The following is a 127,496-nucleotide window of genomic DNA, read 5'->3' on the forward strand; positions in this document are numbered from 1 at the left end:
TGAGTTTGCATGTTTTGAAAACAATTACCTGGTCACGCGTCAAACGCTTTCATGTACCGCGTGAAAGGTCGCTTTGTGTACACTGGTTAGAAAAAAAATCATGTCGCTGTTATATTAATTGATAATTTTATTTAAAAAAAAAATAATTGAGAGTAGATAATTATACAATGACTTTGTAATTTTTTTCCCCCAATCTCCAATGTTGTATTGTACTTGTTAGCGATATGTCGTCCAAGATAACTGTAAACTTTTGGAAGAAAAATTAGCGGATATTCAAGCCCTCTTTAATAAATGAGATCCGGAGAGAGGAGAAATTTCTGTAACAGCACAGACCAATAATTCTTCCGGACCCCTTATTCAACATGTGCCTTGATTTTAAGAATGTACGTTATGCCCTTGTCGACCTTGCACTTGGATACACAGAAACTCAGTTCGCCGTAATTGGAAACAATCGACCCCTCCCCCACCATTTGAAAATTATAACAAAATGCAATGGATTAAATAAGAAAAGATATTTATACTAATATAAATGAAGTATCTTGTATCTAACGCCATGAATTACTAAAGATTCTTTTTATATCCAAGTCTGTAATTGGGCATAAGAACACGGACCCTCGGAAATGGCGAATATTTAGACACCATTGTTCGCCAGAAAAGTAAATAATATTCCGATCGTGGTAAATGTCCACACAATATAAGTGGAATCTTTTTATTTCAATATTCACACTTAATATTTTATAATAATTTCTTTTATTGAAGATTAAAATATTGATATGATTGCTTTGTAGTTTTCACCCGTGTTTTTTTTTTTTTTTTTTTTTTTTTTTGGTTTTGTTTTGTTTTACGATTTTTAAAAAAGATATGTCTTTTTTATTTATTTTTTTCTTCAAAAGATATCGACGAAAACGGTAAGTCTACAAATTTTATATTTCAGTACATAATTTAATTTTAAATATTTTCACTCAAAATTATGCACAAAACGCGTAATGTTCTGATTACCAAAAGCCGGACTTCCTGTGTAATGCAGCGTGTATAGGGATTTTTGACATCTTGAGTATTGGGGCTCTCCAGGTAAATAACACCAGTATTACCAAGACCACTCCCTCTCCTCAGGTAACCGTACGGTAAAAAAATTGGGTCTTTAAGTCGAATGCTGACTGACGTTTTTCATACCAATTATTAGACCATTATTTACACACTGAATTGTCTACGGATTTTTTCGTTTGTCCGATCATGACAAGGAGCACACGGCAGGTGTGACCGGTCGACAGGGGATGCTTACTCCTCCATGGCACCTGATCCCATCTCTGATGTACTAAAGGTCCGCGTTTGCTTTGCTCCCAATTTGTATATTTTGGATGGATTTTTGAGATAAATACAGCTCATTATCTCCATATTTCATACACAGGCCTTTAAATTCAATTTGGAATTTGGAACTTTTGGAATATGAAGGTATGTCAGGAAATAATTATATAGAGTTGAAACGTTTTATAGTCGGACTGTGCACTTCTTCTCTTTAGTGATTGCTAAAAAATGAGGGTTGTGAAAATTTTCAATTATTTCATTGGTTGAAATGCCGTGCAAGGCCAGGGAGGTAATTTTTCAAGAAGTTTAATCTTTAAAGAAAGTCGACAAAACGGGAAAAATTTACAATAAATGAAATATTCTGTTTGAACATAATGTGAATTTTATTTTAATTTCAATAAGCAATTGAAATAAATAAAATTGATTTATTTACAATTCTCTACAAATTACAATGTAAATGATAACTGCAGATCATAGAATGGGGCAAGATACACATTGAAAGTAGTTACACGATAACGTTTTTCTTTGAATTGTGTTAAAAAGCGGATCCAGCACCGGTGTCCCCCCATTTTTTGTTTTTGTTTTTGTAAACCATTCTCGAACAACACCCTATACACCCCATTTCTATAATTCCTGGATCCGCCACTGATACTCACGATTTGTTAAGAATTGCCGGACTGGATGGGCACTGACACGATCCTTTAACAGTTATCAATAATTAACAAAGTAACCATGCCATTAGTTCGTGCGACGTATCAACGTTTATAATACTTAAAATTGAATCTGGAATAAAGCTTCGATGATATTGCGTTCAAATATACTTAGATTAAAATTGTTGATTAAACTGTTCCATCTTCACCCCTATCCGTTACTTATACTGATTGATGATTCATTGATTATATGATGGTATTTGGTACAAAATATTAATTTGCTATTTTTTTTATTGTCCTCTAGTACAAGTATTGAATTGAATATATTTTATTGAGAAAGCCAAAAGGATAAGACACAAGTTCTACAATTTAAATAGTCTTCTCCTTATACAAAATTTTATAACATTGCCATAATAAAGTACAATTATTTTCAGTAACAAATCAATTAGTAGTGTCAAAGACTGTAAGCTCTTGATACCAGAATACAATTCTATATACAAAAAATTAGATTTTTTAGAGAATCTACCACATTCTTTTAAAAAAGTATGAATAGCTTTAAAAATTTCTACATTTTGTTGATCAGAGAATGAATCAACACCGCATAGCATCAAATGCACATCTATAATGTACAAATTGTTGAATGATAATAAATTACTCATTAAAGAATGTCTTGCTGTTGCATATTTTCTACAAACAAAAAGCAAATGGTAGGGATCCTCTACTTGTCCACATGAGCAATTTGGATTGTCTATTAAATTACAGCGAAATAGGTCAGAATTTAATATACAATTATGTCTTAACCTCGTGTGAATAATATTCCAAAATCTCTTTTTAAAAGAGAAATACTTTGGAGGTTTTACAATATTGCTTGACAAAAAATTTTTAAAACATTTATTGGAAGTTGCCTCCCTTATGTTGAGTTTAATTGCATTCCACTTTCTAACTGTGTCCGGAATAAAAGATTTATTGAATAATTCTAATCTGCATTTTGGCAAGGAATAGTTGGAAGAATTTCGAGTAGAGTATTGTGAAATATTGCCTCTAATATCAGGTACTATATTTTGAATGTAAGTGGGTACTAAATTGTCGTGTATTTTGTACATAGTTACTAGATTAGTTCGATTTCTTCTATTTTCCAAAGGTTCCCATCCAGTTTCCAGATAAAGCGAATTTTTGGAAGCTTAATAAATGTAAGACCAGTTACTATTCTAGCAGCAAATAATTGAACTTTCTCAAACTTTTCAATATCTGCCTTAGTACATCCAGACCAAACTTCAACAGCATATTCCAGTTGTGGTCTGATAAAAGAAATATACATCTGGGACAAAATATCCCTTGACACAGTGAATTTTAGTTTTTTCAGTAAACCAAGTTTTTTGTAAGCCTTCTTTACAATTTTATCAATATGATCAGACCACCCCAAATTTGAAGACAATAGTATCCCAAGATGCGTGTGTTGTGTGACATAATCTAATTGACAGTTCTCAAAAATTAAATTTGGAAATTGTTGCACAGCTTTTAAATGAAAAAATACAGCTTTGGTTTTCTGTGGGTTGAATTTCAACAACCATTTCTTCGACCATTCATGTAATATTTTAAGATCATGATTAAGATTTGGCTCAATTGGAGTGATATTTTCTGAACATTGTTGTAAAGAATTGTCATCAGCAGATAATCTACAAACAGATATCATATTTTGAGCAACATCATTTACATACAGCAAAATAAGAGTGGTCCAAGTACCGATCCCTGAGGGACTCCAGCTTTTACATAACCTATGGAAGAGAGCAGATTTCTGTACTTGACTTGTTGTGTTCTGTTGCTTAAATAACTTTCAAACCAATTTAGCATATTACCATTGATTCCATACATTTGAAGTTTATAAATTAAGCCTTTATGCCATACTCTATCAAATGCCTTGGATAAATCGCAAAACACCATACAACAGAATTTACCTTCGTCAATGCTTTTCACAATAGAATGGTATATTTCTAGAAGTTGATATACAGTAGAGTGCCCAGGTAAAAAGCCTGACTGATATTTATAAAAAAGATTTTTTGAATGTAGGTAATTGTACATATGTTTGAATATAATTCTTTCAAATATTTTACTTACATAACTCAACAAAGAGACAGGTCTATAATTTGAAGTTATATAGGGGTCATCCTTCTTAAATAGTGGAAGAACATATGCTAATTTCCAACATTCAGGAAATGTTTTTAATGATAATGATTTATCAAATAACATACACAGTGGTTTTGATATAGTGTTTTTGCAGGACTTTAACATTTTGTGACCGATGTAATCTGGACCAACTGCTTTAATGGCAGGAATTACTGAGATTATATCTGTAATCTCGTGTTCTTGTATTTGTATTTCTGGAAATTTATCACTTCATTTAATTTCTATATTTGGAAGTTCATGGTAACTATCATCTAAAAATGTGATAGATGTAAAATACTTGTTTAAGAGTTCAATCTTGTCGGTGTCTAGTATTGCAAATCTATCTTTGTTATTGTCATTGATATACTGAATGGGTGGTATTTCACTCGTCGATTTAGTGTGAATCTAGAACAAGTCACAAACCACAATATGAATAGCACAATGCAATTGCCAACTATGTTCGGCAATCACATTTGGTGGCATATTTATTTTTGATGTGCCATCTTTTTGCTATATACTTACTGTTTTTTTTTTTAAATATTTTTTGCAAACATTGTTTATCTGTAAATTTAGGGATCAGCATATTGATATGTATTGTGTGAATACCATTTGGTCTGATCCCCTATCATGTTTATGCATATATTTTTTTTTATTTTCGTCATTTTTAATAAATGACATATTTCATCTCCACATTGGTGTTGATTTCGTTGATCATAACTCAGCAAAAACAGAGCCGTGGTGAGATTGGGCAGCATGAGGAAACATGAAATAACAATTATGTAAATAATTTCATTTATGTATTGAATGTTTTTTAATTTTCTTTTGTTTAAATGTACGTAAGTAAACATTTTATTCTGTATTGTTTTAAAACTCAATATTTTGATTTTTCTTCATCTGCTGGAATTCTCCCATGCCTTGCAGGTGTCAGGTGCATGTTATGTAATTTTCCCCATTTCTTCAGTTTCGGCTACTTGTTACACAACTCCAAAATTGCCCATGGTCAAAACTTACCCCTATGTATGCTAATAGCCAATCAGAAATAACCATCATAGTCACGTGTTTTGATGCTGTTGGTAGCTGACCAGTCAGCGTTGAGTCAATCTCACCTCATCTATGCTATCGATAACAACAAAAATTTGGCACACCCACCACCACCCCAGTCTTTCCTACCTTATTTTGCATTTGTATATTTTTAATTTTACTGACATATTTATTTTTGATGTGCCATCTTTTTGCTATATACTTACTGTTTTTTATATTTTTTCAAATATTGTTTATCTGTAAATTTAGGGGATCAGCATATTGATATGTATTGTGTGAATACCTTTTGGTCTGATCCCCTATTATGTTTATGTATATATTTTTCTTATTTTCGTCATTTTTAATAAATGAGATATTTCATCTCAACATTGGTGTTGATTTCATTGATCATAACTCAGCAAAAACAGAGCTGCCGTGAGATTGTGCATGCAGCATGAGGAAACACAAATATATATTAATTGGTTATCCTTTAATACGCTCACAGTTCTTAGTTCACTCGGGGCTCTTGTGAATCACAAACTATGAGTGTATTTACCGATAACCAATTAATTATTATAGTGAGGCTATAACTTAGACATAATCAATTTTAAAATTTACCTTTTGATTGTTTGTCATTTCTAGTAGACAAAGTGGTTGTGTCTGTTTTATTGAAAGGTTGTAAAATATAGAGTTTTGAAAATCTTCATGATATCGAACATTTTTTTAATAATACATGTATTTCAAATCTAAAATTGTATCCCGTTTTATGCTGATTTAGAAATTTGACGATATCCAGGTTTCTGATTATTTTACAAGAACTACATTAATTTTGAGAAAATTGCTACTTGGACATGTAAAAAAGTTATGCAGACCGATTAACTTAAATCATATACCCCCACCCCACCCCCCTAAAATAAATGAGACCAGTTGCACATAGATATCTTGAATACATATTTTAACATAACAGGAATGTATAATGGTTAAAGTTTTCATAGAGTTTAGGGTATTGCTGGCTACATGAAAATAAAAGCTGAAAGATTGACTTATACAAAAATACAGTATAATGCCAGTGACAATAATAATTCAAGTAAACAAAAGTTTACAAAACAAAATTGAAAATGAAAATACTAGCATGTAACTGTTTTACCAAGAAAATTTAGGAATTTTTTTTTAAATCGAGAACAATTAACCAACCCCCTGTTTTTTTTTCAGAAGAGGTTGGTAGGAGGAATAATGTTCCTAGATATGAGCGACTTTGTTATTTATGTACATGTAATAATATATTATAACTATTATCTTACTGAGGATGAAATACACAGCTGATTGGAATGTGATATACTAGTACTGTCACATAATCAGAGACTTTTGGTAAAGACATATTATTTGCAAACAAATGCTATAAAAAGGTGTTTTTTTTTGGTTTTTGAACATATTTTTTATTGACAATATGTCAAAGGGATTTGATTAAAAAAAGTTTGTAATTAGATGACAAATACTAATTATACATTCTCCAGAAAACTATGTATATTTGTATCCAAAAGTGACGACATTGTCAGTTCTTCTAAAGCCTCATAATCTCTGTTCTTCCAGAGTGTTGTAAGTAAGTATATATGTACCTAGCTCGTGTACCATTAATGTGGTCTTTGAGGGAATTAATAAATGACGACTAAATTAGAAATTAGAAATTAATTGTATTATTATAAGTGTAATAATTGACATTATTAAAGTGTGACATTTTACTTTACTTTGCATTGTACCAAAACGTAACACTTAAAATGCCTATGTAAACGAACAGCAAATAAATCAAAACCTGTTAATAAGACTGACAATTTAGATTGAATGAATTACAAAGGATTTGTTTTTGAGTATGTTTTAATGATGTTTTAATAGTGCAATTTATATATATAATTATAAGTATAAACCATGGTTTTAGGTTTTTCAATTATGACTTTGAAGACTTTGAATCAGTATTGGCCATTTTCATTTTCCGCACTACTGATTGCCTTCAAAAGTTTTGGTTTAGTTGGAATGTTTCATGATACATATAATTGGTATCAATTTTTATTGATACCTTCGTGCTATAGTGCAATCAAAGATGTTTCATGTGCGAGCAAATTGTCGAATCAGCAGAAAAAAAATTAACAGTTACTTACTGCATTCAAAATCTCCAAATATTTATAGAAATTTTAGAAAAAAATTGAAGCTAGGTATTATATTATAAGTAGTAGTTATATACTTAAAAATGATATTCTAATAAACATGGAAGTGGTAGAGTTAGAATATGGAGCCAAAAACTGGGTTATAAATTGTGTACATATTGGTTTTTGCTGATTTGATATTTATGCTCCCCTTCGAAGAAGGGAGGGCATATTGCTTTGCTGCTGTCTGTCGGTCGGTCGGTCTGTCTGTCTATCCACCGACAGTTCTTTTTCTTCTCAGAAGTTGCACATACTGAATTGAAATTTGGTATACAGATTTATCATAAGAATATCTAGGTCAAGTTCTGTTTTGGGTACGATCAAGCAATATTTGACAAAGGTATGCCCCTAGGACTTAGGAAAATTTCAATTATTTTGCAGTTTCCGTTCATTTTCTTTGCAGAGGTTGCGTATATGAAATGAAATTTGGTATACAGATTTATCATAAAAATTGTCTAGGTCAAGTTCTGTTTTGGGTACGATCGAGCATTTTTTGACAGAGTTATGCCCCTTGGACTATGAAAAATTCCAATTATTGGGGGGGGGGGGGGAGGAGGATAAGTTTTTCACTAACATCTCTTGTTTTAACAGTGCTGGTGTTTAAAGCAATAGCCGTATTTAAATTAACATTATCCTGCTCAAAATCTTAAATTCACCTCCCCTTTGGTAAGCAGAGGACAAAAGACTTAGTCAGGCTAAAGGAAAATGTATAAATACATTTTATTTAAAATTCGCTAAAATGTCTAAGCTGAAATATCCTATAAATCTTCTGCTAAAGTGTCATTTTTTCTCACTAAAACTTCCTTTCATTCCGCTAAAATATCCAACGCCTCTTTGTTTGTATGGATTTTATGAACTTCAGGAATCCAGTATAGGTAGAATAAATCGAGCTCACCTACGTTGACTGGAATGTTTAAAGAATTAAAGACTGAAAAAGTGATTTTGTAGAATTTCATCCTTAGAAAGTGAACTGTGAGTAAAAGATGGATTTCCAGATATAGAATTAAAACTTAGTTCTCCCAATACAAGGAGGTAACAAGAGGTTAAAAGTTAGAAAACGTATTCTACATAAGTACATTTAATTTGTAAAATTTTAGTCACTAGCTTGTATTCTAAGCTTTCGGTATGCTCTTAAAAAGGCTCGATAAAACTTTTCTTGTCATCCGTACAGTGCTATCACGTTAAAACAAAACTCATTCTTACACATACACAGATGAATTGTATGTATTAATTTAAGTACCTTTGATACATTTTTGTCAAGGTCTAATAAGATCCCAAAGTTTCACGACAATCAGCTATGTCACTTTTATGCCCTTATCACCTGCATAGGGGTTTATGTCTCTCAGTTGATTCGATAATTGTCCATAATTTGAGCAGATTCTACGTACAATGTACGAACAAATTCTATGGTCGATACAATGACCTTGTCAGCAAATACAATCTATCATTTAGTCAAATGCTGACTGACGTTTTTCATACTAATTGTTAGGCCATTGTTATTTACACAATGAATTGCTGAATTGTCTACGGGTTTTTCTATTTTTTTTTTTCCGATGATGACAAGGAGCACAAGTTCTGGTCGGCAGAGGATACTCACTCCTCCATGGCACCTCGGATGTTTTAGAGGTCCGTGTTTGCTCTGCTCCTGATTTGTATTGTTTGAATGGACTTTTGAGCTTGAATACTGTTTATTATCTCCATATTTCATTTTAAGATCTCTATGTCTAAAAGATGAATTGGAAAATACTTTTGGTACTTTCGGTCTGCTTATGATAGGATACAATCGGCTTCCATGGGAATTCCAACCGATTGTTGTAAAACCTGGTCTCCAACGACTATATATATATTGTCAATTGTCAACTAAAGCATCTTTTATATATATCAGAAAACTTGAGTGTAGAATCAGAATGATTTTTTTACAAAGTAAGTCTGCGGATGATCAATGACAAGGTACCGGATTTACAAGTTCCATTCTTATCTTTTATTTTTTTTTTAAAAAAAGCCCAGTTGTCTTTGATGTAAAAAATCCTGGTCTTTAATTTATTATGGGGAATAGTTGTATACAAAGTCAATGAAAAGTCATACGTTTAGATGCTTTTGGTTATGGTAAAATCTTATTTCAAATTTTCTAAGAGTTCTTTTAAGTATCCACAAATTTGTCGTTTTACAGTACTGCTGAAGTTTCTGCTTCACTGCAGTTAGTATTTTCGTGAGGAGTAAAGTGACTTGGTAGAACTATGCTTGATCCCGCTATGTATCTCTTTAATGATTTTTATGAAGTTTTGGGGACCAATATAGGTAAGGAATTTTGAAAATATTGACACTTTATTTTGAAGAATTTCTTCCTTGGAAAGGAAACTATAAGTCGGATTACTACTTGTAGAATTAAATCCAAATTCATCTCAAATGCAATTGTACTAATGAGCCTTACAAACAAAGATTATATTGCTACCTGCTTTGTCAGCTAGGACTGCATATTGTTCATATAATCTAGATATTCTTTAGTCGCTTCTGAATTATTGAATACAGAAGGATATACCGTTCTCTTACTAGTAAATTGCACCACAATTCTTTTACACGAGATTTTAACATCCACCTTATTCTTTTTATCCTATCTGACAAAGTACCAAGGTCTTCTCCCTCATATTTATCCCATAGTCAGGCATAAACTTCGACAGAATCCATAACATTTATAAAATTCTGTCACCAGTTGAAAGATCAGAGTTCTCTAAATTTTGGCTCTTTTAAAACAAGTGATTTAAGGTCCTCATTTGAACTATAGTTACATCATCAGTAATGACGTTACCAACAGGACTATAATTGTAAGGAGAAGAAGAAGATGAACACGAAAGGGGTATTTGTTTCAAATGGTCGATATTTAAGCACTGTACAGGTTCGGAAAATCAGCAGTTGAGGAATTAAATATGTTCACAAAAATATCTCTGAATTTGCAAAATAATGGGTATTTACCCATGGTATCTCTTCAAAGTTCATCATTGAATTTAATCATATTATAAAGGGAAAAATTACAAAATCTCAGATGAAATATATGGAGATAACGAACAATATTCAAGCTCAAAAGTCCATTAAACATTACAAAATAAGTTCAGAGCAAACACGGACCTCCAAAACATCAGAGGTGGGATCAGGTGCCATGGAGGAGTGAGCATCCCCTGCCGACCGGTCACACCCGCCGTGTGCTCCTTGTCATGATCGGGAAATAACGGAAAAATCTGTCGACAATTCAGTGTGTAAAAAATGGCCTAACAATTAATATGAAAAACGTCAGTCAGCATTTGACTTAATGATAAATTGTATTTGCTGTCAAAGTCATTGTATCGACCATTGAACTTATGAACGAAATTATGACTTTAAACGAGACTGCTGATATTCTTGTTTCATCAACTTATTTGTCAATAATTTACCTCGTTTTAGAAATTGTACATACGTAGAGCATGCTCTTGCGTATCGAATCAACTGAGAGATATAAACCCCGTATGCATGTGATGAAGGTATATTGCTACATAAGTAAGGGAAGTTGACGATTGAAAATTTAAAGTCATCACGTTTATCATAAAGCTTGGTTGTTAGATTACCATTAACGTCTTTTTCAAGTAAAATATCCAAATATGAAACAGATGTGTCAGACTCTGTATTATCTTTTATCTCAAGCTCACCGGGATATATCGTATCGACATAAGAATGGAAATAACCATTGTTAAATGACAATACGTCGTCGATATATCTAAATGTTGAGTTGAAGGCCACAACAAGTGTTTTTTTCTTTTCACATATAAGATTTTGGACAAATTCTGCTTCATATGAATACAAAAATAGTCTGCTAATAATGGGGCGCAATTGGTACCCATTGGAATTCCAATAGATTGTTGGAAGACCTGGTCTATGCATATAAAAGCACCAGCTATGCATTTTTAATTCAAAATTAAGCATCAAATATATTTTAGGATAAAACAGAATAGGCATCCCGGCATTAGGAGAAAATTGCATGTTTTTTAAATACTTATACGGTATTTTAGTTCTATTTACTTTGATTGTGAAATAATACATGCTGTAAAAAGCTTGTTCTTTCGTTGCAAAACATCACAGATCACATGTAATATAATCTTATGGTAATAAGTGATGGTATCTAAGCTAGATTACAGGAAACTTGATCTCTCTAAAAATGTATTTATGTTTTAGGTGCAATCTTAGGACCTGCCTAAGTACTACTTAAGTATGTATTAAACCGTAACATAAAACGAACTAAGCCAGGTCTTAGCTAAGTCAAACTTATGTTCCAAGTATTTCTTTTGAATCACCCTAGTTTTTCACTTTATTTACATATATTGCTAAAATAAAGATTCATTTAGGTTTTGAAATAAATATATTAAATTTGACGTCCTTACTTATCGATAATACTAAGATGGATTATATTTCGTATCTAATATATAATTCTGTTAAAAATTATTCTTAATATTTGAAAACCAATATTACACGATCACAAGTGGCAATAGTGGTTCAATGTAAATGCATGAGTTTTGTTCATCACTCGAGACGGCAATGTTTTCAGTTTATTGAAGTCAAAATTTTGATTTTGAATACCTTGAGTTTTTTTAACATATGTACTTAGGTTTGTATTACGAGAGATGATCAAAAAGTTCGCGAACTATCTCTTTATTTAGAAAACCACAATTCAGATCAGAATAAAATTTGTCACACATATAGTCATACACATGTTCTATTAATAGCAGATGTTATATGTTTTGCTCCGTGTTTGTGACGTCACATTGTGCAAATGACGTCAATATGTAAGTGACGTGACAAAAAATGGTTGACTCAGTCGTACTCGAGCAACGAATGGCTGTAAAGGTTAACGTATATCTTGGAAATTTCTTTGTAGTAGAATATGATAATTTGTAAAAGGTTTATGAAGACAAAAGACTTACCAGAAGTTCAATCATTAATCGGATTGATTGTTTTAGTGAAGGCATGGAGATGGCTAAAAATGATGTTTGTTCTGTTGCCCTGCGAAAGCAACCCGGGGAAAAGATGTGTCCTTAGTTGAGCAATTTGTTATGAAAGATCGCAAAGTTACGATTAGAAAAATAGTTGAATATCTTAACAATAATATAATTATTGAATTCCTAAAATATTGTTCACTTTAGACTTTAAACATACGAGATATGATAAAAAGAAGGCGCCCATACTTTATCCACATTGGATAAACGACGCTCCCGAGACAGAGGACTCGGGTTGTGATGGTCACCATGCTAATTCTGGGAAGGGATGTCCCTATCCACCCATCCTATTGCCGAGATTTGGCCATTTCTGACAGATGGACTGTTCTGGTTTTAAAAAATAACTTGCATAGTAAGAAATATAAGACTTGGAAAAATCTTTTAGCTCCTCTGAACAAACCGCTACGGAGCATGTCACGTGACCGCCTGGATCATGTGATTCGCGCGCGCATGAGCAGAACAATGGCAGATGTTCATTAAAATCGGAGGACTACTTTTAAAAAAAATGAACATTAAAACCTAAATTTATTTCTTTTAAGGAAGTAATTCAATTAGTTCGCGAACTTTTTGATCACCCCTCGTATATTCAAGTTCATACATATGATGAAAATTTAATTTCATTATCAAAATTATTTCAAAAGTAATATAAATTTAAATTTTGGCTTACGTCTATAATCAGTTTATGGTATTCAGGACTCAGGGCTTTTGGGAAGTGAGGGATCTTTTTTCGTGCGAGCATCTACTGCGACACGGGACCTCGGTTTATATAGTCTCATCTGAAATACCGGTCTTCACGTCCCGCAGTGAGATTCGAATCCCAGACGCAAGGATCAACTAATTACTCTGCGACTCTAGAGCAGACGCTCTAACCACTGCAACACGCGGGCGAAGTGAAACAATGTAACTCTGGTTATATATATATAAGTTCCTTGACAAAGTGGTTTGTTAAATGGATAAAAGTTATGTACGTAATTGATCCCAAAAAAAATCCTTTTATTATATTGTGCTAGTTGTGGAGGGGTATATAATAAGTTTATCATTATAACAGTAACTTGATCCGAAGAGTCGTATCACGGAGTGTTTGAAACTCATGGTAGAATTAGCTAGACATGCAGGGCTGACTGCTAGTGAAAGTTGTCAGACCTGCCAAAACTCTACTAGCCCGAGAAAATAAAAGTCTTTCATAAATGTTTTTAGCAATAATGTGAATGGGGCACGATCACATAACTTCCATCCCGAATCTATAGCCTGTCAAACTCTACCCCCTTCCTTGTTACAGTTAGCTGCCGATTCAAGTACTAGTAGTTGATTTGAGAGATATTTATCAAATATACGAATTATAATTTATGGAAAATTTAAGCACGTCCAGCCGGGCTTTGATACGTGCAAATCTGTTCGTCCGTGGCAAAATTTGTGCGTCTCGGGCGGTCGGGCGCACGGTTATTTCAAGCACTGATATATATATATATATATATATATATATATATATATATATATATATATATATATATATATATATATATATATATATATATATATATATATATATATATATGTAATATAATAATTGTATATATAATGTTTGTTCATGTTTGTTCATATTACTACACTGAATATATTATGGAGATTATAAAATTAGCAATCGGAGATTTCAGCTAAAAATTGTTTCTAAATCTTGCAATACAGATGTAACAAGCATTCTGAAAGTAATTGCATTAGCAATACTAGTTCCCTACCGGCAAGTGTAATCTGGTTCCCGTTAAGAATTGAAAATGCCATAATTCCGTCAAAAATCAATGAAGCGGGGCGAAATGCAAACTTGATCTATAACTAATCAAGGTAAAGTCACATACCAAAAATCAGCTCAATATCTGAAAGCGTTTAGAAGAAAATTGCGGAAAACCCCTACAAATTGAAAAGGCCGTAATTCCGTCAAAAATCAATGAAGCGGAACGAAATGCAAACTTAATCTGTAACTCATCAAGATACACTCACATACCAAAAATCAGACTGACAGACAGAGAGAGGGACAGACAGAGAGAGGGACAGACAGACGGACAGACTCAGAGGAAACCTATAGTCCCTTCCAGTTTCACCGGTAGGGGACTAATAAATACAATAGAAAAACTAATACTGATTTAAAACTCTTTTTGTTAGCAAATCCAAAATTTAGATCATGTTTTGTTAGTGGACAGACTCAATTTTAAGGGATTTGAAGAATGATTCATATGCACACTTAACTACTTGATTATAAAGCACAGATCCAGAAATAAATTTCAGCTTACAGAGAGTACGAACAAGCTAAGAGAGGTTTAATTTAATTACAGTCAAAGCAAGAAAAATCGTTCAGATCTAGATGCAATCTAACTGTTAAGAAAATGTTAAAAGACATAAGTTTATACCTATGTCTACTATTTAAAATTTAAATTAAAATTAAAAATTCAACAGTAGATTATACCTCTTACGTGTAAAGCATAATACATGTAGTTATGTTTTCGACCTTACCTCCAATAATTTCATGGTCTGTTTTGTCACAGAGATCATCACTAAGACTAGTGGCAGTGGTACTCTTTGTGGCACTAAGATGTTTTAAAGATCAAACGAGAGTTCCAGATTACTTCTTTAAGGCATGACTGTACCCTCGTAGAGTAGTAGATAAAGCAAAAACGTAAGTACACATATATTTAACTAGCAAAAAAGATTAACAGAGATATACTATTGAGTAAACAATAAAAGGCGTGTGTATCTTTCAGTTTATACGAAATATGCACTCTCTATGAATTTGAGTTTTTTTTAACTAAATTAAATGATAATGTTTCATAATCAAATGACCCACAGTTTAAGTACCTAGCACGTTTTTTTTATCTTAATTTTTTTATCTGAAAGGTATTCATTAAAGAGAATCTTTCTGACTTGATTTATAAATTGGAAGATCGGTGATCTTGTCAACACTTTACATATTTTTGGTATGCGTGAACATACAATCTTTTATATGGAAAGCCATAAATTTTTATTTCGTTAAAATCTTTTTGATGGGGTCTGGCTGAACTAGAGCTCACAGTTATTAAAAAAAATTAATTTTGGTTGTACCGTGTCATTTGATTGGATGAGAGGTTTACATTTTATAATCTGTGTTGCCTACGTCAAAATGACTAACGTCAAAAACGTATCCATCCGCTTGACGTTACGTTTAAAATGTGTACAATTTGAAGGAGAAATTGTCTTATTTTTTTTTTTTACACTTAATGTTATGATGAAAATTTAAATTATAAGAAATGAATTCAATAGCTATCCAAGTTATACTGTATAACCTGGGTTGGAACAGTTTACGCTTTTTTATAAACCGTAAACTGCCTCAACCCAGGTTTAAACAATATAACTTGGACAACTATTAAATTCATTCCTTAAATAATCCATGAATAATCCATTTTTTTTTCTTATGCAAAGCGATAATTGCTAATCACTAGATTATCACAATCAACTTAACTAGTTATAATTAGATCCGGGTTTTAAAAAGCCTTACTTGAGTATGAAACAATCACAATTCCAGCCAAATGAAAGAAATGACGACATCTTGAAAAATTCTCCCAAGTGAAATGCATCTTTTATGAAGCATCAAATGTCAGTTTTCATGGCTCCTCCCTCTATTGTACCTATGTTCTTTCATATACTTTATATGAAAAATGTATAAGGATATATATGTAATAATAATAAAAAAAAAGAATGAATAAACGGTTGCAATCATTGCAGAAAAAATGAACTTGCTTGGTTTAATTGATTTGAACATATTTTATTATGTACTGAAACATTAATGTATTTAGCAGCAGGCATAGCCTATATAAACCCTCAGCACAGGTACAAGGTTTATTTAAATTATACATAATACAACATCATATAGTTAACTGCAAATCTGTAAATGTTGTCTACGGAATAGAATGTAACCTTTGTGGGCTTATTTATGTTGGTGAAACCAAGGGTTCACTTCATAAAAGAATATCGGGTCACAGATTTCAAATAAACAACGGGGGCCAGCAGCTTCTCTACAAACACTTTAATTTACCTGATCATTCTATTTTATCAATGAAAGTTAGAATTCTAGAAAAGATCTACCATCATACTAATAGTCCATCACTGGGTACACCTTTCCGTAGACAACGAGAAGAATACTGGATTAGGAAACTAGGCACAGCCTTTCCATATGGAAGCAATGACAAAGTCGATAGTATTTCGAATCTGTCAAGTCCACAGTGTAGCAATGTGAATGGGATGGGACTTTTTAACAATACTCAGAGACGTAAGCGTAGTCATGGACATCGGTCATACAATAAACCTATTATACACGGCGTTTCTTTTAATTCAATACTACCTTATGTAAATAATCAGATCTCCATCAAATTCGCACCAAACTTTACTCTGTCCCTTCGAAAGTTCTATATGGTTTATTTGAAAAAGTCATGATAAGTCCATATTTGGATTCTTCGACATCAGAATACAGGCTTGGATCTGTGATTATGGATATTGCAAACCATAGGCGTTTTAAACCGCCACGTTTTACGGAAGATAACACTGGTCAAACAACCCGTTTGTTCCTTGAACTTCAATTTGCAAACAAAGGAATCGACGCATTTGATATCAGTTATATTCTTAGTCACAAAAGAGTCCAGTCTTGTATTTCAAGTTGAATTCCACACCTTGTGTTTCTTATAAATATACATCGACTATTGCTTCCAAACTTTTTAATTACAAAAAATGCCTAGATATCGGACATCTGATACATAATCCTCCTATGTTCATTTTTCTTCACCCTACAACTATAGTCCTGCTGGACACGTCATTACTGGTGATGTAAATATAGTTAATAATGAGGACCTTCAATCCCTTATTTTAAAAGGGCTAAAATTTAGGGAACCCCGTTCTTTCAGCTGGCGTCAGAATTTTATAAATGTTATGAATTCTGTGGAAGATTACGCCAGGCGATGGGCCAAACACGAAAAAGAAGACATTGACACTTTGTCAGAATGGATTAAGAGCATCAGATGGATGTTGAAATCTCGCATTAAGCAATTGAGGGGCTGTATGAAAACTGTTTATCCTTCTGTTTTTAATAATTCAGAAGTGAAAAAGGAATTAGATAGATTGCACGATCATTATGTACTGGTCCCAGCTGACAAAGCTGGTAACAACATAGTCTTTGTTTGTAAGGCTCATTATTTGAATTGTATCTTAGAAGATCTAGGATTTAATTCTACGGATGAAAATCCAACTAACATCCATACCTTTCTTTCTAAGGAGGAAATTCTTCAAAATCATTTGTCCATTTTAGATAATTTTAATATTCCCAACAATCAAAATGAATTTGAATTACCATACCTTTACTGGATTCCTAAACTTCATAAAAATCCTTACAAACAAAGATACATGCGGGTTCCAGTAAATGTTCTACCAAGCCTCTTTCTTTACTCCTCACTAAAATATAAACTGTATTGAAGGAGAAACTGCAGGAATACTGTTCAACAGTATATTCTAGAAGTGTTGTAAATCAGGTGTGGATACTTAAAAACTCCAAAGAACTTTTGGAAAATTTGAAATCACAAAATTTTACTAAAATCAATAGCATCAAAACTTACGATTTTTCAACACTTTATACAACCATTTCCCACGATAAATTGAAGTCCAGGCTTTTTGACATCATAGACAGCTGCTTTTTCAATAAAAAAGGAACTCGTAAATATACTTACCTTGTCATTTACAAAATTATTTTGTTAAAAAGCACTGTGATTATACACACAAGTACTCTGAAATTGATATTAAAAAGATGCTTGAGTTTCTGATTGACAATTTCTATGTAGTTTTTGGAGATCAGGTCTTCCAACAATCTGTTGGAATTCCCATGGGTACCAATTGCGTCCCGTTATTAGCAGACCTATTTTGTATTCATATGAAGCGGAATTTATTTAAAAACTTCTTCATGAGAAGAAAAAACAATTGCTGTAACCTTCAACTGGACATTTTAATATATCGACGACGTATTATCAATTAACAATAGTTACTTTCATTCTATGTCGACTCGATATATCCCAGTTAGTTGAAATAAAAGACACCACAGATTCTTACACATCTGTTTCATTCTACTAGACGTTAATAGTAACCTAACAACAAAGCTTTATGATAAACGTGATGACAAACTTTTCAATCGTCAACTTACTTATGTAGCAATATACCCTTATCACCTGCATATGGGGTTTATGCCTCTCAGTTGATTCGATACGCAAGAGGATGCTCTACGTATGAACAATTCCTAAATCGAGGAAAGCTATTGACAAACAAGTTGACAAAACAAGGATATCAACAGTCTCGTTTGAAGTCATCTTTTCGCAAGTTTTTCTGTCGAAACAATGACCTTGTCAGCACATACAACTTATCATTGAGTCAAATGCTGACTGACGTTTTCCATACTAAATGTTAGGCCATTATTTATACACTGAACTGTCTACGAATTTTTCCGGTTTTTGTTTCCTGATCATGTCAAGGAGCACACGGTGGGTGTGACCGGGCGGCAGGGGATGCTCACTCCTCCATGGCACCTGATCCCACCTCTTAATTTTGAGGTCCGTGTTTGCTCTGCTCCAAATTTGTATCGTTTCATTAGACTTTCGAGATTGAATACTGTTCGTTATCTTCATATTTCATTACAGGTTCATATAACAAAATTGGTTGGGAATTAAGCAGAAAAAAGGGGGAGTTGTAAATGATTACCGGTTTTATGAGAAAAATGAGGGAAAAAATAATAAGTGGGAAATACAGCAAATTAAGATAAATTATACAAAACACAATGAATGTGTATTTGAACAATAAAAATACATACAAGTAATTTTATATCATATATGAAACCTCTAAGTTTGTAAAATATATTAATGAACACAATCAAAGAATTTAACAATTTTTGCATAAGAATATTCATATCACCAAATAACAATAGATTTAGCGATACAGGATGCTGTAGGTCTATACTAGATATACATTTAAAAAGAATATTTATTTGCTCGACATAACATGGACACTCAAAGAATAAAAGGGTACACATTTTTAGTATGAAAACAACAGTTTTCACATTTGGAACTTTCACTTATAAAATCTTTTTGTAAATCAGCATTTAAACTGCTAGCATTATTTCTTAATTGAAAGTGAATAATATTTTGACTACGATTTCCATGATTAAAAAGCTTATTAGGAGTTCTGTAATTAGCCTTTTTAATGGCATTAGTGAAAGAAGCTATAGTTGGTAGATTTCTAATATGATATGGTAAATTATTCCATAATTTAATTGTAGATGGGAAATAACTATTCATATATGATGTGGTTCTAGCTTGAGTGAGAAGAAAAGTAAGATCATCATTATTTCTTAATGAATATGGGGTATGGGATGGAATACAAGGTCTTAGGAGATCTTGGAGGTATTGTGGTGCTATCCCATACACTATCTTGCATAATATTAATTTATGCACTTTCCTTCCGACAGATAATGTATCCCACCCAAGTTCATCATATAAAGTGTTCTTAATGAATTCATTCTTATTCCTGTAATAATTCTTGCAGTAGTGATTTGAACTTCTAATAAAGACGATTCCCTTTCGTTACAATTATCCCACACAATATCACCATATTCTAAGACTGGTCTAATAAATGACATATATATTTTTATTAATGCATCTCGACAAAGAGAATGTTTTAACATTCGTAAAAAATTTAAACGTTTACATGCTTTTTGATATATGATTTGTATGTGAGATTTCCAATTTGCATCACACTGAAAGTTTAATCCTAAATGTGTGTGATTGCTTGAAGGTTCAAACATTGGCCCATTTACACCAAATTTAACATTGGGATGGGAAATATTTTTTCTGGAAAAATTTACGTTCACTGTTTTCTTTGGGTTAAAGTCAACTATCCATTGTTCTGACCGCTGATCCAATTTCTCTAAGTCATTTGTCAACAAGTTTGCAGCACTGACTATATCATTGTCAATAATGTAGAGTGATGTATCATCAGCAAATAATCGAACATTGTTTGTTAAGTTTGAAGAAATATCATTAATATATAATAGGAACAAGAAAGGTCCGAGAAGAGATCCTTGAGGGACACCTGAACTAGTTGATCAAATAGTTGATGCATAACCATCAAGGACCACCCTTTGTTTTCTATTCACTAAGTAATTTTTAACTCAGTTTATAATTTGATCCGATATACCAATTTCCCTTAATTAAAGTAAGATTGAATTTGCTTTCGCCTCCCCCCCCCCCAAAAAAAAAATAAAAAAGTTGTAACCGTTAATCCCCCGTATTATTAACAATGAAATCCTAATTTTTCATTTTAATTTAAAACATGACAAAGATTTGTAAGAATATATAGAAAACAACAATTTTTTTTTTGCTTAGTGCACTGGAAGATTCTCAAATGGAGGCTTATGTAGTTCTTCGAGAGGAGGAATACCCCACTCTACTAGATGAACTCCAGAAACAGCTGCCAGCGTCACTTATGGTACGCAACGGAAAATACAAAATGTTAAAAATAAAAATGTTGTCTATCAATAGTTATAAAAACGATGTCGAAAGACGATACATTGGTTTCACAAGTACATGTTTGTATACTAGTAGTTTATTCTAAACGTTTCAATCACAGTAAATATACCCTATCAATTTGAATATCCCATTAAAAAAATAGCAATCGATGTATGCAACTATGATTTCATTTTTCTCTTTTTCATTCCCTGCAATTATGATTACATTTTTTCATATTCAGGCTTATTATCCGTTGATGCTATCCCTAAAGAGTCTACTCCCGAAATTTAAGTTCATCTTTGTCGATGAATGGCCAGAGTTTAACTGTGTTTTAGAAGTGGAAAACTTGGTATGTTGCATACATGGTTAAAGGATAAAAACAAAACAAAATAAAAAAGCAAATAAGCATGAATTAAACAAAAGCAAATATCCAATACAAATATTTTTTTCAGTGGCATATATGACACTGTCTCTTTAAATTGGTTGGAATAGAAATTCCCTGTGATTGATGAAAAGATAAAATGAAGAATCAAAGGGAAAAATTCTAATACTTCGTGTTGATTTAAAATTTCAGCCAACAATTTGATAATTGAATATTTATCCTATATATATATATATATATATATATATATATATATATATATATATATATATATATATATATATATATATATATATATATATATATATATATATATATATATATATATATATATATATATATATATTTATTTATTTATTTATTTATTTATAAGCCTGAAGACTTATCCCGACATCGAATGTATGGTTACTGTAGACGAGAAGAGTTCTGTGTTCATCTTAATCGCATGATTAGTCAACGCCTTCAAAAATCATCATCCAGCATAATTCTTTTTGGTACCACCATTCTTATAAATGTTTGCTCGACTTTAAGTTTTTGATTTAACAACAACAACATTAATATTATTGATAATGATGATGATAATTATGATGATGCTGAAGATTGTAGTGAAAATAATTTAAGACACGTAACTTACCTGTATTTGCAACATATGGCAGGGGGACCAAGGCGTATGAGGGAGATATTATCCGATGATACAGATACCCACAGTACCTCAAAGACTTCTGCCATGGGTAGCTGTAAGTTGTTTTAAAACATTTATATGATTTTTCTTCATCCTGTTTTGTTTAAGATTAACATAATGTTTTTTTTTTCTATGAAACGTTTCTTGTGTATTGTTCTCTTTTTTTTAATTTGAGCCTTTCCCGGAAAGTTGCAAATCTGAATAAAAATAAACGCAAGCTTATCACCCTATTACACACAAAGAAATGGTTTAATTATTTTAAACAAGAGGCCCAGGGGCCATATCGCTCACCTGACATTATGGCTAGGAAAAAGGCAAGAATCAGTTTAGTATTGAAAAGCTTAAATGCAAAAGTGGTCCCGACCTACCACTTAAAGGTAGAGGGGGTATGATTTGAACAAAATTGAATGTACACTAAGGATGCTTACATATATTTTTTTTACCCTAAGTTGTTCCCTACAAGTTTGACCTTTTATTGTAGCCCCACCCTACCCCCAGGGGTCATGATTTGAACAAACTTAAATCTACACCACCTGAGAAGCTTTCACATAAATATGACCAATCATGGCTTTGCCGTTCTTGAGAAGAAGATTTTCAAAGATTTTTTCTTTATATTCCTATGTTAAACTTTGATCGTACATTGTGGCCCCACCCTACCGCTGGCGGTCATTATTTGAACAAACTTGAATCTAAACCACCTGAGGATGCTTCCATATAAATATGACCAACCATAGTTTTGCTTTTCTTGAGGAGGAGATTTTTGAAGATTTTTCCTATATACTCCTTTGTTAAACTTTGATCGTCCATTGTGGCCCCACCCTACTCCTGGGGGTCATTATTTGAACAAACTTGAATCTACACCACCTGAGGATGCTTTTACATAAATATTCATTGCTTTGCTTTTCTTAAGAAGAAAATTTAAAATATTTTCCTATGTACTCCTATGTTAAACTTTGATCGTCCATTGTGGCCCCACTCTATCCCCCGGGGGTCATGATTTGAACAAATTGGAATCTACACCACCTGAATATGCTTCCATATAAATATGACCAATCATAGCTTTGCTGTTCTTGAGAAGAAGATTTTTGAAGATTTTTCATATATACTCCTATGTTTCAAAACTTTGATCGTCCATTGTGGCTCTACCCTACGCCTGGGGGTCATGATTTTAACAAACTTGAATATACACTACCTGACAATGTTGCCACATGAGTTTTATCTTTTCTGACCCATTGGTTCTTGAGAAGAAGATTTTTCAATGATGCCATTATTTTTTTGGTATTTCATAATTATCTCCCCTTGAAGGAGGGCGTAGCCCTTCATTTGAACAAACTTGAATTCCTTCACCCAAGAAAACTATCTGCAAAGTTTGGTTGAAATTGGCCCAGTATTTCTTGAAAAGAACATAAAATTGTTAAAAGTTTACAACGACAACGCTAACGACGATAACGACAGACAGCGGACAAATTTCGATCGGAAAAGCTCACTTGAGCCCTCGGCTCAGGTGAGCTAAAAATCAATGAAGTATTATGATTACGGTTATTATTTTTTTAATATGTTTTTTTAGGATTTACACACATTTCAGTCATATTCAATTTACCTGTGCATGTTTGAATAATAAATAGGTGAATCTAAGAGGATACAAGATACCAAACCTTCATGGGTTGGAGGTTTTGAAGCATTCAGAGTATCCAAAAACACTTTAAAGAAAATGTAAGCAAAAGAAAATGATTGTTTTGGGCTCCATTGCAAATCTTGGCCATACTAAAAGTAAAAATCGTCTTCCTAATCTCCTAATTTTCATTCCTTTTTTCCTTTCTATTCTGGCATTGGTTAAAGTGAAGTTCCTAGAACTTTTACCGTCACAACAATTAAGAGAGAATACATGGACTTGATTCTAAGCCAGTGGGAGTACACAGGTGGTTATAGTGATTCAAAGGAATTCTTCACACATACAGCCACCTCTCTGGAATCTGTGTGTATCCTCAACGACTCAGGAGAACCCGTGGCTTGGGGTTTTGAACAACATTACGGAGCTATCGGGCTTATCAATGTATTACCAGAGTACCGTAGGAAGAAACTCGGCAGTGCTGTTGTTTCTCTCCTGTCGGAGAAAATTCTGCAAAAACATGCCTTTGTGTACACAGCTATTTTGGCAAAAAATACCGAGTCCATTATATTGCATGAAAAGCTTGGGTATGAGGAAATCTATGTTTATCCTGAGTGTATCTTTACCTGGTTTTATTACGAGAATGGAAAAGAAAAGGCTGATGAATCTTTTAAGTAAAGACACATATACATACATGTGTCTAAAATCAAATCATATTTTTTTTATTTCATTAACACGGATACAATATTTTAGGGGACGATTGTATAGAAATGTAAATGAACGTGGGTTTTTAAAGTATATTTTGTCCATGTGAATTTAAGATATACACAAGTCTTTAAGTTCATGTTCCTCTTTTGGAATGTATGTCAGGAAAATAAATTTTCCGCAAAACCTCCTCTATTGCTATGTTAGACTATACCAGAAATGACTAAAATTGAGGAAATTTGTACATTTTTCCTTGAAAGATGATGCCAAATTTGGCAAACTAGCAAACAGTTTGCTACCTCTAAGTATTAACAAAATAATACACTGCTATCTTGTCGCCCGCGTGGTGCAGTGGTTAAAGAGTTCGCTCTAGAATTGCGGTGTAAGGAGTTGATCCTTACGTCGCGGGTTCGAATCCCACTGGGGGACGTGGAGACCGGTCCTTCGGATGAGACCGTATAAACCAAGGCCCCGTGTCGCAGAAGGTGCTGGCACGAAAACGATCCTTCACTGCTCAATTGTCCTGAGGTCTCAATTTGCATCCTCCACCGGCAAGTGGTGGCATCTCCTTATGAGTTAAAAATTATCGAGAGGGACGTTAAACAACAAACAAACAAACAATGCTGTCTTAATTGATGCGATTTCAATTTTACATTTGCCCAAATTTCAATAAATGGAGATAACCTACAGTTCAAACAGATAAATCAGAAAGAACGTTGACAGTGTTTTTCTATTCGTTTTCTTATGTCTAATACTTAATTTTACAATAATAAATAAAATAAATTACAATAAATGAAAATAAATTTTTATAGCAACTAATGTTTTACGACGTGACCGTTGGGGGCGAAGGTAGTTTTCCTATCAAGAACCTTTATACAGTTACTCTTGTGACTTTGGTAGCCTCTTCAATCTTCAAACCGGACGAGACAAAGTCTAGACTGTGACGTTACATGGCATTGCATGCATATGTTAGTTGCACTTCCATAACAGAGTCTAAATAGTGCATTGTATAGAAGATGTATAGATGATAGGCATTGTATAAAAGATGCAATTAAGGCCATCTTTATAAAATTGTTTGGTTGTCATCTCCCGAACGATCGACTGGCTAAAAATGGCCCAACTCAAAACTTTTTTTAACCTCAAGGAAGCCATTACTTTTTTATGCATTCCGGAAAATAGATTTTAAGAATTCAGCATTGATTTTTGAAATTTTGTTTGAAAAAAAAATCTCACCCACCTACCGACTCAATTTTTCCATCCTTAGTCGGGAGAGGGCAAGCAAACATTATTTTAAAGTTGGCCTAATTATTCTTCCTTTTATGCTCTCTGCGCAAGAACTCAATCTTCACGATAACTGTGGGCTTGTTATATTCGCCATTATCGCATGGAATTGTGGTTGCGAAAGAATTCTGAGGTTTCCCACAAACTATACAAATTTAAGTTCTCACACGTATGTCTATTCAGCTCGCTTCGCTATTCATTTTTTAATCATTATATCTCCTCTTACTTCGTAAACAACTTCACAGTGTACAAAAGTTTTAATGGTTGACAATCGAATACATAATTCCCATCGGTTAACCACAACATATTCCGGCCGATTTATCGATTTATCGAATCAAAAGAACATTTTCTTGACATGTTAATAGATTGAAGTTTTTATTTCTCAAGTAAGCTCTATTCATATACAACAAAGACTAAGAAAAAGATATCAGTAATATTCTATCTGAACATAAAGCGAATTTTATTTTAATTTCAATAAGCAAATGCGGTAGAGCGCTCGCTCCGTGATCGGGAGATCGTGTGTTCAAATCACGGCCGCCACTGACCTAGGTAGCAACTGCTCCTTCGCCAAGCGCTAGGCACTTTGTTGTGAAAGTTGCCGGTCTTTCGCATGAGACCTTAAAAACCGAGGCCCCGTGTCACAGTAGGCGTTGGCGCGATAAAGAACTCTCACTGCTCAATGGCCCTGAGTGCCGAGGAAAGGTCTTAATTTGAAGCCCTTCACCGGTATATGGTGACGTTTCTATATGAGTGAAAAATTCTTGAACAGGACCTAAAACGACATACAATCAATCAATCAATCAATAAGCAAATGTAATAAATAAAATAAAATAAAAATGAAAATAAATAAACCATGAAACGTGAGATATCAATGACATAAATATATAATCAGACCTGATGTTCATTCTGCATTGTCGCTTACCACCATCAATTTATTTATATTAAAAATATAATGTACATGATAATTGCAGATCATAGAAAAGGGGTAAGATATACATTGAAAGCAGTTACACAAGAACGTTTCATTTTGAATTGTATTCAAAAGCGGATCCAGCTCCATATATATATATATATATATATATATATATATATATATATATATATATATATATATATATATATATATATATATATATATATATATATATATATATATATATATATATATATATATATATATATAATTTTAAAAATATATCAAGTGATGAAAATTATTCTCTGAATTGACTGTAAAATGTCTGTAATTAGTTGATAGGCATAATGTTTTGAACATCAAATAGTATATATCAAACATTTTTTATCAATTTATTCTTTAGTAAAGATAGATGAAGATCATTGTTAATTATAAAGCAGTTTTGTTACACTTCTGACTTAAGCAGAATTAAAAATTAAAACCACAGGCCATTAGATCGCTTTAAAAAAATGTAGGTGTTAAAAAAAAAATAAAGGTATGGAACTCCTTTCATAGGGTACCCACATTCGCGAATAAAATACTTTTAAATCAAATGATCTAGAACTTTACTTTCTATTCATAACTATTCACATATAAACAATCTACATTACTACCAAAGTTCTTTCCGAAATTCCGTATATTTCCGAGATAAGCTAAAATCATATTCCAAAATTGACCTTATTTTTTTTACTCGACATTACCTTGGGCCTCTGAATAGTTGCACTATTTGTAGAGCGGGAACGACGGGACGAATTCTTCCCGGAATTTATTCTATACTCTCTGAATATTTGTTTTTTAGCACTCAGTCTATACAAAATTTTATCTGATTTGATCATATGGTCTTACTAAGTTACCAACAACATTTTAGCGGTATAATTTTTAAAAAATCAAAAGGTATATTATACATTCCGGGAAAATTTCGTTCAATCATAGTTCTTTTTAAATTGATAAATAACATGGCTGTTAAGTTGTTGAAGCAAACGTTTTCACCATATCTCGGGAAGTACATGGAATTTCGGAATGAACTTTGGTAGTAATGTAGATTGATTATATATGAATAGACATTAATAGAAAGTAAAACTCTAGAGCATTCGATTTCAAAGTATTTTATTATCAAAAGTGGGTACCCTATGTAAGGAGTTCCATACCTTTATCTTTTTTATACATCCCAATTTTTTAAAGTCGGATTTAAGCGATCCAAAGACCTGTGATTAAAACCATAGAACACAAAAATTCATAAAGTTTTGGCAATATCAAGTGGTAACGAAATTGTGCAATATCTATAGTCCAGTACTTCATAATTTAAACACATGAAAGTATTTAAACTTGGCTTTATATCTTGAAATTTTCCCTCTTTATGTCAAAATACTACCTATAATATATTATTTATATAGAGGAAAATAAAATAAACATGATTTTAAACACTTTTTTTTATATTGGCGATTGTTGGTCGTAGCATATTTAAAAGCAGCAAGGGGTCGCCAAGCATACAACAAGCAGCAGCAACAGCAGCAAACAACATCAAAGCAAAATTATACATGTACTATTAATAAGCATAATAATGGCCGTTCCAGGTATACCGCGAACGGTAATTAATCTTACAATTATATTTTATATATTTTACCAAGCTCCAGACAGCTCAGTATTACGTTCCCTACAACTCCATATTATTCGTAGGGAAAGTAGTCCCGGAGAATTGAAACTGTATGGAGTTTGGTATTTTACATATTTTAGCAAGCAAAGCAGTGCATGAATTTGTTTATTAGAATAATCTAATCGGGACAGGCCCTCACCACAGTTCGTAGGACATTTATCATTTTAACGATAGAACATTCTATCTAGAATTTGTTGAAAGCAGTAACACATTTAGCACAGCAACTGAGTTTGTTTTAAGCAAGCAAATTAGACCAATTTATGAATTTGTTGAAAGCAGCACACATTTTCACAGTAACAGAGTTTGTTTTAAGCAGCAGCACAATGAATTATAGCATCAGGCTCGGCGCAAACTGAAACATGAGATGATACAACGGAAAAGCCACTTCAATGGAATGCCATGCTGGAATTCTTTGAGCGAGGTTAAACACACAATCAAAAATCACAGCATACAAAGTCAGGTCCATGGAACGCCACAACGGAAATCTTCAAGGAATTCTCAAGTCAAAACCTGAAATGATAGAGAAGACCCAACAGCAGACAAAAGCTTCTTAGATTTGTTTAACTTATGATGCAAACTCTACCATTACTCTTTACCTTAAGGGGTGGGATGGGATGGGATCTTAGGAAAAAAATTGTGATTGAAAGTATATTTTTTTTCAAAATTCTGTCTGCACCTTTCGTTTTTGGATCTAGGGCAAAGAGAGACAATTTGAGATATTCCAATCCCGATCTGATTTATTTTCTAGCTAACCCAACTAAATAGCAGAACAAAGTTTTCCTCTATTTTTTAAATCAATAGATGCTACTATTTAGAAGATGAAATATATTTTATAATATATTTTCCTTCACAGGACAAACACTGTAATCAATTTAGGTCAACCAGAAACATTCTACTCATCATTTTTTTTCTTTATATTTATTCAGATTTGATCAGCAATAATTCTAATATATTTGTTGCACTCCTGACGAAGAGCATGGGAGTCTTTAAAGTAGAATTGTGAAGTGAAAATTACATCATAACTTGTTCTGTGTTTCAGTGAAGTTGAGATGGAATTACTTAAATCTTATAACAATTTTTTAGGTGTGTTTATTTTTTACATTCATAAAAAAAATCAAAGAACAGATAAAAAAAACCACATCTAAATTGATAAAATTGAAAAAGAGAAGGATTTATATAGTAAAACTGTCAATAATTTAGCACTAAATTATTCAAAGAGATCATTATTAATTAAAGAATATTTCTCAGCATGAATAGAAGTCTTTTCATCATATAACTTGAATCTTTAAAAAAAAATGTATTGCACTCCAGACCATAGAAATATAGATCTGAAACACAGACAGACCCTGTAAATGATAAATCTATTTGTCAAAAAATTTTCATTGTGTCTTTATTTTACAAAATAAAAACCGAAGAGCCGAATACTGATAAAAGTTTTTTCATGCTGGGGAGCAAAGCATCAAATGTTGCACTCCTGACATTATTGGGTATGCACATATACTTGACTCTCATTAATGCTGCTTGTGATTTATTGAACATTTTAAAGTTTTAAATTGTGTATTAGTTATTGTTTTACACTTTGAAAATTCTTTTTTGACTTAATCGTCTTTCAGATTTTTAAACTCGATGTTTTATTGGCCACACTTCATTTTTACTGTTGCACTCCTGACATTGTATGACATTTTTTTCAACATCAGCCATGACCACAACTTGGTCAAACAAAAGTTGCTACAGTCTACATTTAAAGCTCAATACTTTGAATATTATCAGGAAAGTGTTTATTTTCAACATAAACCATTATTATTTATTTCACAGATCTTCAAAAATATTAAATTTTCAAAATGTCACAAAAAAGTGTTGAACTCCTGACATTTTTAGCATCATTTTTTGGCGTAACTTTTTTGTGAATTGAGATATCAATAAGACATTTGGCAGGAATTTAGACACAAGCTAAAGACTTATACTGAGACATAGAAAATCATTCCCATTGCCTGTATTTTTAGTGCAGGTTGATAAATATGCATTTGATTTTTTTTTTTAATTCATCCATCAACATTCATAATATTTAAAATTGAATCTGAAATAAATCTTTGATGATATTGCGTTCAAATATGCTTAGATTTAAATTGTTTCACTAACCTACTCCAAAGGCCTGACATCTTCACACCTATCCGTTAATTAACTGATTGATGATTTATTGATTATATGATAGAAGTTGGCACAAAATATTAATTTGCTATTTTTCATTGTCCTTACGTACAAGTCACATACCACAATTAATATTAATTGGTTATCATTAAATACGCTTACAGTTTTAAATTCACTCGGGGCTGCTCCTCTTGTGAATCACAAACTGTGAGTGTATTTACAAATAACCATTTAATAATTATAGTAAAGCTATAACTTGGAAAAAAAATCAAATTCATAACTTACCTTTTGATTGTCAGTCATTTCTAGTATACAAAGTGTTGTGACTGTTTTATTGAAAGGTTGTAAAATATGGAGTTTTGAAAATCTTAATGATATTAAACAATTCTTGAAATATATATGTATTTCAAATCTAAAATTGTGTTCCGTTTTTTTTTTTTTTTTTTTTTTTTTTTTTTTTTTTTTTTTTTTTGCTGATTTAGAAATTTGACGATATCCATGTCTTTGATTATTTTACAAGAAAGACATTTATTTGGAGAAAATTGCTACTTGGACATGTAAATAAGTTATGCAGACCGATTAACTTAAATCTTAAAAAACATATACCAAAAAAAAATGAGATCAGTAGCACATGTATATATATGAATGCATATTTTTAACATAACCGGAATGTGTAATGTTTGTAATGGTCAAAGTTTTCATAGAGTTTAGGGCATTGCTTACTACAAGAAACTAAAAGCTGAAAGATAAGCTTATACAAAAATACAGTATTATGCTAGTGACAATAGTAATTCCAGTAAACAAAATTTCCCCCCCCCCCAAAAAAAAAATGAAAATGAAGAATACAAGTTTACATGTAACTGTTGTACCAAGAAAATTTAGGATTTTTTTCAAAATCGAGAACAATTAATCAACCGCCTGTTTTTTGTTTTTTTTTGTTTTGTTTTGTTTTGTTTTTTTGTTGTTTTTTTTTTCAGAAGAGGATGGTAGGTGGAATAATGTTACTAGATATGAGCGACTTTGTTATTTATGTACAAGTTTTGTTTGTTTGTATCTTGTTTAACGTCCCTCTCGAGAATTTTCACTCATATGGAGACGCCACTACTTGCCGGTGGAGAACTGCAAATTTTGTCCTATGCTCGGCACTTACGGCCATTGGGCAGTGAGGGATCTTTATCGTGCCAGCACCTACTGCGACACGGGACCCCGGTTTATACGGTCTCATCCGAAGAACCGGTCTCCACGTCCCACAGTGGGATTCGAACCTGCGACGTAAGGATCAAATCCCTACTTCGCGACTCTAGAGCAGACGCTCTAACCAATGCGCCACGCGGGAGACTTTATGTACATGTATTAATTATCTTACTGGGGTTGAATTACACTGCTGATTGGAACGTGATATACTGTCACATATTCGGAGACTTTTTGGTAAAGACATATTATATGCAAACAAATGCTATAAAAAGTTTGTAATTAGATGACAAATACTAATTATGCATTCTCCAGAAAACTATGTATATTTGTATCCAAAAGTTACGACATTGTCAGTTCTTCTCGATGCTAATAATCTCTGTTCTTCAAGAGTGTTGTAAATATGTATATATGTACCTATTGTACCATTAATGTGGTCTTTGAGGGAATTAATGAATGACAACTAAATAAGAAAATAATTGTATAATTGAGTGTTTATAAATGACATTGTTGAAGTGTGTAATTTTACTTTACTTTGCATTGTACCAAAACGTAACACTTAAAATGCCTATGTAAACGAACAGCAAATAAATCAAAAACCTGTTACTTATATTATGTACTGAAACATAAATAGATTGGGCAGCAGGCATAGCCTATATAAGCCCTCAGCACAGGTACAAGGTTTATTTAAATTATACATAATACTACATCATATAGTTAACTGCAAATCTGCAAATGTTGTCTACGGAATAGAATGTAACCTTTGTGGGCTTATTTATGTTGGTGAAACCAAGGGTTCACTTCATAAAAGAATATCGGGTCACAGATTTCAAATAAACAACGGGGGCCAGCAGCTTCTCTACAAACACTTTAATTTACCTGATCATTCTATTTTATCAATGAAAGTTAGAATTCTAGAAAAGATCTACCATCATAATATTAGTCCATCATTGAGTACACCTTTCCGTAGACAACGAGAAGAATACTGGATTAGGAAACTAGGCACAGCCTTTTCATATGGAAGCAATGACAAAGTCGATAGTATTTCGAATCTGTCAAGTCCACAGTGTAGCAATGTGAATGTGATGGGACTTTTTAACAATACTCAGAGACGTAAGCGTAGTCATGGACATCGGTCATACAATAAACCTATTATACACGGTGTTTCTTTTAATTCAATACTACCTTATGTAAATAAACAGGTCTCCATCAAATTCGCACCAAACTTTACTCTGTCCCTTCGAAAGTTCTATATGGTTTATTTGAAAAGGTCATGATAAGTCCATATTTGGATTCTTCGACATCAGAATACAGGCTTGGATCTGTGATTATGGATATTGCAAACCATAGGCTTTTTAAACCGCCACGTTTTACGGAAGATAACACTGGTCAAACAACCCGTTTGTTCCTTGAACTTCAATTTGCAAACAAAGGAATCGACGCATTTGATATCAGTAATATTCTTAGTCACAAAAGAGTCCAGTCTTGTATTTCAAGTTGAATTCCACACCTTGTGTTTCTTATAAATATACATGACTATTGCTTGCAAACTTTTTAATCATCAGGTAGACGGAGTAATCCATAGCCAAAGTTACAAAGATAGTATGACAATTGGTATGAAACATGTCAGGCTAAATATGACCTAACGATGGATTGCATTTGCAAACAAGGTCGTTATAACGAACGTAGAATTTGAGAAAAATTAATTTTAAAAGTGGATGCTGAAATTCTTGTAACATCGACTTATTTGTTAGTTGCTTGCCTAGGCTTAAAACTGAGCATATTCAGAGTATGTTTCTGTGTATCGAAATAGTTAAGCTATTAGCTGAAAGTGACGGAGTGACATAATTCTCGCTGAAAGTTGAAGCTGTGCCCTTCAATTGTTTAGAACCAATGGAAAGACTATTGCTAGATCTTGAAGCCCTTCAAACCCAAGAAGATAGCTGAAAAAAGCTAGGTTTTTATTTTTGAAATGTCTGATCTCTTCAGTCTTGACATAAAAGGGCCTCTTTGTACAGATTAAACGACATATCACAGTACTTAAGATAATATGTATTTTCACATGATAATACGAAACTGACATGGTATCTTTTCCCAGAATATGAACTACCGCGAAGCATGCGTTTTCAAGGAAAAAAAGACTTAGTTTCTAGCGCTAAAGAGCGTAGAAATGTTTTGTCATAATCAACTACGGGCAGAATATATATATATATTAGGGATGGCAATTTGTAACCGGTTAACCGATTACTCGATCGGAACAATGGCAATCGGTTAGAAAATCTGTAATCGGTTAGTCGGAAAAATAAAAAATATATAAATTTGAACCTAATTTTGTTAAAATTTATTTTATTTTTTTAAAAAAGAGATCTTTACATAAATGTTGCTAATTCAGCGTCTTCACATAAACAAGCTGATTTGGATGTAATTATGGTTCTCCGGATTGACATTGTAGGGTAATGAGTCATTTTGTGTTTGAAGTGTTAATTATTGTTAAAACACCATGTCGTTACCGTGACTGTCCTTGTATTTCTTTAATGATAATTAAATCACCGTTGGGAACTGCGAATTAGTATGTTTGTTTTTTGCAGTTATCTATCGAATAAATTACTACACAAACTTTGTAAATTAAGTGATGTATTTCAGACTTAGTTTTAATTATGGTGACAATGCTGAATGAACGTATGTAAAATCTGTTTTGGAAAAATATCAATGATTTCTCAGCCATGATTCGTGGTTTTCTTAATTTTTTCCAGTTTACATTGAAACTGAAATAAAATATAGAAGCATGTGGGGGTTTTTTTTAAACAAGAATCAAGACAAATTAAATGATTTAACATCTAGACTCTATCAGTTTTCTTGTATATATGAATAGAGCTACTTAGGAAAAAAGTATGTACATCAAGAAAACGCGTATTTTGATACGGTTAACCGGTTAATCGGTCGGAACGTCTTGAGGTTAATCGATTAGCAATTCTGTATTCGATTGCCATCCCTAATATATATATATATATATATATATATATATATATATATATATATATATATATATATATATATATATATATATAAGATGCTAATTTCAAGTCACAAATTAATAATCAGATTGAATTGAGAAAACACAAGGTTGCTAATAATTAAGCAATATAGAAAAAAAAATTTATTCATGAATTTCATTCGAGCTATCCATGGCCGTAGGAACTGGGGGGACGGAGGGGGGGGCGTGCCCTCCCCCATAATATTGCCGATATATAGAGTACTATAGAAAATATAGCCACTATATGCTTGTGCCCCCTCAATAATAACGTCTGATGACCTTTTTTTTTTTTTTTTTTTTTTTTTTGCTTGTTAAGGAATTTTGGTAGTTGATAGTGTCCCCCCAACTGAAAATGTAAAGTTGTGCCCCCTCAAAGTGAAATTGCTTCTTACGAGCCTGCTATCAATATGGATATATATATATATATCTATCGATACAAGGCCATCTTCAAACAAGAGGCCCAAGGGCCTTAACGGTCACCTGAGTATAATACAACAATTTAGAGGATCCATAGAGTATAAAATGAACTGAGAGGTGAAGCTTTGTTGCCCAAAAGCAAGAAAAATAGGGTGATCAGGATCAACAATATTATTAGTCTAGTATTCCTTGCTTATCATAACTATGTATTCAATTTGTTTCAATAATACCCAGGAGTAGAGAAGAAGATTTTCAAAGAAATAATGCACTTTCACTATATGATCTAAATAGCCCCGCTCTAGCACCAGAACCCCTGACTCTGGGGCCATGAATTTCACAACTTTGGTGGAGGGCTCAATGCTTATTACAATCATGCCAACAGTTTGAGTGCTTGATGTCCAGGAGCAAAGAAAAAGATTTTTAAAGATTGCATTAATTTTGATGGTTTTGGCCCCACCCCTCAGGCCCCAGGGGGGCAGGGGCCACGAATTTCACAATTTTTGTTCTCCTTTACCCATAGATGCTATATGCCAAAATCGGTTGAAATTGGTTTGCTGGTTCCAGAGAAGAAGCTGAAAATGTTCAAAAGTTTACGAACAACGAATGACGGACGACGCACGACAACGGACGAAAAGAGATAGCAATAGGTCACCTGAGCAACTCAGGTGACCTAAAAATTGTTGTTTTTTTGTCCCTCCCGATTGAATGACTAGAAATGGTCCGACTCAAAACTTTTTTAACCTCCATGAAGCGTTTATTCTTTTTTATGCTTTCTCGAAAATAGATTTTAAAAATTAGGCATTAAATTGAAATTTTCTGAGGAAAAAATTTCTCACTTACGTACCGACCCAATTTTTTTCATCCTGAGTCGGAAGAGGGCAAATATAGATCAGCCGCTGCTGCGGTCGATAATAATATATAAATAACAAGTTTAAAAAGTTCAATGGAAAATGAAGTGGCTTCGGGGTTTACAGGAACTTTAAAATTTTATGTTTAAAATGTTTTAATACTTATTTTTTTAATTGTCTATATATCCGATGGTGAAACCATTATAGGGCGAGCGCAAATTCGTTTGTTTAATAATTTGTAAATTATCAAAATTGGTACCGTATATGATTTATAACTATCAAGTGACAGATCCCCCATTTCATTTCATACTGCTAAGACAATGACGTCAAAATAATTTTAATTAACTTCTAAAGCCTGCCTTATGGAGCTTCATAACGTATTTTTTTTCATGCGATTTTTATAGCACAATTGATAGATATTTTTTTTTTTCTAAACTTTGATAACCTCCTATCTTGAGAGTAAGATTCCGAACTGCTCGTTCAATTTCTGCGAAATTAGAAAAAAAACGAGACGTTTGGGTATACTTGGATATGGAATTATCTTCACGCATACTATAACTCTGATTAAATGTGATCTAAACATGTTCCATTCATAATATTAATGCACAAAGCTAAAATCCGAATAAATAAGTCTACATTCAATGAGCGTAAATAGAATCTTTGTGGTGTACAAAGATTTTAATCGCATAGGAAAAATATCCATTTTAAAAACGGCTTTCAAAAAGACAATGACTTAAAAAAGCAAAACCACAAATGTTCCAGTGATTAATTCAGTTTACATTTTTGCAATAAAATTTGGACAATTCTGATTGGATGCACTGTACCTGAATGAGCATTTTCCAATATATTTTACATGAAACAAAGTAATTAGGGAATATGAAATATATTGTAAGCTTTTTGTAAAATAAATCATTGTGAAAAAACCGTATTGAAAATCTTTTATTCTTTTATTGGGAAATGCCTGTAGAGTCATCTAGCAATATCTATATATTAATTGATGATGTCTAAGATTTAGAAAACATATTATTAGTGAAACAAGTTAGTTTCATTCAGAATGCAAACCAGTTATTTTATCAATCATTTTTGCTTGTGCCGATGCTAATAGTTGCACTAACTTTGTTCCTAAGGAAATATATTTTGAATTTTTGATATAAAAGTTTTACTTTGGCACCTGCCAAACATTCTCAGGTTGCTGATTTATTTGTATTTTTTTTAAATTCACTTTAAAAAAATTCTCCTGCAATGCTTTTCTGTAGGTTTTATGGATAATTGAAATCATAACTGGTTTTGACAGTCTTTTCACACTTAGCTAAACATTGTTTTTATCTATTTTTTTGTCAGGTGGTCATTTTGTTTTGAAAAAGATAACTATGCTTTGAGCTGACTATTGAAACATCAAATAAATCATATTTTCATCCAATTGACATTGAAAATGTTAAGGGATCCTATACCTAGTAAAACTCATAGATGGCGATTCCTTGATATAAGGAGCAAATCATTATTTCAATATTGATGGTATTTGTCGAAGGTTCAATACCCTTATAACTGGAGGTGGTCCAGTATCTATAAATGTATGAAAAATGAAAAGGCGTCTGCTGTGAACCTGCAGAGCTGCACTTTTAACAAATTTCACAAGTACACCTTTAATAACTTGGGTTACTTGCCTTTAAATAAATTTAAAAAAAAACACATTTCCAATGGACAAGTAAAATTTACTGTATGATTTTTACAAAAATTCTAGATGTTTTAAAGAACCAACATTGAGATTATGAATATCAATCAAGCTCAAAAGTCCATTGAACAATACAAATTAGGAACAGAGCTAACGTGAACCTATAAACTATCAGAGGTGGGATCAGGTGCCAAGGAGGAGTAAGCCTCCTTAGTCGACATGTCACACTCGCTGTGTGTTCTTCGTCATGATCGGGCAAACTGAGAAATCCGTAGACAATTCAATATGCAAATAATGGCCTTATAATTTGTTGAAAAACGTCAGTCAACATTTGACTAAACGATAGATTGTATTTGCTAACAAGGTCATTGTATCGACCATCGACTAAACGGGACTGTTGAAATCCTTGTATCATAAGCTTATTTCTGAATAACTTGCTTTGTTTTAGAAATTGCTCATACTTAGAGCATCTGTATATGCTCTTGCGTATGGAATCAACTGTGAGACATAAACTCCATATGCAGATGATAGCGGCATATTGCTATGTAAATTAGGGAATTTGGCGATAAGAAGTTGAATTCATCAAGAGTATCATAAAGTTTTGTTGTTTAACGTTTCTTTCTTGTAAAATATCCAAATATGAATCAGATGTATCAGACTCTGTGGTTTCTTTTATTTCGAGTTCAAAGGGATATATCGAATAAACTTCGGAATGTAAATTATTATTGTTAATTGATAAACGTCCTCGATATATATCTAAATGCTAAATTAAAGGCCACAGCAAGATATTTCTTATCAGGTAGAAGTTTTTGAATAAATTCTGCTTGATATGAATACAACAATAGGTCTCCTAGTCTCCTAATTGTGGGGCGCATTTAGTACCCATAGAAATTCCAACAGATTGGTGGAATACTTTATCTCTAAAATCTACATAAAATTGTCAATCAGAAACTCAAGAATCTTTTTATTATCAACTTCGTAAAATAATTTTTCAAATAACCAATGACAAGGCATGTAAAGAAGAAGGTACGGTTTAAACTTTATTGTACCCTAAAAATTTAATGTTTTCAAAAAAGTTTTGAAACTGGCTTAGGAATTAGTTGAGTATATGACTGCAATAAATCAGGAAAGAATATGGCATGAAGGAGTACCATTCTTGAAAAATGACGTCATTTTATATGCATTTCTCTGTTTTAAACAGAAAAAGCCTCAAAATGCCCCATTTCAAGGGTTATTTTCCTTAAGAAAATATTGTCCACAGCCGTCGCCCACTTTGATTTTCGGATATGTTGTGTGATATTCTTTGAAAAATCACATATCTCAAAATCTTTGTGGGCGATATTATCTGAAAGAAAATTCCATTGAAAATGAGTGTCTCCTGCATCTTTTTAAGAAAATACGGGAAAATGCACAAGTTTATGCCGTCACAATTAGCATTAAGAATGTCATGTGAGAAAAATGATTGGTATGATCTTTCTACATGGAATTCCAATGATTCAGAAAAAAGGAGTTTTAATTTTTTACATCACTTTTATTTTTAAGAAAAACACAGGGCAAGATTTGTATTGAAACCGTACCTTGTTCTTTACGAGTTCTATTTTTATTGAACAAGCAGCTGTCTATTATGGCAAAAAGCATGGACTTTGATTGGACCTTAAGGAATGGTTCTAAAAAGTGTTTAAAAAGTAGATTTTGATTTTATTGGTTTTGGTAGAATCTTATGATTTCAAATATTCTAAAAGTTCCTTGGAGTTTTTAAGTATCCACATCTGATCAACCGTCTTCTATTGTAGTACAGTACTCCTGAAGTTTCTCCTTCACTTCTGTTAATATTTTTATTGAGGAGAAAAGAAAGAGACTTGGTAGAACATTTATTGGAACCTGCTATGTATCTTTGTTTGAAAGCATAGCAACGGTTTTAAAAAGGGGGGCTCCAAAAAACTGAAAAGAAAAAAAACCAAACTTTCCAAACACGAAAATCTTATTTCGTGGGGACGGGGGGGGGGGGGGTAGGACATTTCTCTTACTTTTTTACAATTCCTTTTTTCTTCAAATCCTACAATTTGCCATTGTTCGACCTAACAGCAATAAAAAGTGGGGGAACCAGCAACGTTGACTATTCAGAAAAAAATTGGGGGCCGGGACTCCTGCCCCCCAACCCTCCCCGCGTTCTAAGGATCTGATGGGTATGATTGCTCTACTCCCAATTTGTATTGTTTCAATGGACTTTTGAACTTGATTACTGTTCGTTATCTCTATATTTCTTCATAACAGTTTTAACCTGGTTTTGTCAGCTGGGACCAGTACATATTGATCGTTTAATCTATCCAATTATTTTTTTCACTTCTGAATTATTAAAGGCGGAAGGATAGATGGTTTTCATATTGCCCCTCAGCCGCTTAATTTGAGATTTCAACATCCTTCTGATACTCTTGATCCATTTCAACAGTATCAAGTGTGGGATAGTTTCCGGCATGAAAACGCATCGTGGCAACTGGCTTGGTTACGACTTTTGTAAAATTATATCTCATATTTTATCATGACTAATCACTTTGAATTCAAGAAAATAAAAATTAGGCAAATAACATTTATTTTTCTTGTGTAAATCACAAGTTAATACAAGCAACTTTATTCTGTTTTGCTAGCAACAGTGCTATTTATTATTTAACTTTTTTAGTAAAATTATTTGTCATATTTATAACATAAGTTCAAAGTTAGTCTGTTAGATATCGACGTGATGGTCCCTCTAGGCCTTTGTTTGAACCAAACAGCGATCCGAAGACGCAAATCCTCTCACAATTGTCCTTGCAATTCTCTCTACTGTGTGGCAAGCATTATTGAAATGCAATGACCAAGTTCTCCTGGCCCATTGGTACTGCACGTTTCCCCACTCGTCAATATGGATAATGAGTTTGTTGCTACCAGATCCACTGCGAAGCGTGATTGGTTCATATAGGTAATCATCCATATGAACTTCAACTGTAACGTTGTCTGCACATCCGCGTAATATATGGTCCAACTCGTCTCTGACATTGGCTAATGCCTCTGCGACAAGAATATTTCTTCGAATATCTCTGGGTATTCTTCGTATGACTCGCTGGAAAACTTCGTCATCGATTGCGTTGCACGTGTAATCCTAAAAGTATAATATACTGATAGATGAAAATGATTAGGAATACTTACTTGATTTGTATTGTTTTTGATATATTTAACTTATGCTTACCATTTTTGAATCTAGAGTTCTGTTCTGGGGTTACAACAGTCGTATGACGTTTAAAGATTAAATATATAGCGCAATAATTGTCCTTGGAGTTGCTATAGAAATGATATTACGTCAGAAAACTTGCGCATGTGTGTCAGACCAGACCAATGACATGCTAAGACATGACAATAACGTTTCAAATGCTACGAAGTTGTTTAAAATAACATTATATCTTTAACAATTTATGAAATGTTTTGTCATTTGTTTTCTATATCCTGCACTTTGTGTATATCTTTGCGACATATCGACAAAAACTTCTTTGAGCATTAAGGATTTGTCAAGATGGGAGATCGGAATAATTTTTTTTAAGAATTCAATATATCAATGAAATACTGGTAAAAAAAATTATTTAGCGGTGTTACATTGTTGACGTTGCTTAAAGCAGCGCTAGGTAGGGGTAAAATCATTCATGGTTTAAAAAAAAATACGTGACGAAAAACTCTCCAACGATTTCTTTATGATTCTTTTTTTAAATACGAAATTTGAAAACTTTTTATTTATTTTCAGATGGACGATTTCAAACTTCGTGTGATGAATTTCTTTAGAACGCTGGAGGTATAGATATCTTTCTTTCATTTTCATTTACAATGAAAGTTTAGCAATATAAAATGTTTTTATGATGTAATTGAATTATTGTTGGAATCTTTTTATATAAAGACTTCTTAGATATGTTGTTTGTTAATTTTTTCTTGTATTTATCTTCATTGTAAATTTAGGCATGCAACGGAGAACAGAAATCTGTCTTTAATGACGTTCTGGAAGCCTTTAATACTTTTCTTGAGGTAAAAAAAAAACTTTTTGTCTGAAATTTATTATGAAAAGGTTCTAGAAACAATATAATTCTATGCAAAGTAAGATAATTATGCAGATTTAGTAGAGGTTTTTGTGTTGCTGCCGAAAGAATTGGCTCGAAGATGCTGATTATCTCAGAACAAAATTTGTATATTTTTGAAAAAAAAATAATAGACGCATATAAAGCTATATCAATTTTTATAAGATAATATCAGAATAATATCAAACATATTCTGAAGACAAAAATACATATACTGAAGAACTGATATAAAAATTTTAATAGATAAAGGGATCATTTAAAAAAAAAGCAGTGTGATTAATAAGATAGAAGATGGATAAATAATTCAAAATAATTAAACCAAAAAAAATGCCTTTTCCCCTTTTTTCCCTTATTTTTCTTTTCGTTTTCTTCTCCTTTTTTCTCCTTTTTTGATAAACGTATTGAATATAAGATTATACAAAAATGTATCTTTAAGCAGTATTTTGCACAATTAAATAAATTAAATTTTAATGGGGGAGACGAGACTATACCTATATGTTTTATAACATATTTATGACCATTTTTAGGAAAATCTTACAATTGAGGACCACTGAAATGAAAGGTCTATAGCCTTCAGAGAGCCAGTTTTGGAGTGCATTACGATTATTTAAATCATTGTTTCTAGACTTAAATATTCATCTTTTACAGGAAGTACTTTTATCAAAACATATTACTGTTGGCTCCTCAGATACCATTAATGTGCAAGAGCTTTTATACAACGATTTCCTTGAAATGTTTCACTATCTTGAGGTAAGAGTAAAAATTTCTGCATACTAACTTTCACTTCATATTTACGTAAGGAAGATCTATGAAAAAATCTCTCGGCAAATTTTCTTTTCAATTGCAATGTATTTTATAGTTATTATTACTATTATTATTATTATCATCATCATCATCATTATTGTCGTTATTATTATTATGAAATATATTTATTATTCATTTAACAAAACATAAACCGTCTTATCCTTCAAAATAAATACTTTAATGACTAAAGCTTCCTCTTTTTCAGCCAGATATGGTGGAGAAATCGAAAATATTTCTTGATAGGCTGAAGGTAAATTATCTTTACATTTGATTGTGTTTATTTGTTTTGATATTCAGTTAAAATATGACATATTCTTTTATTTTTCTGAGATTGTATTTAATCAAAATTAATTTCTTTTTTTTTTTTTTTTGATGGCCCTGAAATGCTTCATTCAAGACAATGCCAGAAAGGTTTCATTTATACACATTGGATTTCATTCTGATTTTATTTTTCAAATCTTTTCTTATATTCCTAGGAAGTAAAAGAGTCTCGTCTCAGAAGTCTTCACCAAAAGATATCACTGTTCCGAACTAAACAGGTTTCCTTTTATTTTTTTCTTTGTAACTTTTTCTCTCTTTGTTTTACTCTCGCAATGATATTAGGTTAATTAATGAATACCATATGTATGTCGATAAAGAATATTTCTGGTTTCTGTTTTTAATGAATATCACATTCCTCGCTCATTTTTTTTAGGAAAAATTCTACTTAAAAAAAAAAAATAGGAAAAAAAATGTAAAAGCATTAATAACGAGAGTAAAATTGCAATTTGTATTTATGATTGAAAAGTTTAATGTCTTTTCAAAATATTTTAATCATATGAACATTTATCAATATGCTTATCAAATACTTAGTATTTCAAATATATGTTCGTTATAGGTATAAAATATAAAATAATTTTAAATATACATTGCAATTTTACTTGATAAGTAAAAATTGCTCGTTAATATCGATATGACATCTGAATTGTTAAAAAAAATATCAAAGTTTGAAAATAATTATCCTACTTACTTAATGGATTCTATTTTACTTCATTTATTCAGGTGGACGAGAAAATTGTGCTCAATATGAAAATGAAGGTTTGTAACCTCTCTCTCTCTCTCTCTCTCTCTTTATATATATATATATATATATATATATATATATATATATATATATATATATATATATATATATATATATATATATATATATATATATATATATATATATATATATATATATATATATATATATATACAGCTGCTTTTTCAATAAAAACGGAACTCGTAAATTTACTTACCTTGTCATTGGTCATTTGCAATTATTATTTTGTTCAAAAAAATTCCGATTGTACACACAAGTACTCTGAAGTTGACATTAAAAAGATGCTTGAGTTTCTGATTGACAATATCTATGTGGTTTTTGGAGACCAGGTCTTCCAACAATCTATTGGAATTCCCATGGGTACCAATTGAGCCCCGTTATTAGCAAACCTTTTTTTGTATTCATATCAAGCAGAATTTGTCCAAAGTCTGTGAAAAGAGGAAAAAACACTTGCCTTGGCCTTCAACTCGACATTTAGATATATCGACGACGTATTGTCAATTAACAATGGCTATTTCCATTCTTATGTCGATACGATATATCCTTGTGAGCTTGAGATAAAAGATACCACAGAGTCTTACACATCTGTTTCATATTTGGATACTTTACTTGTAAAAGACGTTAATGGTAATCTAACAACCAAGCTTTATGATAAACATGATGACTTTAACTTTTCAATCGTCAACTTCCCTTACTTATGCAGCAATATACCTTCATCACCTGCATACGGGGTATATATCTCTCAGTTGATTCGATACGCAAGAGCATGCTTTACGTATGTACAATTTCTAAAACGAGGTAAATTATTGACAAACAAGTTGATGAAACAAGAATATCAGCTGTCTCGTTTAAAGTCATCATTTCGTAAGTTCTACAGTCGATACAATGACCTTGTCAGCAAATACAATTTATCATTGAGTCAAATGCTGACTGACGTTTTTCATACAAATTGTTAGGCCATTATTTACACACTGAATTGTCGACGGATTTTTCCGTTATTTTCCAATCATGACCAGGAGCACACGGCGGGTGTGACCGGTCGGCAGGGGATGCTCACTCCTCCATGGCACCTGACCCCACCTCTGATGCTTGGAGGTCCGTGTTTGCTCTGCTCCTATTTTGTATTGTTTGATGGATTTTTGAGTCTAATACTGTTCGTTATCTTCAAATATATATATATATATATATATATATATATATATATATATATATATATATATATATATATATATATATATATATATATATATATATATATATATATATATATATATATATATATATATATATATATATATATATATATATATATATATATATATATATATATATATATATATATATCATATGTTCAGTTAAAAACTTTATTTGCCTTAGGATCAAGAGAGGATTGACTTCGTTGAATTTCTGTCTGTGACTACAAGTACCATGCAAGGAATTATCCAAGTATGTATTTATTTAAGAACCAGTAATCTTTAGAGATTGAAATAATAGTATTCAATGCTGCCAGAGAGAGAGAGATTTGGAAGAAAAGTCTTAAGCTATCATCCTTGAAAGTTTCATATTTTCATACCAGACATTTTTTTTTTATTTAAGAGGCTGGGTAGTCAACAAATTACCCGACAGATGCACATAAAATATGTAATATGATTTCTTTACCTATAAACTATTACTTAGTAAAGAAAAAAAAATGTTCCACCCATAATATCTAGTTAACTATTTTAAATGATTTGATACTTTGATTTACTATGAAACTTTACTTGAAGTTTTTTGAAGATTTAGAACCTTTATCTTTTTAATATAAGAAAATTGATTATAAATGTAAAGATCTGAAATTCAGAGTAAATATACTTACTTGACTATAGTAAAAACTTTGATTTACCATAGTGAAAACTTTAATACTATAGTTCACTATAGTAAACTATAATAGTTTATTTTTCTGTTAGGGAATAGTCTAAAAATGGTCATGACCATCGGGCCATTTTACTAAGTTTGTTTGTTTGTTTATTTTTTTAACGTCCCTCTCGAGAATTTTTCACTCATATGGAGACGCCACCACTTGCCGGTGGAGAGCTACCAATTTTGACCTATACTCGGCACTCAGGCCATTGAGCAGTGAGGGATCTTTTTCGTGCCAGCACCTACTGCGACACGGGACCTCGGTTTATACGGTCTCATCCGAAGGACCGGTCTCCACGTTGCACAGTGGGATTTGAACCCGCAACGTAAGGATCAACTCCTTACTCCGCGACTCTAGAGCGAACGCTCTAACCACTGCGCCACGCGGGCGACGCCATTTTATTAAGAGAGTTTTCATTGGTTTCTTTTTTTACTAACATTCCTCAAACACACGACAATTCTGGCCTGTTAGAACCAAGTTTTTTGTTTTGTTTTGTTTTTAGTCCCCTACCGGTGAAACCGGAGGGGACTATAGGTTTCCTCTGAGTCTGTCCGTCCGTCTGTCTGTCCGTCTGTCTGTCTGTCCCTCTGTCTGTCTGTCAGTCAGTCTGTCCCACTTGGTTTTCCGCACTTTTTTCCTAAACGCTTGCAGATATTGAGCTGATTTTTGGTATGTGAGTGTATCTTGATGAGTTACAGATCAAGTTTGCATTTCGTTCCGCTTCATTGATTTTTGACGGAATTACGGCCTTTTCAATTTTTACGGGTTTTCCGCAATTTTCTTCTAAACGCTTGTAGATATTGAGCTGATTTTTGGTATGTGGCTTTACCTTGATTAGTTATAGATCAAGTTTGCATTTTGTCCCGCTTCATTAATTTTTGACGGAATTATGGCATTTTCAATTCTTAACGGGAACAGAACCAGATTACACTCGCCGTTAGGGGACTAGTATTGCTCATGCAATACTCTCAGAATGCTTGTTATGTTTTGCTTGTCAATGAATTTCTGCATGTTGTCCCCCACCCCCAACTGAAAATATTTCTACAGGCTAAATTGAAAGTGGAGGGATTTGGTTTTCCTGGTCTGTTCAGGACATTAATTAGTAATTGTATTTACAGGATTACAAGATCCCGATTCTTTTAAATGTGTTTAACTTCTGAGGAAAACGTTTACTCTTTCTGACTTGTTTAAATAAATATTGTTTAATTCCGAACAGTTATGTACCATTGAATAAAGATAAAAACGTTTTGTTCATGCTATTAGAGGCAATTCAGGATAAAATTTATAATTTTTATTAATATACTGCTTATATTTAATATTCTATTTTGTATTCATTCCAATTTTAGCACAGTCTGGATGACAGCACGTTGAATAGAATTTTGGATAATATGAGAAAACATCGAGGAACATTTAGCGTAAGTCGGTTAACAGTAATTAATGGTCATAAAATAATGAAAAAATAAATAAATAAATAAAATAATAGAGAATTTGAATTATTTTGTTATTTTGGTTATTCAAAAATTGCAGTATCTTTGTTTGAGAGGAGGAAATTATATGACAAGTAACTGTTTTCCGTTGAAAAGTACACCAATCTATAGGAACCATAACATTTAAATAATGTGAATATACATGTACACAAAAATGAAAACTTTTACGTGTTTAGGTGTTCCAATGAAGAGATTCATAGTTATTACATATGTATTTTATAACTAGCAATAAATGATTAAATTTACGTCTTCATGCAAGATTTTTTGTTCAATTGTTTGTGATCAATTAAAAAAAAAAGGGGGCCAAAGACTGGAGCCAAATATTTATTTGGATATAAATGTTACATTTTTTAGATATAAATTGTATGATATTTTCAAGGCGTAAAATATAATTCAGAAATGGAAAAATGATGAGAGGGTAAATGTTTTTATATTTAATGAATGTATGACGATCCTAATCTAACAATATTAAGCAAGATTTTACATTAGCTGACAAGACACTACTTGATCCTTACAAATAACGTTCTCGATTTCAGATTTTAAGCATTCCATAGTTAATCGATTCTTATCAGATACAATTTGTGTTTGTATTTGACATTACTACCGGTAATTGAATACTTTTGAAAGTACCACATCATTTCTCGTTTTATACACATCTCATTCTTTGCCTACAGTACCAAGACGAAGTACTCGAAGTGGAAGAAATCAACAAACGAAACCTTGGGAAAATGATCATACGACACGTCGGACATGAAGGAGTGGATGAAAAACCAGATCTCCGGCGTCTTTTTCAGGCTTGTATTGATTACCTACAAACGGAGTCGGAAAGGTTTTGGAGGAATGCCTCTATTACCATTTACGATGAGGAAGACAACATGTACAAAATAGCCAGTGGAACAAAGAAGCACCAATTCATCTGTCGGATGAAGGATGGAGAACCATTCATCAGAGATAAAAGGGCTGCTTCGGACTACAAAAAGCCCAAGCAGAGTCCTCCTCCTTCTACTCACACGACTCACTGCCATCATCATAAAAATCAAGATAAAAGTTGTATAATTTCCTAAATCGGACAACACTTGCTATTGTAAAAACAAAACAAATAGTTTTTGTGTTTTGTTTTCTTGTATTTTACCAAAATTTGATTTCAAATACTTTTTTTAGAATATAAAGACATTGATCCCGATATTGTGCATGTGTTATAAATCTATTGGTTTTATAATTAGTTAAAATATGAAAATAACGAATCTACCTTCTTTTTTGACTAAGTAAAATTTTTTAAAAATCAGAATATTCTTTCAGCCATGTTTATAATCCTGTATATACGATATTTGGATTCTGACTCAATCACAGGACAAGGCATTAAAATGAATGAAGGTGTATGGTTGAATGTAGCAAAGTCTCGTGGTTAAATGAGTTTATTTTCGTCGATAATTAATCATCTTTACTTTAAAAATTAATGCTTTGAAACTTTTTTGTCAGAGGAAATATCTAACATTTTAACTTATGAATCCATTTAAAAACTTTCAAGTTTGTTTAATAAACAAATACAAAGAGATGATTTTTTTTTATTAATTTTTACATTTTTTTTAATAATACTTTGACTTAATTTTTGACTTAAGTCTGTTCTCATTTTATTGTCTTAAGACGTAAACTTCTTGTAGATGGTGAAAATATTAGCAGGGGAAATAAGCCCCTCTAGGATGTTTCACATTTGTACATGTAATGATATTCCGCGAGCGTTGCGATCACTAAAACCCCTTTACAAAGAGTTGGTGACCGTTGAGAGATGGTTGGACCTTACAAAATTCCTAAGATCTCTGATTGATCTTTCTGTGGTTGTCCAGCATCTCAATGATCTCTAAAAATCTTCCAAAAATCTCCACAGTTTCCATGGTTTATTTAAAGTTTACGTTCTACCAAAAACAGTCTCTCAAAGATCGCAAATATACAATGAACGCCAAAAAGAAGCAGGAAGAATGTCATTACATGTACGAGGATTTTTTGGATATGGAACATTAATCAAGCTCGAAGTCTATAGAAAAACTACAAATCAGGAGCAAATCAAATACGGACCTCTAAAAACATCAGGGGTGGGAATACCGTGGGATCAGTTCCCATGGAGGAGTAAGCATCCCTGTCGACCGGTCACGCCCGCCGTGTGCTTCTTGTTATGATCGGGAAAACGGAAAAATCCGTAGACAATACAATTTGTAAATAATGGGTTAACAATTAGTATGAAAACCGACAGTCAGCATTCAACTTAATGATATTTTGTATTTGCTGACAAGGTCAATTGCGAAATAATGACTTTAAACAAAACTGTTTCACCAACTTGTTTGTCAATTGTTTTCCTCGTTTTATAAACTGTTACTACGTAGAGCATGCTCTTGCATATCGAATCAACTGGGAGACAGAAACCCCATATGCAGGTGATAAGAGTATATTGCTACATAAGTATATAAGGGAAGTTGACGATAGAAAAGTTGAAGTCATCACGTTTATCATAAAGTTTTGTTGTTAGGTTTCCATTAACGTCTTTTTCTAGTAAAATATCCAAATATGAAACAGATGTGTCAGACTCTGTGGTATCTTTTATTTCAAGTTCACGGGGATATATCGAATCGACATATGATAATTGATAATACCTCGTCGATATATCTTAATTTCGAGTTGAAGGTCACAGCAAATGTTTTCTTCTTCTCATGTACAAGCTAATAACGGTCTAACTGGATTTAAATCAATGGAACGTTCGCCACAATCATGAAACCACGACATTTAATTTATCAAACTGGAAATTAAAAGCTAGTTGTTGTTTTTTTGTTTTTTTTTTTATTGAATTGTTTTTAGTTGACACGAATTTTTTTTATTTGACACGAATGTGCTCTGGTAGAAATGAAAACACAACAAAAGCGTAAGTAGATTTCTTAATGTTTTTATTATATAATATGTCAAAAATTTGATGAAATATCCTATTATAACTATACTATATCTTATTTACTCAGATGGGATGGGACAAAACTGGGACAATTTTCACTGAATGACTAATGTTTACATAATCAGGTGACACATATTTTGAAAGTTTGGAGCAAATTTATATTTAATATTGTTGTGCAGGAGTTCTTGAAACCGATTTTTCCTATCCTTATTTTTTATTTAAAAGCCATGTTCATATAAAAGCAGTGTTTGTGTAAGTAGAATTTTGCGCAGTGAAATTTTTATGTTGTCATTTCACTTTGTATGGAAACTCGTGTTGTTCAAGATTCGTCAGAAAGGGGAGAGAGAAGGGGGAGAGAAAGAAAGAGAGAAAAAAGATTATCTTAATTAATTTTACTGATAAAAATTAACTTTATTTATTAAAGAAAAAATTTATTGATAAAAATCGTATTATCATATTCATATAACGTTCATATAGACCGGGCTGCTCTATACATAAAAATTTAAGTTTGAGGTGGATATGGAACATTAATCAAGCTCGAAGTCTATAGAAAAACTACAAATCAGGAGCAGATCAAATACGGACCTCTAAAAACATCAGGGGTGGGAATACCGTGGGATCAGTTCCCATGGAGGAGTAAGCATCCCTGTCGACCGGTCACGCCCGCCGTGTGCTTCTTGTTATGATCGGGAAAACGGAAAAATCCGTAGACAATACAATTTGTAAATAATGGGTTAACAATTAGTATGAAAACCGACAGTCAGCATTCAACTTAATGATATTTTGTATTTGCTGACAAGGTCAATTGCGAAATAATGACTTTAAACAAAACTGTTTCACCAACTTGTTTGTCAATTGTTTTCCTCGTTTTATAAACTGTTACTACGTAGAGCATGCTCTTGCATATCGAATCAACTGGGAGACAGAAACCCCATATGCAGGTGATAAGAGTATATTGCTACATAAGTATATAAGGGAAGTTGACGATAGAAAAGTTGAAGTCATCACGTTTATCATAAAGTTTTGTTGTTAGGTTTCCATTAACGTCTTTTTCTAGTAAAATATCCAAATATGAAACAGATGTGTCAGACTCTGTGGTATCTTTTATTTCAAGTTCACGGGGATATATCGAATCGACATATGATAATTGATAATACCTCGTCGATATATCTTAATTTCGAGTTGAAGGTCACAGCAAATGTTTTCTTCTTCTCATGTACAAGCTAATAACGGTCTAACTGGATTTAAATCAATGGAACGTTCGCCACAATCATGAAACCACGACATTTAATTTATCAAACTGGAAATTAAAAGCTAGTTGTTGTTTTTTTTTTTTATTGAATTGTTTTTAGTTGACACGAATTTTTTTTATTTGACACGAATGTGCTCTGGTAGAAATGAAAACACAACAAAAGCGTAAGTAGATTTCTTAATGTTTTTATTATATAATATGTCAAAAATTTGATGAAATATCCTATTATAACTATACTATATCTTATTTACTCAGATGGGATGGGACAAAACTGGGACAATTTTCACTGAATGACTAATGTTTACATAATCAGGTGACACATATTTTGAAAGTTTGGAGCAAATTTATATTTAATATTGTTGTGCAGGAGTTCTTGAAACCGATTTTTCCTATCCTTATTTTTTATTTAAAAGCCATGTTCATATAAAAGCAGTGTTTGTGTAAGTAGAATTTTGCGCAGTGAAATTTTTATGTTGTCATTTCACTTTGTATGGAAACTCGTGTTGTTCAAGATTCGTCAGAAAGGGGAGAGAGAAGGGGGAGAGAAAGAAAGAGAGAAAAAAGATTATCTTAATTAATTTTACTGATAAAAATTAACTTTATTTATTAAAGAAAAAATTTATTGATAAAAATCGTATTATCATATTCATATAACGTTCATATAGACCGGGCTGCTCTATACATAAAAATTTAAGTTTGAGGTGGATATGGAACATTAATCAAGCTCGAAGTCTATAGAAAAACTACAAATCAGGAGCAAATCAAATACGGACCTCTAAAAACATCAGGGGTGGGAATACCGTGGGATCAGTTCCCATGGAGGAGTAAGCATCCCTGTCGACCGGTCACGCCCGCCGTGTGCTTCTTGTTATGATCGGGAAAACGGAAAAATCCGTAGACAATACAATTTGTAAATAATGGGTTAACAATTAGTATGAAAACCGACAGTCAGCATTCAACTTAATGATATTTTGTATTTGCTGACAAGGTCAATTGCGAAATAATGACTTTAAACAAAACTGTTTCACCAACTTGTTTGTCAATTGTTTTCCTCGTTTTATAAACTGTTACTACGTAGAGCATGCTCTTGCATATCGAATCAACTGGGAGACAGAAACCCCATATGCAGGTGATAAGAGTATATTGCTACATAAGTATATAAGGGAAGTTGACGATAGAAAAGTTGAAGTCATCACGTTTATCATAAAGTTTTGTTGTTAGGTTTCCATTAACGTCTTTTTCTAGTAAAATATCCAAATATGAAACAGATGTGTCAGACTCTGTGGTATCTTTTATTTCAAGTTCACGGGGATATATCGAATCGACATATGATAATTGATAATACCTCGTCGATATATCTTAATTTCGAGTTGAAGGTCACAGCAAATGTTTTCTTCTTCTCATGTACAAGCTAATAACGGTCTAACTGGATTTAAATCAATGGAACGTTCGCCACAATCATGAAACCACGACATTTAATTTATCAAACTGGAAATTAAAAGCTAGTTGTTGTTTTTTTGTTTTTTTTTTTATTGAATTGTTTTTAGTTGACACGAATTTTTTTTATTTGACACGAATGTGCTCTGGTAGAAATGAAAACACAACAAAAGCGTAAGTAGATTTCTTAATGTTTTTATTATATAATATGTCAAAAATTTGATGAAATATCCTATTATAACTATACTATATCTTATTTACTCAGATGGGATGGGACAAAACTGGGACAATTTTCACTGAATGACTAATGTTTACATAATCAGGTGACACATATTTTGAAAGTTTGGAGCAAATTTATATTTAATATTGTTGTGCAGGAGTTCTTGAAACCGATTTTTCCTATCCTTATTTTTTATTTAAAAGCCATGTTCATATAAAAGCAGTGTTTGTGTAAGTAGAATTTTGCGCAGTGAAATTTTTATGTTGTCATTTCACTTTGTATGGAAACTCGTGTTGTTCAAGATTCGTCAGAAAGGGGAGAGAGAAGGGGGAGAGAAAGAAAGAGAGAAAAAAGATTATCTTAATTAATTTTACTGATAAAAATTAACTTTATTTATTAAAGAAAAAATTTATTGATAAAAATCGTATTATCATATTCATATAACGTTCATATAGACCGGGCTGCTCTATACATAAAAATTTAAGTTTGAGGTGGATATGGAACATTAATCAAGCTCGAAGTCTATAGAAAAACTACAAATCAGGAGCAGATCAAATACGGACCTCTAAAAACATCAGGGGTGGGAATACCGTGGGATCAGTTCCCATGGAGGAGTAAGCATCCCTGTCGACCGGTCACGCCCGCCGTGTGCTTCTTGTTATGATCGGGAAAACGGAAAAATCCGTAGACAATACAATTTGTAAATAATGGGTTAACAATTAGTATGAAAACCGACAGTCAGCATTCAACTTAATGATATTTTGTATTTGCTGACAAGGTCAATTGCGAAATAATGACTTTAAACAAAACTGTTTCACCAACTTGTTTGTCAATTGTTTTCCTCGTTTTATAAACTGTTACTACGTAGAGCATGCTCTTGCATATCGAATCAACTGGGAGACAGAAACCCCATATGCAGGTGATAAGAGTATATTGCTACATAAGTATATAAGGGAAGTTGACGATAGAAAAGTTGAAGTCATCACGTTTATCATAAAGTTTTGTTGTTAGGTTTCCATTAACGTCTTTTTCTAGTAAAATATCCAAATATGAAACAGATGTGTCAGACTCTGTGGTATCTTTTATTTCAAGTTCACGGGGATATATCGAATCGACATATGATAATTGATAATACCTCGTCGATATATCTTAATTTCGAGTTGAAGGTCACAGCAAATGTTTTCTTCTTCTCATGTACAAGCTAATAACGGTCTAACTGGATTTAAATCAATGGAACGTTCGCCACAATCATGAAACCACGACATTTAATTTATCAAACTGGAAATTAAAAGCTAGTTGTTGTTTTTTTTTTTTATTGAATTGTTTTTAGTTGACACGAATTTTTTTTATTTGACACGAATGTGCTCTGGTAGAAATGAAAACACAACAAAAGCGTAAGTAGATTTCTTAATGTTTTTATTATATAATATGTCAAAAATTTGATGAAATATCCTATTATAACTATACTATATCTTATTTACTCAGATGGGATGGGACAAAACTGGGACAATTTTCACTGAATGACTAATGTTTACATAATCAGGTGACACATATTTTGAAAGTTTGGAGCAAATTTATATTTAATATTGTTGTGCAGGAGTTCTTGAAACCGATTTTTCCTATCCTTATTTTTTATTTAAAAGCCATGTTCATATAAAAGCAGTGTTTGTGTAAGTAGAATTTTGCGCAGTGAAATTTTTATGTTGTCATTTCACTTTGTATGGAAACTCGTGTTGTTCAAGATTCGTCAGAAAGGGGAGAGAGAAGGGGGAGAGAAAGAAAGAGAGAAAAAAGATTATCTTAATTAATTTTACTGATAAAAATTAACTTTATTTATTAAAGAAAAAATTTATTGATAAAAATCGTATTATCATATTCATATAACGTTCATATAGACCGGGCTGCTCTATACATAAAAATTTAAGTTTGAGGTGGATATGGAACATTAATCAAGCTCGAAGTCTATAGAAAAACTACAAATCAGGAGCAAATCAAATACGGACCTCTAAAAACATCAGGGGTGGGAATACCGTGGGATCAGTTCCCATGGAGGAGTAAGCATCCCTGTCGACCGGTCACGCCCGCCGTGTGCTTCTTGTTATGATCGGGAAAACGGAAAAATCCGTAGACAATACAATTTGTAAATAATGGGTTAACAATTAGTATGAAAACCGACAGTCAGCATTCAACTTAATGATATTTTGTATTTGCTGACAAGGTCAATTGCGAAATAATGACTTTAAACAAAACTGTTTCACCAACTTGTTTGTCAATTGTTTTCCTCGTTTTATAAACTGTTACTACGTAGAGCATGCTCTTGCATATCGAATCAACTGGGAGACAGAAACCCCATATGCAGGTGATAAGAGTATATTGCTACATAAGTATATAAGGGAAGTTGACGATAGAAAAGTTGAAGTCATCACGTTTATCATAAAGTTTTGTTGTTAGGTTTCCATTAACGTCTTTTTCTAGTAAAATATCCAAATATGAAACAGATGTGTCAGACTCTGTGGTATCTTTTATTTCAAGTTCACGGGGATATATCGAATCGACATATGATAATTGATAATACCTCGTCGATATATCTTAATTTCGAGTTGAAGGTCACAGCAAATGTTTTCTTCTTCTCATGTACAAGCTAATAACGGTCTAACTGGATTTAAATCAATGGAACGTTCGCCACAATCATGAAACCACGACATTTAATTTATCAAACTGGAAATTAAAAGCTAGTTGTTGTTTTTTTTTTTTATTGAATTGTTTTTAGTTGACACGAATTTTTTTTATTTGACACGAATGTGCTCTGGTAGATATGAAAATACAACAAAAGCGTAAGTAGATTTCTTAATGTTTTTATTATATAATATGTCAAAAATTTGATGAAATATCCTATTATAACTATACTATATCTTATTTACTCAGATGGGATGGGACAAAACTGGGACAATTTTCACTGAATGACTAATGTTTACATAATCAAGTGATCCATATTTTGAAAGTTTGGAGCAATTTTATATTTAATATTGTTGTGCAGGAGTTCTTGAAACCGATTTTTCCTATCCTTATTTATTATTAAAAAGCCATGTTCGTATAAAAGCAGTGTTTGTGTAAGTAGAATTTTGCGCACTGAAATTTTTATTTGTCATTTTACTTTGTATGGAAACTCGTGTTGTTCAAGATTCGTCAAAAAGGGGAGAGAGACGGGGGAGAGAAAGAAAGAGAGTAAGCATTCAAAAAGATTATCTTAATTAATTTTATTGATAAAAATTAACTTTATTTATTAAAGAAAAAACTTATTGATAAAAATTATCTTCAAATTTTCAGTTGTTGTTTTTTTCTTAACGTTCGTATTATCATATTCATATAACGTTCATATAGACCGGGCTGCTCTATACGTGAAAGTTTAAGTTTGAGGTGGGAGTTATTCAGAATTAAAGGTTTACTATACATTAAAAAAGATTATACATCAGAATGTTCTTTCCATTTATAAATTACGAGATACACAATATATTTACTTCCATGAAGTACATCTTTAAAAATGTATATGTTTTTTTCATATATAATATACAAAGTTGCTTATCATTTACTATCGACAAAACGACAGGTCCCTGTTTTAGATCATTAGACTTTACTTTTTGCATAAAAACGTACGTTACACAGTTTTTGTTTTATATTCATTAAGTCAAATATATTTTTGATGATAGGTGATACATGTGTCTGATTCAACAGCCAACATTTATACTTGAGGAAATGATAACGTTTAAAACGGTATCGTTTTTGTTCGATTTTCATCCGATTAGAAGCCTTCCGTAAATGTTCTCCACTACATGTATAGTCTCAATCAAGTCAAGTATTTTATTTATAGTCGGCATGTATATACAGTATAACAGAATAACATGAGCTGTGATAGCTCGATCTTTAACCAACTTTAACAAATTTACACAAAGGTAAAAGTAAAAATATACATAGTTAGTATAAAAAAAAGCATAATTTAAATGAACCATAGGAAATAAGCACATATACTAGCAATTACAAGAAAAAAGACTGAAATTAAAAAAAAAAAAAAAGCATAAATTTATAATGCACATGTATGACTATCACAGGTAAGAAGAATCACAAAGCACAATACAGAACAAACATTTACTATCACTGATCATGCCGATGAAAAAAAAACTAAAATAAACAAAGACAAAGCACATTTACTAGCACTGATAGAAGAGAAAAACTGAAGAAAAAAATACAAGGAAAGCAACATAGATAGTAATTATACATATGACAAGCACACATATGGACATGTACAATCACAGAACAGGAAAATATAAACAGAGCAAAATCTAAAGCAAATTCATATTAGAAATAAAAGATACACCACAGAAGAACACTTAGAAAGGCTTCTCAGACATATGCAGCATGGACTGGCCCCAAGACCATAAAATGAGAACAGACTTAAGTCAAAATTTCAAACTATTATAACTTTTGAAATAATTTTGATATTGAAACAAAATTTTCATCATATATTTGAATATACACAACATTGCAAAATTTTAAGCAAATAGATTAAATAAAACTCAAGATATTAAAAATCAAAATTTTGACTTAAGTCTGTTCTCAGTTTATGGTCTTGGGGCCTGGTGTTTACATAACCTACATTTACATTTCTGATTTCCACACCAAGTAGATATATAGTTTTTAAATAAATTGAAGGAAGTTGTGTTTCGAATATCATTAGGAAGAGTATTCCATATCCTTGCTGCCTCATATCTGAAAGAATCTTTTCCATACCTTGTAGTTTTGGGTCTAGGGATTTCTGCGGCCTTAGAATACCTAAAATTATATGAATTTTCTCTAATTATAACCAGATCTTGGAGAAAGACTGGACTCTTTTTATTAATAATTTTAAATGTTTCTAGTGCTAGCAATCTCATTCTTCTAGTCTTTAGAGAGGGTAATTTGGGTCTTTTCAAAAGTTGTTCATATGAACTTTTATAGTCATTATAAATAAAACGCAACGCTATTAACTGAATTTTCTCAATTTTTTGAGTATTTAACTCACTACAGAAATGCCCAGTCAGGGGGCAATAACTAAAATTCGACATAATAAAATTATGATATACGGTAAGCTTTCCCAATCTATTCAAGTATTTCCCAATCCGTTTCAAAACATTTAGTTGTCTTGCTGCCTTCTTACACGTCTCTGAGATATGAGTATTAAAATTTAGTTTAAAATCAATTGTAATTCCTAAAAGTTTAACTTCATCTTCACATTTGATGAAAACATTTTCCAAGTTAAAAGATATTTGTTTCTTTTGTGTTTTGGACCCAATTGCAATTTGAAATTTTTCAGGATTTGCCTTCATTTTATTAATTGAAAACCATTTAATAAGAGATAAACTGTCCTCCTGTAAGGAATTTATGACATGTTGTAACGTATTGTGAGATTTTGCTAGAGTATTGTCATCTGCATAATTATAGAGGGTATAGTTTTTAACAAAAAAATCATGCGATCATTCAGACGCATGGCTTTATCACACAAATCGAAGCGATTTGATGATCAAGACTAATTTCCATTGTTATCGGAAGAATTTGGCGGTAAAAAATGCGACTGATAGGAACAAACCACCTATTGTACATTGTATGACCTATGACTACAGTGCTGTTATTGACTTTCAAATAACTAGGTAGTCGCCCGCGTGACGCAGTGGTTAGATCGTTTGCTCTAGAGTCGCGGAGTAAGGAGTCAAAACTTAGGTCGCAGTTGGAATCCCACTGCAGGACGTGTAGACCGGTCCTTCGAATGAGACTATATAAACCGAGGTCCCGTGTCGCAGTAGGTACTGGCACTAAAAAAGATCCCTCACTGCTCGAGGGCCGAAAGCGCCGACTACAGATTTAAATTTGCAGCAAGTGGTGCCGTCTCAATATGAGTGATAAATTCTCGAAGGGACGTTAAACAAAAACAAAACAAACAAACAAATAACTAGGTCATTGACCTACTTTTCATGTTAACGACCCCGAATATTTTTCAGAAAATTACAAAATATAACAATTAACAACACTCTTGTGATAATGAAATATATAAAGAAAACGGAATAGTGTTGCTAACATAAATACACAATTAGAAATTGAACAATTTATAAACCATTTAATTATTCCTGTCCGAATTTCCTCTGTCGATTTTCTAAATTTTACTCATTTTTAATCAAATATTACAAAAAATTTAATGATAGGAACTCTTAACTATCTATATATAGCCTCAGCTTACTAATATTGTCCTTATTCTGTTGGCGTTATGATTATATGAGGTGAATGATCAAATTCTTTAGATAAGTTTTCTGGAATTTTTTTTTTATTAATATATTTTTGATATTCTTCATTGCACGTTATCTAATTATTTGACATAATGCACGAGTCTTAATACATGTATTAGGTCGCCCATGTGGCGCAGTGGTAGAGCGTCTACTAGAGTCGCGGAGTAAGGAGTTGACTTTACGTCGCGGGTTTGAATCCCACTGTGGGACGTGGGGACCGGTCCTTCGGATGAGACCGTATAAACCGAGGTCCCGTGGCGTAGTAGGTACTGAAACGAAAAAGATCCCTCACTGCTCAATGGCCCTGAGTGCCGAGCATAGGTCAAAATTAGCAGCTCTCCATCGGCAAGTGGTGGCATCTCCATGTGAGTGAAAAGTTCTCGAGAGGGATGTTAAACAACAAAAAACAAACAAACAAACATAATACATGTATTATTTGCAAATGATATTTTTAAAAAAGCATAGCAACTTAAATTTCAGAAATTTATAAAAATAATGAAAAATTAAAATTTCGTCCGAATTTTCAATTAATAAATCTGCTTTTGTTTCAGCATATTTTCTTCAAATGGTAAAAAAACAATTTGATAGCGATTTATTATACAAGAAGTTTTGATGTTAGATAATGTACTTTATAGCAATCTTTTTCTGTCAATAAAAACCCTGAATAACCGTCATTCTTAAAAGGGTGGAAATAAAATAAGTGTTCATTGTGAATGTGGAAACACAAAAAGTATTTATTGAGAATTTCACTTGTTATACACCTTGTATTTGGTGATTCTCCTATAATGTGTTCTAATCATTGCTGTTTTTGATTGAAGTGAGAGGAAATTCGGGTGGTAGAATAATTGTTTGTCTATATTCGTGTTTACTATATAAATCACATTTAGTCACAGTATAATCATACTGATAGTATATATTTTACTTGAATTTCTCCTGCTTTCATTTTTGTATCCATTTTGATATTAAGATAAAGGCGAATCACATATAATGTAATAACGCTTACAAGTAGGATCAAGTACCATCCACTGATAACGGTTTGTGACAGAGCCTTCTCTTTTTCTTGAGTCAGACACTTTATATTTTCACACTGGTAATAAATCTAAAGCCTTTTTATTTTTATTGAATAGTACTACATTTCACTACAATTTGATCTTCATAGCCTTATTTGCTGCATAGTGTTGACCGTTAATCGAAGAATGTATGAGTTTAAATTTATGTTAACATGAATCTGACACATGAATGTCTATAATTGATAGAGCACTAAGAAGGTATAGATGGAGGATTACATACTTCTGCGAGAGGAGGAGTATCCCAGCCTGCTGGAGGAATTAAAAAAACTGCTGCCGGCGTCACTTATGGTAAGCATAATTAACCGAGGAAGTTTTTATCTTACCTCTGTGCTTTTATTGTTTGAATTATAATCTTAGTAGGTCTGTTGTAATCGAGCAAACCCTTTAAAATTTGACTTTGAGGATTAAAAATATATCAATTTACCAAAGAATCGGGAAGTAAACTAAATACAATTGTCGAGAACATAGCTAGGACATAAACTTCTAAGCATGTTGTTAAAATGAAATATGATCAAATCTAAAATTTTCTGTTAAATTATAGGGTATGCAGACAAAAAAAATATTTCTTCTAAAATTAAAAAAAACTTACTAGTATCAGTAGAAGACCAACGTCATATTTTTAACTATGACTTCAATTACGTTATTTTGACGTAACGTCCATGTGTACCAAAACCGTGCGCAACGCGAACAGTTACAATAGCTACTTTTCGGACCTTTCCGTCAAGCGGAAAAACAAATCTTTACCTCTTACGCTTCAAAATATACAAGATGGAAAAGAAGGACAGTTAAAAATATTTCACTTGGAAGATTTTTTGGTTTGAAAGTATCTTGTCTAGTACCTGAATAGGAAATTTCGTTGGCCATTCAAGTTTTGAACATTTTCAAAATTACCGCCATGATTTTCAAAATGGCGGTATTTCCTATATTGCATACATGTACGAGGGTGATCAAAAATTTTTCGAACTATCTCTATATATACAAAACACCGATTCAGATCAGAATGAAATTTGGCAACATATAGTCATACACAGGTTCTATAAATAGCTGGTGCCATGTAATGTTTTGCTTCATGTTTGTGACGTCACAATGTGAAAATGACGTCAATATGTAGGTGACTTGTGACAAAAAATGGTTGACTCAGTCGTACTCGAGCAACAAACGGCTGTAAAGTTTAACGTGTATCTTGGAAATTCCTTTGCAGTAGCATATAATAATTTGTACAACGTTAATGAAGACTAAAGACTTGCCAAAAGTTTAATCATTAATTGGACTGTTAGACCCCGAGGGTCTCCACAGCCCAGTAACCTAGTACTTCGGTACTAGCTTGAAAATACGGATCTATATTTAATCTCTGTGTACTTCGGTACTAGCTTAAAATACGGATATATATTTAATCTCTGTGGTAATATTTAGAAATTTATTTCAAAATTAAGGATTATCTCCCTCATGCATAGCTCTGATCCTTCGACGTATTTGGCTCCAGTCTTTGGCACTTTTTTCAGCTCTTCGAATTCTTTTTATTTAAATTTTGGATTCCCAACCTTTCGGCTTAAGCATCACTGAAGAGACATAATTTGTCGAAATGCACATCTGGTGCATCAAAATTGGTACCGTATATGATTTACATTGATTGTTTAAGTGAAGAAAGGGAGATGATTAAAAATGACGTTGTTCTGTTGCCCAGTGAAAGCAAGCGAGGAAAGAGGTGTGTCTCTAGTTGAGCAATTTGTAATGAAAGATCGCCAAGTTACAGTTAGAAAAATAGTTGAATATCTTAACAACAATATAATTATTGAATCCCTAAAATATTATTTATTTGAGACTTTGAACATATCAGATATGATAAAAAGAAGGCTCCCATACTTTATCCACATTGGATATATGATGCTCCCAAAACAGAGGACTTGGGTTACGATGGTCACCATGCTCATTCTGGGTAAGGGTATCCTTATCCACCCATCCTATTGCCGAGATTTGGTCTTTTTGAGAAATTGGCTATTCTTGTTGTAAAAAATAACTTGCATGAAAGAAATATAAGACTCTGAAAAATCCCTCAGCTTCTGTGAACAGAACGCTACGGAGCATGTCACGTGACAGTCTGGATAACGTGATTCGCGCATGGGCAGAATGGTGGAAGATGTGCATTAATATCGGAGAGGACTACTTTAAAAAATAATGAACACCGAAAACTAATTTTATTTCTTTTATGGAAGTGATTCAATTAGTTCGCGAACTTTTTGATCACCCCTCGTACTTGTATTTAGCATTTTCAATTTTTTTTCTCAAACATTTCTTAAAATCTTTGAAATAATCAAAAGTGTTATTACATGTATATATGCAGAGAGTTATGCTAACATACATGTTGCCACCGTTTTATAGTATTCACCTAATCTTCAGAACAGGTAGCTGTATAAATCAGTACAAGTTAATTGTTAATCCTTATCTGAAAAAATTGTAGTTAGCCAAACAAATGATACTACACCTTTTCAAGTATTTCTTGGCACGAGGCTGTCATTGGCGCCAAAGACGTCCCGTATAGGGCTTTTTGTAGTTAGTCAAACAAGTAATTCTACACCTGTTTAAGTATTTCTTGGCATGAGGTTGTCATTGCTGCCAAAGATGTCCCGTGTGGAACCCAAACTCCGGTATATTTTTCACATACATGTATTTAAAGGTCAAGGTATGCTCTCCTTCCAAGACCGATCTGTTTATATGCTCATAAAGAGCAACCCTTGAGAAGAGAAATGCCATCAAGAGAACCCTGTTTCGTGTAAAGATGTCAAGAAAGAAGGATTTCATGTTGGTGTTGAATATTCCAAATTTGGCGTTCTCTGACGTTGATATGGACTTTTATGCTAATTTTAAATTTGTAAAATTCTTTTACAATGCAATATGCAGATGCAATATGCCTTCCCATTGCCTTCTCTCTGTTATTGCTGTTTTGACAATCTATGCATTCATGTCACACTTTAGGATTTAATGTGTCGTTTTAGAATTTCTTCTCACCATAGTAGTGCATGCTGATCTTGATTGATTTACAAATTAGAAACGATATATTGCGTAATTTAAATGCATTTTAACAATTAATTCTGCTTTTGTTAAAACAAAATATGATGTTTAATATGTCTTGTATAAAGTGTAATTATAACAAAAATATATCACAAAACGGCCAAAGATATTACTGTAAATCGATCGTATAGCAGTATAGAAATGTCGCCATTTTGTTTAGCGGCAGCCATGTTGAAAATGGCGGAAGTTGCATTCATTTGACCAGCGACGATTTTAGAAACAGTTTTAACCGACTGATAATTGTGTTGAATTTCATGCTTGTCTCCACAAGTGAAATATTTGGGTGAAATTGTGCTTTTACTCTCTACACTAGGAAGACTAAAATAAGATAAATGAGTTGCTTTGTATATGAAATTTTATATTCTGTGTTGGACATGAATCCGTGGGTCTCTTCATAGTAATGATACTATGAAAACAAAAACAACAAAAATAACCTAGGAAAATGAGTGATTTCACAGTATCTTCAAAGATGGCTTTTTGTAACCATTTGGTACATATCCTCGCTATATCCTTTTCTTCAGCATACCTAGCCTTACATTATTATTTTTTAAAAGAATTTTAAATAACATACAAATGTTTACCAAGCGTTTGAAGATCGAATGTTTATAAAGTACATGTAAATCCAATAAAGAAAATATTTTCGTTTAGTTTAATTTCTTTATAGGTGTATTATCCATTGATGTTGGCCAATGAAAATCTCCTCCGGAAATATAAAACCGTCTGTGTCGACAAATGGCCGGAGTTTGATTGTGTGTTAGAGGTGGAAAACTTGGTACGTTGTGCAGATTATTTACATGTTCAGACAATCGAGACTTGTCTCTAGCAGCATTCATATTTTCAACTTATTGTAGTTTGTTTTTCGGCGATCATATAATAGTCTTGCACTGACAAAATCAATAGAGTCTGATCCTCCTTCAAAAGGTATCTTATCCAGAGTAAAACGTTTAAACATATTTCTTTTACTACAAATGCAGATAAAACATGTTTGCTCACAAAAAGTTGCTGCATGAAATGTATACTTAAATACCTGATATTGTCAGGAATTTTTCAGGCTGATGATGTGTCCCCACACAGAGTGAATGCCTTCTGTAGGAGGGAGGAATGTAGTGTTCGTCTAAATAGCATGATTTGTCAGCTCCTTCAGAAATCACCATGCGATATTCTCGTTTACGGTATCATTCATAGTAATCCTTTTGATCTTTGCAAGTGCGGATATTTCAGGTATATTTTGAAGTTCATTTTTAATTCATAGAAATGCAAATGAGTTTTAATTACAAAAAGAAGACTTCTCACTGATATATATGTAATATTCTGATATTAGGTGGACCAAGACGGATGAAGGAGATAATTTCTAAGTCAGGCGATCCAAACACCCCTAAGATTTCGGCTTCAGGGTGCTGTAAGCATTTTGTAATTTATTGTTTATTACTTGTTTTTCATTTAATCACCATTTTGTGTAAGAAGTCTTTCCCAGGATGAGATATGTACCTCCACTTGACTGTACTATATACGGACATTTTTTTTGTTTTATACGTTCCTTCGCAATCCATGGCTTTTCAGTCCGCAATGTTTCCCACAGAGTCGTTAATGACATGATCTGCCAAGGGGTCGTAGGGAGTTTTGGCTTGAAAAGATGATAGCACTGTCATTCTAACTGTACCGTTTTCCAATTTTTATTTAAACGTATACGAGGACAGTCTTTCGCGATTCTCAGACTCTGTATGTTTTTCTTTACGGAACCTATTTGTTCTTAACAGTAACGTCTGCGATTTCTCAATCCAACAGAAGCTCTTGAAGGTTTGGAAATACGTTTAAAATGCGTGTATTTGATCGGTTTGTTATATCAGTTAAAACATGTATTGATGATTCCATTTATCATTTAAGGAAGAAGTGAATATTGATATATAGTAGTAAATTCACTTGTCTGTCCAATACATAGGTGGATCCAAGAGTGTTCAAGGAACTGGCCCCACAGATCTTGGATTTAGCAATGCCTACAGAGTATCCAAAGATACCTTAAAGCGATGGTACATTAAATTTTTCATTTATTTTTATCGAACAATTCCTTTCTGAAAACCATTTTTTTTACCCATCCTGTCTCTTCTTTTGTTTGGAATTGTTGTAGTGAAGTTCCTCCCAATTTTTCTGTCACAAGCATAAAGAAAGAATACATGGACTTAATCCTAACTAATTGGCCGCACTCAAAAGTTTTAAGTGATGCAAAGGAATTTTTCACACCTATGGCCACCTCCTTGGAATCTGTTTGTATCCTCAACGAATCAGGAGAACCTGCGGCTTGGGGTTTTGAACAACATTACGGAGCAATTGGGCTTATATATGTATTACCAGAGTACCGTAGGAAGAAACTCGGCAGTGCTGTTGTTTCTCTTCTCTCGGAGAAAATCCTTAGGAAACATGACTTTGTGTACACAGCTATTGAGGCGGAAAACACCAAGTCCATTACATTGCATAAAAAGCTTGGCTACGAGGAATGTGACGTATATCCTGAACGTATCTTCAACTGGTTTCTTTACGAGAAAGAAAAGAAAGGAACAGATAAATGTTGTCAGTAGTTCTACATAAGCTTTATATATATATATATATATATATATATATATATATATATATATATATATATATATATATATATATATATATATATATATATATATATATATATAAACAACGACAAGTTGTAAAACGTTAGCGCTTTCATTTCAAATTCTTCAGACGTTTTACTTTAAACATTTGACGTTAAAATGTTATCATACATGTATATATAAGTTGTTTCAAAGAAATGTTAGTAACCCTAAGAAACACGGGAATAATTCGTCCGGTGTTTGTACTTTTCTCTGTTTTTCCATTACTTTTACATTACTGCAGATAAAAAATATTCCTGAAATAGTCAAATTATACGCAAATCAAGAGTTCAATTACTTGACTATACTTTCTTAATACAAATGGTTAGGTGGGTGTTTTTATATCTCAGATGAAAACTTCATTGCTTTCACTGAAAGGCAATATTAAGCCATGGTGTTCAATGTCAGACTCCCATGCATTTTCCCAGTTTTAGCCACCTATCTTTCTTTCATTACCTTTGTAGAAGTTAGAAGCCACATCCAAAGTAAGGGTTAATTGGATTTCATGTGTTTATTTTGCTTGTTTGTTTGTTTGTTTAGGGGGTCATAAAATGATTTTAAAGAAATGCAATAAACAAGACTAGCATAAATTACCATACCATATCTCGTTAATAGATTTTCCTTTATAATGATTCTGCATTACTCATTGCAGCATTTGAATAGAGGGCTTTAAAAAATATATTTCTGCATTGCGGTTATGCATCCAAGTTTAAACAAATAAATCATCTTGCTTTGCTCTTCCATTCGAGAACATCGGGAAAGTTTTTTTTTAATTGGATGTAAGACATTACAGCAACAATGCTTAAAAACTGAAAACGGAAACTATTCTTGTTTGATGAGTATTTAGAGGATATTATCTTGCATGCAAAATAGTGGAAATTACTCTTCCAAATTGTAAGGACCATCAAAATCATACATATTAATTAGGGATGTCAACGAATACTCGAACATTCGAATATTCATTCGATGAGTTGATATTCGAATATGAATTTAAGATTCGAATATTTGGTGTTTTTCTCAGATTTCATAAAAAGAAGTACTGTGTTTCATAAATTTTGATTAAAACAGTGCTGGAATTATCCTTGTTTAATTTACTAGCGATCAATTTCGATCTCCTGATTTCTTTCACTACTTTCTTATCGTATATATCTACTAAATTATTTTGTTTTGAGTAAGGTATTAAAGAATTATACAACAATGTTTAATGTATAGTACAAAACGTATTTTCCTAGTTTTTATTAAATAAATACGATCGGATCTAGAATCGATAATATTATTAATTCATATGCAAAGAATATACAGCGGTATTTTGTGGTAAATGTCTCGTCAATTCCCACAATAAGCATTTCATGGAGGATCTAGAAGATCTGTGAAAGTCTAAAATTGAGATGATTGAAAAAGAACGTAATGTTGTTACGGTTCATACTTTATGTAAGAAGTCAAGAAAATCAAAAGAAATGGATTGGTGTTTGGTCTTTGTCCAACACAGAGCTTCTGGTAAAGTCAGCGGCATTGAGCGGCATTTGTCCAACACACAGCTTTTGTTAAAGTCAGCGGCATTGAGCGGCATTTGTCAAAAAGAGAGCTTCTGGTAAAGTCAGTGGTATTGAGTGGCACTGTCCAAGACAGAGCTTCCGGTAAAGTCAGCGGCATTGAGCGGCATTTGTCAAAGACAGAGCTTCTGGTAAAGTCAGCGGCATTGAGCGGCAATTGTCCAAGACAGTGCCTCTGGTAAAGTCAGCGGCATTTGTCCAAGACAGAGCTTCTGGTAAAGTTAGCGGCATTGAGCGGCATTTGTCCAAGACAGAGCTTCTGGTAATGTCAGCGGCGTTGAGCGGCATTTGTCCAAGACAGAGCTTCTGGTAAAGTCAACGGCATTGAGACTGCAGCCACAAACTTTTCTCTTTTTTCTCTGTTTTTTCCTCCTCTAAAGCGATGTCCTTTTCTTGTTGTTGACATACTGTAAGAACAGGCTATTCCTTCATGTAAGAAGTCACAAAAGATAAGATTACTTTTAGTTTATAGAAAACTACCAGTACTAAGAAATATCTTGGGTAAGATGTTTTAAAAACTTTTCTAAGAGTCAAAGCATGGTATTTGTCCAACACAGAGCTTCTGGTAAAGTCAGCGGCATTGAGAGGCATTTGTCCAACACAGAGCTTCTGGTAAAGTCAGCGGCATTTGTCTAAGACAGAGCTTCTGGTGAAGTCAGCGGCATTGAGCGGCATTTGTCCAACACAGAGCTTCTAGTTAAGTCCAACACAGCAACACAGTGCTTCTGCTAAAGTTCTAGTTGCAAAGTTTAAATAACATATGAAAAGTTTAATTCTTCTCAAAAAAAGGTTTTATTCACTTTTGTCCAAGGAAAATGCTTTTGCCTAAAAAAAAAGGTGCACAGGAGGTCTCAAAAATTAATGTGTGCTTAAATAATGTTTTCTTTAGACCAAGGATAGAAGAATCTGAATTACATTAATTCTTTTCCTACTGATAAAAGAACTTATAATTGACAGAAGGTTTACCATTCTATCTATGAAAGGTAATGTAAAGATATTTGTTTTTCTTTAATGGCAAGGATTTTATCATAAAGTAGCATTTATGTTTTTCCACTTTCTTTTGATCATATTTCATTATTATATAGATAATACAATAATATTAGATTAAATTTACTTCTCTAAATAGCATAATCCTGGCTGGTTATTAGCCAAAAAGCATGTCTTGGACAAATGCCGCTCAATGCCGCTGACTTTACCAGAAGCTCTGTCTTGGAAAAATGCCGCTGACTTTACCAGACTACCATTACTGTAATGCCTAATTAGCATGCTTCTTGGCTAATAACCAGCCAGGATTATGCTATTAAGTGAAGTCAATTCAATCTAATATTATTGTATTATCTATATAATAATAATGATAATATGATCAAAAGAAAGGGTAAAAACATAAATGGTATTTAATGATAAATTCCTTGCCATTAAAGAAAAATATCTTTACAGTACCTTTCATAGATAGAATGGTAAACCCTCTGTCAATGATAAGTTATTCCATCAGTAGGAAAAGAATTAATTGTATTTCAGATTTTTCTATCCTTGGTCTAAACTAAACATTATTTAAGCACACATTAATTTTTGAGACCTCCTGTGCACCTTTTTTTAGGCAAAAGAATTTTCCTTGGACAAAAGTGAATAAAATACATTAATTTTTTTAGGCAAAAGAATTTTCTTTGTACAAACGTGAATAAAAACATTTTTTGAGAAAAGTTAAACTTTTCATATAAGTTATTAAATTTGCAACTAACTTTAGCAGAAAAACTGTGTTGGACTTTACCAGAAGCTCTGTGTTGGACTTTACCAGAAGCTCTGTGTTGGACAAATGCCGCTCAATGCCGCTGACTTCACCAGAAGCTCTGTCTTGGTCAAATGCCGCTGATTTAATAGAAGCTCTGTGTTGGACAAATGCCTCTCAATGTCGCTGACTTTACCAGAAGCTCTGTCTTGGACAAATGCCGCTGACTTTACCAGAAGCTGTGTGTTGGACAAATGCCGCTCAATAGGCTGACTTTACCAGAAGCTCTGTCTTTGACAAATGCCGCTCAATGCCGCTGACTTTACCAGAAGCTCTGTCTGAGACAAATGCCGCTGACTTTACTAGAAGCCCTGTGTTGGACAAAATGCCACTCAATTCCGCTGACTTCACCAGAGGCACTGTGTTGGACAAATACCATGCTTTGACTCTTAGAAAAGTTTTTAAAACATCTTACCCAAGATATTTCTTAGTACTGGTAGTTTTCTATAAACTAAAAGTAATCTTATCTTTTGTGACTTCTTACATGAAGGAATAGCCTGTTCTTACAGTATGTCAACAACAAGAAAAGGACATCGCTTTGGAGGAGGAAAAAACAGAGAGAAAAAAGAGAAAAGTTTGTGGCTGCAGTCAGAAAAGCCAAAGATTGTTATCTCAAACAGGCTAGGGAGAAAAAGAAGAAAAATCTTCAACTCCTGGAAAAACAGAAAGAGACAATCATAGGAAATTTAGAGAAACCTAAAATAAATTGATCTTGCTATACCAGACAATCACATTACCCGTGAATAGATTTTTGCCCTCTGCATGTTAGACATCAAACCATTACCTGAAGTGCCGCAATTTCACAATGTATCCTCTCCTGAATTTGCTCCAAAAATTGACTTGTTGGAGGAAGTAATGGATTAATTTGGAAATCTTGCAATTACATTTACTAAAATAATTAAAGAAACATGGGGGAAATTCTGTATTCTTCAAATTTCCTTTTCAAACCAAATTATTACATACAGATACTAGTATTGTACGATAATATAATATTATCAGATGGAGGCTTTCATAGGAGTATCCATAAAATAATAAAACTATATTGTTCGAAATAGCATATAGCTTGCGCTTTTAATTTCAGAATTACAATCTCAGTAGCCCCTAGAGCAGAGATCATCAATTGTCGAGAACATAACAAGAACATTTAACTCTACTAGATGAAATTTCGCGCAAGTGCGGGGAAGTGAATTTTTACCACTACTTAAAGAACATTTCGAATAAAATATATCATAGTTTCTACTAACAGTTAATTAATTACAGGCTTATAACAGGGAGAAATACTTTGTTCAAAATCCCGCAGTTAGTTTTGGAGCAGAAATAAGTATATCCCCCTTTTGTGAAAACTTGACAAATATCATTTTCATTAATTAACGTTCAGTTTGAAACCTGTTATACTACGTTATACTATATGGGGTATTTTCCAAAAACCCCATACGTTACATTTATAAACGTGTATATAAAACTGGGTGATTTTAGAAAGGTTCCTTGACAGGCAATAATGTGCTACTTTAATACTGGTTATCAAATACGTTTCAAGGACTCGTGGTCTTTGTCTCCATTATTTTCAAGACTTAATGATGTTTGGAAAAATGTAAATCCTTACGTCTTCCTCTTTGATATATTAAAGGTGGAAAAGATGGACAGATTAAACTAAGACTTAAGTTACGTTTTATTTACAAACCATACATGTGTAAATTCCCGATTCAGCTAGTAAAACTAAGTCACACATACTAAGAACATTTAATCTTTCGAAAATTGCTTTTTCAAAAAAAATCATTTGGTACCTTTTTCATGTCCTCGTTACATTTTTTCAGCATTCAAACCTTATATTTTAATTTTTTTTAACACAATAGCAAAAATATTTACCAAGAGTTGGAAGAGAAATGTTTAAAAAGTACGTATATGTAAATACAAAAAAATATCTTTTCATTCAGTTTAATGCCTATGTAGGTGAATTATCCACTGATCTTGTCTCAAGAAAATCACCAAAATTACAGTATCATCTGTGTCGACAAAGGGTCGTAGTTTAATCTTGTGTTAGAAGTGTGAAACTTGGTAGTTGCGCAGATTATTTAATATATGCAGACAATCAGGACTTGTGCCTAGTATAACTCATGTTTTCAACTTATAGTTTGTAGTGTGCACTGTAACTTACTTTGCTGTTTTGCAATCCAATATTTCTAGGTGGACAAAAATATTAGAGTACTACTAGTATGTTCCTCCTTCAAACACTATCTTATCCAGAGTCAGTATTAAATTTAATTTAATTTTTTTTTTTTTTACAATCTTAATAACAGACTAACATGTCTACCTACAAAATTTATGCTAGATAAAATTTTACGTAAAAAAAACTATCCCTACACAGAGTGAATGCCTTCTGTAGGAGAGAGGAATGTAGTGTTCGTCTAAATAGCATGATTTGATATCCTTCTCTATCACTCATAGTAATCATTTTAATTACATTTTTGCAAGGACTGTCCAATAGCACATCGTTTAAACAAACTTAAAATTATTTAGAATGGCGAATTCTTACCAATCACAAATTGAAACTTTACACTAGTAACTGAAAAGGTGTACTCAAAAATTGTTCCCTATTTAAAGCTTATTGTAAATTTAATTCAAAGTCATATTATCTAAATTTTGTTATTTCAAATGGCTACCAATAAGTTTTTTAAGCAGTTGAAAAATGGAATATTAATCAAAGTGCAAGTTAGTGAAAACAAGTTGAAATAACAGTCATGAAATACGGTAAAAATTGACTACCAATTAAATATATCAGATAAACTGAGTAAATCGACCTCAAAATGTTAGACATAACACTGTTTCGTTTATAGATTTTCCTTTATAATGATTCTGAATTGCGCATTGCAGCATTTGAATAGCGGACTTTAAATCTATTCTCTCGATGCACTTAAACTGAAACAAGATACAAGAATTTTGTTATACTCTCCAATTCGTGAGCAGTTCCGTCAAAACGTACGGACTTTTTTTTAAAATAAATGCTGGTTTGGATCTAAGATATCGCAGCAACAACTCTCAAAAACATCAAACGAACAACGTGTTTATTGTTTTGTGAGTACTAGTATTTAAAGCTATATATATATATATCTTGTTTTACAAAAGATCTTTAGAACAAGATGGAAAGTACTCTTCCAAAATGTAAGACCCACCAAGATCGTACATGTGAATTCTTCTGCAAGCAGTGTGAAGCTGTGATATGTGGTAAATGTCTCGTTAGTTCCCACAAAAAACATGACGTGGAAGATTTGGAAGATCTCTGGAAATCCAAGAAAGAGATAATTGATAAAGAGAGCGAGACAGTTAGAAATGTGGTTACACTGTATCAACAGCTAGAAAATGACATCTCTCTGGAGGAGGAAATAATGAAAGAGAAATACCAGATCATTGAAAATGACATCACAATGCATGGAGAAAAACTAGAGGCAGCAGTTAGGAAAGCCAAAGAGAGTTATCTCAAACAGGCAAGGGAGAAAAAGGGAGAAGACCTTAAATTCTTGGAAAAACAGAAAGAGACAATCAAAGGGAACATAGAAAAAGCTCGAAAAATGGAGCTTGCTATTCCAGACAGTAACAATACCTGTGAAGAAATCCTTGCTTTCTGCAGGTTAGACATCAAAGAATTACCTGAAGTGCCAAAACTTTCCAAGGTATCGCCTCCCGAATTTGCTCCAAATATGGACTTGTTGCAGAATATAATTGATAATTTCGGAAATTTAGCAATTTGATTTCTCCCAAATAATTTCAGAAAAAGTGGAGGGAAACACGACATTTTGTTTTTCATTTCAAGTAAATAACTTTATGTTTCATTGTATGTAACATGTGTAAGACGATGTTTCTTTTCATTATACTTGTTCATGTTTTCCTTAGTACAAGTTAATTTTATTTCTCGATACATTTGTATCATGAAATATATGCAAAGACTTCATTTGTTCCTCAAGGAAATGTCCTGTCAGACTGTTCTGGGGCTAGAAAAAAATTATCATTATTTGAAGGTTTAATGGTTCGAGTGACAAAGTTAGTAACAACTAATATTCCTTTGTAATGTTCATCATTACATTGAAAGAACTTGCTTTTAATTCAAGATCTTCAGTCTATTAAGTGACCATTGAGTTAAAAAAAAGATAAAATGGGGGAAGACAAGACATTATGTGTTGAATTAAAGGGAAAAAAAATAGGAATTATATTTGACAACCATTTATAACACATGCGACATGAAATTTACAAATAATGACTCCTATAATCATTATTAAATTCATGCAGCTTGTCTCCTAGAACTTCAGGAGTAAAGAAGAATTTTAATATAGATAAATTAAATACATTTTTTTAATTTCCCAGCGTGCCATGTTTCTCAGTCTTTGCTTATTATTAAGGAATAAATAACATCTTTAAAGATACACTGTATAATAAACTTTAAATAAATGACAAGAGTTTCAACTTTGGGACTGAACATTGGATCCAGGGAACGTAAATTTTTACAATTTCTGTAGAGGGCTATATGCTCGAGCTCATAATGGATATACTGCTAGGTTCCATGAAAAGTGAAGAAAAATTTCAAAGATTTAAAAATTATCAATATACTTATCCCCTCACTGAAACCTGAACCCTGGACCTTGTGGCTATGAATTGTGCAGAAGATAAATTGTAAAATGTTAAAAAAAAATAAATAAATAAATAAATAAATAAAACTTCTAAAAAGCTTCTGTTTATTGATTTTTTCCACAACATTGACCTTGTAAATGCTTATTGGGGCATTTGAATAGACACACTTTAAATCTATATATAACTAAGTTCCTTATTTAAACAATTTTGAATTGAGGCATTGAAGATAAAGTCTCAATGTCGCCTACGGTTCAAGACTTTTCTCGAAACTTCCAGAGCATTTGAAAACGTGCGCTTCGAAAGTACTGTGATAGCATCAAAAGCAATGAATGATCTTAGGTAGTTTTGAGGACATTCTTCTTTGAAGAGGTTTTCAACATTTCCAGAAGAAAATGGAAATTACTCTTCCAAAATGCAAGGCTCATGAAAGTCATACATGTGAATTCTTTTGCAAACAGTGTGAAGCTGTGATATGTGGTAAATGCCTCGTAAGTTCCCACAAAAAACACGAGGTGGAAGATCTGGAAGATCTTTGTAAGTCTAAGGGAGAATTAATCGCCAAGGAACGCGATATGGTAAGAAACGCCATTTCCCTGTATCAACAACTGGAAATGGATATAGATGTCGAAGAGCAAGTCATGAAAGACCAGTACCGTATCATTGAAACTGATATCGTAATCCATGCAGAAAAGCTCGAGGCAGCAGTCAAAAAAGCCAAAGAACAATTCCTTGAAGAGGCCATAGAAAAAAGAGTGGATGATGTTATACTCCTAGAACAACAAAGAAAGGAAGTCTTAAGAAACTTAGAAGAAGCCCGAAGCATGGAACATATTCTGCCAGAGAGACTCGATACTTGTGAGAAAATACTCGCTTTCTGCAAGTTAGAGGTTAAATCCTTGCCCCCAGTGCCGAAACTTCAGAGGATATCGCCTCCCGAATTTGTTCCAAACACCGACCATTTGGAGAAAATGAGGGATCATTTTGGAAATCTCGTGATTTAATCTACAAAGCAACGCAACAACATTTAGGCACTGTAAATTTAGATTTTTAGAAACAAAAATAAAGAGATAAAATATATTTTAATACTTTATTTTGAAGAAGTAACATAACATTATGATAGATATACTGAATTCAAAGCCATTATTTTTCATATGTAATCCAAATGTTTATTGAAATTAAGAATTATTGTAAATAAATGTATTTATGAAAATGAAATGTTTAGAACATATTGAAATATTTAGGATTTGGATTTGCAGATTCTTTGACGTTATTTTTGTTTTTAAAAGCACAATTGCACAATTGTTCGTTTACTCTCAATTTCGATCTAAGTTTATTGTGTTCAAAAGAAAAATGCATTCCATTCCGTATTATCCTGCAGCAACATGCATAACATAGAACAGTAATACTAGCTTTATATATAACAAAGAGTTCGTGAAGTTGAAAAGATTTATTGATCTTATTAAAAACATGAATCAATGAGAGCAACGCACACACACACACACACACACACACACACACACACACAGAGAGAGAGAGAGAGAGAGATGGAAATTGAATGCATGGCTAAAACTTTCTAAATTTTACAACTGAAACTAAACTCTTTAAAATAGAGAAAACAATTTTCAATCAACTTGCAGAAAAGTTTAAGGGACCAATGCAATTCTTTGAAATTTGATAATTTTTCAAAATCTACTAATTTAAATTCCATGTTTATGGCATTAATGAGCAAGCATATGCTCTTTTTTAAGGTAGTTTATTCACCTAGTTGTAAAAGGCTTCCATTATAAACAATACTAAACAGGTGAAATATTTTAAACCTATCAACAGTTATTACATTATTGGGCTTTTGTGCATAATGACATGGCTGTGACTTTAAAAATTCCCCCTTTTAATTAAAAATAAACGGCAAAGCAGGTTTCAGTTGCATAGGACCTTACACATATTCTATCAGCTCTTATCTGGAAAAGAGACAAAAAAATCGTCTTCTGAAGAATATTGCAAGTTTCGTCAGCTTGATTTGTATAAAAAAAATTCGTGTACACCTATTTAAAGACCCTACTGCACAAAAGGGGTACAAAATTGTATCGTCTTGTCGAAGATCTGACATTATAGGATATCAAAGAAAGCGCAAGTTTAATTTAAATTGTTACTAAGAGTTATATTTCATATTCTGTGCAGCTTCTGTCTTTGTCGAATATGTTTCTGCCATAAAGGTCTTAATTTTGATAATCTTCAAAAGAAATGTCAATCCATAAGAGACAACACTGCCAAAGAAAATCAGAAAACCGCAAGATACACCGAGAAGTGTCTAAAAAGTGAATCTGATATCGAGAAACGCTTGATGAACCTTAGAAAAAGTTATTCTGATCTGGAGAAAAATAACGGGGAAAATGTGTCAAAAGTAGAAGAAACGAAGTGCAAATTAATGTGGCGAAATTACAGGGAAAAAAAACAAGAACAAGCATCAGCTCTTATACCTCTCTAAGAAATACTAAAATGGAATTTGAAAGCAGTTCAAAAACTCTTAGATGAAAACAAAAAAAGCTTATTCAGAGAATGTGTGCCCCCCGCTTGATGAAAAAAGATGGTGGAAGAAATGGAAAAATTTTGCAAGATGAAGAAAGAAAAGAAGGTCAACCTTGACCTTTTAGCTTTTGGCCTTAAAGTCCGCATAAATTTAAAATTTATATATTTAGATTTACGTCCTAATTTGCTTAAATGGGGAGGGTGGGTGGATTTTAAATTTCTTTTAATTTTATTACTGTAAACATCTACATAACGATCTTCTTATACAAAATTTTCACATTGTAATTATTCACCATGCATTCTCGTTGTGCTTTGTCTGAAAATATCCTGGATTTCCACTGTCCTTACAACGTCCAATTTTTCGTTCTTGACACGTTCGATAACCTCAAAAGCTTCTTGTGATATTGTCTGGAAATCTTTGATAATGAAAGAATTACATGCAAATTAATTTCTGGCATTTGGAAACCTTTGGTGTATCCTTAAGAAAAGACAGAGGCAAGGGCAAAATCAAATAAAATGTAATATTATAAACAGAAAATTCAATGTTTTGTAGTTTGATATGGAATTAAATTCACTCGCGAGACAGGATTTTTTGCTATTTCCTCAAAGGCAATAGGAGTCTTCTTTCGACCATAGGGAGTTGTGGTATAAAATTTCATTATAAAATCTCAAAGTCTTCTCTAGATATCGCCCGGAAACGAACGTTTTACACACAGACAGAAATACAGCTAGACGGACGGACAGACAGACCCTAATTAATATCCCCCACTTTCAGTGAAAGCGGGGGACAAAATCTTCTGACCCATAATGCCATTGAAAGGTCAATTAAATAAGAGAATTATACAAAAAAAAATTTTATAATCTAGAAAATGAGACAAAAAATACATTATCTTTGTATGTATTAAATGTTCTTCAAAAACCAATAGAAGTTATTGTGAGAGAGAATGAGATGGGCTCAATAAAAATTAAGTTTGCATGGTGATAGTGACAAATATGGGCAAGTACAGGCAAGTATATCGATCTACATTAAGATTTGATACTGAGTACTAGACTTATTAATTCCTTGATCCCTGATCATCCTCTTTCTTATGGGCAACATAGCTTCATCTACCAGTTTCTGTTGTTTTAGTTAAATTTGTTGGATCATTTACAGTGTTGTATAGTTAAGGCCCTTGGGCCTCTTGTTATTATGACTAATTGTAGCCCAGCTTTTCTTAAAAAATAATATTTTTCCTTCATATCATATATATTCACCTATTTATAAAACTTTGATGCTCTATTGTTGTCCAATCCTAGCAATGAAAATCACAATTTCTGCACTTCATGAAGTATATAAAATTATTGTAGACTTTCTGTCCTTTTACACAACTTTTCAAAGGTTTTAAGTATTCATTTCCTTATAAAACTTTGACCCCCTATCATAGCCTCATCCTACACTCAGAGGTCATGATTAGATGAAATTTGAAAGCACATACTGCATGAGGATGGTTGCATGTTAATATGACTTTTTGTAGCCCTGTTCCTTGAGATTTCTGAAGATTTCCCCCCGTCTATTCCTATGTCAAATATTGACCCCCTAATGTGAATCCATGCTAGCTCCTGGGGGCCATGATTTGTCCAAACCTTTCATATAAATGTTCATACATAAATATGCCTAATAATGGCCCTGTTGCTTTAGGGAAAAAAATTTGAAGACTTTATCCTACATATTCCTATGTCAAATGTTGACCCCTATTCCCACAGGAACAAACCCCATGAGCCACGATTTGAACAAACTTGAATATACTCTACATGAGGATATGCCTATCTGTGGAAATTGGGGGGAAGGGACAAAAACCTAGCATTTTATTACTTTTGTTATTGAAAAAACAGGGCCAAAATTCGCTAAATTCTGGGTGCATGTCATGCTAGACAGGGAGTCACTGAATGCACGTTAAATATAGTCCCAGGATCATGAAGCAGTCATCAGAATTTCAGTAACTCATAAATGAATATTAATTACAAATGGACACTTGAAATTTACAATTGAAACAATTTTTATTAACATTTTAAAGAAGATGGGTGAACAAGGCATGCAGAATGCCTATAGCTTCAGATATTTAAAAAATCATTTTCAATTTGTAAATTAAGCATTTAAAGTTCTCATTATTGAAATTTATGAAATTATGATCAACAAAACTTTTCTGAGAAAAAAAGATCTTGGAAAAAATTATTCTTATATAAAAAATTAAAATGGTATTTGTGGGATTCGAACCCCTAACAATAAAAATCCGGAGTATCATATTGTTTTGAGACTAACACGCTAACCACTATGCTACACAGCCCCTGACGAATAGTGGCATTTAAATCATGTTTGTGATATGACCCTTGACTTAATGGACTTCAAGTCTTTCTCGGAAAGGTGCGAATGCATTGTCATAAAAGTGTAATTTTAAGGTAAAGTGGGTCTTTGCTCCATGTTTTTGTAAACCAAAAAATGTATATTTTTATGCAAACTTTTAGGATTAACTTTCAAAAAAATGGAGCGAAGACCCACTCATATCGAAAAATTTTGTTTAATTATGAAAAAATGATCCTTTTTGTCCTCTTTAGTGTGTGTATGCTATTTTGTAGGCAATTAATTTCAGTCTTTGTGAGATTTTTGTAAATTGTAGAGATTTTACATAAAGTATACTTTAATGTTAGATGAAATATCTACGAAAATTTTGATATAATTGAGATTTTATTTTTCACTTCATGTTTGTCGCACTATACTCACTTCGCCCGCCTTGTTCACCCATCTTCTTTATTTATTTTTCATAATCAAACTTTTAGACATTGTACTAACTCTGACGTAATTCTATAATTGCTTCTGACATGATCTTGGGCCATGATGAAATAATTCTCTGGAGGAAATTTAATCGTTGCATATAACAGGAAGTTGCTTAATACAGGTGGTTGCGAATCAGTGATGACAGGTTTGACCATATTTCTGATTATCTTTGTTAACAATGAATTCAGATTCTGAGTATGTCCACTTAAATATTAGTTTGATTCTTCCCTAAAACAAGTATAAAAGAATTTATCAAATTTCACTGAAATCAATTCTGGCTTCTTGGGATACCTTGCAGAGAAAAACTTAGAAAACTGAATAAAACAGTCTCCATAATAAATGACCTCCATGTCAGAGGTCATTATACTGAAATCAATTCTATACAGGTGATCATTTTTTAATTAAACTTCCTTTTTTGAAAAACAACTACTCACAACCAGTGTATGTGAACTAAAAATTAAAATACACATACATGTAATTGCACCAGTCATGACAAAAATACAGAATACAGATAAAAAAAATTCTAGACATGTAGAACAGTTCCTTAGGTTTATCTAGCATACACAGATCAAAATCTTCAATATATACAGTTTCATGTACAACTGCATGTACAAGAAGCATTTTTACATATAAACATAAAACATAATCAAATTTAAAATCATCATTTCACACAAATTTCTTCTTTTTATGCAAGATTATTCACAGTTAATGCTGGTGTTTTCATGTTTCATCTTATATCAAAAAAGACACAAATTTCCTAAATGTAATCATTTATAAAAATTTCAAATGACCTATCTTCATTTCTATTAAAAATTCTGAATCTACATCATATATTGTATGTAGCTGTGTAGTTAATGTAAATTCAAAATCTATCAGTACATTGTAATTTTCTGTTGATTTTATATTCCATTGTTAATATTGATATATATACTTTTTACTTCTCACTACCAGAACAGGAAATGTTTAGTCACTGCAGTAATCCATTCTGTGGTCCACAGGTACATGTGTATCTTTCCAAAAAATGCTGTTAAAAAATAGGTCTTTGAACACAGTTTAATAAAGCTGTTGAAATGCAACTGAGGCTGGCCTTAATGATTCTCACACTGGAGTTTATCTTGAAAGGCCCTTCCTTTTTAGGTAGGTAAAGCAAATGTTAGCCAGAATTAAATGCCAAGGTTTCATTCTACAGTGGGCCATATCCAGCATTCATCAGTGCATCCTCCTTTAAAAGATAAAGGAAAGAAAAATTAACAAACTTCAAAGAAATATGGAGTTATGTTTTATACATCACAAGAAATTTCTAGATTTTTTTAAAATATAAAAATGACAAGTAGCTTTAGCAAAAACTATTACTTTAGATATTAATCTAGTCTTCAAAACTTTTTTTAACAAACAGAAAATTTCTTTCCAAGATATTTGTGTAAAATTGCCACTGGAAATATTCTCAAGTGCAAAGACCCCATTTGTGTGATAAAAGTGATTATGGATTAGGGCATAAATTGTTAATGTGAAAGATAGAAACTTTAAATGTACATAATGCAAGTGTACATTTATTTCAAATTGTACTCTAGCATGTTTACATGGCAATTATAATTACAGTAAAACTTACAAGGCATTCAGTTTTAAACAATTCTTGGTTATGAGGAATAATTTGAAATTTTACTGTCATTCTTTTAATAAATCATTGAGAGTATTACTTGAAAATTAAAGAAATACAAATTCCATTAATTTTATTGTGAATATTTTGCTACATCTGTAAAATCTCTTACTAAATACTGTTAAACTATTTTATCTACTATATATGTACAGTTACATGTATATCTCAGCTCTCAAATACATTGTACAACCTTAACATGGGAAACTTTCTTACACGTATCCACATAGAAACACATGTACTTCTTTATACAAATATATGGTATTAAATAAATGGTCCCCAAGATATTCCTTATACTTCAATTTTACAGTGTTGGTTAAAGTGGAAATGAAAGTGTTTTATGGAAGTAAGTTAGACAATATCCACAGATTCTTAAAGTTAACAACACCAGAAGTTTCCACATTTAAAGTACAGACAGTGGTAAATGTGCATATCTAATAATGAAAGCAATGAAATTAATGAATTGTCTGATTTTTTCACAGTCAGTGAAAAAAACATTTCAAAAAAAACATAAAGCATTGATCAGGATTCAGAGCTTAATAAAATGACCAATTCTTTTTTACCTATCATATTCTTTATTAACAGAGAACATTTTGTTTTTAATATGAAAGAAGGGTGCATATACAACATCACATTGATTCATACCAGAGAAAAATTAAAATGAGTTGACCTAAAATAAATAAATATCGATTACAAAACATGTCATTGGATACAAGATAATTTTCCTTAAACATCAGCCAAAGAACAGACATTAAATTATCTATTTTTAAAGCAATTGGCGTCTATCCCATATCTAAAACGTTGGTTTTTTCAATATAGATTCCAGTCAAAATTTAAACTAAAGGTACTGAGAGCACTAAGCCTATATAATAATATCCCCTGCTCCCATAAAAGTATAATGGCAAAGTCCATGTTTTTCAAAATATCAGTATGATCAAAACATAAAATAGGAGATGCTCAATAGTACTATGTAATTAAGATTCTGGAAAAGTCTCATTGAATCTTATTCAGTGGTATAGGAAGAGTTGCGAATAAGAGATGGGTACCCCCAAGTGTAAAAGATGAATTGATGGACACCTCCATCACTATATACCCCAACTTTTCAATTGCGGGATATAAAATCATTGAAATAAGACATTATGGGTTAAATATCATTCTGATCTGTTGGATGTTTGGCAATAGCAATTTCATATGCAAAATCAAAAATATGTTTAAGGGAAAGAAAATCTACTCAAAATTTGCATTTCCCCCTCAAATTAGGTACAAATACAAACCACAAGATTGTAGAAGGTTTTTGTGATGAGATCATCAAAGAATTTCTGTTCTGTGGCATACACTGAACTGTTGGTCCCAAGTTTCTTGTACTTTTGCTCTAAGTTATCCACCACAAAGTTTGATATTTTCTTGGCATTCTTTGGTGGTGCTTTTCTTCCTTGTAGGTAAGTGGACTGAGTTCCTGCTGCCTCCAACAGGTACTTAAACGTCTGTAAATTACACAAAACAGGTAAACTTACATGTGCTTAAACATCTGTACAAATTAAAATAGGTCAACTTACATGTACATGTATGGACACCAACATTTTACAAATTTGTTAGTCCCTAAATCAAATAATTAAACATTTTTTTTGCAAAACCATCCAACCCCTATATGTACATGTACAAAGTTTATTTGAAAATCTTCATATACAATGTTGCCATGTCTACAGAATCAACATACATTGAACATTAATCACATACAGCATATCTTTCAATTCAAAGTTTTTTACTCAACAGATACTTACAGGGTTAACAGGTAATTCATCTTGTTCAAAATGTCCATCCCACAGTGATACGGTCAAGCTAGCATTGGGCTGTAGAAAGGATGTACTCAATATTAATTCTTAGATCAAATTTCACTGCACAAAAATGGTTTTAATCTGTCCAAACACAACTATATATTACATGTACATGTATAATAATATTAAAAGGGTTGAGTGTACCGTATATACTCGCCTATAAGTCGGTCCGCCTATAAGTCGGTTGTATTTTTAAAGCTTAAATTGAAGGGATTGACCCACTAAAATACCAGTCTTTTTATAACTCGCGTATAAGTTGGGTAATGAGTTTTGGATCAAAGTTTAACTCCCAAAAAACCGACTTATAACCTAAGTAATTCTAGGGTGATAAGCAATCTTTAGTGGGTTAGAGACTGTAATACTTTATTTACTCTGAATTATCATTCTGACATAGTTTGTGAAGGATTAATAAATCAATATTGTTTTGTAGGCTTTCAAAGTTGTTCAGATTATCCATTAATTATATTTAATCAAAGTCTTTTGCAAATAACTTCTGACAAGAAATACATTAAATTAATGTGAATTTATTAAGGGCTATTCCAGAAAAAATTGTGGGGGGGGGGGGGGGGTTGGAAGGCACTTTTATTTTTACCCCACCACCCATACATTTTTACCGGTAATTACCTTCTACCCCACCCCCCATCAATTTAAAATTGCTTTTGATACAACCACCCATCTAAATTTAAAAAAAAAATTGTGTCACATATATATATATATATTGTGTGACATATATATAGTTGTTCAGATTATCCATTAATTATATTTAATCAAAGTCTTTTGCAAATAACTTCTGACAAGAAATACATTAAATTAATGTGAATTTATTAAGGGCTATTCCAGAAAAAATTGTAGGGGGGGGGGGGGGGTTGGGGGTTGGAAGGCACTTTTATTTTTACCCCACCACCCATACATTTTTACCGGTAATTACCTTCTACCCCACCCCCCATCAATTTAAAATTGCTTTTGATACAACCACCCATCTAAAAAAAAAAAAAAATTGTGTCACATATATATATGCAATAAAATTTTATGTACTTTTTTCAGGTATTGTAATTTATCTGACTTCGAATGAGTGTTGGGTTTTGACATCTATCCAACAATGGCCCGTTTTACAAAAGAACTTAACTAAGATCAAAATGTTATTATGCAAAAATAAATTTCTTTTTTGCATTAATTACTTTAAAAATGTTTTAAATCTTTTTGAAAAAAAAATAAGATAGTTTTATGCCAACAATTTTTAACAGAAACATAAGTTTTGTAAGATTTTATGAACAACTAAAGTTTTTAGTCTTAGTAATAAGTTTTTTTGTAAAACAGTTCCCCGTGTTCCTGCTACAGCTTAAAAAAATATGTTCCTTTAGGCCTATGATACACACCACTGAAAGCCTTTATTATAGTGATTTGTATATCTGTTCTGATGCAAAACTTTGTAGTCTGTAAAGCTTAGGTTTAAGCTTTTACAAAAATGTATACACATGTACTAGTAGAAATGACATTCCTACAATTAATTGAAATTAATATTGTAAATTATAGCCTAGCTATCCTTAACAATTGTTGTTCACCTTGTTCATAACAAAATGATTCCTGCTTTTTTTTTTTAGGGGGGGGGGGGGGGGGTACTAAACTACTAAAAGCAGTGTCTGTGAAGTGAAAACTTTGATTAAAAAAATATATTTAATGAATTCTAAATCCCATCTAACAACTTAGATCATTGGTGCATACAAGTTTGACAAGTTAACACTTCACAGGTTAAGGACTGGCATGTTTTTGTCATAATATATTTCATATTGTTTTCAAACTCATATCTCATCTTCCTTTTACTCTGTATGTGGTGTAAAGTAAAATATTTGACTTGCAAACTCCGTAGTCATGCTCTAAAACGTTCATTATCAGAAACAGTTTTTTTTTTACTTTTGGTTTAAAATAAAACGATCTTTCTGATTGTTTCTAATATCATTTAATTTACCAATGTAATTATGTTTGATTAAACTGGCAAAAAGAAACTGCACAACTAATCCGTTTTCCAATCCCCCACTGTCATTGCAGTCACAGTTGCACATGCTTTTATAGTTATCTGCCCTTGTTTCCGTTTTGTTCGATTCTACTTTCACTTTCAATGTAAACGCACTTTACAACTGTTTAGGACGAAAATATCAGTATTTACTGATTTATACAAAATGAGAGGAAAGAAGTACTTTGCACTTGATTATTTGTGAGGGTAAATACAACCACCCATCTAAAAATATATCGAGTGAGGACAACCACCCATACAAATTTAATTGCTCCAGACCCACTACCCATACAAAAATATATGAAGTGCCGTCCAACCCTCCCGTACATTTTTTCCTGGAATAGCCCTAAGTGTTTAAAAAGTTGTTGAAACACTTTAAACTTTTCTTTATTTAAGGAGCTAAACTGTTCAATAGCTGAATTATTACCATTTTCTGGTTTTTCTCCCACTTCCATGATTGAATCACATTTTTGGCATTCCTTTGAGTGAATTCCTGTACAATCCCAACTGGGGGTTTTCCTTTGAACAGGGGAACTTCATGTGTTCCTGATGCTACACAGTTTCTGAAAAATTTATCATCAAAATAAAACATGGAGATTTTAAAAATAAAAATATTTTTTCACATTAAACAAAACAATTTCCAAGGTGCCAACATGTTACAATTAAGAAGCCAAGTAATACAAGTGACTTGTGCTCCTATTCCTACATGTGTATGATACAGTGTACATACATTTAACATGTAAATTCAGTAAGTATTATTTCCTCACCCTTCAAACATGGGCACTACAGCCCAGGCCAGGATCTGTTCATCCCCCAGAACCAGGTCCCCATTCTTTATGGAGTGGACCGTTCCTGGTTCCTCATGTTCTGGTTTCATACGGTATATCAGGTCCAAACCAAACAACTGAATAATCAGGCAGGAGTAATTGTCATAGAAAGGGTGTAACAACTGAAAATAAAGACTACCGCATGAATCAAACTGGCAAAGACACAAGCTCATATATTTATACCTCAATTCTAATCCACAGGTGTATCACTTTGAAAGAAAAAGGTTTCTGGCAAACACTGCAGTCAGATAATTTTCAGTCATTTCAAATATGAGAGATATAAATCTAAATCATCCAATTACCATTCCAATTAGAACCCTTTGTACATTTTACTTTGTACATTTTTCTAAAAATATTGTAGTCAAAATACATAAAAGCAGAGAGTAGATATTTATACTTATTTAATTGGCAAAAATAATCATTAATCCAAAAGACAATGTTTTTTCCACACATACAAATTTCACTTAAAATTTCGTAGTATCAATACTTTAAACTTAAAAATTAAAATCTTACTTTGTGGTCATCAAGAAATCTAGGAGCAGTTTGGAAGCTGTCATAGTCATGCTTCAGAGTAACAAACTTTTCTTCTTTTCCATAGCCCTCTGGTGTTTCCTCCATATCTAGCACCTTCTCTCCAGGGGAGACCCGAGCAAAGCAATGGACATAGTAGCCATCTACGGATACATGATAAGGTGTGGCAGATCAAAATAAAGAATCTTACACCATAAATAAATCATCTCATTATGACAGATCCAAACTAACTTTATGTGCAAGTGTAATAATCTTTTAGAAGTTTTCTTTAGTTCTGAATTATCAGGTCTACATTTTCTATTGGTTTGAGATAATTACCTGGTAGTCCATATGCCTGGTCGACTCTAGCATTGAGTCCCATTTTGACCCTGTACCTGACAGACTGAGCAAGAGGAAGATTGTCAGCCACAGCTTTAGCTCCTTGTTTTTTAACATCCAGCTGATCTTGAAGCCATTGTAGTAAGGCATCATCTTCTTCATCTGTTGATAAACCAGCAAATGAATGTTTACTGCTTCATGCAAAGTGCTATATTTTTTTTTTTGTTTTGGGGGGGGGGGGGGGGGGGGGGGAGGGGGTCATCAGATTTAAGTACTCCTACATTATATTAGGTACTACAGAAATTGAAATATAATCAAGCAAATTATAACAAGAAGTCTGTGAGCCAATGCTCACTAATAATAACCCCGCTCTGATGTGAATACACAAGTTCGGTTATGGACAAACACAGTGATAATCAGGAAATTGACATCGGATTTGTAAAAACTGAATCCCAACATATGGCATGCCTAAACAAAGATTGTGCTAAAATTTCAAGCATCTGCAATGAGTAGTTGCTGAGAAAACTATGACCAAAATTTGCTAAGTATGATACGGACAGATGCACGGATAAACAGGAAGTTGACATCGGATTTGTTCCAAAAATGAATCCCATTATATGGCATGCCTAAACAAAGATTGTGCTAAAATTTCAAGCATCTGCAATGAGTAGTTGCTGAGAAAACTATGACCAAAATTTGTTATGTATGATACAGACAGACGCACTGATAAACAGGAAGTTGACATTGGATTAGTACAAAAATGAATCCCACCATATGGCATGCCTAAACAAAGATTGTGCTAAAATTTCAAGCATCTGCAATGAGTAGTTGCTGAGAAAACCACGACCAAAATTTTTTATGTATGGTACGGACAGACGCATGGATAAACGGGAAGTTGACATCGGATTCGTATAAAAATGAATCCCACCATATGGCATGCCTAAACAAAGATTGTGCCAAAATTTCAAGCATCTGCAATGAGTAGTTGCTGAGAAAACCGCGACCAAAATTTTTTATGTATGGTACGGACAGACGCACGGATAAACAGGAAGTTGACATCGGATTCGTACAAAAATGAATCCCACCATATGGCATGCCTAAACAAAGATTGTGCTAAAATTTCAAGCATCTGCAATGAGTAGTTCCTGAGAAAACTGCGACCAAAATTTGTTACGGACAGACAGACAGACGGACAGACGGACGGACAGACAGCTTGACAGACAGACAGACAGACACACAAGGGTAAAACAGTATACCCCCCTCTCCTTCGGAGCGGGGGTATAATAATATTTGGAGATTAAAATCTTAGAGATGCATGTATATGTTTTGCATAATATATGTATGTCTGTATTCACCATTTAAATATATAATTACTTCACTACAGGACTGTCTGTATCACTGACACACTTTAACTGGGACTGAATCACTGAACACTTTTACTGGGATTGAATCACTGACACACTTTAATGGGACTGAATCAATGACCCACTTTAACTGGGACTGAATCACTGACACACTTTAACTGGGACTGAATCACTGACACACTTTAACTGGGACTGAATCACTGACACACTTTAACTGGGACTGAATTACTGACACACTTTCACTGGGACTATATCACTGACAAACTTTCACTGGGACTGAATCACTGACACACTTTAACTGGGACTGAATCTCTGACACACTTTAACTGGGACTGAATCACTGACAAACTTTCACTTGGACTGAATCACTGACACACTTTAACTGGGACTGAATCACTGACACACTTTTACTGAGACTGAATCACTGACAAACTTTCACTGGGACTGAATCACTGACACACTTTTACTGGGACTGAATCACTGACAAACTTTTACTGGGACTGTATCATTGACACACTTTTTTAATTTCCCCCTACTTCCTCTGAACAGCAAGCTTACCGACTGCCACCTCATTAGACTGTTGTATTCTCTGTATCATCTCCCTCACTGATTTGGGATAGTTATGATGTTCCTTGTAGCTGCTGAATATCCTCTGTTCTGATACTGTGGGGCGGGCTGGCTCTGAGAAGTAATAACCAGAGGAATACGGCGGCATAGGGACAGCTCCCTATAAAATAACACACTCAATAGAAATAAAAGTACATGATGTTAGAGACAAAATACTTGTTGAATACAAGAGTACATTTTTTATTCTGAATATATCAGTATACCCTTTTCCTTGGAAATACATGTACATGTACAATGTAATAATTTATTATGAAATGCAGGAACATGTAATCTTACAGAACTATTCACTAATTACACAGCAGTTACACTTATCTCCCCCCTTTCAGTGGTGGTTCACTGCAATGTGTGATAAATACCTGTTGTGCCGGCAGAAGTCTGATGAGGATGGAGCAGGCTGGGACAGCAGGAAAGCTATCAAGGTCGGTAACCAGATTCTTAGTCTTTGTGGGAGGGATTCCATTCCTCAATCTCAGCTGTGTACCACCTACATTTAATTTGCCATCCTAAAATACACATGCATACTGATGATTCTTAAATGTTGCTCAGTTTTGCAGGCATTACATATGTACTCAGAAAAACAATCCCCTGAGCAGTAAATACAAATGTTGTTGATACAAGTACCTTGAACACTGGAACAAAACAGCTGCCTATGACAGAGATTTTGTCAGTCAGCACATCTTCCGTGTAAACCCTCAGAAAGATGACCATGTCAGGATCCATCTTCTTCTTCTGCTCATTAACGGTCAGTTTAAGTTCAAACAAAGGAGACCTGGCTGGACTTTCCAGGAGTGGCAGGGCCAGGAGAAGTTTAGCATCATTAGCAGTTTTAATCAACCCTGTCACCTGTAGGAAGGAACAGAATAAAATCTCATAAACATGTAGAAATAAAGTTGACACTCTATATGTAAAGTGCAAGTACCTTCTGTTGTAAAATCATGGGTTGATTACAACTAATTATACCAATCTCTTATATGCAAATTATACTGTATACCTACCAGGGAGAAAAACAACTACACTTTTCTTTTGAAAACTAATTAACACTATACTCTTTTGAGAACTGTTGCATTGGAACAAATGTTGGAATCATATATGTTTTCTAATTAAATTTAAGTACATGTATATCTTGTGTATGAATCTCAAAGATAAGCTCAGTTGCTTTCTTGTTTTCCACTGGAAAAGTCTCACAAATAAAAACTCACACTAGCTGTGATGAAGGCATCATCTACGGCTGGATAACAGATTATCATAATGTTATCCGTACATGAATGTTGATTTTCATAGATCGAAATTTCAATGTCTACTTCTTTGAACTTACCTTAATCATTGAAGAGTTATCAGGAATGAAGCGGACACTGTCAATGTAGAAGTCAAATGCTTCCGACAGACCTGTAGGCATGGGATTACTGGCCATGGCGGTGGAGCTAGGCTCTACCCACGGCTCCTCACTATCCTGGGGTTTAGGGGTTTTAACAGCAGGGGTCCTTCTAGGAGCTGGCTTGGGTCTGGGACTATCAAAACATTTTATAAAATAAGTTTTATGATTCCACTTTCATTGACTAAAGAGAATAATCTTAAAGATGTGACAGCTAGAGAAAATTATGAAATATATGAAACATATCTGCACTAAATTCCAAGAGACCCAATGTTTTGGACTTTGATCTGTGGCTAACCTTGGTTTTCGGACAGGACTGTGTCTTGGAGAGTGGGTAGCCAGGGGTGGAACCTGAGTGGTAGACCCAGCAGGTAATGTAGGAATAGGAGTGACCCCCTTGGGTCTGGCCCTACCCTCAGGTTCATTTCGTGGATCATACACAATAACCACCATCTCTGAGTTGTATCCCAAGACAGTATCTAATGTATGAAAAAAGAATTTTTAAATCTAATACAGTATTAGGGATTGTGACCATAACTGATAATTTAGCCAGGGAAACTACATGTAAATATCATTCAGTATATATCTTCATGTGTAAGTACATATTATTACTAGGCTCTTTAAGTACTTAATGAATACCGGTACTATAAAGTCTTCTTCAAACTGAAAAACAAATGTTATCAAAAATAGTAAACATTTCAAAAAACAAACCTTCCTGTTGTTCAGGTACAGGGGAGGCTGTATCTGATGAAATCAGATTCTGGGGGAGTCCCCCAGGATGGAGAGTGAACACAAAATCCCCATCCTGTAGGGACCACTCCACATTAGCCAAAGAGTCAGCTGAGGACCTGCCCCCTCGGGAGGCCCGCTGGAACAATGGGATTCTGGCCCATCCCAGCGGTACACTGGTTCCTGAAATACAAGACAAGCTAAGTGTATATGTATATGTACAATGAGATACAAATGTTATTCTGTAAACATGGGAATTCAACATGTATGGGTAAATTACACTTAATACACAATAATTCAAAAAAAAACATCCTTGTTCACATAAATACTTCCATGTATATGAACTTTTTGCTACTATTTCAGGTAAATAACATTTAAATACATGTATCAACATTTACTGTATTTTTTGAGTAGAAATTTTCTCAAATATTGAAAACTGTTATCAATTTATCAGTCCATATCTTTTATCCTTTAGCAGTTATAATCAGTTTTAACATTTCATCTGCATAAAAGATAAATGAAATAAATCAGTGGGAATTACTTAATGCCTCTGGGCCTGGTTTCCTGTACTCGACACGAACGATGGCATAAGGAAAAGCCCCTAATTCTCTCTCTACATCCAGTTCTGAAATGTCCAAACTATCAAATACAAACTTGTCCTCATAAAAATGAACCTCATATATAGTGTTTCCATAATTGTCCTTTGTTATGGATGTAGTGACAGCTTTCCCCATAGAGAGGCGAGATCTGAGCTTAACACTTCCGAAATAGGCGTGAACATGTATCTGTAGACCATCAGCATCTATATTTGCCAACCACTGCTCCTGTAAACCAAAGTAAAAAGAAATTAAAATAACAGGAAACTGATGCTGTCTTTATATTTTTTTAAATACAAGTACTGTAAGTCAGAGTATATACTTGGTATTATCTTTAAGAAAATGTTTTCAATCTAAAACTTAGATGAACAATATATATGTAAAAGACCTACCCTCTCTACCACCTCTGAAGGAATGATAAGTCGAAGGATGATGTCTTTAAGCCCACAAGGATTGAGAAATCCTGGGATACCAGGGGTGGGCGGGGCACTTTGTACCTGTGCCAACCTTGATCCAGGTGTACTATGAAATTAATATTAAAATCATTGCATATTTATATTAATAAACTTCCACAGACATTCTGTATTAATTTCCTTCAACATTTAATTCTTAAATTTTCCTATTATTGTAATGCACAAATATAACGTATATAGAGTTTGTGTTTGACAAAATGACAACTAAACCCAAACTTGAAATAGAGACAAACTCTAAGTATGTATTTGCAGTAAGATACTATTAGTTATCCAGGTTCAATCAAGGGTGTACGGGGATTTACCCCGGGTTGTATTACATACACCCTTCGGCCGAAGGGTGTATGGAATACAACCCGGGGTAAATCCCTGTACACCCTTGATTGAACCTGGATAACAAATTTATTTCCTATGTACATGTACACAAATAAATTCTTTGTAAACAGGTCCAATCAACTGTGTTTCAAGCTATCAATAAGATTTACTAAGTCCTACAATGCTCCATGACCTCATGTTATTTGCTTTTTATCATAGAGAACCTATGGATTGTGACATCACGTTTTTTTTACCCCTGGCTCAAGTCGGGTGTACGGAAATTTACATCCGACCTTGTAACCAATCAAAGCTCATGTTACAAGCTACATAGGAAATAAATGTACTTACCCCGGCCTTTGTCTGTTGAGGTAGGGAATTTCCAGGATATCCTTCCCATTTTCCAGATGGATCCAGGCCATCTGTATGTCCACTGTATACAGCTTACATGCTTCTCTTAAGAAAACCTAAAGAATTAAAAAGACTTATTTACACAATAATAACACTAATTTGTTCACCTGTTTAATTTATAATTCATTTCTTAAATTCTACTTAAATAACTGATTATATTTTTGATAATTCCACATTTCTGACCTCCTTCATTTGCATGTAATCTCGAGCATTCATGAACTTTTCCCTGAGAAGTTCCAGTAGGGCCAGACTGAAGTGTTTAAGGACACTGGGCTGCCAACCCTGCATGAAGCACTGGTCCCAGATATACATCACAGCAGGTGTGTCCAACACACTCACAAAACCCTGGACAAAAATAAAACAGATTCAATCTCAGATGACAAATTTGTTCAAGATCATATTTAGAATAAAATGACATGTAAACGTAGAAATTTCTGCCCTATATATTATATTTATATTACAATATGATATATATGTACATTTATATAGCTACAGTACCTCTCCAATCCATCTCCTGATGAAGACTAAGGGATCTGCCAACAGTTCATTTGACATATACTCCTCTCTCTTACTCCCTGGGGTGGCCTTTAGTAGTTCCTCTGCTTTAGCTTTCTCTGAACTTATCAGGTGCATTAGAAACTCCTGCAATTTTATGGCAACAACATTCAAAAGTTACTTGTGCTAATTTGCTCATGCCAAAAATTTATTTTGTATCCTGATGCTCTGATTGATCTGGATATTTGAGAAAAAAAAATCAACATACCTTTTTATTGACCTTCATATTTGTCTTGGCAATGGATTTCAAGTGAGTGTAAAGGTCAGGGTCAGACAAGCTCAAGGTCATCATCACCTGCTCAGCAATGGCAAATACTTGTGGCCAGGTGGGAAAACAGCTAGAGTTCAAAAGGTCAAGGTACATTGCCAACTCATACACGTGTTCCCCTGAAAAAATTTTGCATATGATGTTTAATACCATAATGTTTTGGGAAAATTGAAAAGATATAAATATGTTTACAACTCATGCAATGACACAAATTAATGCAAAATAAGTTATGTCTTATACTGATTTCTTTTTAAAACTGAAATTCGATAATGCCATATGTACATGTAGTGTAGATTTCCATATTAATCTAAACCAAGATACATGTATCCTGTACAAGTGTATGCAAAAAAACACAGAATATGATTATTTATAAAGATAAGATAATAAACATCCCACATATACAAAGAATTTGAATGCACAGTTAAAATCAAAGGACAATCAAACAGCATATGCCAGCTTTTGAGTCTATGCTCCTTCTATTGTTCACGACATTAAATCGAGGCATATGAGTAAATTAAACAAATTTAATACCTTTCTCTGTGGTTTTTTCTGATGGAGCTTGGAAGGCTATCTGAAGTGGAAACAGCCAGTGGATGAGGTAGGGCTCATAGCTTCTATCATACACATACAGAATGTTCAGCACACGAGACGCCTCCCTCATGTGGTCTGTGGATTTAAAGGCTACCATACTAGTTGTCTTGTTGTAGGTCTGAAAAAATTAAATAGCACATGTCTATTGGAGTTATTGCTGGTTGTCATTCGCTGAATATTTGCTGGGTAGAATGCTGATGTATACCTCAATGACTGCTGTTTCAATCAAGCCTGCAATTGGTGAGTTCGTGGCTCTTGTAATTCTTAATTCCTGAATGCCCCTACTGACCGCTTTTCCGAATCTTTCGCGAATTATTTTCTCCAAATTCCTAAAATCATGTTAAATCAGATTAGTTCTCTTAAAACTAAGCACAAGTAAATAGATTAAAACAATTTAAAGCACATTTTAATTAAGGAATGAATTTAATAGCTACCCAATTTATACGGTATAAACTGGATTGGGGCAGTTTATGCTTTATAAACCTCGAAGCGGTTTACAAAATAGCGTACAATTAAACTCATTCCTTATAATTTAATTTTCATTCATTTAATGTAAGAAAAATAGTTGACTGCCTTTAAAAAATGACTTTAAATTGTACAACACTTCCTGCGGATCGATACGTTTTTGAGGCAAATCATTGTGACATAGACAACCCAATTTATACGATATAAAGTAATTTTTTAATCCAATCAAATACAGCGTTATAACCAGAATTAAATTATTGATTTTTGAGATACATGTACTCCCATGATTTGAATAAAAGAAACTTACGCTTCAGGCATTTTTTTCCTCTCCTCTCTGAAGAGTTCATCTGACCACATGAAGGTCCTCAGTGAGCCAGGTAACTGACGACCATGCATTTTACCAGCCACATAGTCATACTTTCTAGGGTCCCTTTGAAGAATGGCTTGTACAGCTCGACCAATCAGATCACTCTGGGGACCCCATAGTGGTGGGGGATCACCCTCAACTTTATGAATCATGCCTAGAATTGTGTACATTGTACAGTTTATAATCTGAAAGATTTCTTATAATTTTTTTTTTAATTTATACAAATGAAAAATATTCCACTCTAAAGATTTTCAATACTAAGTGCTATCAAAAAATTTGAACTTTGACTTGTTGTTTCAGTGTTACAGCAAACTGATTTTTTAATGTTTACATACATTATTAATTTCAATATAATACCACATTCCTCCCTGCAAGAGTCCATTACAGGGTCATCACAACATTTGTTTTTAGGACCATACACCCATTTGTTACCTTTTTGTTGACATGCACACACTGACCATGCTTTATTATTACATGTTTATTGGGTTGAATGTTACAGGACATTACATACATGTACATGTAATGTTAATGTTCAAATGTAGAAAATACGCTATATCTACACACATAGAAATTCCATACACATTAACAGATTTCATCAAGTTTTGTGACCCCCCCCCCCTTTTTTTTGGCTGAGTTTCTTTTTTCACAAAATTACTGAAAATACACAAATGATGACTAGGCTAACTATTGTTATACATAAGCAAAGTTTAACAAATGCTTTACTACACATATACATGTACACTACATAAAACATATACATGTATATTCTTCTTTTGATCCTTTCTTGATACACATGTTAAGGAGACTGTTAAACTGCACTTTTTGAGGTTAAACATCTCTTTTTAAAGTTACATCAATGTACATGTAATACTCTGAACAATTAATATGTAGTATATTGTCACAAAATCAACCAGACACTGAGACAGGTTAGCTGTAACTTACAGAAGCATGCACACTCACCACTATTTTTACCAGCTAATCAAAAGAAAACCAGTATTCCAACTCATTACATTAAGTAAATTTATATATTTTCTGGATCTGGTAATTTAATCTTTCAATAAGCAGCATACATATTTTTACTTTATATGTTTTTTTTTTAAAAATCTTTTAATGAATTAATACATCTCTAATAATGTGAAATAAATAATCTTAATAATTATCAAAACTATGAAATATAGCAACGTTCAACATTAAGACAAAAATCAAAATATTGGAAAACTATAAATAAAGTATTGATTAAATATACATGATTAAAATTTGGGTTCATTATCAGTCAGGAAGGATTTTTACCATAATGAGTAGCCATTTGGAACTAATATTTTCAAGGAAAAAATTCTACATCTCCAAAGGAAAACTAAGGAGAGGAGTTTAAGATTAAATATATTTAAAATATGGTATAAAACTAAAGTTTTACCTCGTATTGTAGCCGAGTTCGGTTTATCAGTAGAGCCGGATGATACTGATGATACAGCTGTTGCCGGTTTGACACGACTCGGTGCTGGAATCTTTAACATTCTGTTCAGTTTGTTTTCTAACTTAATCTCATCCTCCTTTTGTTTCTACAACAATAAACAAACAGTGTTTGTGAACTTATAATGCTGATGAGTTTGGAAAATTCCTACTGTGGCAAAATAGTGTCTGTTACATTTTATGTAACTATGAACTTTTAACATCGTTGAGAAAAGAATTACATGTACTTGCAGTAAGTAATAACAAGTCAAACAGATCTAGAACGATACCGGGTATATTCCCTTCTTCCAAGTGTTTTAATTTTCTCATTGAGATTTTTAAAAAAAACATTGATGCAACTAATGAGTTGAAATAAAACAATAGAAATACATGTATAACCTATGCATAAACTGCAATAATTCAGGTCACTGAAACCAAATACCAGATAATATATTGTGGTGTATTCATTAACATGGTACATTTGACTAAGTTTGAATGACCCTTGATGAATTCAATTCATATTTAGGAGCATCTTTGATGAAAATTTTTTACAAAATTGCCAAATAGTAACTTGACTACTATGTATAAATGAACAAATCAAGGATAAATACTTCCTGAAGAGTAAACAGATAGAAAATCTTCAGAAAAATGGATTTTTTTCTAATACTCATGGATTTTTAATTTTTTTGCATACATGCATTGGGTTTGTAGACTTACTTTGAGTTCATTTTCCTGTTTGTATTCTTCTCTCTCCAAACCTCGGAGGAAAATGTTGTATGTGTGCTGTAGGAACTGCTCATACTCATTGGGCTGAGTGGTGCTGTAAAAATACAATGTGGATATCCACATGATACAATGATATACTTACCATTTTTCTCCTTTATCATTTTATGATTAAATTAAACACTGTTGGTAGCTTTAATTTTTGACAAGAAGAACAATATTCATGTATATACAAAAGCGTATATTATATGCTAATATTGCAAACATACTCTCTCATAAGTTTGTAACAAATCCAAATGTATATGAATCCTACATGATAAAAAAAATGTAAATATTTGTCTCACCTTGTGTTAAGATTTTTGCCTAACATTACACTGTAGCCTTTTTCCTTGACACACTTATACACCTGGCTGTTCAGGTAAGCCTGGGCCTCCTTCATAATCTTTTGTTTCTCTATGGGAGTCATATTGGGTGGTTCCTGTTTTTGTAAAACATCAATATGTATTATATGAATAAATGTACATAATTTTGAAAGAATTAAACGATAATGGGAATAATTATTTTAAAAAATTACATAAAATACCCTTACAGATGCTCCTCATTTTATTTGTCAGTTAAACTACTAATACATGTATGTTCTTCTCAAAACTTACAAATGTGAGTGCTTTTCATTCCCGATCTCAATTACATGTCTCCTATCTGTCTGTGATATTGAAGTACAAATGTAATTTAGAAACTGACCAGTATCTGTGGGTTCCATGTTGCCTTGGGGAGGTACTTTTCTACAAACACCTCCCCCAGAGTCTGAATCAGGGCCTCCTTTCTCTCAGGTTTACTAAACTGTTTCTCCACCTTACTGGCCAAGGATTGGGCAATTTTAGCCTCCATCTGAAAGAAGCCATATTTCATTCTATTCTCTCAATATATTTGAGATTTGAAAATGCCTGCATTTCATGAATAGTATCACAATAAGTTGCACACATTAAAATTTTGTGTTCAATAATGATTCGAAAAAGAGATTTATTTCTGAATTCATGCACAATTTTATCATTAAAATGATCACTGTTGTCATACATTTGGAATTATATTCATCAATTGTGAAGAATATTTGGCATTTCAAAGATTCCTGCAGCAGTCAGGACTTACCGCATGCCATGGTGCATCTGGAAGTAAAGTTTGTTGATAACAGGAATTAATCCAGTCCACGGAGAACGGATTTCTGTCCGATTTTTTTGAAGGATCTTCTCTATGAGTTGACATCGTCAATAATAATTCAACATCCAATGAATTAAAACTTGTAAACACACTCCGTAAGTTCACATTAAAAAATATACAAATAAAAAAATAAATAAGTTACACATACATAAATATCCCTTGTACCCTGCAAGTCTATGTACAATGTTTTACATATTTATATCACAACAGACCACAGGTCCAGTCAGCCAGCTAAGTGACTAGTGCTTGAAGCTCGGGGGGATCTTCTCCATAGCAATGTTTAGCTAATGTGTTTCGGTAAGAGTTTTCATGCTGAACGCTCTGCAAAGATACATTGTATATGTATGAATAATATCAACTGTACAATATGAGATCATTTTCATTAATCAAATGATATGCTGATAAAATGTTACCAGGTATTACAATTGTCCTTCTTGGGCTAGTAGAAGTAACCAAAAAACCATTAACTGAACCTCTAACAGAAATTTAAGATACTGAAGCAAATTTTAATTTTTTTTACCATAGAAGAAGTTCTACATTTGGCCAAACAGAGTTCAAAGTGATCAGATACAGAGCCAAGTGCTATGTCTAATCCCTCACGAGCATTAGTAAGAATCTTCTGCAACAATGGTCTCTGAAAAGAACAGGCTGAAGGATAACTTCTGTGTCAAAAGAATATATTCAACGATATAGTTATACATGTAATAAAGCAAAAAATAAAACGATACAAATATAGGAAGAAAATAGGCTGTGTAGTACATGTATCCAGATTGGGAGGAGGGGGGTTATAATTTAACAGTTTTTGATAAAGATTTCTGTACCTTATCCGGCTTTAGACAACAGGCTACACAGTATTCATACACAACACAACAGGCATTCTTCAGACATGTATCACAGCGATGCTTTGATGTTGATTTAGATCCCCTTCTTACATTACAACATCCATGGGGGTCCACTGATGTACGATTACAAACGTACCCTGAAATATCATATAAATACAAGTATGATATATTTTTCTGTTTGAAATTGCACCAGGCAATGAGTATATATTCAATACTCATTTCCAAAAAATATCAAACCTCAATATCTCAAATTAATGATGTTAACATAAAAACCTGCAATATCTAAGGGTTTGAGATATTGAACTTCATGAGATTTACAAAAGAATGAAATATTTAAGCTTGAGATACTGAACTTGATGAAACTAACATACCTAATATTATATTAAGTGTTTGATATTAAAATGGATTATTAAGTTTGTAATATAGTTCAATCTAACCTCTTTGAGATACCTGGTACATGTATCTGACACATACAGTTGAACTTCGGTATCTCGAACTCAGATATCTTTAATACATGTATCATGGATATGTCAAAGTGATTTTGAAGTCCCAAGCACTTATTTCTTAAGTATTTTACCCTGGATATCTTGAATCCTCTAATATCTTGAAGTCATTTCTTGGTCCCGTGAAGTTCGAGATAACGAAGTTTGACTGTTACAGTATATCATTGTTTTTATACTGTTCTGCATAAGAAAGTGGTTATTTTCACTTTATAAACATAACAGTAAAGTCAGTTATTAAAACATGTTTCATATGCTCAAAAAAATTCTGAAAGAGTATTTATTTTTACTCTGAAAAACAAAACATTTCAACACAATGTGCAACAATAATCATATATAAAAGCCTTGTCTGTATACCTCTCTCATCCACAATGAGACTCTTTCCCTGGACGGAATTCCTGCATATCTGTTTCTTTGTAGAGTTCCCCTCCCCCAGCTGGACTTCAGAAATCTTTGGCTGCCATTCAAAAGGTTGTCTTAACAGGGTATGCTTTATTTCATAATCGTCTGGTACAAGCTTTGAGTTCTTAAAATGTAAAAAAAAAAAAAAAAAAAAAAAAGACTAGTGACAAAAAAGTGTAAACATTAGAAAAAAAATCCCGGCCTGAGTTTTCCTACTCACTTTTTGTCCCATACCTAGACTTGGCTTGTAAAATAAATTATATATTTATTACAGCTCATTTCTGCAAATTTTATGCAATTGTTACCCTCACACTGAACAGTTATCAACACCACACCAAGATCATAGATCAAGATCATTACCTCCCACTGCAATAATGCCAAACCTATATTTCCTTTTAATATATATATATATTCCCTTATCCCACAGGCAAAGGCCTTGATAAGGCATTGTCTTGATAATGAGTAGACAGTAGACCAATGTTCATCAGGTTCGGCACAATCTCTTGATTTAGCTATATAGCTTGAATTAGCTGTATAGCTTTATTTAGCCATTCAAAATAGCTTGATTTACCGGTAGCTATTTTATCATACTTTTTTTCTTAAATGTGCAATTTTTTCAGTATGTAAAAAACGTTGCACTTAGGAGCAGTGAAAGTTTTTATCTTTGAACTCTTCTGAAAACAATGCATGAAAAAATCACTCATCAAATTACGTGTCCTTGAGAGAATTTGGACTTAAAGTTCTAAAAGTTTGGGGGCTATATAACAGGGTTCGACACTAACTTTTTAAGGATTTAGTCCAGCCGGACTAGTGCTTCATTACTTTTACTAGTCCGCACACGATTTTATTAGTCCGTCAAAAAAAAGAAAAGAAACATCAATATTTTTAACATTAATTTAACATGACAATTAATATACTTATTATTTTTTGAAATAAACAAAGTATTTACGTGAAATATATTATTCCACAGATTCATTGAAATCTCGCAATCAGCAAGTACGATTGTATTCCCGATCTCCGTTCTTTACATTACATCCAAAACGTCCAACATCTTCCTTAAAAGTGTCATACTAAATCATGATCGCTAAAACCTTATACTTCATATCGATCAGTCCAAAAATTAGGCGCTGAATTGACCCAGCATTGCGTAACTACCCGCCAAAAGCTAGAAATCTAAAAATACACGAGGTTTTCCTGTAAAAGTTGTTGAGAATCGGACATCGGTAATTTATTCATATTGTTTTTCAGAAATTTTTATTGGTCCGTTCGGACTTATTAGCCACATATTTTATTAGTCTGAATGAAAATGTATTAGTCTGAGACTAACGGACTAACGTTAGTGTCAAACCCTGTATAAAGCAACTGATTTGTGACTGCACAATTACTTCCTGAATGAAAAGTTTTGGGGCTATATAAATCAATTGATTTGTGACTGCACAGTTACTTCTTGAATGAATTTATAAAGAAGGTCAATTATGGTCAACAAGAAAATTGATTGGTAATAATTCAGCACAATGTGAGATAATCATACTTAGCTATGCCTCACTGCACACAAAGCTTGAAAAGTGTTCAAAAGCAGTGCAATGTTTAAAAGAAGTTTGAATTAGATTGATTTTTTTAATAGTCCATATTTGAAATCTAAGCAGTTACATCTTTGCGACTTTTTGTGTAGGCCTAATTCTTATTAAAAAAAAATTTGTGTAAAACTGAACTGAAAAAGCTTCATCAACCTATATAGTTTTATCAAGATGTTGTGCTGGACTTGTTCATTTGAACACTCAAGAATATATTCCTTTAAAACAAATTCAATCCCAGATTTATAATGAATTATATGTTCTTGTGTTTTTAAAACAAAATAAGTTCGTTTACGCCAGGTTTTTTTTTTTTAACCTGAAGGAAATTCGAACCACTGATTCGATCTATTCATCCCTTTGCGATGGATCCAATTAAAATGGTTCTGTTACTAACCTTTGATAATTTATTGGATATAAATAAAATAAAACCGCCTCCTAGTAGCAAAACCAGAACAATTCGCCGTTTTAAGTGACGAGTTCTCCACAACATCGTATGGAGACCATTTCACCACAACAAATATGCAGACAGAGTTTCGTATTAAAATGAATCTTTTTTATTAAATTCGAACATCATTATAATGATAAAAATAATAGGTAATTGTTTTGAAAAAATAATTTCATTATTTAATTATATTTCTTTTATTTTGACAGAATCGGAAACATTATCTTATTCGAAACTTCCCATAGCTCTGTTTCACTTTAGGTATAAAAATAGAAATGTTACATGATTTTCCATCAATGATAATCGACAGATTTTGACGTCGTCGTACATGTTTTTAAAGGAATAAACAATTAAGGTAAACAAATAAGATACCTGCTTTTATAAACCGTGTCATGTGAATTTGATTGTCAAAACAGGATATAAATTCCGTAACATACTTCAGGCTTGTGTTACACGTATCATAGTAACTAGTGTATAAACTGTTAAAGGCGTGTTTATTAAGCCATCTTTTTGCTGTGATGTATAAACAAACAATTTTTGCACTCCCCAGTAATATTAATCAAAATGACCAGATCTCTGTGTAAACAGATATATATATATATATACTTCTGAAATGATCAGCTGATGATGATGTACAAACATATAATGAACATTTTTTTCTGTGCTTACTGTCATTGGAATGATGTGTAATGTAACAGCTGTGTAATTGTTTTGATGTTGTGCGGTGGACCATAGTTGAGCCTTATTAGTCGAGACACTTCAACTTTCAGACAAAAGTGTCTAGACTGATGAAGCTCTAATCTTGGTGGAGATTCGGCTAGGCTAAATATTTTGGTCAGATGCCCTCATTGGTGAAGGCATCAGACCAAATATCTAGCAGAGTTGAATCTCCACTGAGTTTAATGAAGCTCCACTCTATATATTTTAAACTTATGCAGTCAATGTGGCACAATTTTATACATTATTATGGTATGCACTATGCAATTTTTTCAGTCTAACTGAAGAATAGGGAATGTTACGCTGTATTGTACATGTATCATGGCTGATCGGACTAGTCCAGTAACAGACGTGCCTCAGAGTGCTTGGCATCTCAATATGGCATCCAATCTTCAAGACCACATTCCAAGAGTTGGGCAGGCAGTGTCTGGATTTGTTCCCCACATCATGGGCCCAAGCACTCATCATCGAGTAATTCTAAACCGGCTGAACTCTAGAGACCAGCATCCAGAGCCTACCCATGAATCTTCAGTAGTGGTAGACATTGATACCAATGACGAGCAGTTTTCTCCTGGAACTGGAGGGATTGATCCAAATTTGATGTCTCATGAACATTTCCAGCTGCCTGGTGGATTTTTTCAAGATGAGAACCAGAATGGTTTACCAGGAGAAGGGGAGGAACATGGACACTCCCATGAGGGTCCTTCCTCTCGTTTCAACATTAAGAGCATTGTACTTAACTCTGGTGGATTTCTGCTGATCCTAGCCCTGAAGCTGCTCTCTCAACATTTTCTTGGTAAGGATAAGAGTTTTACAAAGCAAAGATCAAGGTTAAGAACTGTCTCTGTCTTAAGCATTTGACTATGTAATCTGTATTAAGTACCTTAACTTTAATGTTTTTCATATTAATGTATTTCAATTTTTGCAATACCTGCACAAATATTAAAAAAATCTGATTTTCACATCTATAGAATGACTACCTAGTGGATCTCACTTCTCTAAATCCAGAATTTTTGATTCCTTGGTGTATGTTTGTGCACATGAAATCTAACTTAATGATACATGTATATTATGCATACATATACACATACATTTTGTAAATGAAAGGTTTAAATTATTTCATTGTTTTTTTTTTTCAGGATTCTTTGTCTTTCTGGCCATGTTTGGAACTCATGTATATGCCAACATGTCAATGCAGAAAGTTGTACACAAATCATCGCTAAGAGTAGGTTTATATCTGTAACCCTGTATCGAAACATTATCTAAAATGATAAAAATATACAAGGATTTGAAAATATACAGTTCAATCAGAATAGGATAGAAGTATACCTCATTCTTTGACGAATAGTTTTTATTTTTAATTAGATTATTGAAGTGTCATCTCCAGAATTGTTAGAATTGCAATAAATAATGATTATGCATTGGACAGTTTTGACATAATAGACACTTATCTCTTTTATTCTTTGTAATGTATCACATTCCTTACAGAATGCTTCCTGTCGGGAACAGATTCTCTCATTCATGTGGATTATTACTTTCCTGTCAGCAAATATAGCTGTTGTCTTGTATGCTTTTAAAGACGAGGCACTTTGGAATGTGTGAGTACATCAAGATTTGCAAGCATCTTTTGCACACATTATGGAATAAGAAAGTAGAAATTTTGAAACTCACTGTTACTAGATTATTTAATGTAAAGTTGATGGATGAATTTTGGACATGCAGATTTCTCTGTACATTGTATTACATTTTTTGTCATGGCTTACTTAAGTTTTAAGAAGAAAAAATTTCAATCATAAATTCTTATGCTCCATTATGACTGGAATAACTCTCTGTACTGTACATTTGTACATGTATAGTATTTCATCTGTCCATCACATTTTATAGCTTTCTCTAAACAGAAAGCAGTAAATATAAGGAGTATATTGGTATTATTTGTATTTTATAGATTGTTGTTCCACCTGCCTGTCCTGCCCTCTCCCACATTCTGGGACTATCTATGGGTGGTCTTGGTCACAGATTTCATCTTAAAATATTCTACAATAATAATCAAGGCATTCCTGTCTCTGCTGCCATTTGGACAGAAAAGAAGGGTATTTCAGACAGATATGACACTTAGAAATATATAATAAAGGGTTGTTTGCAGAGGAAATAAACAATGTACATGTATATTGACACAAGTACATGTACCATATACATGTATAACTTTATAACTACCGGTAATCTTATACCTTTAAATGTTATTTTAATAAATGGGAAATATTAAAAAGTAATATTCCCTTAGCAGCTTAGAGCTTACAGTGTATGCTTTTGTTTACTCATTTAAAAAAAAAGAAAGTTTCTTTATATCTGTATGTTCATCCTATTCCTTAATATTACATTACTTACATTGCTTAATATGGTGTGAATACCATATTATTTGCACAAAAATTGACTTGAATTCTAGCTCTTTGAAACATTTACCTTTACAAGACTTGAAGCTTAGTCACTTAAATATATTTTTAATTGGAATAAAAAAAAAATGAACTACAGCCACTTTACCCACTTAGTGATCAGTATACTGTTTTATTTTTAGATTTGTGTAATTTTCAAATTTTAGAGATTGACATAGATATGAACTTAAGCTGCTTTTTCTTCTTGATTCAGCATGGTTTTTCGTTCAGTTTAAATGTATTATTTTGTTTGTGATTTTAGGGAAAGATATACAGGGTAGTAGAGAATATCATGCAGCTGTACAGAATGCTGACTCCCATAGTTCCTTGGTTCCACTTCCTGTTTGGTGATCAGGGATGGGTGTTAGGAATTATTTTAGTGGCATTATATTTCCTTTTTAAGGTGAGTGGACATGACATGGGAGACAGGACTGATATGCTTCATTTCTTTTCTGTCAGAGAGGAAAGTTAATTCCCAAGCCTATCACATGCAAAATTTTAGAAAAGATTCTGATAGTGAAATTAAATTTCAGTCATATAATTGGGGTACAATTGGATGATTTTTAGTTCATAAAAAACTGAAATGAGAAATGGCATCAAATTTCTGTCAGAGGTTGTTTTTTTTTCTTGAGCAGACAGTAGATGCATTTTTAGCTCACCTGAGCCAAAGGCTTAAGTGAGCTTTTCTGATCAAAATTAGTCCGTTTTCTGTCGTCGTCGTCATTGTCATTGGTGTCGTTGTTGTCGTAAACTTTTCACATTTTCATCTTTTTCTCCAGAACTACTGGGCCAATTTCAACCAAACTTGGCACAGAGTATCCTTGGGTGAAGGGGATTCAAGTTTGTTCAAATGAAGGGCCATGCCTTCTTGCAAGGGGAGATAATTGCAAATTCATGAAAAATTTATGGCATCTTTCAAAAATCCTCTTCTCAAGAACCACTGTGTTAGAAAATATAAAACTTATGTGGAAGCATCCTCAGGTAGTGTAGATTCAAGTTTGTTCAAATCATGACCCCCAGGGGTAGGATGGGGCCACAGTGGGCGATTAAAGTTTTACATAGGAATACATAGGGAAAATATTTAAAAATCTTCTTTTCAAGAACAAAAAAGCCATGATTGGTCATATTTATATGGAAGGATCCTCAGGTAGTGTAGATTAAAGTTTGTTCAAATCATGACCCCTGGGGGTAGGGTGGGATCACAGTGGGCAATCAATGTTTTACATAGGAATACATAGGGAGCATCTTTAAAAACCTTCTTTTCAAGAACAACAAAGCCTTGATTGGTCATATTTACATGGAAGCATCTTCAGGTAGTGTAGATTCAAGTTTGTTCAAATAAAGAACCCCATGGGTAGGGTAGGGCCACAGTGGGCGATCAAAGTTTTACATAGGAATACATATTAGGGAAAATCTTTAAAAACATTCTTCTCCAGAACAAAAAAGCCATGATTGGTCATATTTATACTGAAGGATCCTCAGGTAGTGTAGATTCAAGTTTGTTCAAATCATGACCCCTGGGGGTAAGGTGGGGTAACAGTGGGTGATCAAAGTTTTACATAGGAGTATATAAGAAAAATTTCAAAAAATCTTCTCAAGAACAACATAGCTATGATTTGTCATATTTATATGGAAGCATCCTCAGTTGGTGTAGATTCAAATTTGATCAAATCATGACCCCCTGGGTAGGGTGGGGCCACAATGGACGATCAAAGTTTTACATAGGAATATATAGGAAAAAGACTGCTATGGGACCGCTGTGGGACTGCTCTGGGACTGCTCTAGAAAGCAGACCCAGCAGTCCCTGGGACTGCTTTCTGGGACTGCTTTGTTCACTCATGCATGAAAAAGGTTCTGAGTGACATGATAGCTCCGCCCCTTGTGTATTCTGAATTTGCAGGCTCCCTGTTGTTGTTTTGTTTACTTTCAGCAGAGAGGTGTTTAAGATAAAGAATAAAAAAAAAAAACAAGGATTTTTTTACAACATTTTAATAAGTAGAGATAGATATACATGTAATTACTAAATGTCTTCAGGGGCTGTAAATTTACACAATTGTAGTCTAGAATTAATTTTAAAAAATGAAAGTAGTTAAAAGGGAAGTCAGGAGATGACTTTTATCCTTTAAATTAAACTTTAATACAGGTGTTTGAAAAAAATATATATCTAGGCCTATTTAATTAATTAATGCTAATTAAATCTTTAATACAGGTGTTTGAAAAAAAATATTGAGGCCTATTTAATTAATTAATGTTGTCAAGTTACGGAATGTACTCAAAGTTTGCATTAGCACTATTTAAAAACAAACAAACAAACTTGTCATTACAATAAGACATTCAGAGGGACGTACTGTACTGGATTTTTTTTTTAAATTGAAAAAGCTAAAACCATATGCATGCTAAAAAAAGAGCATTCCATGCTATTTTTTACCGCCCTCAAATAAAACCTAATAATTTATGAAATGACCATGAAATAAAATTATTCTACCATTCTTCAGTCATTTAAAACATTATATTTGTGAACAATTATTGGGGGATTTATTTATGAATTTGTTTTTGATTAATAAACAAGTGATTAAAAGAGTAAATTTATAAACATTTTAAAATATTGGGAATTGTGACTTATTTCTTATTTGTTTTGTTTGTGTTTTCCTGGCCGATTAATAAAAAGCAATACAAATGTATAAAATGGTGTCAACACCTGAAGTTTCAATCACCTTTGGGCATGATTAGCAGAAAGTCAATGCATGTTATTTGGGTATCAGTGTTACACATCACTGAACATGCTGGTCAACAATGACACTAATTTCAATCTATGTACTGCAAAAAATCTTCGTTTCAATAAATGTGTATAAATTTATTTCGGGATTAATTAATTTTGAACATAATCTGAGGGTTCCATTCGCGTGATTTACAGATAATGATAAACTCAAACGTTTATATAATAAAAGTATTATTGTTTTCTGTTACATAGATAATTTAACGATAATTAAATTGGCAAGTCAGTGAAAATAATCATGACTGAAATATAATACACAAAGAATTTTTCAAAAGCTCCAGTATACTTAATAAGAAAACTGCATTCAGAGTATAGTATGGAAATCGGCCTCTGCTCTATAATTATAAGGCCTATTTAAAGCTAGTTTTGATAGAAAATGAATAACTCAAGCTTAATTATCTATAAAAAAAAAATAAATAAATAAATATGGAAACCAATATCAATCACAGTAATTTAGAAATTGATTTATTTTGGTGAAAAATTAATATACCACAAAACTGTGTTTAAATATTCATGTTATTTATAGGTGTGAACGTCTTCTTTGTTCAATATTTATTATTTGTTTCTATACGCGTAGTGTGATTTTCTTAACAGTTAAAAAAATGACTGTCGCATGAGAATTGATACTGCTCAGAAAGAAATGGATCATCAATTTCAACTGCCTTTTATAGTTACATTGTTTATTGGTAATCTCATTTCTGAGTAAGCTCCGCCCATTAAATTAATTAACCCCGCCCACTGGGACTGCTTTCTGGGACCGCTGGAACTGCTCTGGGACCGCTGTGGGACTGCTTTGTGTCAGGTTGGGTCTGGTTGGTACTGTAGTGTAGATTCAAGTTTGATCAAATCAAGACCCTCAGGGGTAGGGAGGGGCCACAATGAAAGTTTAAACTTGTAGGAAAAAAGTCGCAGTTAGTCAAAAAAATATGTACAGTAAGCATCCTTAGTTAGTGTAGATTCAATTTTGCTCAGATCATACCCCCCTCCCTTTTAGGGGTAGGTCAGGACCACTTATGCATTTAAGCATTGCAATACTAAACTGATTTTTGCTTTTTTCCTAGCCACAGTGCTCAGGTGAGCAATGTGGCCCCTGGGCGTCTTGTTTCATCCTATTTTCTTTAAGGGTTTGGTTTTGTGTGCAGCCAAGTGAGACTCACTAAAAATAAAAACCTTAATATCTCAAAAATTAAGCCTTGCTTACACTTGAAAACTGGTCCATGTCATCTTCATAATGAAAACAATCTCTGGGTATATGCAGCTTAATTGACACTTGCAGCAGTTTGCAGCTATGAAGTGCACAATACACCTGCAGGACTGCGCAGCCACAGGTTTTAGTAGTGCACCAAAAAATCCAAAAAAATATGAAATAGTTAAAACAATTAAGTGGCTACAACTATTTGTGAAGAACCTTTGATTTAAATGTAAACTCACTACAATAGGTACATTTCTTTAAATGCATACTTGTTAGTTAAACAAGAAAATGTTAGCCATGAAAGTAGTCCCAACCACATGGCAATGTGTTAAAAATAGAATTAAAGAGACTCACTTTTGATCTAAAAATAGCACTTTATATGAAAGCCCAGATGTATCTAAAATATTACTCTATGGTGTGTACAAAACACAGGGAAATTAATGTTAGAAAAATGATTTTCTCCTTAAAAAGTATGCCAAATAAGATGTTAAAAATCTGCAGGGATAATGGAAGTGGGCAATTTAAATAAGAGGCCTGGCCCACAACATTCACTTGAGTCACCTTGGTGTTCTTCAGATTTCTAAGACATTCTTATCCCCCTTAATTCTCATAAAAACAAATCTGAGCTAATACTGTGGCCCCACCCTGGGCCATAAGGCCATGTCTAATCCAAAACTGATTCCACAACAAGAGGATATTTCATTATCAATATGGCTAACATGGCTTATATGTTTTCTAAAGTTTTTTTTCACATTTATACATGCATTTACCAATTTATATGTAAAATCTGATCTCAGATTTATTTGAAGAAAAAAAATGAAAAAAAATACAAATAGGGAATATTTTAATATTATTATAATAATAAGTCAGGCAAATGATTTTGACCAACTTGAATCTTCACTTCTTGAGGATGCTTGCATACATTATGAGTAAATCATTACCTTGTTGTTCATTAAAGGACAATTTTTTTCCTATCTATTCCCATGTCAAACTTTGATACCCCTATTTTAGGGTTTAATTTTTATGGATGACAGATGGACAGACACCAGAGACTCTTTGATCAGAAAAAGTTCAACAGAGCCTCTGCTCAGATGAGCTAAAATGTAAATGTCTTTGATTATTGTAAAAAAAGTCACCAAGAAGAACAAAAGAAAAGGATGATAAATGAACTTTTTTTTTATTCTTAATCACTATTATATTTCTTTTAACATGTTAACCAGTATATGCAAGTTTGACTATTTTTTTGTGAAACTTTCTTTAAAGATATAAGGTATAATTTTATAAATAAGCTTCAATTCTAACAATATAACTCTAATATAACTCTCTAAGATATTTGAGACCTGTGTTCTTAGCATGGGTTAGATAAAACACTAAAACACTAAACACAATAATATCCTGTATCAAGATCCCAAAATGTTCTTCATTGTAAACTCGTGGAAAGTTCAAATATGTATTTTTGTTTGGTCATCATATTTTCTTTTTCAATGATGTTTGGAAAGTTCAAAGCATTTGTTCATACAACCATGGAATCAAAAATATTAACTTTCTTTAGTCATATCATATGAAACTAAATCACAGTCTTCACATGTTGCTGATATTTTCTCCAACACTGCTTTCCAAAAGATTAACTGTTGAGACAAACCAAGATGGACCAAAACCTCTGTCATTTGAATGATCTCCTTAACTTTGAAATCTGTAAAATATTAAATATAAATAATTTATAATATACCACTAAAAAAACAATACTGTTGATCACTCTCAAAGAGGGAACTTGAATTGAAAGTTAAATCTTTACATCATGACTAAGTAAAAAGCATGCAAAGACAGACATGTAAATTTCAGGGTCAAAGGCTACACATCCCTCAGCAATGATGGTCACATTGTAAATGTTGGTTAACACTGATTGTTGGACTGAATATATCTTATTTTAATTTACAATTAGTGTAGATCAGAGTAGTTTAATCCATATAGAGATATATGAGTCTAATCTGTATACAAAGAGATCAACCATAAATAAGATCAATTAAGGTAAACCCAAGTGATGGTCATGTCATCTTGCCTTGGGAAGTAGATGAGACAAGCATATAAGATCATAATTAAATAAAGCAAACAAGTACAAAATCTGAAGGTTAAATGACAAGGTAAGGATTTGATGGCAGAATTTTAAAAACCTGATATGATGACATGTGTGTTAGTAAGCTACAAGAAGATGATCAGAAACAGTTCCTTCCAAAAGAGATTGAAGTTTTCAATTATTTAAAAATAACCTCTGATGTGACTTCTTTTTTCAGTCACTGTTTACCTAACATTTGTTTTTTTATCGTTAAAGTCAACTGCAATATAAACAATTACTTTTATTGGGTTATAACGTGACATCACACATAAGGTTTGATTATTCATGATAACGATACTTAATTCGCTCAAGCAGCCTCGGGTAGGAGAGAGCTGTAGGCGGACTCCAACCATGGCTTGAGACAATGTGATGGACACATACACAACATTCACTCAAACAAAATCTTTCTTTTCATCCAACCGCATATATATTTCTCATCATAAAAATTGTACATTCTTTCATTCTGTACACATAGAATAACATCTGAATCCAATCATACAAAATGAAATGACTAGTCAGCTCACTGTGATTATAACACCTACCTTATACCCTTATACACATGTCTATTAAATTTACAGAATCATTCCATTGTGATAAAAAACTTACTTTACAGGGGAGGTTTTTGGGAGGGCTCCAACACAGGTATCACATGATTATGAAATGCAGAAATTGACAGTCCAGAGAAAATATCTGAACAGTGTTCTTTTTTGTGAAACAAGGCATTCTGTAAACATGGTAAACATAGTTATAATAAATTTTAGGAAAAAAGTTCAAAAACAATTCTTTTAAGTCTAGATATTAATATTAATCTTTGTTGAACATGTTGAAGGGTGTCAGTGTTTTAACTGAATGGTATTTATTTCCTGAAACTGTGTCCGTTAAAACTTTTGTTCTATGAGACATTATAAGAATAGAGTTTTGCTTCCATCTCTCAAAATTATGTGAATTTGAATTTGATTATTGTTTGTTATCTTCATATTTCATTTAAAGTCTCTTCCGTTTTTTTCTTTAAGCATTTTAACCTCAATGTGTCAAACTATACCAGATTTCTTAATTTTTTTTATTGGTCCCATCAGGATAGAAATACAATGTAACAAGGTTTGCCTGTACCATTAAAATGCAGGTCCTCCAAAAAAAAATAATAATAATAACCTTTGAGATAAAGTGGCTACATGTACATTCATTTTTTTTTCAATTTTATACAAAAAATCTTAGAGGTTTCTACAAGAATATTATGGTATTTATGGATCAATACCAAGGTTTACCCCCCACCCCACCCCCAGCACCTTATCTCTTCCTTACAAGTGCAACCAACAACCTAAGTCTAATTGAGCATATGAAAAACTTTCATAAAATGAACATTCAATTAAAAATAAACATGCTTGGTAGCATTTGATTCAGCATGCTCAATGGTAACTTAAGATCAGGTAAGACCCCCTTATTATACTCCCTTTTTGATGAAACCAATGCCGTTGCAGAAATTCAAGTTTTCAATCTTAACCATTTCAACTAGAGAATATTAATTATTAATACTTTATGCAATTTTCATCTTAAAAAAACCTATTTTTCAATTTTGCTGCAGTCTCTTCATTTGATGAACATTGAACAATTTACATATCAAGCAATAAGCAAATTAAGTTGACATCCTTGAAAATTTTTATCGTTTAATTTACTTTTCCCCATGAGAACTACATATACTGCACTAATCTGCAAATCAGAAGGTCCAAGTCCAAAATGATGGTTTGTATACATAGTACAAACTTATGTGAAAATTATTTATATAAATAATCAATAATACTTGCATCTCTTTTACAAAAAGTAAAACAAAAAAGCAATAAAATTTGAATATCAAAATTTTGATTTACAAATAACACATCTGATTTACCATATATGTGTACTACGTAGAGCCACTTCACTTAGCCGTCATTGGACATTTAACTTGGTGTGTCTGAGGCTCAGTGAAGGATCTTACACAAAAATCGCTCATTAATGAAAACAAAATTCAGTTCTCTACTCTACTCATAATATTTGAAACCCTGTTTTTGACTGAACTATATTTTTATACAATGACGAATACTTTTAGTATTTTGAAACATAGTAACATTTATTAGAGGAACCTTAAATATTGCCCGCTACCAAATTGTGGTCTGCAAGAAACACGTGGAAATTCTCAGATCCTTTGTATAACGTTTAACCTTTTTAAAATTGATGTGCATTAGATCGCAGGCGTTGTCACACTCAAAATGTATTACTGATACTAGGAGTTATATCGTATTTCTGAGATAAGGCTCATAAATCACAATAAACACAACAAATCGACTTACCAGCTCCTACTTTCACTTTAGCCGAAGGCCGATGATATATATACACGACCGTCGTGCGCATAGTAAAGAAAGTCTATTTACACGATCGTCGTGCAAATAGCTATTGCAAATTGCTGAGATATATACACGACCGTCGTGCACATATGTATGAAAAAAACTATTTACACGACCGTCGTGCAAATAGCAATCACACATTGCCAGTGATATGCACACGACGGTAATAGCAATTAGTTGGCTATTACATATGTGTCGTGTACTCGAAGCCACGACGTTGTTCGCACGATCACTTAGAATTATAATTTGACCCAATATGAACATTCATGTCAATTTTTTTTATTTTTGACATTAAATACTCTTATTAGATAAATGTTTGCATTTATGAAGGGACATATTACTTTAATTTGTTTTGTTTTTTTACACACATTAAATTAGGAATTAGTAAAAAAATAAAAACTAATCGATAATTTAATTAATCCGATTCCGATCAGATTTTGTTTGAGCTGATAGACTTACGTGTAGATGAGCCTGTCTCTGGCTTTATGTGACACGTACGTTTAATATTTTTTTCATTGACAGTTTTTTTAATCATAGTAATTATTACATGTATGTTGCTATTTAATTACCTCAACTTAATTTCAATTTCTAATTCAAATAAAAAAAATCATAAAACATATGAGGGATTGACATCTGTGTAAGATCTACACTCCAACTTCAGATGAAAAAAGCTGTCTTAGGCACTCTCCTATCTGAATTGTAAAATACATAAGCTTAGAAACAGGACTAGGACATAAATATCATATTGCATTAGTCTGAATGGACTGGAACATGATCGTGTCCCCTGTATGGTACTCTCTCATTTCTTTAAAATCTTTCTATTTCTAATTTTTTCCCACTTGAAGGCTACTTCATAGTACGTATTTCTATTTGAAGCTGAATTAAATATTATGACCCCACAGCCCTTTCTTTTCACAACCCTCTCTTTTTACAGTACAGCTTCTTTTGTGGATAATTGATTATTTTACATACCTGTATAAAATATGTGGACACATGAGGATAGGTATATTATGAGGTATTTAAGTGTGCCCAAAGGAATGCAAGAATGCAATCGAATCGTAATATAATTTCTATCAGTTTCATAAAAATGTAGATGAAGCAATTTATTAGCCATAAAAAAAAACAAATCTTTAAAAAAAAAATGAAGATTAGAGACCTAAAAAAAAAAAATCGGAAAGGGGGATGATCACTCAACATCCGCTCTAAAGAGAAGATGTGCGGATCACCAGGGTTAGACACTAACTTTCACACTTGGCTAGCGAAGAAAGGAAAGGGGGAGGGGGTAAAAAGTTACATTACCCTCCTATATAGCCTTTTTGCCCTCAACCCACACAGTGTACTCACACATGTTGTATTCTGGATCTGCCACTGCATATTTCGACCCAATATTGATGACCAAATTAATTACAGAAAATTATAAAAATTGAATGTGTGCAGGGAAGCAAAGAGCCATAGCTGTCTTACCGACGACAGGGCCGATTCAAGACTTTAAAAAGAAATGACCCTAAGCTTTTCTTTTTCAATTCAAGATCAACCAATGTAATATCATTTACGGACTAGTATTATATTTTCATAGTTGCAAGTATGTCATATAACAATCATTTTACATGTTCATTACTCTAATTGGGTCAAAAGATTTAGAAAATTAATAAAAATAAAACAAGTAACTATGCAAAATTTAATAAAATAGTTTAGAGCTGTCTTTTCCCGTGATACTTTCAAAGTGTAACGTGTATATTAATTATGACTTTCTGAAATTATGTTTATTTTAAAACATAGTAAAGAAAATGTAGAAAAAATATACAAAGAAAAAAAATAAATAAAAGAGCACAACTGGAAAAAGCACTTGGATTCACCACATTTACATTTCAGCAATCATATCACTGCGCCACGAAGTCATAGATATTGAATACATAAATTTAAGAAAGGTTGCCAAATCTTAAAATAATACGAGATGAAAAATTGAGTATATATAAATTTCCACCATTTTCGACATGAATTAAGACCACCTTTAACCAAAATAAAGTGTCGTAATACACAAAATTATTCAAATGTTGTTTTTCTGGTTAAGGGTGGTCTTTGTCAACAGTTTGTCATCGTTTAGGTAGATACACTGTACAAGTACCTCAATATTTACTATATACTCCATACAAACTTGAGGATTTTTATAATTATTATATAGGGGAACTATAAACGTATAATATACACCTATTTACTGGCTATGAGGACAATAGCAAGTTAATCGTTCCCCAAGACAGCAACTATTTCCCGAGGCGCAGCCGAGGGAAATAGTTGCTGTCGAGGGGGACGATAAACTTGCTATTGTCCGAATAGTCAGTAAATAGGTGTTTTATTATACCGAAGCAGGGTAAAACCACAAGCCTACCAAAATAGTTAGTAAATATTCTGTTATAGTGAAATGTGAATATATACAAATACGAGGCTAGTTCTAAGAGAAATAGATTTACATTAATTACAACGGCCGGTGCCCATTGGACCTATATGTCACTTTAGCATATATATTAACATATTTTCATTTTTCAACAGAGAGCTAGGGCATATGAAATAAACTAGATTTTTACAAATATTTTTGTCTTACTGAAAAGATTAAAGATTTTGACAGGTTGTCTTTGATTATTTTTCATTAAAGTGTTTAAATTATCAACTAGATCTACATATCTATTTAAATTAACATTATGAAAGAAAGTTTTTCTGCTGTTTTCTTACGAAAATGCTTTTAGGCTTAAACCAGTGCGTGCCGAACTTAACTGGGGACGAAACAACGAATGAAATAAAAACATAATGGTCGTGCGAATAGGTCAGCTATATAATACACAATACAATACACGACGGTCGTGCAAATAGTCACTGAAAATTATATACACGACGGTCGTGCAAATAGTCATTGAAAAATTATATACACGACGGTCGTGCGAATAGCCGATGAAAAAGTAAGTACACGACGGTCGTGCATATAGACACTGCCTTAGCCGAATATCGCATGACAGACCTCAGAAATAAACTACGCTGAGTGATTATAGTTCTTAATTTTCGTGCAATATTTTTCAATATTATATGACATTGTCCTACATTTGTAGGATTAATATGCTTATTTGATAAAAGGTAATTAACAGCCTTACCTGCAAAAGAAATAACAGACGTTAAATTCAGTCGGAACTGCTAAAACTGGGCGCGTATTAATTTATCTGTCCATTGTAAAATCGAAGACGGAGCATTCCCTGATATGACGTAAACATCGATGTTACTTTTATAATAAACAATATTAAACATTTAGATCGAAACATTCTAATAGCTGGAGATGTTTAACGAAATATCTCTCTAATTGCTTTGTGTAATCGAGGTACTAGAGACATCAGATTACAGAAATAGTCAGTTGGTTTCAATACCGGAATGGCAGCCCCCCCGATTTCGCATGGCGGACATGCCTAGTTGATGAAAAACAGACAGTTATGGAAAAAGTACGCGCAGTATTGCTAGGAACGAAACAAATGGTTGTACCCATGACGTTCAACTATCTGCACATATACAACAAATGTCATGTTATTGTTTTGTTAGACCTGTAGCTGTGCAGTCCTGCAAGTGTAATATGCACATTATTGCTGCATGACACTGCAAGTGACAATCAAACTGCATACATATCAAGACAGCTTTCCAATGGAAGGTGTCATAGGTCAGTTTTCAAGAGTAAGCAAGAAGTATTTATTAAAATATTGAGATTTTTTATTTCGTACGAGTTTCACTTGGATGAACACAAAACCAAACCCTTAAGGTGATGATTTGTTTATAGGGCTGTCACGGTTCCAAAATTTTTTGGGTTTGGTCGGTTCTGTAAATTTTTGGTTCGGTTTCGGGTTTTTCGGGTCGGGTATTTACATCTATTTTAAACCTTAATTTCATGAATTTAACTTGAAAAATCTTTACTTGTTACATTAAATTTACATTTAAAACAAGTCTTAACCATGCGAACGTCTAGACACTGGTGACTTGGCCTACTATAGAGCCACAACCTGACCATTCCTGCTCGTTTTGATAATTATCTAATACTTCCGTGACAAGTGTTTTGTCATGGAATGAAGTAGATTTCAGTTGTGATGTTTATTTATCACTGTTATCGTCATCATTCCTTTGATTTCGACTCCCTGAACAGACTCTAATATATAAACCAGACCCGAACCGAAATCCGGAAAAATGGAACCGGAACCGAACCGAACAACTTGGACCGCGGTTCTCAGTTATTTCGGGTACTCGTGACAGCCCTATTTGTTTATTTATCATAATGATTAATACAGCTATGGTTGACATTCATCTATCTAAATATTATAAATTTCCAATATTCCTTTATAGCATTTTTGTAAATGAGGAATAAAATTTTCTTGCAGATATTTCAAGCATTAGCAAAGGGGTTTGAGGTTGTGAAATCCATCAAAGGCTTATTGTCAGACGTGGTAAGTCTCAAGTACTGTTATACAAATGCATGTGTGTTCTTCTAATGAAGTAAAAAAAAAATTGTCATATACATCTAGGTTCATTCTTAATCTGTATACCAAATACTGGGATGCACATTATACATTTTCAGTCATTATTTTATGTGAGACTAGAAGGGAATGCTAAAATTACTATTCTGTTTCAGACCTATGGAAGTCGACCAACGTCCACTGAAATCGACCAGTGTGGGGAGAACTGTCCAATTTGTCAGGATGACTATAAAGATCCAATCAAACTGGCTTGTAAAGTGAGACTCCATTTACTTTTGATCTGCTTTGTGTACAAATATACAGTAAAAGTAATATACATTTGTACATTGTATATGTGTACTTCTAGAGTATAATATACTGGAAAGGTACTTTTTCCGCGTGGTATTGATTTACGATATGTATGTGGTCACAAATTTTCTGCGGACATGTATCCCTGTGTACTTAAAGTTATATGCATGTAAGGCATATGGTGGTAATCTAAAAAATCTGCATAATTTTCTTCTCAAGGATGAAACAGAAATTGTGATTCCACGGAATTATAACCCCTTGGAAAAATGTATGTTTACAGCATAATGATCGTACCATAGTTACACAGTTACATGTACAATTGCATGGGAGGTGTGTGCTTAAGAGAGTGTCTTATTCAATTTGAATTAAGAATAACTTTCTGTAGACTAAGAGCATTTCTTTTCTGTTTGAATTAATCAATGATTACTGCATGAAAAAAACATTAAAATGGTACATGTACATGTATTTCAGATTTAAAAAAAAAAATTAGACTCAACAGGAAGGATGAACATAATTTACTTTTTAACATTTTCTCAAAGAAAGCTTTATTGTCTCTGATTAAGCAGGCAAGTTTTCTTTGTAGAAATTTCTTACATGTACCTTATATTTCTTTTTATTTCAGCATATATTCTGTGAAAATTGTGTATCCATGTGGTTTGATAGAGAAAAGACATGTCCCATGTGTAGGGCACAGATCCACACAGAATCCCCAATGTGGAAAGATGGATCTACCAGTATCCACATACAGTGGTACTAATCCACTTCTCCACATCTGATGGGACAGGCTCACCTCCTGTTAGGACTGGAATCCTCAGAAGGGATAGGAATAGTTTTATCATAACTGTACAAGGGATGTTTTTCTTTTCAGTTGTTGCTTAATTTGGAGTTTTATCTAAAATATCAATCTGCTTGTTTTATGGTAGCTTTAGAAAGATACATTTATGACAGAAGTTTTAATCATAAATCTTAAACTAATTTTAGTTTATTGAAATCTATATTTTTGATGCCAAATTTTCCCAATTTACCTAAGCACTCAATATTACATTACAGGTATTTTCAATGTACACAGTATTTTTTCAGTGTAAAAAATAAGTTTTGTTAGACCATTGTATGCTTTGATTATTCACTTGCAAATATTATACTGAATTTTTCCTTAAGTAAGTTCATGTTTTGATAAATTAAAACTGTAATGTAATTGAGCAATAAAAGTGGTGAAAATTTCAATGTGTTCTCCTGGTATTTTAATGAGATCATAGGTACTGTATGTTCATGTCATGTGTGTGCCATGCCCTTTGATAAATTTTGTTTTATTATTGAGAGGCTATTAAGTTGTGCAGTATACAGAGGTTTCTGATAATCACAGATAAAGTTGATGTTCACACACAGTTGTATACATACTTGTAGCAATTCAGCCCCCTCCCCCCCCCCCCCCCCCCCCCTTAATAATTGCCAATTCATGGTGTAAAAATCAAGAATATTATGAGTTAAAGATGAAAAATTCAATCTTGAATATTAGAATATCATGACTTTATCTTTTTTTTATCTCAATCACTCAAGATATGAGAAAGATCTCTTTTTTCATGGACATAATGTCAAGGTCATTTAGACAGACCAAAGACATTTAAGTAAGCCTAAAAAACAAAAACAAAAAAATCTGTTTATTTGATTTTTTTTTTTTTAATTTTTTGGTCACTAGTATTGTACATAAATCTGTTTTTGTAAACAGAGCACATGCTCTGTTATTGTTACTGTTTACGTTTTACTGGGTGTGTTTAATTTGTTAACTCTGTTTAACTCTGCACACGTCACTGAGCACGGACTGACGATACTGGTGAGAAAGTTTCGCTTTCTCACATTTCTAGTCTGAATTTTCTGGATTATAGTTTAAATATTTTTCATTAATACACAACAAAATTTCTCTTTTTCTTAAGTATTAAGGATAAAGTTTACTTTGTGAAAGTGGATATTATTTAATCAAATGTGTCCTGAAAGTCGTAGTTTTAATCATTTCCAGATAAAAGAAGTTTCTGGACACGCTTTTATTATATTTCTGTGTGAAATATGCTAGCAAGAAAATTAATAAGTCATGATATTATATAGAAAATATTAACCTCAAATCTGTGTCCAGGCCCCTTTAAAAAGATATAACCAGTATATGAACAATTCTGTAAGATTTCAGTTTATCATTAAGTTGGTTCCTTACATAAGTTGTCAGTTCCTTTGTTGTAGATAAGCATGATAAGCAACACTTTCATTTTATTGCATGCAGTTTTTCATTTTATTAGGTCACCTGAGTCACTCAGGTGACCTATTGCTATCCGTTCTCGTCCGTCGGCGTGCGTCGTGCGGTGTGCGTCGTGTGTTAACATTTGAACATTTTTAGCTTCTTCTCTGAAACCGCTTAACCAATTTCAACCAAATTTGGCATATAGCACCTATGGGTGAAGGGGAACAAAAATTGTGAATTCCATGGTCCCTGCCCCCCTGGGGCCTGAGGGGTGGGGCTAAAACCACCAAAAATAATGCAATCTTTAAAAATCTTCTTCTTTACTCCTGGACATCAAGCAGTCTAACTGTTGGCATCATTGTAATAAGCATTGAGTCCTCTACCAAAATTGTGAAATTCATGGCCCCAGGGTCAGGGGTTCTGGTGCTAGGGTGGGGCTATATAGATCATATAGGGAAAGTGCATTATTTCTTTGAAAATCTTCTTCTCTGCTCCTGGGTATTAAATAAAGTAACTAAGTACATAGTTATGAAGAACAAGAGTGCCTCTTTCAAAATTATGAAATTCATGGCCCCAGGATCAGGGGTTCTGGTGTTAGGGCGGGGCTCTATTGATTATATAGAGAAAATGCATTAATTCTTTGAAAATCTTCTTCTCTGCTCCTGGGTATTAAATAAATTTACTAAGTATATAGTTATGATGAGCAAGAGTGCCTCTTTCAAAATTGTGAATTTCATGGCAGCTGGGTCAGGGGTTCTGGTGTTAGGGCAGGGCTCTATTGAGTATATAGTGAAAATGTATTAATTCTTTGAAAATCTTCTTCTCTGCTCCTGGGTATTAAATAAAGTAACTTAGTACATATTTATGATGAGCAAGAGTGCCTCTTCCAAAATTTTGAATTTCATGGCCCCAGGGTCAGGGGTTCTGGTGTTAGGGCGGGTCTCTATTGATTATATACATTAGTTAAAATGCATTAATTCTTTGAAAATCTTCTTATCTGCTCCTGGGTATTAAATGAACTAATTTAGTACATAGTTATGATGAGCAAGAGTGCCTCTTCCAAAATTGTGAATTTCATGGCCCCAGGGTCAGGGGTTCTGGTTTTAGGGCGGGTCTCTATTGATTATATTGTTAAAATGCATTAATTCTTTGAAAATCTTCTTATCTGCTCCTGGTTATTAAATGAACTAATTTAGTACTTAGTTATGATGAGCAAGAGTGCCTCTTCCAAAATTGTGAATTTCATGGCCCCAGGGTCAGGGGTTCTGGTGTTAGGGCGGGACTCTATTGATTATATAGTGAAGATGCATTAATTCTTTGAAAATCTTCTTATCTGCTCCTGGATATTAAATGAACTAAGTTAGTACATATTTATGATGAGCAAGAGTGCCTCTTCTGAAATTATGAATTTCATGGCCCCAGGGTCAGGGATTCTGGTGTTAGGGTGGGGCTCTATTGATTATATAGTGAAAAGGCATTAATTCTTTGAAAATCTTCTTCTCTGCTCCTGGGTATTAGATAAACTAACTTAGTATATAGTTATGATGAGCTAGAGTGCCTCTTTCAAAATTTTGAATTTCATGGCCCCAGGATCAGGGGTTCTGGTGTTAGGGCAGGGCTCTATTGATTATATAGTAGAATTGCAATAATTTTCTCTGCTCCTGGGTATTAAGTACATAGTTATGAAGAACAAGAGTGCCTCTTTCAAAATTGTGAATTTCATGGCCCCAGGGTCAGAGGTTCTGGTGTTAGGGTGGGGCTCTATTGATTATATAGTTAAAATGCATTAATTCTTTGAAAATCTTCTCTGCTCCTGGGCATTAAATAAAGTAACTTAGTACATAGTTATGATGAGCAAGAGTGCCTCTTCCAAAATTTTGAATTTCATGGCCCTTGGGTCAGGGGTTCTGGTGTTAGGGCAGCGCTCTATTGATTATATAGTAGAATTGCATTAATTCTTTGAAAATCTTCTTCTCTGCTCCTGGGTATTAAATAAACTAACTAAGAACATAGTTATGGTGAGCATGACTGCCTTTTCAGAAATTGTTTCATGGCCCTTGGGTCAGGGGTTCTGGTGTTAGGGATGGGCTCCATTGATTATATAGTAAAATTGCATTAATTCTTTGAAAATCTTCTCTGCTCCTGGATATTAAATAAACTAAGTACATAGTTATGATGAGCATGGCTGCCTCAGAAATTATGAATTTAATGGCCTCTGGGTAAGGGGTTCTGGTGTTAGGGCGGGGCTTTATTGATTAGATAGGGAATTGGCATGAATTCTTTCAAAATCTTGTGTGCGCCTGGGTATTTTTCAAACAAAGGAAGTGCATGGTTATGATAAGGAAGAATGCCTCATGGCCTTTGGGTCAGGGGTTCTGGTGAGGGGGAAAGAGCTCTATTGATTATATATAGTGAAAATGCATAATTTCTTTCAAAATATTTTTTCTACTACTGGTTATAAAGTAAAGAAACAAGTGTATAGTTATAATGAGAAAGGGTGCTTCTTCCAGAATTGTGAGTTCATGGCCAATGGGTCAGATGTTCTGGGTAAGGATGGGGCTTTATTTATTTAATTTTATGGTGAAAATGCATTTCTTTGAAAATCTTCTATGCTTCTGGGGATGTTCAAGGCAAACAGAGTAAAAGTTTTAATATGCAAGGGTATTTTTACCAGATTTTTGAACACCTGGACCATTTAGTCAAATGTTCTAGTCCTGGCCAGGGCTCTATTAACTTGTATTCTGCTGAGCAAAGTTATTCCCCTTTGCCATTCACCTTTGATAATTAATCAATGTAAATAATGTATTTGAAAGCTTAATAGAATAAGAGAATTATGCAAGATAATTTATTGTATAATGAAAATGTACTTTCATAGATTTAATGACTTGGAAAGTCAGATAGGCAGGACTAAGATACTAGACCAATTATTTTGTTGATGCTAATCATACTATTTTTCTTGCTTTTGGGCAACAAAGCTTCATTTTTCAGTTTATGGATCCTCTAAATTGTTGTATTGTACTCAGGTGACCGTTTAGGCCCTTGGGCCTCTTGTTTTCATTATGTTTCCTAACTGATGGATAATAACTCATTTTATTAAAGATGTTTTATTTAAAATTACATTTAAGTTTGAATTTATATGTATTGTACTTCAAAAAGCAATTTGGGCTGCATATAATTTTCAGCTGAAAGCTCAAGTGAGCTTTTCTGAACACCTGATTTCCGTCATCCATCTAAATTTTTCACAAAGCATCCTTGGGTGAAGGGGAGTTTAAATTGTTAAAATGAAGGGCCAACCCCATTATAAGGGGATATACTCAAGAAAAGACAAAAATAAGGTGGGGTCATGAAAACTTCTTCTCAAGAACCACTGGGCCAGAAAAGTTGAAATTATGTTGAAGCTTCCTGCAGTAGTGTAGATTCTAAATTATTCAAATCATGGTCCGGGGGAAGGGGGGGGGTTAGGATGGGACCACAATGGGGAATCAAAAGTTTCAAAAAGAAGGTTTGAAAAAAGTTTTTTTTAATTGAAATATTAAAAATCTTTAAGAATCTGGAAGCATCCCCAGGTAGTGTAGATTCAAGTCTGTTCAAATCATGACCCCCCCCCCCCCCCCCTTTCCCAGGGTATGGTGGCAGACATCTTAAAAATTCAGTTTTCAAGAACAGCAAAGTCATGATTAATCATATGAATATGGAAGCATCCTGAGGTAGTTTAGATTGAATTTCGTTCAAAACATGATACCTGGGGGTGAGGTGCAGCTAGAACGGGCGATCAAAGCTTTACATATGAATAAATCTGCTAATGAAGAACAGCAGGGCTATACTGACTCAGGTGAGCATTGTGGCCCATAGGCCTCTTGTTTTATTTTTTTCGTTTCAAGAACAATTTTAATTTAGTTTTCAAATTTTTACCGATATGCTGACCCCCCTCCCCGTAAGTTCATATTATCCTACTTTAATTAAGTACTGTAAAAAATAATTGCAAAGAGAAATTTTAGAAACTACCAACCTGCCCCATCCCATTAAATAGGATTAACAAATTCAAAAGTTTGAATATTTTAACAGATAATTGTAATTAAAGCTATATACGGCGTATCTGATCTAAAAAATAAAAATACGAGATTGGGTGTATATGAACACGATATTTGTTATTTACGTACAAATTAAAATTTTCACCGATTTTGAACTTGAATAACCCCACGTTTCTATAGTTAAATTGACTTTAAACTGTCTCTGATATTTAAATGCGGAGTCGGTAAATAAATCGGTTATTGTTTTAAATTTCTAATATCTATGAAACGCTATTGATTTAAATTGTGTAATTTACAGGAAAGTCCTATCTTTATATAAAGTAATAAAACAAATAGAAAGATCGTTTTAATTTTTCTTAGTCTGACTTTTATATAAAAAATACGCCATATATGACTTTAAAATGTATATATTCTGCAATGTAAGAACCTGTTATTTGTTAAAAATGTACCTTATACGTGTACTACCTTATCTTAAGGTTAATGTCATTTGATTTTTTTTAGTTTCAATAAAAGCATCGGGATTGCTAATCAAGTGCAAATAGATCGGGTTTGAAATTCTGTATTGTCTGTAAACAATATGGACAGCAAGAGAGAGTTCCTCGATTTACCAAATGAAGTAATTGATCTTGTGCTTCAGAACAGGGGTATATCATTTACAGACATATGTAGTATATCCCAAACATGCACAAAAATGCAATATTTGTGCTTGTCAAACGAATTATGGAGAAGAAAGCTCCAGCAAAGGTAAGCAAAAGTTATGCAATATACTGACAGCTGGGTCCGCCGTCATAAACCATACTTAAGTCTGATAATGTTCTCAGGTCTGAGAATATTCCCAAATCTTAAATTGTCAGGAACAGCTAAATGGGAAAAAAGTGCATGAAAAATGTTAACAGTTCCTTTGTTGCAAATTTTTTTGTAATAGTTCATTACTGCGTAAAATTGTAAAATACTTCATAACTTTTTTTCTGTAAGCATGTCATCAAATGGTAGACAGACATCTCGGCCCAACGACAGCTCGGCCCGTCACGCTTGACATCTCGGCCCTGACATGTCGGCCCAGTATTGTTGACACGTCGGCCCATATAAAAGACACCTCGGCCCAAGCAAAATTTTATGATGGAAGAAAATTAACAGCATTTGAATTGGTATTATTGGTGTAATTATTTTTTTTGATGATTAAACGATTGTTTTAAAATTAAAAAATAGGGGTCTTAATCTTGTTTTTTTTAAATAGAAATATTCTATTGTTTATATAGATCGATCTATATGACTTCATTGTATATATGTTTTTCTTTTCTTTTTTTTCGTTTTTTTCATTTTTTTTTTAAAACACACGTACATACTTGCTTTGCATGATACAAGGAGCTTGAAAAAAAAAAGAAAGAAAAAACGGACTCGAACTAGGTATAAGCGACGATAATAAATTCATGAATGGAAGTGTTTTTCTTATAAGAAATAAATGAGAAAATATTCAATATATGTAAATGTCTTTAATTACTATCTCCCAATTAACTCTGCTCGTAATTAACCCCCTGTTGTCACCAATACCAAAGGATGCGCCGCGGCATATTACTTGTTTATCATTTAGCACTTTAATTAATAGCATTGGCTTCTCATTCATTGAATATCGTCAAAGTGCCCATGGAAGTTCTTTTGAAAAAAAAAATCTTGATAGTTTATTCATGTACTTTTTTCAATAAATATTTAATTCAAGTCCCAAAATTAGAAATATATATTTCATGGTAAAATTTTGCTTGGGCCGAGGTGTCTTATGAATGGGCCGACCTATCTTCAATCTGAGCCGAGGTGTCATTGGGCCGAAATGTCAATGGGCCGAGGTGTCGTTGGGCCGAGGTGTCTGACATTCCATCAAATTGTATGTTTATAGGTGGCCAAAGCTTTTGCTGAGGTATTCACGAGAGAAAGCACATGACTGGCTGAAGGAGTTTAAAACTTATGCCGTGGTGGGCCGTGCTGTGCGAGGACTTGTTAGCCAGCTATCCCCAAGATTTTATAAATTGGAAGAAATTCCAGATGATGGTTTTTCAGATGTTGTGTCCCTGATGGAGGAGCATAATGCAGCTGAAGTTATCATAAATGAGTTAAATGAAATCATACATGATGATGACAGGTACAAAGAATAAACATAATGTATATAGCTATTGCAAATGGGCAAAAATGTTTGATACAAAAACAAGCTTAGACTTATCAATTTATATTCAAAAGAATCAAGGTGCATGAATTTCCTACAGCATAAGATATTTTATGCTTGTTTGAATTAGCTTCATCATAATGATAACATTTGTTTAAGTGTCATGTAGGTCTTCATAGGTTGTACATGTTGTGGAAGTCATTCAAGTGATTTTGCTTACTTAAGTGATTTTAAACAATTTCACAGGGATGTGCAATTATAAAAATTAGTTACTAGCCCATCGGGCTAGTGGCAGTAACAAAGTTACCAGTTGCCAGTCACTAGCCCATTAACTACTGAAAACCATACATGTATAAGTATAACAAAAAGGTAAAAAAAAACATTTAAGTTGAAATAAATAAAACAAATAATGGTTTGCGCTTTGTTATTGTCAGGTACTTCTCCCTGTTTTTATCACTATAATTGTCACTGAAATGACTGGCGATAGCAACACACAAAACATATAGGTTAAAAAGAATTAAAGATTATGATTTTACAACAAAGTTAATTCGTACATCAATTCAGTCCACATAAATATACGTATACTTTCGTTTTAGATTTACTAGCCTGATGGGCTAACGCAGTATAGATTTATGATAGCCCGACCTCTAAAATTGGTAGCCCCGGGCGTCGGGCCATGGTAATTGCACACCCCTGAATTTCATGTACATGTATACAGCTCTGTTGTTCTAAAATTTTAAACACCTATAGAGCTATGTTATTCTACAATTTTAAACATATATACAGCTCTGTTATTCAAACAATTTTAAATAGGTATAAGAATTTGACAAACAAGTACTATGCAGTGAAGCTTCTACGACACATTTTTCACTTGCATCTTACTGAGAAATGGAAAGCTCATTTACAACAGCCACCAGATGAGCAAAAACTTGAGATAGGTAATGAAGATTGGTAGAGTATTTTTTGAATTAACGGTATATTTTTACAGTCATGTATTTATACTTCAGATGTACATGTATAGATAAATGTACTTAAAGGATTGTAATAAATATTTCAGGTGCTACCATAATTAGTCAGTGGTTCCAACCTACAGACGATGTGACAGAAAATTCCATAATTGACCGCTTGGATGATATTGCAGAGAGAGTGAAGCAAAAT

The 127,496-nt window shown here is 32.9% G+C and overlaps 8 protein-coding genes and 2 long non-coding RNA genes across 11 annotated transcripts in view; 7 read left to right on the top strand and 3 right to left on the bottom strand.

Moving 5' to 3' along the window:
* The first annotated feature begins 42,859 nt into the window (after positions 1-42,859).
* On the top strand, positions 42,860-44,915 carry LOC133171880 (uncharacterized). The gene is made up of 3 exons (XR_009718887.1): positions 42,860-42,924; positions 43,427-43,462; positions 44,847-44,915. It is a non-coding gene; the product is annotated as an uncharacterized LOC133171880 (long non-coding RNA).
* A 1,707-nt stretch (positions 44,916-46,622) lies between these two features.
* Positions 46,623-47,920, top strand: LOC133205017 (uncharacterized). The gene is made up of 3 exons (XM_061340759.1): positions 46,623-46,634; positions 46,716-46,784; positions 47,531-47,920. The coding sequence occupies exons 1-3, from the start codon at positions 46,623-46,625 to the stop codon at positions 47,918-47,920; spliced, it is 471 nt and encodes a 156-aa protein (XP_061196743.1).
* A 7,964-nt stretch (positions 47,921-55,884) lies between these two features.
* On the top strand, positions 55,885-65,728 carry LOC133172560 (uncharacterized). The gene is made up of 7 exons (XM_061307474.1): positions 55,885-55,925; positions 60,268-60,369; positions 63,815-63,922; positions 64,202-64,322; positions 64,472-64,549; positions 65,090-65,177; positions 65,276-65,728. The coding sequence occupies exons 2-7, from the start codon at positions 60,286-60,288 to the stop codon at positions 65,721-65,723; spliced, it is 927 nt and encodes a 308-aa protein (XP_061163458.1). The 5' UTR covers positions 55,885-55,925; positions 60,268-60,285; the 3' UTR covers positions 65,724-65,728.
* Positions 65,729-72,265: 6,537 nt separating this feature from the next.
* LOC133172204 (tripartite motif-containing protein 3-like) lies at positions 72,266-72,874 on the top strand. Its single transcript, XM_061307049.1, has one exon. The coding sequence runs from the start codon at positions 72,266-72,268 to the stop codon at positions 72,872-72,874; it is 609 nt and encodes a 202-aa protein (XP_061163033.1).
* Positions 72,875-74,140: 1,266 nt separating this feature from the next.
* Positions 74,141-74,749, top strand: LOC133205018 (E3 ubiquitin-protein ligase TRIM45-like). Its single transcript, XM_061340760.1, has one exon. It carries the CDS (start codon positions 74,141-74,143, stop codon positions 74,747-74,749), a length of 609 nt encoding a protein of 202 aa, XP_061196744.1.
* Positions 74,750-79,521: 4,772 nt separating this feature from the next.
* Positions 79,522-97,923, bottom strand: LOC133172153 (uncharacterized). Of its 2 annotated transcripts, XM_061306988.1 has the most exons (28): positions 97,708-97,923; positions 97,303-97,449; positions 96,906-97,039; positions 96,556-96,658; positions 95,804-95,948; positions 95,350-95,364; positions 94,330-94,543; positions 93,763-93,886; positions 93,498-93,675; positions 92,907-93,085; positions 92,642-92,785; positions 92,327-92,488; positions 92,084-92,199; positions 91,343-91,472; positions 90,896-91,178; positions 90,337-90,537; positions 89,924-90,104; positions 89,569-89,761; positions 88,875-89,096; positions 88,610-88,756; positions 88,185-88,353; positions 86,263-86,424; positions 85,927-86,087; positions 85,354-85,535; positions 85,014-85,149; positions 82,522-82,590; positions 82,015-82,224; positions 79,522-80,308 (listed from the first exon to the last, which is right to left on the bottom strand). In XM_061306988.1, the coding sequence occupies exons 1-28, from the start codon at positions 97,819-97,821 to the stop codon at positions 80,270-80,272; spliced, it is 4,260 nt and encodes a 1,419-aa protein (XP_061162972.1). In that variant the 5' UTR covers positions 97,822-97,923; the 3' UTR covers positions 79,522-80,269. The 2 variants fall into 2 exon arrangements, with proteins under 2 accessions (XP_061162972.1, XP_061162973.1); XM_061306989.1 differs by lacking the exon at positions 95,350-95,364.
* LOC133172154 (SREBP regulating gene protein-like) lies at positions 97,920-101,624 on the bottom strand. Its single transcript, XM_061306990.1, has 5 exons — positions 101,489-101,624; positions 99,476-99,644; positions 98,598-98,755; positions 98,297-98,410; positions 97,920-98,097 (listed from the first exon to the last, which is right to left on the bottom strand). Exons 1-5 carry the CDS (start codon positions 101,582-101,584, stop codon positions 98,008-98,010), a joined length of 627 nt encoding a protein of 208 aa, XP_061162974.1. The 5' UTR covers positions 101,585-101,624; the 3' UTR covers positions 97,920-98,007.
* Positions 101,625-101,806: 182 nt separating this feature from the next.
* LOC133172557 (E3 ubiquitin-protein ligase RNFT2-like) lies at positions 101,807-119,007 on the top strand. Its single transcript, XM_061307471.1, has 9 exons — positions 101,807-101,891; positions 102,530-103,049; positions 103,393-103,478; positions 103,742-103,851; positions 104,199-104,343; positions 104,945-105,085; positions 117,542-117,607; positions 117,793-117,894; positions 118,548-119,007. The coding sequence occupies exons 2-9, from the start codon at positions 102,575-102,577 to the stop codon at positions 118,680-118,682; spliced, it is 1,260 nt and encodes a 419-aa protein (XP_061163455.1). The 5' UTR covers positions 101,807-101,891; positions 102,530-102,574; the 3' UTR covers positions 118,683-119,007.
* LOC133172561 (uncharacterized) lies at positions 109,859-116,628 on the bottom strand. Its single transcript, XR_009718949.1, has 3 exons — positions 116,282-116,628; positions 111,370-111,487; positions 109,859-110,343 (listed from the first exon to the last, which is right to left on the bottom strand). It is a non-coding gene; the product is annotated as an uncharacterized LOC133172561 (long non-coding RNA).
* Positions 119,008-124,729: 5,722 nt separating the features above from the next.
* LOC133205859 (F-box only protein 21-like) overlaps positions 124,730-127,496 on the top strand; it is an 11,516-nt gene continuing 8,749 nt past the window's right edge. The window contains exons 1-4 of the mRNA XM_061341746.1: positions 124,730-124,927; positions 126,075-126,317; positions 127,152-127,276; positions 127,396-127,496. The exon at positions 127,396-127,496 is cut by the window's right edge and continues 34 nt beyond it. Of these exons, the coding sequence (XP_061197730.1) occupies positions 124,761-124,927; positions 126,075-126,317; positions 127,152-127,276; positions 127,396-127,496 (636 nt within the window). The 5' untranslated portion in view covers positions 124,730-124,760. The remainder of the gene's footprint in view (positions 124,928-126,074; positions 126,318-127,151; positions 127,277-127,395) is intronic.

The sequence above is a fragment of the Saccostrea echinata genome, unplaced genomic scaffold, assembly GCF_033153115.1.
Source record: "Saccostrea echinata isolate AGI-Se365-2 ecotype Australia unplaced genomic scaffold, CSIRO_AGI_Sech_v1 ptg000054l, whole genome shotgun sequence".
NCBI classification, from domain to species: domain Eukaryota; kingdom Metazoa; phylum Mollusca; class Bivalvia; order Ostreida; family Ostreidae; genus Saccostrea; species Saccostrea echinata.

Bases quoted from the DNA above. Each gene is read 5' to 3' on its own strand.
- LOC133205017 (XM_061340759.1), top strand. The intron at 46,785-47,530 runs GTAAGTCGGTTA...CTTTGCCTACAG, and splicing joins AACATCGAGGAACATTTAGC to TACCAAGACGAAGTACTCGA.
- LOC133205018 (XM_061340760.1), top strand. From the start codon at position 74,141: ATGGAAATTACTCTTCCAAAATGCAAGGCTCATGAAAGTCATACATGT.
- LOC133172153 (XM_061306988.1), bottom strand. From the start codon at position 97,821: ATGTCAACTCATAGAGAAGATCCTTCAAAAAAATCGGACAGAAATCCG. The intron at 90,105-90,336 runs GTTTGTTTTTTG...TTCATACATTAG, and splicing joins TGTACCTGAACAACAGGAAG to ATACTGTCTTGGGATACAAC. The intron at 88,354-88,609 runs GTATTTATCACA...GTTATTTTATAG, and splicing joins GACTTCTGCCGGCACAACAG to GGAGCTGTCCCTATGCCGCC.
- LOC133172557 (XM_061307471.1), top strand. From the start codon at position 102,575: ATGGCTGATCGGACTAGTCCAGTAACAGACGTGCCTCAGAGTGCTTGG. The intron at 103,050-103,392 runs GTAAGGATAAGA...TTTTTTTTTCAG, and splicing joins GCTCTCTCAACATTTTCTTG to GATTCTTTGTCTTTCTGGCC. The intron at 105,086-117,541 runs GTGAGTGGACAT...ATTTTCTTGCAG, and splicing joins CATTATATTTCCTTTTTAAG to ATATTTCAAGCATTAGCAAA.
- LOC133172154 (XM_061306990.1), bottom strand. From the start codon at position 101,584: ATGTTGTGGAGAACTCGTCACTTAAAACGGCGAATTGTTCTGGTTTTG. The intron at 99,645-101,488 runs GTTAGTAACAGA...TTACATTTTAAG, and splicing joins TATCCAATAAATTATCAAAG to AACTCAAAGCTTGTACCAGA. The intron at 98,098-98,296 runs GTAAAAAAAATT...GTATCTTTGCAG, and splicing joins AATGTAGAACTTCTTCTATG to AGCGTTCAGCATGAAAACTC.
- LOC133172204 (XM_061307049.1), top strand. From the start codon at position 72,266: ATGGAAAGTACTCTTCCAAAATGTAAGACCCACCAAGATCGTACATGT.
- LOC133172560 (XM_061307474.1), top strand. From the start codon at position 60,286: ATGGAGGATTACATACTTCTGCGAGAGGAGGAGTATCCCAGCCTGCTG. The intron at 60,370-63,814 runs GTAAGCATAATT...ATTTCTTTATAG, and splicing joins TGCTGCCGGCGTCACTTATG to GTGTATTATCCATTGATGTT. The intron at 64,323-64,471 runs GTATCATTCATA...TTCTGATATTAG, and splicing joins ATGCGATATTCTCGTTTACG to GTGGACCAAGACGGATGAAG.